The sequence below is a fragment of the Dermacentor albipictus genome, chromosome 8, assembly GCF_038994185.2.
Source record: "Dermacentor albipictus isolate Rhodes 1998 colony chromosome 8, USDA_Dalb.pri_finalv2, whole genome shotgun sequence".
In the NCBI taxonomy this organism is placed as follows: domain Eukaryota; kingdom Metazoa; phylum Arthropoda; class Arachnida; order Ixodida; family Ixodidae; genus Dermacentor; species Dermacentor albipictus.
Window position 1 is genome coordinate 71856205 of NC_091828.1, and position 125156 is coordinate 71981360.

General features: G+C 46.4%; 1 protein-coding gene across 4 annotated transcripts; it reads right to left on the minus strand.

Moving 5' to 3' along the window:
- Positions 1-18794: 18794 nt before the first annotated feature.
- Eip63F-1 (Ecdysone-induced protein 63F 1) lies at positions 18795-106849 on the minus strand. Of its 4 annotated transcripts, none has more exons than XM_065455865.1 (8): positions 106664-106849; positions 106324-106343; positions 77276-77384; positions 71937-71982; positions 25505-25648; positions 23492-23625; positions 19783-19894; positions 18795-18954 (listed from the first exon to the last, which is right to left on the minus strand). In XM_065455865.1, exons 3-8 carry the CDS (start codon positions 77360-77362, stop codon positions 18932-18934), a joined length of 546 nt encoding a protein of 181 aa, XP_065311937.1. In that variant the 5' UTR covers positions 77363-77384; positions 106324-106343; positions 106664-106849; the 3' UTR covers positions 18795-18931. The 4 variants fall into 4 exon arrangements, with proteins under 4 accessions (XP_065311937.1, XP_065311932.1, XP_065311917.1 ...); XM_065455860.1 differs by having other exon boundaries at positions 106652-106849; XM_065455845.1 differs by lacking the exons at positions 106324-106343; positions 106664-106849 and adding an exon at positions 95342-95424.
- Positions 106850-125156: the final 18307 nt, after the last annotated feature.

Here is a 125156-nt window from a genome sequence, read left to right on the forward strand (position 1 = left end):
TCTAGCATGTCAACGCCAAGACACCCGCTGTGGCTGCTCAGTGGCTATGGTGTTGGGTTGCTGAGCACGAGGTGGTGGGATCGAATCCCGGCCACAGCGGCCGCATTTCGATGAGGGCGAAATGCGAGAACACCCGTGTACTTAGATTAGGTGCACGTTAAAGAACCCCAGGTGGTCAAAAATTTCCGGAGTCGTCCACTACGGCGTGCCACATAATCAGAAAGTGGTTTTGGCACGTAAAACTCCACAATTTCTTTTTAATGCCAAGGCAGGTCAGAAGCTGGACACATGTTATTCAATATGAGCGGTGAATTTTGCTGATGCAAAATCGTAGCGTGTGGGACTGTAAACTATGTTCGTGGCTCGCTAGGCTCTGTGTTACGGCACAGCTGTTGGCAGGCGAAGCTTCAGCGTTGGTTGCCCGTAGCCTCAACTACACATTCATGATGTGCGATTATTTATTTATTTATTTTTTATTTCCACAAGCAAGGAGGTACATGGTTGTGGGGGAAAAAACAAGAGGAAGAAGCTGCAGAGAAAGAAGCTTGACTGGCCCCAGGTTTACAATGGCAGCAGCAGGACAGGTGGGAAACGTGTTTAAAGAAAAAAGAGAAAAGAGAAAAAAGAGCAAACATACCAAGGGAAAAATTCACAAAGTACAACCGTACACAGTCAAGATCGCCGAAACCCTTCACGTAGATTTTTTGCGGAACAAGTGAGCACTTCCATATTGCATCTGGTGAGATCATTGAGTAAACTGGGCAGTCAGTGGCATAACATTTGCTGGCCATAATTAGTACGAAGCCGAGGAACTCACCAAATCTCAGGAGCTCGAGTTGTGTAAGGGGTTTTCTCGTTTTGTGAGTTTAGCGAGAGCGCTGAGGGCGCCGATATTTTTCTCATGTCTTCTGTAGGTTGACGACAAGCGTAGATTTATTAGGGCAGGCAATTTAAGGGTTCTAAGCGCGCTGAAAAGAGGAACGGAATGAAAATCACGAGGCTTATTACAAATGACACGAAGAAAATTCTTCTGGATAACAAACAGCTTGTGAATATTTGTGGCTGAAGTTGTCCTCCGTACGAGGCAGCAGTAATTTAGGTGACTTTTGACGGTGACAGTACGTTGTGTCGCTATATTGATTCATGGTCATCGTAACGTGGGTTCTGCCGCACATTTTTTTCAAGAACTGCTTTCGCTTGAGGGCGCTTTGCCTTGTAGCTTTCTCTTCATTGCCACAAAAAGTTGTCCGCAAGTTGGTTCTGTGCCGCTATCGGCACCGCATGCGGAGCCCGCGTGCAGAGACGCGGAAAGGAACAAAAACGAAATGAACGCACCGCGTCAACGCTCCACTGAATAGACTCGATGGTGAAGCCAGAACAGCGTTCCACATTTCGCCACTAACAAGAATGTTGCGGGCAAGCACACTGTAATCACGCAGGTTGCAATGTGGGCTTGTTGGTATAATGCATCTTCAAGGGGAGTACGGTAGCGCGATTAGCGCTGTGTGTGTCCCTATGTGTCTTTTGTCCCGTCTTTTAATCGCGCTACCGTACTGCCCATGTAATCACGCTACCATTTCTGTTGGGCTGCTGTATGTGTTACTCGTGAGGTCAGAACGGACGGTGAACACTAAGCTATCGTTTAGGCGCTGACTAACGCCATTGGTTTACCAGCGGTCTCATGTCGTGCCCCATTGGTGGGGGGGGGGGGGTGACCTGCAACGCCAATGACGGCGCTCCCAATAACGCGAGCGTTGTGAGACGCCCGGTAGCTGCCAGGGTGCTGTTTCTTCTGCTCAGCAGAAGCAGTAGTAGCCTCGCGTGCTCCGTGGCGCCAGCACGTGGCAGCTGCGTATAGTGAGAACGCCACCCGGCAGGGGTGCAAGCACTAAGGTAAACCTGGCCGTCGCTGTCAGTGCCTTCCTGCTTTCGAGTTAAGCTGCCAACTTCTTATTTCTATATTTTAATTAACAGTGCAAATAGCTTTCCCGTGCTTTCTCTGGCTTCGCTGTCTATAATTGTCGTGTTGTTGAAACCAACGAAAGACTGAGCCCTCCAGTATCCTTATTTCTCGAGATCTGCGATTCGTTACATAAGCCAAAGGAAGCCCAGTGTGAGCGTTTTACCTCACCTAGCCACTATCGCGAATTTCTCGTAAGCTTTACGAATTTGGGCGCGTTTTACGATTTGAAAAATGTTGCATCAATATTCATAAAAATAAGTTCCGCTTGTGAAAGTTCGGAGGACATTGGAGTTGTTCCTGTGCATGGTGAAAAGAATGCAAAACGGGTACTTGCTTCGAGCAAGTTTATGCAGACAGATTCCTGAAGCAGTAGCGGAAAAGTCACTGTGATATAAAAGCCATGCGTTGCTTGTCGCTATTAGATGTGTCAAAATTGTTGTCGCCTGTGTGCTGCGTCGAAGCTTAAATCATCTTTAATAAGGTGCAGTATTACTTACTGTGCGAACGAATCAACAGGGACAAAGAATAAAGACATAACACTCGCCCAGCTGCAGGTTGCCGTACTTTAATAAAGTGTGCACGTATTCCTCCTGCAAGGTCGCGTAGTCGGAGCAAAAAGAAAACGCGTGCTTAGAAAACGAGATAAAGACACGAGATGTACGCCATAAAATGGGGTTGGCTCAGTGAAGAACGTTTCGAATATAAAAATTGAGCATTCGTTTCCCCTCATTTCATTAGTTGTATGATTTATTACATAAGCCAACGTATTACTTGAGCAAGTGTTTTACACTGGGCATTGCGTTAGTATAGCGCAAGTATAAATCATGCACCTACGCCATAACATGCAGAGGAGAGCATTATCCAAGTGGTTTAAGGCTTCACGCCAACCGCTTGGTAGTGGCAGGTCCGAACCCTGATGCGTGGTTTCGATCTGCCGCAGCCGGTGTTCGGCGACCGTCGAGGATATACGCGTGCCTCGACGCTCTTCTGGAAAACACAGGCACGAATCGAGGTCACGGGACCCGGCCAACTATCTCTGCTCATGGGGGAAAAACGGGCAAAGGGTTGTCGGGTATAGGGCGGCGCGGCCGCAGGCACACCTGGGTTGTAACTGTTCTCCCCATCGAAGGGCAGTTGTGATAGCTGTGATGTGTCGACGGCCTGCACCGATGGCATTTTGCGCTGGTATAAGTTTATCAGTTGTGCTCAAACACTTGCACCGATCATTGCCCGATTGGCTCTTGTTTGGGACTGTGAATGATGGCACCCGGCGGTGCGCTTAGGCGAAACGCTGGGATGTGGGAGGGCCTCGTAATGCGTCGCTGCTGAAGCCCGAAGCTCAAAAATGAATTGCATCTGACGTCAATCACGGAAGCTAGTTTTGCATGCCATGAGTTCTGTGGGCCGCGAGTTATCTCATCAAAAAGCCTGCGCAACGGAGGCGCCGTTTTATTTCATTTTATTCAGGCAACCACTACGTAGTTGCCGGCTGGTCACGAGTAGAGCTTATAGGTTGGAGAGCCACTACCGCCTAGTGCACTAGCACGACCAGTGCACTAGGCGGTAGTCGGCATGCATTGGAATTTACACGGCAGTGCTTCGTAGATAGGGAAATGCACCGAGTTGTTAGGCAGTGAAACACGCTGAATGCAGTCAACTGACAGTATAAAACCTTTCAACGGCACATTTTTGCATGAAGCGCCTCAAATGAATCAACAAATAATTTTTGCTATGCTTTTCTTGACTTCAATAACTGTTGACTTCACGTGGGCCTATCAAAAATCGCGCCCCTTGCTTTCCCTATTTTTCGCACTGAACGTTTATATTCTAAGTAGGAAGTATCATGCCTCCTCGCTTTCACTTTTCTTTAAATTGCATATGTGTTTTCCTCACATAAATAGACCGTTTTATCTGCGACGAGAAAGGTAGCGCTTTTTCCAGCGCGCCGCGCCGCTCTCTTCTTCGCACTGTCATGTGGGGATCGCAGTTTTTCCTAGCGGAAGCTTAGAACCGTAGTGCTGTCATTGCAAATTCATGCGATTCTAATCGCTGCGATGCCAAATTACTGAAGGTCAACGGGCGACCACGACTCCACATTCCGCCGCAAGAATAGGTTTCGGAAGGGAATGTGAATGAAGCGCCTCTTCAGCCACGGCGACTCCGTAGGCCCCACCGCTGCGGTTGCAGACATGCGTCCACTTTGAGTTGCCAGCACAAATAAGTCGTCGCTGTTTCGCCCGAAAGACGAAGCAGCGATTCCGACAGCAACTTAGTAGGCAGCTATACGAAGTATGGATAGTAGTTTTATCGGCCGCATAAACTTGGAAACATTCGCTTATTTACTGAATTAACAAGTATGGTGTCAGCACGCGCGAGCAACCATGAACACATCACACTCTATCAGCGCGGACATTCGCTGTCGAAGCGCTGGTGTGAGCAAACGCGGCAGCAGCAGCGAGCGAAGCGCCCTTCGTGTCGTCTGTCGCTTCAACGCAAGAGCGGCTAGAACACAACGCGCACGAAGCTATGAGTCGTATGTAGATCCCTTTGAAGATAAGCGCGCGCGACCGCGCGCGGCCGTGTAAAGTACTCTCCTGTTGGAAAAGTCGAAGCCCCCCCCCCCCCCCCCCTCCCTCCCGTGCTGCCTCCCCGCTTTACTTCACATCTGGCGCGCGAGATAGAGCCGCCATCGTCAGCTCCCCTTGCACGCTAAACACCTAAAGGCGCCCTGAACCACTTTTTATCGAAGTCGCGAACTGCACTTCACGTAGAAACAGATTATGTCTCAGATACTTTGAAAGAAAAAGTACCTCAATGCGTTTAGCAGAAGCTGAATTATGGATATCAAAGATAGTATTTGATCCACTTCGCGGTGCTCCTGGTCCTTCCTCGGTGCCTTGCACTGCGAAGGCTACGGAGCGGAGTGGTGCCCACAGAGCTCCGCCTACTGCGCGTCACCGTGGCGCGCATTTGAAATTTCATTTTGGCTGCTCACATAGACGCCATTACTTCCGACGTAAGCGCCTATGACGCGCAAAACTCGGAGCCTACCACTCAGTTTATGGTGTCTCATTCCTTTGAGGTGCTGCCGTGCACTAGATAGCTACGCGCGGCTATTCTCACACCGAATGACTTGAGCAGCACTAGCACATTTCCTATCGCACTTATCTCTACGACAGTCACACAATTTCCGAGGGTTGAGCAAGCTTCATTATCATGTTCGCTCGTGCCAGGATTTCATCAATGCGCACATCGGCTAAGCGATGGAAGGTGTCGCACTCTGGACTCGCGCTGAAAGGATTTCTAACCGAACGAGCTTTGACCACGCTGGCGACACACTTCGTGGGTGTGAAACTCGTGAAGCAGACAACCTGTACTTCAGATGTTGGCGTTCGGGCCTTGAGTCACGCCACCCTCGTGTAGATACTGATCAGAGCACGCTATTGTCCTCAGCCAACCGCAGGGAGCGAGCTCATCGCTGTGCAACGGACGTGCATAGTGGCTAACCCGTGCATGACTGGGATGGAGCACACCCTCACGCTCCTGTGCTCCAGTCTGGCCGCGCTAGGTGGCGCGGACCAGTTTTGTCTTGCACCAGCTTGACCGACGAGTAGTAGCCACTTCCAATGAATGAATGAATATAATTTATTGATAGGAAAGACAGAGAGGTCGACCTGAGCAAGTGCGCTCTGGTCTGCTACTCTGTACTAGGGAAGAGGGAAGGGGAGTGAAAGTACTGGGATGGATGATGATGATAAGAGAAGTGGTGAGTGCTTATGTACATGAGACAGTTGCCTCGCTAGAGCCGCTCGTCGAGCTTGGTGTCCTGCAGGAACTTCAACAATACTTTTGTTGCACGCATTAAACTCGCAGTGTCAGGCCATGGGCCAGGATAGCTTCCTCCGACAGTAAATGTCTACCAACGCTGGCTAGGAAACTGTGTAACGTCCTTCGCTCCAGCATATATGCTGGGCAGTCGCACAGTACGTGTTGCAGTGTTTCGGGCATCTGGCAGTGTACACAATCAGGGCTGTTCAATTGGCCGATGAGGTATGCGTAGCGACGGGTGAAAGCAACGCCGAGCCGAATCCTGTGTAGCAATGATGTTTTGCTCCGTGTAAGCTTCGGGGGCAAACAGAATTTACCCTCTGGGTCAATCATATGTAGACGTCTGTGAATGTTATCAGAGTGGGCTCTGTAAGCCTTTGTAAGGTCCTGCATGAGTGCCTTGATCATGGAGTTGGTGTCAGGTCGCGAGTAGGCAATCCGTACTTCATCAGAGGAAGAGGAGGCCGATCTTGCCTCGCTGTCAGCGAGTTCATTACCAAAAACACCACAATGGCTAGGCACCCATTGAAAGGTGATCACGTGGCCACATAACTCGGCACTGTGATAAAGTTCGACGATTTCCAGCACGAGCAGATAGTATGGTCCTTTGTTTAAAAAGTATTTTAGCGCCTGTAGCACTGATTTGGCATCGCACAATATTGTCCATTTATGGGGTGTCTGCGTTCTCATAAAACGGACAGCCTCCCGTATTCCCGCAAGTTCCGCAGCCGTAGATGTCGATTTGTGGTCTAATCAAAATCGTTGAGTAATTCCAAGTTGTGGGATGACAAATGCGGCCGTTGTGGCAGATGGCGTGACCGAACCATCGGTATATACTTGTACAGTCCCACTATATAAAGTAAATATATGGGACAGGGTGGGCTGCTTGAAGCCAATGGAGGAAACGTGAGATTTCTTCCTAATTCCGGGTATCTGATGCCTCACTAGTGGTCTTGGCAATGTCCATGGAGGTGTCGCGGGGATGTCGGTTGCCTGGAATCTTGCAGGTACAATGCTTGCGTGACATGCAATAGCTTTAGAAAAATCACAGTCAAGGTTGATGCTTGGAAGCGTTGACAGTGGATGGTGTGAGTGTCTGGTTAGCAGGCGAAGATAGGTTCGCACAGGTTCACAAGACCTGTATATGTCGATAGGACAAGCCCGTGCTTCCGCTATTGTGCCCTTAGTTGACGTGCAGCGTGGCAAGCCAAGACATATCCGTAGTGCTTGAGCCTGAAGGCTCTCCAGCGTGCGTATACAAGATGACCCCATGTTAGATAACACAGGCATGCTGTAGCGTATGTAGCCCACAAAAAGTGCCTGGTACACTTGGAGCAAACTTCGCTCAGAGGGGCCCCTTCTCAGTCCTGATATTACACGAAGAACGTGTATGAAGTTGGTCAGTTTAGCCCTAAGCGCAGTAATATGTTTGGTCCAAGAAAGACTGCGGTGTATTATCACGCCAAGAAATCTGTGGTGGGTGAGTAAAGGGAGCGCCGTTCCGTCGACAACGATTGGATAATTTGACATCGATTTGCACGTTAATGCCATGACTGCACACTTAGTTGCTGAGAGACAGGCCTCTACGGCGCAAGTACTTCGCCGTTATGGTAACCACTCGTTGAAGCCTTGCACGCACTTGTGGACGTGTGACCCCAGATGACCAAATACAGATATCATCCGCGTACGTACTGATACGCGCTGTTTCAGGTAGCTTGTCTGCAAGGCCCACCAGTATCATATTGAACAATACTGGGCTAAGGACACCACCATGCGGAACACCCCTGCGAACTTCATGTCTATCAGTCTCGCCATCCGAAGTGGACATGAAAATGGTGCGGCCACTGAGGTAACTCTGCAGCCATGCATACATCCGGCCACCAACACCAATATCCTCAAGCGCCTGAAGAATCGAATGGTGGAAGACGTTGTCGTAGGCACTTTTGATGTCCAGAAATAGTGCGCATACCAGACGACGGCGTCTCCTTTCCTGTTGAACAGAAGATACTAGGTCAATCACACCGTCAATGGATGATCGGCCTCTTCTGAATCCATTGATGAAATCAGGAAGTCCACCACTTTTCTCGAGTAGCCATTCCAGTCTGCTCAGTACCATCCGCTCCATCACTTTACCGACACAGCTTGCCAAGGCTATTGGCCGATAATGTGAGAGATCATGCGGGCATTTCCCAGATTTTAGCAAAGCCACAAGACGACTGCACTTCCAGTGATTAGGCACAGTTGCTGTGTCCCACGTAGCGTTGTAGAGCGCCAGGAGAATTTCTCAAGCTTCTACTCCAAGATGACAAATCGCGGAGTATATAATTCCGTCTGGTCCTGGACAAGTTGATCGGCGGGAAGAAGATATCGCAGCGTCGAGCTCGTGCATAGTAAAAGGCGCGTCCAGACGGTGATCACTAGATGACGGGAAAGTCAGTCGTGAATGGGTTGGTATATCGTTCGAGGAGCTCACGAGTAATTTGCAAAAGTCTTCGGCGACCTCAACTTCACGCCGGCCTTGCCGTATGGCCACAGCGCTGAATGGGTGAAGCTGTTGTGGAGGCGAGCGAAGGCTTCGTGAAATTTGCCAAATTCTAGAGAGAGGTTTTCTCGGATCCAGAGAGCCACAGAATGATCTCCATCGTTGTTTGTCAAGCTTGTCAAGGTGGCGCAGGACATGACGCTGAGCCCGGCGTGATGCAGTGACGTCTAATGGTGATTTGGTCCTTCTGTATTTCCGTTCTGCTCGACGCCGTATTGCGCGAAGTCGCTCGTACTGGTCATCAATAGATGATCTAGGTGATGGTGCACTGAGGTGTTTTGTTGTGTCACGTAAAGTTGCCGCGATGACATCTTCAATATTGGATGGTGCTTGGATGGCTTGACATGCGGTGGTCACAGATTCTCGAAATGTTGGCCAATCGATAGAACGCACAGTGTGCGGAGCTGGGGGATGTAACCATTTCAACTGAACATATGTTGGTAGATGGTCACTTCCGTGGGTGTCGAGATCAGTACACCATCGTGTAGCAGACAGCAGGCTTTTTGAAACGAACGCAATGTCAAGACAACTGCTGTAGTAAGAGCCTCGAAGGTATGTTGGCGAGCCATCATTGATCACCATCAAGCCTTGACTAAGCATGAAGTCAGCCAAGTCTCTACCGCTGGCGTTCGTCGAAGCAGAGCCCCACATGGGATGGTGGGCATTGAAGTCACCGATGACTATGTGGGGACCCGGACAAGCTTTCAGTATGGACAGCAAATATGAACAGTCTATGCTCGATGTTGGGGGTATATACCCGCCAATTACTGAGAGTGTGCACCGCTTGTACTTCAGCGTTATGCAAACGTACTCGTTGGAAGCGTGTGCAAGAATGTCTTTACGAACGCACGTTAAATTCCGACGAACAAAAATGAGCACTTTGCTTAAATTGTGATCATTCCTTGACCACAGTGGCACATATCCAGATACGCGTAGTAAAGACGTCATGTTTGGTTCACATATTACAGCCACGGGAAACTGGTATTTGAACATCCATTGCCGAAAGTCTGCGAGGCGGCCTCGTAGGCCTCTGGCATTCCACTGAATTATTGCAGATCTTCGTAATTGGTTTTCAAAAGAGAGCGCCATGATGCCTTATTGTAGAGCCGCGAGGAGCGGTTCCAAAGCATCTAGAACATGTAGCGCGGTCTTAGCAACCGGCGTCTGCAGTCCGCAGAGAAGTGAACGCATCGTAGTTATCAGGTGTTTCAGCATACTTCGTACATTTTCATTTTCTGTCTTATCATTCTCAACCACCTTTGCAGACACATCAGCCGACGCATTTAAGCCTGTTTGTTTGGGTGGGAGCGACGGCCAGTCAATGTCAGAGTGAGCGCGCGCTGGCAGGCGTACGTCTGGTTCTGGTCTGACCTTAGGTTTCTCATGCTTCGAGGTGAGTTGAACGTTCAAAAGTAATCGAAACTAGCGAGACCCGACGGCTAAGACACCCTGACAAGCTGTGTGGCCAAAGTTTTACTTCTGTGCGGCCAGACGCGGTCGAGCGTTTAGAGTACGATATTCGGCGATACTACGAAGTAGCACTTCCGTAAGTACCTGTTCCTATCGAAGTTCAAAACACGGGTTTTATCTTACTCCACGCAGTTGACTGAAATGCGTCAGTAAATATACGCAGCAACAGTAGAAAGAAGCGCACTGATCCAGCACCCTGCTTGATTAATGTCAACTGTGGGTCAATAGCAGCCGAGTTCGCGATTCTGCCATATAACGAAATATGGCAGCCCCTGAAAGAGTGAAGAAAAGGCTCCTGCTGAAGTGTTTGAGGGAAAGGGTATTTCGCGCTCTGCTTGCGAGCTCCACGTGTTGCAAACGACTGCAGAATTTGGCCGAGATGTTCATCGCAACATGTGTTACCCGCGGACTGCGTTTGTTTTGAACAAGCCCGAGGCGAGGTTCAGGGCCTCTTTGACAAGACACAGGCTGCACTACCAATCTCACTATTTAACCACATATTCTGCCAGTACAGAACTCTTTAAATATGAATTCTTTGCACGAACCGTGTTTTCACAGGTCCATTTGGCTGAACACATAAACTTCAGCTGAATGCATCCAAAGCAAAGTGAAAGATCTTCGTTCCTCTAAACAAACCAATGACCTTTGACACGGCCAGCTTCTTTCAAAGTATGCGGCTAGAGCAGACTAGGAAACAAAAATTCTTGGGAGTGTGGCTCGAAGAAAACCTGTCCTGGAATGCACACGTTAAGAACTTTAGTTCAGTAGGGCGATTGGATGCTTATACAAGTTCTGTTAATTATTACCGAATGCTTAAAGATCGGCTCTACTAAACGCTATTATATTCTAGGATATCTTGTTACACTTCAGTGTACGCCGGGAACAATAACAAGCGTAAAATTGTAAGATGTTTTCAGCTTTAAACCATAATGTTTTTCGGCTAAAACAATTTACTGGCCGACCTCGAAGTTTACCTATGAAACCTATATAAAAAGAATATGGAATTCTCAAAGCCCAGCAAATGTTTGTTTTTTGGCGGGCACAGAACATTTAAGGATAAATTGCCTATTATGCCTAACCGCGGCCAAAGCAGGCTGTATATTTTTACAGACAATTTAAAACGGGAAGGACGAGAACGCATTCGGGCAGGAAGCGTGTAGACTACCCAGTATATCCTCGCTTTGAAACAAATTTAACAAGCTCCTTTTTTTCAATAAAGAAGTGTCTAAAAGGGTGGTGAAATCTGTACTAACCGAAAATGATGTGCAATATACCTATAGTGATTATATTGCTTCGAGTGCTGAAGTTTTTTGCTGGGGTGTTTCAATTGGAGTGTGGCACCGTATTTGGCTTTGTTATGGTATTGTACAAATGTATGCAAAGTACTAACCTTGAAATAAGGGGTTTGATTTTGTTGTGGTTATCGCTATATTACGTTGTGTCGTTTTCAATGAGTTGACGATACTTCCATATATTTTTTTGTTCGTGTGTTCGTGAAACTGTTCCTATAGATTACGCTGTTGTGGCATATTTAGGTTTTCATTTTATGTTTATTCCTCTAGCCGGACGGCATGCGGAGTAAATGCTAATGTCAGGCTCAGAATCTCTAGCTTTTCCTATGCTTTTCCTGTAATCAGGCCTTGTCTGTAACAGAAAATAAAAATGAAACTATCGAGGACTGGAAGTTTTGGCGTGCGCAATTTGGCACGAATAACTTTATTCTTCATGTGGGTAAATGCTGTCGGATCATCGGTGCTTGGGTGTTGTAGTTTGAGTGTTATTTGATTTCTGCGCTGATTATGTATGTTTGATTGTTGTGTTGATTAGTACGCGCGTCTTAGTGTTCAGTTCAGTTACTAGAACACCGTGTATTACTTTATTTTTCATGTATGTCTGAACGGAGATTGTATCCATCCTGCTTGGACCTGTACATGATCGGCGATATCTAATAAATAAATAAATAAATAAATAAATAAATAAATAAATAAATAAATAAATAAATAAATAAATAAATAAATAAATAAATAAATAAATAAATAAATAAATAACGCAGCCAGACGCCGGCGCATCTGTACGTGTAGTTGAAATGGCTATATATATAATCTGATTCGTTTTGGAGGGGTGCTGTGCTGTGTATGAGCTGTTGGATAAGAGAGTGGCTTCAACGGTCAACAAAGATTGGGAAGGTTGAAAAAGAAGGCTTCGCACTAAAAAGATTGACGCTCTTGACTGCCTCCATGGTGCTAAATATTGTTGAGCAATGGGATATAAGAAGATTTCTGTGGACAATGCGAACCAAGAGAAGACCACGTTTTTCACTTCTGACAGTCCATCTCAGTTAACTAATGCCTTTAACGTATCAGAGACTGTTTCGAGGGTTGAGATTGTCAACCTGCCTTTGTTTATCCTAGAAGGCCGTCATTTTATTTCACCATGCACTAGAAACACACACCAAGCACCTATAGGCTATTCTCAACGTCTTCCATAAGGCTGAGTGAGCTTCAGCTGATGTCTTCGAAGTGTCACTTTGGGAGCCAACGACAAGTTTGAGTTACAGAAGCTTATTGACGCTTTTGGTGTGCAAATTGACTCCGAAAGAAATTCGTGCTGTCCCTTGTCCTGTATGCCGCCTTGATATATATGGGAAAATATTCTCGCTGGCTTCTTCACAAACAAAAAGATTGTTGAAGATTCAAATGACTAAAACATGAGGCAATATAAAAAAAACGGTCCGGCAACAAAACACATTTCGCAACCATGCTTATAATCAATATAAGGTTAATCAACACCAATGAAACAGAATGATCTCTAGTTAATCAAATTAAGCACGAGTCAATCAACCAAGTCAATGAATAATATAAATTAAAAAATGAAAGCAGACCACTGTGATCTTTTAAAATCCCATCTCCACTTTTAGTCAAGTTGTTCCCTTCGAGCGTGAGTACTAAGGATTTAAGTTGCTTGTGAATAAAACAAAAACTTACAAAGCTGTTCACTTAATACTGGTCTGTTAGAAGACTTGCCTGCATATAGTGCTTTAGAGCACGTTTTTAGAAGGTTTTCACAGGGATTGTTATTCAGCCACACACGCTTAACTTCACTAGCACAGTTGCAGTTGAATTCCTCTCATTTTTGTTAAACTTTATTATTTAGTTCTCTCCAGGACGAAGGGCTAAATTCCTTGCTTTTCATGAAACACCTTTATAACGCGCAGGAGTACTTGTATTCGTAAGTTATAGCACAGTCTGTAATTAACCCACAGACTTCGAACTTCGCCTACACGCTACCAATATTAGTTCCTTTATTTTACCTCAATTAAAGAATGTCCCTTGTTTGATTTACCATGGATGCCAGAGAAAGTTAATGAGGGCACCATACTCTATCGCATGAAAACAGAGAGAAAAGAAAAGCACCCGTGTTCAGTAATTGTTTGTAAATTAAACACAGCTAAGGTTTCGCCACATATTACATTTAACATACCTCCAATTTCCAGCTAATGTGACGTTCACACCGTGTACAGTTTTTTAGGACTATGGAAAACATTGAAGATAACGGTCACGTGGCACTGTAGAACGCTTAGATCATTTGCCAGTTTTGCCTAAATGCCGAAGCAATGACAGCGATAGAAAGCTTAGCGTTGAGCTTGAACTTCTCTGCCCGTGCTCTATGACGCAGGACGCACGGCGCAGGAACAGCGCCCTGGTAGCTACCAGGCATATTAAAGTGCTGTCGTAATGAGCAGCGCCGTCGTTTAACCTCGATGGCGTGCAAAATGAGACCGACGGCAAAGAGCAGGCTTTAGTGAAACACAAGATGACGTTAGCATGACCTGTACTGCTCAGATCAGAGCATACACCCGGCAGGGATGATAGTGTGCCTGTAGTGGGCGTCCCAAGAGTGCCCGCGAAGTGTTTCATATCTCGAATGATGCTCAGCAGCATTCAATTGGATATTGACCCCTCCCCCCCCCCCCAAAAAAAAAAGATATAAATCTGGCCCACTACCAAATTTCAAGTTGGCCCTCCCCCAAATTTATGTTGGGCCATCCACAACTTTCAAATTGGTCTGTCCCGAAATTTCAAGTTGGCCCATCCCAATTAGGGTGGCCCACGACTAACCTTCCCGTTGGCCGATCCCAGATTTAAGTAGGGCTACCCTCAAATTTCAGCTTGGCATGCTTCCAATTTAAGCTGGCCTTCCCCCTAATTTAAATTGGCCCACCTCCAAACTTTAAGACGGCCCAATCCTTAATTTAAGTTGGCCCACCCCATATTTCATGTTGACCCAATTGAAAATTTGAAGTTCGGTCATCCCCAAATTTAAATTGGCCCAACCTATAATTTCAAGTTGGCCAACATCCAAATTTCAGTTGACACACGTCCAAAGTTCAAGTTCACCCAACCCCAAATTTCAAGTTGAGCCAGCCCCAAATTTCAGTTGGCCTATCCCTACTATAAACTTTCCCACGTATTTTCGAAGGAGCTCTACGTATCTGTATGGGTATTCTGTTCTTATTTATTTCTTTAAATTGCTCCTTATCGCTTAGAAGCTACGATTGAGCTACGTTTACATTATCATAACGATTATTTGTCCTAACTTTGCAAATTACGCATTTTTCTTGCTGATACAAGGTATTACACTTTTCACATGGCAGGGCTAGGGAGCTCGCGAAAGAATGCTTACGCATTAATAAATATGATTTCCATACTGTGGCACACACACAGAACGGGGGAGAAGAGGCCAGTAAGTGTGTCTGCGTGTTGATTATGTTCATGACGGTTTCCATGCATGGGCAGGTACAGTCGTGAGCACGCTTAGCGTAAACACGGGAGCGCGTGCCCCACGGTGCTATCAGCGGCGCCTACCGATGTGAACGCGAAGTTCTGCACATGCGCAGCATTATTGCAGCATGGCTATTTTACCATCGCGCGCAGTGCATCATCGCAGCGCGCCGTCGTCGTCTGCTATATTTTGCCTCGGCTGCTATCGTCGGACGTACCGCGATCTGCCAGTTACGATCGATGAAACAAGAGATGGCTAGGTCTGTGCGGCAGTACCGGCCTTCGATTTACTTTTAGCTTAGACTTCGCGTGTCTTCAATACCAAATAAGCGCTCATTGAATTACGTTTTAAAACAATGTTACAACTTTACACCATCTCTAGCCTACTTCTGAAGCTACCACCGTTCTTTCTTTTTCATTTCGTCCTTATTTAAGAGCGTTCGCGTGGGTTCCAGCTTTCGCCCTGCTTTCCGCAACAATTACTAACAACAAAACGTGTAAATAGCTTAATAGAGTCAGGACTCTAGTCCTCCAAATTACGTATCGTGTTTTCTGATGTGACCGAAGTATTATGCAAGAGAAACTAACCTTTTCCATGTAACAATTATAAAACGCTTATTTGCTTCAAACGTGCACGAGGAGTTGCATGTCTCAACAACGCCTCAAGAACTCAATAAATAGCGAGTAAAGAAAGAGAAAACAGTGGCAGCACTTGAGTTTTCTAGCAAGTCACTTCGACATTCCCAGCAAGAATATCTGCCATTCGAGATGATAGTGAGACATACACTGCTGGCACCAGTGATTGGTCAGCGCGAAAGCACTGCCACTGCTGTCGAACTTCTTCCCATAAGACGTCTGCACTTGTGGCGTCAGTCGGTTTCTTCGCAATGGCAGCTTTCATACGGCCCCGTATTATCTATTACAATCAGGTCGGCGCCTTTCGGACACCACTCTAGCACGGGGATCTCCTTCTCTGAGAGCTATTGTTTCGCAATCCTGCCCGTGTGAACTGGTGCCTGGAACAGAAAATTCCGGTCAGGAAGCAAGTTTTCAATGTTGGTCAAGAACACATCGTCCAGACTACGACAATACTTCGCCGACCTCAAAGTGCCGTAAATACGTTGAAATGGGCCCAGGCCATGTCGGGATATGAAGCCCTATACATTCATGCTTGTTCTTCCACTGGACAACACACTTCGCACGTTTTCAGCATCGTATCTGTAACACAATGTCTTGCGAAAATTTACCTGGTAGATGAACAAACGTGCAAGTACATCAGCCTTACCGGGTGCCTGAGAGTCGTCATACACGCACCCTCTGGTCCTGTCGCGTGGAAAAGGTAGACTAATCAGAAATGATGACGCGACTCCAGTGCTCGCTTGTCCATGAAGCAAGCTGCAATGCATACGGCTGCCTTGCGTTCTTGTTCGCCGCTGTCAATAATGGTTTCCGTGCTGCCATGTAACTGCGAAACCCTGCATCTTTCAATCGATGGCGAACTGTAGAATCTGAAGCATCGAGGTCTAAGGCTTCACGAATTGCTCTAGCGGATAGGAAAGGATCGCGGACTACCGCTGCGATGATTAACGCATTTTCATCCTCCGTCGTATCCTCTTCATCTTCATCATCCGTCGTGTCGCGGATGCGTCCTTCATGCTTAAAAGTCTGAATTATTCTATTTACGGTCTTCGATGGCCTATTAACCGATGTTCCGATTTGACGTTGGGTGCACCCCTTATATGCAAGATGCACAGTTTCACGCCTCTGCTCCTCGGGAACCCTAGCCATGGCAGTATGCCGTCACCTGTGGAACGTTCAGAAACACAGTCTCCATTTATATATTTGCTCATAGCATGCTGGGTGGTGGCGTGGTCTTTATCATAAAACATGCGGCAGCCGGCGCGCAACATAGCAGACGACGAAAGCGCTTTCCGATGACGCGATGCGTGCGGTGGTAAAATATTCAAGCCGCAAACGCACTGCGCATGTGCAGAACTTCACGTTCACGTCGGCAGGCGTCGCTGATAGCACAGTGCGGCACGCGCTCCCGTGTTTACGCTAAGCGTGCTCACGACTGTACTCGCTGCGGGGTTTCGCCAGTAAGTGGGCGGTACATAATGTGCCACGCCAACTAGCTCTTTGAGGAGATCAACGCGTGCTGATGATAACTGTGATTTCCATAGTGTCATACCCACAACGGCGAGAGGCCAGGAAGCGTGTCGGCACGTTGATTGTGTTTATCACGATTTTCATGCAATGACACATTCGCACAGCAGAGGGTTGGCCATGAAGCGGGTGGTACATGCCATTGCGAACTAGCTCTTTCAGATGATCGGTGCTTGTTGATGGTGATTGTGATTGCCGTACTATGTATCATACACATACCCAGAACGGGGGAATGTCGAAGCAGTGGTCGGATCATTTAATATATATAAGAAATGAGAAAGCACAAGCTAATTTTTGTCACATTGCCTATAGCACGGTTTCGCACCGGCAACATATGCACGCCACCTTCCTTTACGCCAAAGGGTCGGGGATTAAATAGGATTATTCATGGCACTTCATTAATAGCATTTAGAAAGGTTCACTTCACTTAGGTTCCAACATGTACGTTGGGCATAATTCTTCAACGGTCTCGCATGTCACTGCTTTGCTTCCCGACGATGGCTGCCAAAATCCCGTGGGGCCAGAGAGAGAAGTGGTGCTTGAGGGAAAGGAGAAAAGGCTAGCGCTATTTTCTGCAACCGATGCGGGAGCATGGCTCAGCGCCAGCAGGGTGGAGGGGATGGGGTTAAAAGAGAGAGGGTAGGAGGGAGAAAGGTAGAGGGTCGTAGAGATGGAAGCGAAGTAGTGGCCGATCAGGAAGCCCGAGGTGGTGGGATGGCCGTTAGGCCATCCATCTTTGTAGAAATGTCCTATAGTCTCGCCGAGAGCCCCGACGAGTCGAGGTACTCGACGACGCTTAGGAAGGCTGGTAGCTGATTACGACAGGGGAAGAGGATATCTTCCTGTCGTGAACATGGGAGCCCCAGGCGGTGGAACTCTTGCAGAAGTCGACCGTGGTGCTGCAGGTGAGCAGGGCAGGCCAGCAGGAGGTGTTCCAGAGTATCTGGTTCACCACAGGAGGCACAGGCTGGCGAGGTGGCTTTCCCAAAGGCGGTGCCGGCGGGCTGCCGTCCAGTAGCAGCCAACTCGCAGTCGGAGCAGTAACGAGGCATCCCTTCGTAGGAGGCCGTGCTGTGGAAGAGGCCGTGGAGGCCGGCCCAGGGATACCCGTTTGTCTGGGTGGCAGGCGATGATGTGCCGGCGCAGCCTGTGCCTCGAGAAGTCTGCGGCCGTTACAGCAGGGCTGAGGGGGACGCTTGAGTGATGGGCACTTTTTGCCAGAGTGTCCGCCTCTTCATTGCCCGGGATCCCTACGTGTGCCGGTAGCCAATGCAGAGATACTGAGCATCCTGAAGGGCCGTCAGTCTTGAGGAGAGTAGCGCTAACCCAAGGCTGGCCCTGTCAGGGTTCTGCAGGCAGAACATCGCCGCCTTGGAGTCGCAGAAGATGGCTGCCGGGGTCGCTGGTAGCTCCTCTGCAAGTAGGTCCACAGCAAGGTGGAGTCCTGCTAACTCTGCTGCGGTAGAACTTGCGTGCCCCGGGAGACAGCACAGCTTGCTCTTTAGTAGGGCCGGTGCAACGCAGGCTGCTGTGTATGAGCCAGTCTCCGGTATCATGGATTCATCGACGAAGATGTGAAGGTAGTCCCCAAGTCTTTCTTGAAGGAGAGAGGCTGCCGTCTGCTGTAGGGCACATGTTGGGGAACGGTTCTTCGATGCAAAACTGTTTCTTAGCCGAGCTTTGAAGGAAAATAAAGGAACACGGGAACTTGTAGACGCCAACGATTTCTGACATACTTACATGTAGTAATAAAACCCAAGGATGTCAAAATCAATTTACATCCCACCACATACGGCGTGTCTTACAGCCGGTGCGTTGCTTCAGGACGTCAAGTCCCCAGAATAAATGTACGAGTTTCTAAGGAAAAGGAAGACAACGAACACGTCGTGTTCTCCTGTCGGACTTGTGGAGCAATATTTATTTGCATCCGGGGTACTGGTGTTTACGCAACACACTCCTTGAGCAGATAACACTTTCTATGTACATGTGTCATGGACGGAGCGAACAGCCGCCTGAGCCGCCGAACGGCAGACAAGGCGTTTGAATGCCTCGCCGAGGGCCGCTGCAGTCGGGTCCGTGCCGATTGCGGGCGATGAGTATATCTCGATGATTGAACGCATCTTTGAATAAGTTAAGGCTTTCATGGCAGGCGTCGGGTAGGGACGGCAACGCGTGACACCGCTATAGCAGGATGGTGACGAACTCTGCAAAGAGCGTAAATAGAAGGCATAAAACATATTTAGCCCCTGGCGATATGCTTACACTCAAATAAAAGGTTACACCCTTTGGAGTGCCCCTTCTGCCACACAACGATAATCGTCATCTGCCTTGATACGTTTCCTTTCTTGAAAACGCCGCGCCCGCTACTTTCCTGTCGGGAATGCTATCATGCTTATAACGCGCGTTCCGTTCGTTACTAGAAAATACCGGGCTCGCAGCGTTAAAGAAAGGAAACGCATCAAAGCAGATGACGATTATTGTTGTGGCAGAAGGGGAACTCCAAAGGGTGTAAACTTTTCTTAGAGTGTAGAGACACTGTTTGGTTTAGGTCAGAGCAGTTGAACTCTGAACCAATAAATTTACATATTAGCTTGCATGACTCTAGAAACGATTGTTCTGCATTATCCAGAGGAGTTTATTTAAGCAACTTTCCGTGATGTAGGCAAGGTAAGGCATTCTATAGGCCACAGTGTTCTCAACAGAAGGTAAAGAACCCCGCGCGGTCAAACCTAGGTCGGATACCCCACACCTATCTGTCCTCCATAAAACGTGTGTTCCTCTAGGACAGTAGTTCCCTTAACACTTTTTCTATATTACTTCATTCTGTTAAGAGAGACGACTACTTGGAAAGAACCCGAAAGAACCTGAAGCTCGGTCCTACATCTTAATGTCTACGCAATTAGGTTGTTCGTTTATTCCGAAAGCTTGGTACACTTTAACAACACTGCACGTTTATATACTTTTTGCCGCTTTTGACGCTGCTACAGTTCTTATGGAACACTTGCCCGTGTATCTGATTTCTTGTTACCTACCTTCATAGTTTATCCTCCCGTCGTTGTCGATGTCCGTGGCTCGAATCATGCTGTCCAGCTGCGCCTCGGACATGGGTTCTCCGATCATTTCCATGGCTAGCTTGAGTTCGTCCTGCGCAATGCATTACGATGGAGCGGGCAATGAATGGTGCGAGTCCTGTGCATTCTATTTCCAACAAGCCTTGGTAACGCGTATAAATTACGGTCATGTCATGTTATACATCGTCCGACAAAGTATTGAGCAAAAAAAGAAAAATCTGCCTCCATTCCACCCTGTGAAAATGCATGTAGAGCGAAGCTGTTGCCGACGTTAGACAAGCGCAACCTACGTTAAAGTACCACAACCCCAAATGACATTAGACGACGTCACACAAGCGACGTACGCACTTATGCGCGCTTATGTGCGGAAGTAGAGCATGCATTCTCACTCTTTTGGGCTCTCGGCCTAGCGCAAGTACCTTATTGGACCTTATTGGGCTAAGGGATGTTAGTAAGTCAAGTGACTTAGAGAAATGCGTAAAGTATGACTTAAAAACACCCTGCAGACATGATAACATCGGACTGTAATTCGAATTTACGAGAAAACATAGGGCTGTTATGCAGAAAATGAAACACAAATCCCTTTTCCAGCTGCCGCTGGAGGTCTGTCTGAGTCACTGCGGCCGCTAGGTTGCGGTACTGTTTTTTTGAGTGAGCAGAGACCGAAAAAATTCAGCGACTATCATGACACTCCCTAACGCGAAAATTGAGCTCAGCTTATACATGTCTTCGTTTCGCGATATATTCAGGCAAAGAATTTGAGAGTGACATGTAGCACAGTCCGCGATCGTCGAAAATTTCATCTGCGGATCAAGCGCGTCGGCTCTAATACATGACTTGTCGAAAGTTCTAGTGTAATCGCTGGTGCCACGTGGCTTCCAGAAAGTACTAAACAATTAGCACCGCACATACAATCAGCTTACGAAACAATCGCAAACCATGACGATCGAAACAAGTGCGAACGAGGCGAAACCAAGCTAACCATACAAGGGTGAGCGAGTGTTGACGTGGGCAGACGACAGTAGAAGCGAGCGGTCCGGATGATACCATATACGAGGTCGCAACGAGCGGTCGCGCAGGTCAGCATCACACCAGTTTCCTGCGCGCACGTCACTGAAGGGGTCGCTCTCATTGGTCGCGGCTTGCGTCTTTATATTCCGCTCCACGTTCGCTCTTCTGCTCACTTGCTCGGTTACGCCGCCGATGCCGCCGACGCTCGCCGCAAGGAACGGGCGCCTGAGAGCGCCGCTCTAAAATCCCGGCCATATAGAGGCTAACAGCTTTGCTGTGAAATCTCGACTAACTAAAGGCTAAGAGATTCTCTGTAATATATTTTGTAATAATAATATATTTTCATCAAAAAACGTACCGTAAGTGGATGAATAGGTTGTATGTTGGCATAACACTTGCGCTATGTCAGGCGGGACATGTTATACTGAACCATGTTGCACCACACTTACAGAAGACCAGGGTTTTTTCTGCTCTCGCATTCGAATCTGCACATGTGCGCTTATTTAACGATATTCGTTGTTTCCATGAGCAAAACGTTGGCGCATCACATGCCAGACTTGGCCAGAGGTGGTCTAAAATTGAAGTGTACTTTTTTACCTTGCAGCTAAAATGGTGTCTGAGACAAAGTGAACACGTCGCAGGGAAACTTAAAAAACCACGTCGCCTAACAGTTATACCTCAGAAAATACCCAGTTATACGCGGGAACCACTAAAATGCAACTTCTGCTTAACGGTATGCATCATCATTCATGAAATGTGAGCCAGAGACACACATCGAATGCATCTCTTCGTTTCAAAGCTGAACATTCGGCAGTTATCTTCCTGGCTGGGCACAGCTGAATTAAAGAGCAAATTAGGAGCAACCACAACAAAATCAATTTCGATTGGAGTTTTCCTTGCTCTTTCCCCTTTTTTGTGTCACACATGATAGGACGAAAACCAAAAGAGATTGCCACTTGTAGCTTTCACCTAACAGCCAGTTTGTAAAATAAACGCATTGTAACGATACCGGTGCTTCGGCTTTTGATCACGTTCGGAGGTGAGCTGGCGGCAGAAGTACCTTCGGCAAAAAGTAAGCAACATTTGGGCGAATATCTTGAAGAGATTGTGCTGCCTATGAAGGCTGCGCAGTTTGTTATCTCAGCGCTGAAATCTTGAGCTTGGTTCCAACTGTATACACAGTTGCTTAGTGTTGTTTTCTTCTTCGCTCTTACCTGATATCACAGCGCTTATCTGTACCGGCACTTAGAGCCAGAGTGGCCCATATGCTCTACAGTGGCGTTTCTTTCATGAAGTTAACACTCAAGGGAACAAAAAGTACGTGCGCTAACAAGCATTACAGTATCTTTAAGGAAGGATGAACCGTTTCTTTGAGCATAATGTAGTACATTTGTTGGGCAGACTGGTTGTTTATAAACCTAATATTTTGATGGGGGAGACCTTATGTTATGATTATGTATTGTTCGGGATAAGTGGTCAGTTACTACAGAAAATTGATTTGTTTCTTGCGTTACTTTCTTTACTTTGAGAATGTAGAAAACGAGTATGTCAGTATACGTAAGGAGAACAGTGTGATGCCGGATGGGCGCAGCCATGAGCAGTGAAGAGTTGGAAAAGTCAGAGACATCAAAATAATAGCAATTTATTGTGTATAATTATGTAATGTGTCTGTTGAAATGAACTATATGGGTGTACCCTCTTAAGCAAAATCACACCCTTTGGGTCGTATCTTGCCACACTACAATAATCGTCATCCGTCTTTTCCGCATTTCCTTTCTTTAACGCTGCAAGCCCGGTACTTCCAAGTCACGAATGGCATGTGCGTTATCAGCACGACAGAGCATTCTCGACAGGAAAGTATCGAGCGCGGCGTTTTCAAGGTAGTGAACGCAAGCAGGACCGATAGCGATTATTGTTGTGTGGCAAACATACACCCAAAAGGGTGTACATTTGTTTAAGAGTGTAGGTTAAGAAATATGCCAGGCTTTAGTCATTGCTGATCAAGCTCCTTACATAAAATAGTTCAAGTATTCATGGTGCTTTTCTGTATTACAAGGTGTATTCCGTAGGCATACTAACGGCCCAAAATAGAAGGATCGACAAATATTTCATTGTGGAATGATGCGTTTGTTGGAACGCCAAGGGAATGTGTCTATACTGTATTCATCACTGCTTATGAGCTGTTAATATGGATCCGTACTATGTTACCAACATACCTGACTACTAACACGTTGTTGAGTCACACATTGAAGAACTGACGCCCAGGGATTTCAGGTCATTTAATTTATTCATGCAAAAGTGAATAGCGTTAGTAATGTCCGAATGGCTCTCCTTAAACCCCTATTTTGTTTATGTCCAAACTAACGTCCGGAAACATAAATCTTTAGTTTGTATTTTCATCTTACGCTAAATCGCTGAATATTTAGACGAGAAGAACAAAAGGAAACAAAAGTATTGAAGAAAAAATGAAGCAAAAGCAGCGTAACTGTGACTGGTTAGGGTTGAAACAGTTGTTCGACAACACTTCTCGTTAACAACCACACTGAGAATTTTGTTTGTTGAATACTTGTTGCCTTAGTGCTTATAAACGGGTGGGGAATACGTTGTCCGCTCGCAGCCTTGAAAACGGCACGTGAAAGGAGAGGCGAACGAAAGATACCTTTGTGATGTAACCGTTGGCGTCCTTGTCGAACACCCTGAACGCGGCCAGCAGGTCTTCCATGACGTCATCCTTGATGCTCGTCTGCCCGGCCATCCAGGCTAGGAACTCATCTTCGCTGATAAGCCCGTCGTCTGTAATAAAGGAGGTGGTGTTACAGCTTTGGCGCCGTTTGCTAAACCACGTTGGATGTTGATAATAGCGTGCGCTGGCAGCATATCACCTGATTAGAACGCTGTAATTACTCTTTCTTCACAAAATATAGCTGTTTCATGTAGCCTCAACCCCACTTCGCTGCTACGTCGTAGGTGATAATAGCCCTGATAGATGACTCTTTCTACAGTACTGCTTTAATATTTGCAGCAGTAACATTGCTCTATGAGTTGAGTCTGAGAGATCCTTTGATTTCCAAGTAAACAGCGACTTGTGATAAATACCTTATGAGCAGTATTTTTTGCGCATTTTTTGTTCCTTTATGCTCCCTTGACCTGATCATGCTTGTTTTTCTGATGTTCGTATAAAGCCATAACCTTACTTATTATTTTTTTCTATTTTCGCCATGACCCACGGACCTGCTTGGTTATTGGTTTGTTATTTTTTGACACTGTTTTGGGTGTTAGTTATTATATTTATTGAAACTCTGCGCTCGCTGATTTCTTATGTAGAAGGATGTGTAGCGCAGATACGGAAATGTCGTTTGTGAGATAAAAATACAAGGCGCTCAGCGTCTAACAAAGACAGCGTACGCAACATATAGAGGACGATTATACATTGGGTATGAGTCCCATAGGGTGCAAAGATGCTAAGGGTCAATTACACGTCTTGAGATACATCGTAGTTCTGTACTCAATTAGATTATAAGTGAAACAAGTGGCTTGTATGAGAGTGACGCAATATAATAACCGTTGAACGAACGTCAAAATTATGGGACAGTAGACGGATTCGTCTAAACTTCTTTCAGGCTTCATACTGCCCAGCTCCTCGACGCCGAGTTGGCTTCATTGCGCTTTGATTCCTAAAGTGTCCTAGCTTCCAGTCACTATAATTGCACTCTTCTCCAAACATGAGAAATATAGACGATTGTGTAGAGCATACAAATAAAAATGGTTTACCATTATGAGTGATCCCTTTTCGAGTGTCATATAGAATATGTGGCACACGTACTCTAAATTGTAGTGATTGTTTGATTTACCGCAATTTGCGTGATGGGAAAGTAAAACATCTCACTTTTTCAAAGAAGTTGTTCCGGGGCAATTATGTAACACGGCTTCAAAGAGCAATGAAAGGTTGACGTTGACAGAGTGGGTGAGGCGCATTTATTTATTTATTTATTTATTTATTTATTTATTTATTTATTTCTTTATTTATTTATTCAAAATGCCTTACAGGCATAAACAATGGGCTTGTAATGTATTTTGAAACACTTCTGTGGTGTTCCTTCGAAATGTGCTAACAAGCCTATTTTTATATTTGTTGATAGACTGGTGGGGGTAAGAAAAACATAACAGTTTAACGGTGGGTTTTTAAAGAGCTTTTATTATAATGACCAACTCTCCTTGGCACTACGTTAATTTAGCAGCGTCAGTAGCACTGTGCCACACATGCTCCTTTTGTATTATGCGAAAGTGTAAGACATGACGCCTATATTCATGAAGACAGCTCTCAGATTAAAAAGACTATTTTGCTATTTTTTGAACTGTAGAACTTCATGTGTTGTTTAGAAAGCGAGAAAATGGTATGGTTTAATGCTGTTGATCAACCAACTTATTGATCCATCATGAAAATGAGGAGTAAGCACGCTGGTCAACTAAGGAATATAACGTAACTGTATATTTCTACGATGACACGAAAAGATAATGGGTTGGCACGAACACACGGAGCACGGTGGCTATTATAAGGGAAGCGATCTTCACAAAAATCATACTTCGCGCCATTGCTCACAATATTTTTAAGTAGCGGTACTTTTAGTATGGTTGGGCTGGCAAGTGGAGGATGTTTTAGCGGGGCACTCACCCCTGCCCGATGCCTGTACGACGAGCTTCTGTATCATGGAGTCGTTGAGCAGGATGCCCAGGTTGTCCAACATGTGCTTGATTTCGGCGGCATTCACACGGCCGTCCTGGTTCTTGTCCAGCAACAGGAAGGCCGCCTTCAGCTCTGCGTGTCGTGAGAGAGAACGTGCCTTTTTTGTTTCCAAATTGAAGTCGGAACCGTCTCCGCTAAATTTTACTTAGCGAAGAATCTGTGTTGGCCTTGAGAGTGCAAAAACGTTACCATCAAATTGGCAGCAAGAAAACTAACGACCACTCTATTTGCAGTTGCGCGCCTTTATTAGCTCTTATTTCCATGTCTTTCGGCGAACAGAGTTTTTGATGATCACAGAAGAGGCGTACCAAAGTTTCCCTTGCGAATATCACGAGCAAAAAAGGGGCAGAGGGCCTAATGAAGGTGTGGTATCACGGATGTGACGTCATTTGTCGCGTATCCGGGTACCTTCTTTTCTTGTTGGAGGAGACTAGAGAAAGTGCTAGATTCGTTTCCGTTTACCCTTAGTGCGTAACTTATGCTTTTTATTAAGAATCAGGCGACTAGTAAGGTATAGGGGCTGCCGAAATGTCTAACATAGTGCCACTGACAGACGGGGCTGCAATTTCAGTATAACGTCAACAGCCATGTATCATTTTTATGTGTTTTTAGAGGCTTAAAAATCTCTGCTGATAAGACTGACACATTAGCAATGCCACAATGCTTATGGAACGATATGGGTGAATTTCTTTATTCTTCTATTTCGAACTCGGAAAACCGCGCACGCACAAACACAGGCACTCAAGTGCTCCCACTTGATTTCTCTCTAATCCACGCGCGAAAGCACGCAAGGAAACATGCAAACACACGCACATACGCTACAGATATTATAACGGACGCATACTATGCACTTCATCATGAGTGCGTGCAAATTTGGTCGCTCACTTTTTTTCAAATCATTATATCTGAAGCGAGTTCCAGACGAGAACACTACAATGTGTAATGCCCACACGTGAGCAATTTACGAGACGTAAGAAACTGCAGTCTCATTCTAAATGCCCCTGTTCCTCAAACGTATGCATTGTTTAATGTATCAAGCAAGAAATATTAGTTCTTGATTCAAGCGCGAACATATTGCATATTTCGGCAGTTTTCTAGAAGCTAACATATTATATCAATGCGCGTGTGCACGCACGCACGCACGCACGCACGCACGCACGCACACACGCACACACGCACACACACACATATATACACGCACACACAAACACACGCACGCACGCACACATACACACACACACACACACACACACGCACAAAAGAAGTATAGGAACCTAAGGCGCTCATGTCATATTTCTTCTGTATCATTTTTTCCTTACAGTGTCACTGTACCTCTCACCTTGTGGACTTTGTTTCCAGTGAATAAAAGGCTCTGTATCGTGTTAGCAGCGAAGCAAGGAAGAGCTGACACTGTGTTGTGTCGCTGAGACAGCCTTTGTCGGGCGGCATCCTTTGAACATGAAAAGCGCGTACGGTGGCAATTGATATGCTGTAGGCTGCCGACAAGGAACGACCGGAGGACTGCAGTGTGGCGTTTTGTGACAGGCTAGCGCCCTTTTCTGAAAGTCAGACGCGCCTTTTTATGTTTCAAGGGCTTGATGCCGCATCCCGATGAACATATCCGCGTTAAAGGCAACCTGCAACTAATGGCCTCAGACTTTTGACCGAGCCCTCTCACACCTCCCAGAGAAGATCAGTGGTACCTTTCCAAATTAAAGCCGTTATATCTTTGAGGATGCGTTCGATAATTCGCGTGTAACTTCAGAATAAAATTGAGAATGTGATGGACAATTGGACATGGACATGATGGACATGGAGTGCCGAAAATTGGGAGGACAAACTAAAGCTCAATTTGTAAAACAGTTCATCGGAAGGGCAACCGAGGCACACAGGAGAATTTCAAGATCAGAGGAATCTCAAGGACGATAATTATTATTGAGCTTCGCAGCAACGTTGAACTGTGCGCTTCAGTGTGTGACCAAGAACATAACATGAAGCTTGGAAAGGCAGAACCTTGATTGGTCTGGAGCGAGAGCAATGCGTCTGGGCCGTCATGGAATGTAAACTACTCCCTATTTCTTTGCATTGAAGATCTGAATCGACCCTACGAACACCCGGATTCTTTTTCGTGTAGCCCGGTAAGCTTAAGGGGCTAAAATAACAATAATAAAAAAGAATCGGCAAACAAGCAAAAAGAAAACATTGGCATTGGTTTGGCCAATGTAAAAACCCACACTCGAGGACGCCATATTTGTGTAGTTAATCTATATTTGCAATTACGTTTTGCCGCAATACACGCAAAAAAGTTGTGCGTTTATGTTCTTGAGGCATAGAGCGTGCTTTCTTTAGTGTAAACCATAAAAGAGGTACCTCATATATTTAGAGCAGGTGAAAGGGCATTCTCCTGTCATGGAAAAATGATGTGCAAATACCACGAGACAACAAGTTTCTGAGTAGGGCCACTGCTACCACGGTGGCCGCGAAACTGTGACGATGCATTTGCAAACATCTGGGAGTAAAGAAAGAGAGAATTGGAGGGGGGGGGGCGAACGCTCGAATCGATTTGCCTACATGCAACCTCGTAGAAACGATTGTTCTTTTCTTGTTCTCTCCCTTTTTTTAATTCGGTGAACCTGCCGCAAAGCATAAGTGTAAAAAAATTAGCAATAGGCGTCAAATAAATGAATGCACTCCTATATTTGCTGCCGATACTGCAGAAGTGAATTAGCACACCTGTCCATCATTCAACGGGTAGAGTCATCTGGAACATTCGGCTTTAGTTTGGCCTCCCTAAGCATCTTGGGCCGAATGTCCATAGCACCATGATACCGCCAAAAAATATGACGACTGGCCGCAGTTGGCACAGCTACTGGGCACTCAGGATACTTTGTATCTGATTGTGGCTTAGAGAAACGGCTTCTTCTGCAATAGCGCAAAAGAATGCGCTTCTCACAAGCTACGCGTTCAGGCATTGTGGTTCATCCTTCACGTTATTTCCTCTATGGATCTTTGCTCACGTTATCTCCTGAATGATTTCCGTAGATTCGTAGTGCACATTTGAAACAGACTCAGGTGCCTCGTAATTTCGATGACTTCTTTGCATTTCATTTATTTTTCAGAGAAGCCCATTGTTCTCTTGGCAGCGTGACAATGACCATGAAGTCATCCGGGCTTCACAATAGCTAGGGCAAATGCTGCGATTACAAGTTGCACTGGCTATAAATTTACGCGCTCTAATGGCTTGCTGTCGTTGGACAGTATCGGCCATTGTGACTCAGATAACAGGCGTTCATTTCAGATGTGAAAGCAGTGCGCAGTGGGCTCCGGCATAATAGAAAGGCGGTCGAATTTGCTCGCCGAATGCAACGCTCGACAGAAGGTTGTGTTTTCTTGTGTCCCCTCGGATATTTTTAACAGATCATCGATGCGTTTGTCGAGAGCTGGAAATTTGCAAGCCGTGATTGCATAGGACACGGCATTCTTCGGCACTGACGCATCGCCGACAGCAGCACACTCAAAGAAAAACAGACGAAAATGTATGAAAGAGCGGGATCAGGGGGTAAATAGGAATATTCAAATGTACTATGGCTGACGATTGCTTGAATGATCGATTGAAACCATTCTTTATTCGACATAAAAATTTTACGAGTCGAATCGGAGGGCAGCCTAGCTGGTTCGGCCCTCCTCTGGTGTCCTCCGCTACCTCGGTCCGACCGACAAGCTACTGCAGTCGGTCAGGGTCCTCGCTGCGAAGGATAGCCTCCGATTGCACGAAAGGGTGTTGGCGATGGGGTTTATACCACGCGGTTGAACTGGGAAGCCGATATTTTGTGTCATTGGCCCGCGAGAGAGAGAGAGACAAAGAGGAGGAAAGACAGGGAGGTTAGCCAGTGTAAGTACCGGCTGGCTACCCTGTGCTGGGGAAAAGGGTAAAGGGAATAAAAGGAGAAAGAAGAAGAAGAGGAGAAAAATAATTAAGGAAATTCACGCAGTACCGCGATACTACGCGATACAACACTCAAAGGCGATCGCACAATTCGCATGTCCTTAAAAACTTCAGCAAAGCCCTTAAGGCCTTGAGTGCCGAAGCCCGCGAGCTCACCGCAGTGAGGGCAGTGAGGGCAGTGAGGTGTGATTTTGTGAGAGATGAGAATCTAGCCTGCTAAGGTCCGGGTGTGGTGGAGGGGAAAATCCTTTGAACTGTCTGTAGTGCCTATATTATTTCCCACTGCGTTGTGGGTTCGTGTCTGTTACCTGGGTGTGTGTGTCGGGGAAAGCTGGGTGTGGAAGGATCGCGAGCGAGCTTGTTGGCAGTTTTGTTTCCTCGCGATGTCCACGTGGCTGGGGAACCAGGTCACCGAGTACCAATAATTACAATGCTTGATAGATACGATGGCTTCTATCTGTGCTTTATACAGTACATAGCGTCCACTTTCACAAGACAAAAATAACAAACCACCAGAGCCCGCATGCATGGCGAATACCGGCCAACTCTCCCGAATTCTTCGTACTGCTCACAAATTTCACCTCATTCTTCAATTTTACGAACCTTGCGTCAAATTTTACGCAAATTCTTGTTCCCGATAGAGACTCGCTCATCGGACTCCGAAGATATTCTTGTAAATCTGATGGGGAAAGGCCACCAGAGGGACACTTGCTTCGAGCATGTTTATTCAGAAAGGTTTCTACAGCAGGTGAAATCGGCAACAGCAAAGTCACTGAAACGGACGTGTAGCTCCTGATCTTCATAGCCTGTAGCTACTTGTATGCTGTGTCAAAGTAATCGTTCGTTAATAAAGTTCTCACGCATCCCGCAAAATGTGTGTGCTCGCATCAAGTAAAAAAAATCGGTAATATGCCTTTCCCCGTCAGGCCTGCAATATCTGTGCGAATTTTAATGTTCACAGGTGGCCATGTAGGCAATGACTCTCCGTAATATGTGCGTCCAAAGGCAGGCGCCACAGAAGTTCTCAAAAAGGAACTTCTTGTAATTCAACCTGCATGAACTGTATGATTCCACAAACTATTTCGCCTTGAAATGGACTTATATGCAAGTTGAAATAAGATGAATAATGCCCTTGCAGAAAGCCACTTTGCTGATAATTTTCATCCCTATATTGAGAAGGGGAACCAGACACTCAACTTTTGGGTATAGCCAGCGACTTTATATGGCTTTATGCGGTTGGCGTTTCCAATAGATCGTCTTGCAGCGCATATTCCTTGTGGAAACCATTTTCATATAAGCTGAACTGATGAGATACCTGCTCTATTAGCAAAAGCTGCATTGCGTAAGGCGCACGATAAGCTATCACGCCTACCTTCTTTCGTTGACCCATTCGTTTATAGATATATATACGCACGACCGCTGACTATCACCTGCCCCGGCCAATAGGTGCAGAAAGGGCTGTGAGGAATACGTAGAAGTAATTGTACTGAAAGTGAAATAGACCAAATGAAATTTTGGGGAACGGGAGTCGGCGTACTCCCGGATGACCACGAAAGGGCAAAACATGCGGAGTGGTGGCACAGCAACCGATCCCTAAACGAGATTTATCGTTCACGTAGCCCATGGACGGGTTAAGGAAGTGCACGCCTGTAGGCAAGCCTTTTAGAACCCCTTGTTCACGTGCACATGTCTACCCCCCGCCGAGCAGCGCGGCCACAGGGGCGTAGCTCAGCAAGCCCCTGAGCAGCGGGTGCTGATTGGCTGTCGCCTCGCAGCGCTGCCGAAACGGCTGATAGCGTCGCTCGCGTGTGCTATTCTTCCTCGTTGTGTACCATTCCGCCCTCGGTCGGTTGCCGATAATTATGACAAAGCGCGGGTCACACCTCTCCACGCATTGCCCGGCCGCTATTGTTTCGGGCGTTGGCAACACGGCGCTGTCAGGCCGGAGACGAGATAACCTGCGTGGCTCCGCGATAAAAGTACGTTGTGTGCTAATCGGTCCGACCCGGTTGTAACCGCATCTGAGAAATGACTCAGCGGCTGCGCCCGATAAGGGCTCCGTGATAGAAGCGCGTTCCAGCGCGATTTCTCCTTAGGAGCTGAGGAAGAAATGTTGGCTCGAAATTGAAATCTCCCATTGTGCGCTTTGAAGTGGCAGCGAATTCGTTTATTGGTTGGTGTAAGGACGCCTGTCAGTCGTGATAGAACGGTAATGAGACAATCGCGGTATCGATGATCGGTCATGAGCAGCACATCAGCATGATTTGAAACGCGAACACAAAAGAACGATGTTCAGAACTTATCATGGAAGTGCGCCGGGTAATCACTCTGTGACCGGTTTAAAAGGATTGAATAGTGGCAGCTGTAGTTAAAGCCTGAATAAGATCGCTGTTGCAAATACAAGCGGTTCTGTAAGCAGAAGCATTGGAATCGTTTCCGACTTGTTCGCGTTTGAATGTATGCTGAGTCGGCAATGTTTTGATAAAGATCCTGATTCATATGTCGTCGCACGCATTGCAAGCAGTTTAATCGCATGTGAAATGAGCGCGTAGTGCATACACTTTAAACCGATATTACTTTGACTTATTGATGTAGGGTTACATTGCAAAGATGCACTACCTCAGCTTTTCAGAGGCTCTGCGATGAAGTGCCTTGGAATCGTTCAGATGCCCTGGTGTTCATTAACGCACGCCCAAGTCTAGTCGCACGACCCTTTTTTGAATTGAGCTGTCATCGGCGCTGGGCCAGTGCAGGCACAAACAAAAGCTACGAGCATGCGCACGTGAGTAAAGTCGTGGCAGCTGGTGCACAGTTATTGGACAGCGCATTTTTTTTCATTGTTTCACTTTCCTATCGCAATAGCATTCACTATTTACTAGTTAAATCGGTTCTGTCTTCACAACGCAGAGAAAGTATTCGGCAAGTGCGTCATACAAAGTATAGCGTCAAAACAGCCGTGTTTCTCAAAGCGTTGACAAAACCCGTCTGCTATCGGTGGTACATTCAGCGTGCAATGAGGTCAATGGAAATATGGAGCCAACTTGAGTAATTCAAGAAACAAGTTATGGCTGAATGGCTGACATGTTCTTTTGCTGTGCGCGGAGTCAGAAGTATGTATTTTTTAAATGCGGCTGAACCGATATAAAGCGGCTCATTATAGCTAGCGGAATCGCATCGTACTCATTATAGGTTTGTAGCAAGTTATGAAGATAATGTGTACGTATTCTAGTGTGGCAGTGCAAAGTAATATTGACATATATCTTCTGTGAATGCTTGTGCGCGCGGCCTGTCAAATTACTCCTCATGTAGACTGCTATATATATTTGTGTGCAGGAGTTTCGGGAGTTTCTCCGAAATGCTGGCTTTGGAATTGTTTTCCATGTTTTAGTAGTAGTATTGGTTTCTAAACTGCTTCTTGAAACAATTGACTCAAAATTTTCTCGTTGTCAGCCGAAATATACTTATGGTATCGGAACATAATCAGACATGCGAACAAAATGTGCTGGGGCTCGTACATTCTTACTTCCGTCAAGGACTTCTCTCTACGTCAGAGGCTCCACTGCGAATAGATATAATTTATTTATTACTTCACAAAGAAACTCCTATCCCAAGTTAGCTGCAGGTGTCGCAATTAAAAATAAAGAAGTTCCTTTTTTGAAGAATAAAAGCCAAGCTGCCATATATATTTTCGCGTGCGTCGTGTAGCGCAATCGGCCCTTAGTACTTGCTGAAAATTTGTATCAAGGACAAATGCTACTGCACGGACGGCATTTAGCTGCCACCGTTGTCACCCTTTTCAGTGGGATTCCTTCGTGATTCGTGACACTCCGATGAGCGTATTTCGAAACAATTCCTTTCATTTTGCATTCTTCTATAGTCTTCCTTCGTTGGTTTGCAAAAAAGCATCACTCCTGTTATGACTTATATCGGCAACTCGGCGAGACATTTGAGAAGTGAATAAAATCTAAAAAAAAGCGTATTTCAAAATATGGGCTAGGAACTCATAGGGAAAAGACCAATCTGCTCTGAAGTTTATACCTACGGAACGCAAACGGCGCTATAATAAAGACTCGCTGCCCGACCTCCTCTCAACAGATGTGGTTAATTACTCGTTGGATTGCACGCTTTTGGGCACATATGCCTTGAGTCGCCATTAACTTGCGAAATACTCAGATGGGTCTGCCTATCTCACATGCTACAAGGCTGTCGTTTGCAAAAGCTAATATAAGTGCAGGGGCTGGGAGGTGCTTTGCCCCTGAAGCCTCGCGATCACTAACCTTCTGGCAAAGCAACCAGTGCTCATGGATTCACCTTATCGGGCTCGTTATAATGAACCACGGCGCCTAAGACTATATACACTCTTTTCGAATCTGTCAGGTAACTAAGCTGTCATGCCAGATATTTTCTCTAGCGGGCTTGAGAGCCCAAACTCTGGTTGCTCTGTTATCTATCTCTAAAACAAGGGTCTACTCGACCTCCCATGCCGTGTGCCAGGTGCCTATCAGTTTGTGCAAGCAAAATGTGACAATGCACAATGAGTGCTGCTAGAGTGTTGCGCACGACACGCATCCAGTGCTGTGCACGGGCGAATCAGCCGGCAGGACCGAGGGGCTCGCGGCTGCCGTGCCCGTTACTAGACACGGCCGTCCTTGTAAAGTGATAAAAGATAAGCGAGCACAATAAAGTTGCTCAACGGATAAAAGCGAAATAGCGTGGGCGTGGCAGCAGACCTTCGAGTCATAGAAGACACGTACGCACGCGTGCTCTTGAGGTATAGTAATCGCTATTGTTGACTTCGGAGCCTGAGGACGTGCATCGAGTAAGTCAATAAACATTGAGCTCGTGTGCTACGAGTGCAAGACGTTGAGACGCAGGCATAATAAGGACAAAAGAGGCGAAGAAAAGCGCAGGATCTTGACATCGGTTGTTCCTCTGTGTTCTGTCCGCTTCATAATTCGCACTATAACAGTATAGCATCAAGCAGCGTAGGTTGTAAAGATTGTTCAAGTTCTTAATGCTCATACTGATTTTGTCGAGTATGCTAACAAGATAATCGTACTTTTTACGAAACGAACTAAAAGCAAATCATGCCATATTTTAAAGTGGGCCGAGAACACTGACATTGACTGCCACCTTCAGGTTACATTACAGGTCGGTGGGGCTGGGCAAGTATTACTTGGGCTTTCAGGTAAAGCCTCGCAATACGTGAGAAGTGCGCACAAAATAAGACATGGGCGGGGACAAAGGACGAACAGCATGAGCGTCTCGTGTGTTCGTCCTATTCTACGTCCTTGTCGTTCCTCGTGAGCATTTCAGTAGCCCACGCCCATGTTTTACCCCTCCCAGCCTTCATATATACTGAACGCCATTTAGATCCCACACATTCGCCACGGAAAGCTGTGTTGAAATGCGCACCTACTACAAAACGCCTGCCTAGTGAAATTGTAGAGCTCACTCTTCCCTAAAAATAAACACTGCTGGCGGGAACTAATCAGGAACGTCTTAGTATACGACATGAAAACGCAGCGCAGAGGTTGGTCAAGAAGCTATATCTTAGGAGACGTAGTAATGTACACGATACATTGTGTCAGTGGACCTCCAAGTCGGGGAGTTCTTTCTGGCGCTGCATACTATATGAACGAACTTATGCCAGCTGCTACGAAAACATTCGCACAGTATTATTCATTGACGAATGCAACTCCAAAGTTTCAGGCAATTATGCTACTTTGTGATCCTTTGCCTGGAAAGAAACGTAATCGACTTGACGGGACGTCATTGCGGGATGCGGTATTAGAATACTAGCATGTTCTCTTAAAAGTTTTGAGTTTGCAATCAAACTTTAGTGTTGGTCGCGCGCAGGCCTACAGAGACGGTCGAGCCAGAAAAGCAGTACGGGTATCGTGTCACCAGGACTTCCGCGGCACAGTGTCAACATGCTGAGCGTGCAGAGCTAATTGTTGTCCTCGCTGATTAGTGCAGCTAACGAGCTACTAACAAGCAGCCGGGAAGCAGCGAAAGCGTTGCTCCTCAAACACTAGAGACAAACTTGTCAACCGACCTTTCCTCTCGCTGTTGACAGCATCGTAATCTGGCGCCAGGAGACACGTCGTCGAAGTCATGTCGACCGCAGATGTCTGGTCTCCTTCCTAGTTTGGTGCCGTGGTGGGTTACTACTGGATCGTTCGGGCGCTGCTAGCTAAACTGCTTTGGGGGGGGGGGGCGAGGTACAGGTTTAAGATTCGGGGGTGGTTGCGCGTCGTAGGCTTTGTTAGTATGCCATGGCTTCTTCGTTACTGTCCTTCCGTGGGGCAGGAGGAGGTCGGCGTCTAGAGGACCGTAAGGGGCTGCTGACTTCTCCAGCAAGTCCGGCTTAGGAGACGGTGGAAGCGCTGGGGGCGCTCGGGGCGTCGCGAAGCGTCGCGACTCGCGGCACGTTGGCTGCGATCAGCTCTCGCTCCCGGTAGACAACTGAGTTTGCTCGGCCCCGTGCGGCGGATTATCACCGCTCGGCGAACCCGAGATAACAACGCGCATAGCTGTGTGGCGGCCATGTCTTCAATTGGCGCTGTCCCACTCTCCTGGTCATCCCTCATCCTCCCCTTTTTTTGGCCTTTGTTGCGGTTGATTCAGATACTGCGCAGCACGCTGCCGGGCTAGAAACGAACGAACCGAGGTCTGTTTGCTCGCTGGTTAACTTGCCTTGCGTTCGATAGTCCATTGTTCGAGCTCTGGACTGTTCTCTCGCTTGGCATGCAATGAGCTCACGCTGTTTCGATACCATCGCTCATAACGGAAGGGGTGTATTATTTCTAGAACGGCGGAAAAGTTACGAGAAGTGAACCAGGTGGCTTGATGATCTTGGATTCGCCTTATACGAATTTGACAAACAGGTAAAACGCACATTTTACAAAGACACTTGCACATGTTCAAAAAATCGCTTGCCAATTTCAGCTAACATTTATCGCAAACCAGTTTTGCGGAATTCAGCAAGGCGTGGGAAGGATCATGAAAGGAAAAACTGCCGTCTACCGATATGTAGCACGAACCTACAGCGAAAAGCCGCCTGGGTTTTCAGAAACAAAGCTTCGCAGTTGAGGAAAAATTCGCCCTCGCCTTTAAAGGCGAAGTTTTCTTTCTGCGAAACCCGTCTGGTCTCCGTTGTAGCTTCGTGATACATGTGTGGATGTCAATTTTTCCTTCAGGCTATCATCTATGTTATAGGAGAACGTGACGGCGACCAATGAGCCATGCCATCGTCCCCATATTTATTTCAGGAGAAGGGTGAAGGTGGCGAGCGGAGTGGTGGCCGCCTTCTAGAAAACGCCGCCTTCTAGAACGACAGTGCGTGTGACGAGCTTGTCTTGTTTTGTCTCCCAAACACTGACGAAGTTTTTGTGCTCGGTTGCTGGTTTTCTGATCGCGCTGCAGGTTTTCTCCATTTATATGCTTTTCGTGCATCATTAACAGGCAACGACGTTTGTGCTGAGCCCCGAAGACTCCTACTGTACTGGGAGACGCTCCCCGCGGAGCTTGTTATGGAAGATATGGTCTTCAACTAGTCTGGCGGTCAGCATAGAACGCCCGCGGCTCGGAAGCGCCTCATTTTGGCAGTAGGATCCGACGCTGCTGATTCTGAGCTTTTTGACTCAAGATCGGAAGATTCGGATCCTTTCATGCCTGTGAAACACCACCGTCCAAGACGGACGTGTCCGGCATCGTTCTCAAGTGAAGCGACTATCACATACATCAGCATCAAGACTACGACAGTACCTTTCATGCCCGTCGACCCGATGGTGAGCTTCAGTGCTATCTCCCGACAGAAACTTAATGATTTCTTCCTCAAACTTGCCCTTGGACTAATCCAAGAGGTTCGCGTGAACCCCTGAAAAAATGTCATTGCTGTTGACACAACTGATGACAAGATGGTGCATACTCTACTTGGGTTGTCTGAAATCTGTGGGGTCCACCCGCGGCCCTGCATACTACAGGGTGCAAATATAGCAGCTGGTGTCGTATCTGATGTCGACTTGGATATCAAAGACGACGTTTTTGAGAGCATGATCGTATGCACGCCACTATGCGAAACAATTAGCGTTCGAAGGCTGGGCTCGTCAAAGTGTATGAAGATACGTTTTGCCTCTGGAAAGCTGCTTAGTCATATAAAGGCTGGACTTGTGCACTATCTCGTTCGATCTTTTGTACCACGGCCTTTGCAATGTCATAAGTGTTTTAAGATTTGTCATGTTCAGGGCCTATGCACCAGAGATCTGGTCTGTGCCAAATGTGGTGGAAATAACCATGTAGATTCCTGTGAAAGTCAGACATATCGGTGCCCTAACTATAATGGTGAACATTTGGCAACGAATAAAAGATGTCTCTCATTGAAGAATGAACTAAAGGCATTAAAAGAGAAAGCCCAAAAGAAGACAGCTGGAGATGAAAGCTTGTGTCGCCGTTGTGCTGCCAGCGACTGGGAAAGCGGCGCGTTCAAAAAATCACAAAAACACAACGCATCGGAAAGCAGGGAGGCGAACCTTCTGCCTCTCAGACTCATCGTGGCCAGCGCTGCCATCGAAATCATCGGAACAAGTCTCTACAAAGACTTCGACCACAGCGGAAAGCTCTGCAAACACACCGCCTCCAATCACACCGCCTGCTCCTGTTCATGATCACCTGGCCCCTTTAGTCACCCGATCTCCGAACCCGTCTTACTAATCTGTCTGGCGTTAATAGAGGCCCATCTACTATTACTGCGGCTTTCTAGGACATATCTCCCGGTTTTGCTGACGCCGCCAGCAATACGAACGTCGTTGTTACGCTGACATTGCACGCGATGAGCCACCTCCTCGCGTCTACCGCACTTATGACAATAATCCTCCCGCACGCCGATCTCCAATACCGCCCACAACCCACGTGCATCGAAACGCCGCTCCCCATCGCCGCTCCGACGTTCTGTTTTACCACATCGGCCTGTCTCCCAACTCCATGTCCAGCGACAGGAAAACTAACCAGTGCACTGTTTGGAGGGAAAACTGCATCGCCGCGTCTCAGCCATAAACCGGGCTCAGCCAACGACGATGCGCAACTTGTCAATATTTTGAAGGTGCTTGTCAACGTCATCAGATCTCTACTCGCCGGTCGTCAGACAGCAGCAGCGTCAGCAGCAGATCAACTTTTGGAGGCCCTCGTTCTAGTCCTCGACGGCCTTCCCTAGACGTTTTACCGGAAACAATTTCAACAGTTGTCAGCAGCCTCGCCCCTTTGTGCTGCAATGGAATGTCAGGTCGATGCGACCGCCGCATGCTGATCTAGTCCTTCGACTCATCGCTACGAAGACTCCACCAGCCGTTACAGCGCTTCAGAAAACTAACGCAAGAAAAGACGAATATCGGTTGCCAGGCTTCGTGGGTGTCCACAGTAACACCCGATGCGCGGAACCAGCTTGTGGCTCTTTCCAGTGTGTGGACGTGGTGCATGCGCGCACTGCTTCAAAAGCATCAGTGTACGTGCGTGCTGACTAAGATTTCGCGGTTCTTGACACAGACGGCATCTGTGACGATGAGTTTGAGTGTGCAGCTGTTACTGTGAGCCTCAGATGTGTGCCTACGACGGTGGCTAGCATATACAACATGCTTACACGTTCTTCAGATACCTCACTAGTTGAGTGCATAGTGTCTCGGTGTGGTGCATCGTTTGTGTTATCATAGTCAGCCTAGTTACGCCCACTGCAGGGTAAAGGCCTCTCCCATACTTCTGCAACTACCCCGGTCATGTACTAATTGTGGCCATGTTGTCCCTGCAAACGTCTTAATGTCATCCGCCCACCTAACTTTCTGCCAACCCCTGCTACGCTTCCCTTCCCTTGGAATCCAGTCCGTAACCCTTAATGACCATCGGTTGTCTTCCCTCCTCATTACATGTCCGGCCCATGCCCATTTCTTTTTCTTGATTTCAACAAAGATGTCATTTACCCGCGTTTGTTGCCTCACCCAATCTGCTCTTTTCTTATCCCTTAACGTTACACCGATCATTCTTCTTTCCATAGCTCGTTGCGTCGTCCTGAATTTCAGCAATACCCTTTTCGTAAGCCTCCAGGTTTCTGCCCCATATGTGAGTACTGGTAACACACAGCTGTTGTACACTTTCCTTTTGAGGGATAGTGGCAACCTGCTGTTCATGATTTGAGAATGCCTGCCAAACGCACCCCAGCCCATTCTTATTCTTCTGGTTATTTCAGTCTCATGATCCGGATCCGTAGTCACTACCTGCCTTAAGTAGATGTATTCCCTTACCACTTCCAGTGCCTCGCTACCTATCGTAAACTGCTGTTCTCTTCCGAGACTGTTAAACATTACTTTAGTTTTCTGCAGATTAATTTTCAGACCCACCCTTCTGCTTTGTCTCTCCAGGTCAGTGAGCATGCATTGCAATTGGTCTTCTGAGTTACTAAGCAAGGCAATATCATCAGCGAATCGCAAGTTGCTAAGGTATTCTCCATCAACTTTTATCCCCCATTCTTCCCACTCCAGGTCTCTGAATACCTCCTGTAAACATGCTGTGAATAGCATTGGAGAGATCATATCTCCCTGTCTGACGCTTTTCTTTATTGGGATTTTGTTGCTTTCTTTGTGGAGGACTACGGTGGCTGTGGAGCCGCTGTAGATATCTTCCAGTATTTTTACATATGGCTCATCTACACCCTGATTCCGTAATGCCTCCATGACTGCTGAGGTTTCGACTGAATCAAACACTTTCTCGTAATCAATGAAAGATATATATAAGGGTTGGTTATATTCTGCACATTTCTCTATCACTTGATTGATAGTGTGAATATAGTCTATTGTTGAGTAGCCTTTACGGAATCCTGCCTGGTCCTTTGATTGACAGAAGTCTAAGGTGTTCCTGATTCTATCTGCGATTACCTTAGTAAATACTTTGTCGGCAACGGACAGTAAGCTGATTGGTCTATAATTTTTCAAGTCTTTGGCGTCCCCTTTCTTATGGATTAGGATTATGTTAGCGTTCTTCCAAGATTCCGGTACGCTCGAGGTTATGAGGCATTGCGTATACAGGGTGGCCAGTTTCTCTAGAACAATCTGACCACCATCCTTCAACAAATGTGCTGTTACCTGATCCTCCCCAGCTGCCTTCCCCCTTTGCATAGCTCCTAAGGCTTGCTTTACTTCTTCTGGCGTTACCTGCGGGATTTCGAATTCCTCTAGGCTATTCTCTCTTCCACGATCGTCGTGGGTGCCACTGGTACTATATAAATCTCTGTAGAACTCCTCAGCCACTTGAACTATCTCATCCATATTAGTAACGATATTGCCGGCTTTGTCTCTCAGCGCACACATATGATTCTTGCCTATTCCTAGTTCCTGCTTCACTGTTTTTAGGCTTCCTCCGTTCCTGAGAGCCTGTTAAATTCTATCCATATTATAGTTCCTGATGTCCGCTGTCTTACGCTTGTTGATTAACTTAGAAAGTTCTGCCGGTTCTATTCTAGCTGTAGGGTTAGAGGCTTTTATACATTGGCGTTTCTTGATCAGATCTTTCGTCTCCTGCGATAGCTTACTGGTTTCCTGTCTAACGGCGTTACCACCGACTTCTATTGCGCACTCCTTAATGATGCCCATGATATTGTCGTTCATTGCTTCAACACTAAGGTCCTCTTCCTGAGTTAAAGCCGAATACCTGTTCTGTAGCTTGATCCGGAATTCCTCTAGTTTCCCTCTTACCGCTAACTCATTGATTGGCTTCTTGTGTACCAGTTTCTTCCGTTCCCTCCTCAAGTCTAGGCTAATTCGAGTTCTTGCCATCCTATGGTCACTGCAGCGTACCTTGCCGAGCACGTCTACATCATGTATGATGCCAGGGTTCACGCAGAGTATGAAGTCGATTTCATTTCTAGTCTCACCATTCGGGCTCCTCCACGTCCACTTTCGACTAACCCGCTTGCGGAAAGAGGTATTCATTAGCCGCATATTATTCTGTTCTGCAAGCTCTACTAATAACTATCCTCTGCTATTCCTAGAGCCTATGCCATAATCCCCCACTGACTTGTCTCCAGCCTGCTTCTTGCCTGCACTGGCATTGAAGTCGCCCATCAGTATAGTGTATTTTGTTTTGACTTTACCCATCGCTGATTCCACGTCTTCGTAAAAGCTTTCGACTTCCTGGTCATCATGACTGCATGTAGGGGCATAGACTTGTACCACCTTCAATTTGTACCTCCTATTAAGTTTCACAACAAGACCTGCCACCCTCTCGTTAATGCTATAGAATTCCTGTATGTTGCCAGCTATTTCCTTATTAATCAGGAATCCGACTCCGAGTTCTCGTTTCTCCACTAAGCCCCGGTAGCACAGTACGTGCCCGCTTTTTAGCACTGTATATGCTTCTGTTGTCCTCCTAACCTCACTGAGCCCTATTATATCCCATTTACTACCCTCTAATTTCTCCAATAACACTGCTAGACTCGCCTCACTAGATAACGTTCTAACGTTAAACGTTGCCAGGTTCAGATTCCAATGGCGGCCTGTCCGGAGATTTTAATGCCCACCATCCACGATGGTGTAGCCGTCCCCGAGGCAATCATGGGGCAGAGATTAACGAGATCGTTATCAAAAACGACCTCCAAATGCTGAATAACAGTTCACCTACATTTATAGGTAGAGTAAACGAGCATTCCACTATAGACATTGCGATATCAACGAGAGATGTGTGCTTAGCCTGGTCATGTGAACCTGACCCGTGGGGCTCGAATCACCTACCAATTTGGTTGACACCAACACGTACTGCGGGCCGACAGGCTGTCGTGTATAAAGTGACAAAGTGGGACAAGTTCCATCAGCTGATCTCAGAGGCACCGCCTCAAGACAGCCTGTTCAAACTGGTGAGTGAGTGTTTACGAGAAGCTACGGTAACACGACGACGGAGTATCGGCAAACCAAACCCCGATCTAAAGCTTTTGCGGCTCCGCGCATGTCGACAGCGCGCTTATAGGCGGGCACAGCGCTCTAAACGACGCACCGACTGGACTATGTATAATCGCATTGATGCAGCCATACAGCGGCATACAAAACAGCTTCGTCGCAAAAGCTGGGAAGCATTATGTAGTTCGTTGCATACTGGAAATGGTTTTGGAAGTGTATGGCGCATACTTAAGGCTCTACGCACTCCTAAGAGAGAGAGAGAAAACAAGGGTAGGAAAGGCAGGGAGGTCAACCAGAACAGCATCCGGTTTGCTACCCTACACTGGGGGTGGAGGAAAGAGGAATAGAAAGAGGTAGAAAGGGAGAGAGTAAGCACTGAGTACGCACTCCTAAAATCTGCAAGAATCCTACGGCTTCATCGACTGGCCATTCATCAAAAGTTATAGCGGAAGCATTTGGAGCCATTTTCGTCTCTTCTGCATCTGGTGACGTCACAAATGGTAACCTTCCTTCTTTGACAAGTCATAGTACCATAACCGCTTTCTACGGTCCAGCCTGCCAGATGGACGAGGCAGATTTCACTCTTGAGGAACTGCGACACGCGCTGAGCCTCTCCAAACGCCGCACTGCTCCAGATGGTGTGACGTATCAAACATTGCGGAACGTTGATAAGAGTTTTCATGACCGTATGTTGGACGAGCATAATGAAGTATGGAGAACCAGTGTAATCCCTGATGAATTGAAATCGCCAATGTTGATACCAATTTTAAAGCCCGGGCGCCCTCCAAGACACCTCAAGTCCTACCGGCCAATATCCCTAACTTCAAATGTCATCAAGTTAATGGAGCGAATGGTCTGTTAGATGTCAGTCTAGAGAAGCAGAATTTTTTCCCTGATGTCATGAGTGGCTTTCGTCGCCGCTGTTCAGCTCTGGACAGCATATCAGATATTGTCTCAGCGCTCGAATTTGCTAAAGGAAACTAACACTCCGCCTACGTGCTCTTCCTAGACATACAGCAAGGTTTCGATTAAGTTTCGCATAAGTCTATTATTTTCGCTCTTGCAACCACGGGAATTTCGGATCGTCTGCTCCGCTTTGTGCCTAGTTTTCTATCGGAGCGCCGGATGAAAGTGCGTGTCGGAGGAGTAACTAGTGAATACCGAAATGTGAAGTGTGGTGTCCCACAGGCCAGCGTTTTATCGCCGCCTTTGTTTAACACCGTCCTCGCGGCGCTCTCAAGTCGTTTGCCTCGGGACAGTGACTTCCCTGTGAGCATATCTGTCTACGCCGATGACATTGCTCTGTTGATAAGCGGCCCTCCTTCGCACCTTGGTCCGCGGCTTCGCGCAAGCTTGCAAAGAGCTCTAAACGCTACTTCGGAGTGCTTGGGTGAAGTTGGCCGGCTCATATCACCTGCTATGTCGGCTGCAATAGCATATCACCCTAAACAACGCGCTCGTCGAACAATGAGCCGACTGTACTTTGACGAAACGCCTATATACTGGGCGCTTCAACACCGTTATTTGGGGTTGATTATGGACGATCGCATCTCTTGGCGCCCTGCCGTTAAATTTGTACGACGCAAATCGCACTCCCTCCTTGAGTATGTGGCCGCCTTGACTACTAGAGGTGCTGGATGGGACCAAACAACGGCTCTCCAGGCGTACCAGTCATCTGTACTCTCAGGCATGATGTATGCGTTACCAGTCCTGAACATGCCACCCCGTTTGATGGCCCAATCGGAACAAGATCATCACAAATGTTGCCCTTCGACTAAGGCTTGAATTACCTCATGAGGCGCAATCTGTCGCATTACTCACTGAAGCGCATCAGTTACCCCTGAGGCTGCAAGCAGATTAGACAGCTCTGTATCACATTGTGCGTCTGCACCGCGCATCGAATGGTCAATCGCTCCTTGATCGTCTCATTCACCACCCGTTATCTCGCATGGGAAAAATGGTGGCATTATTTATGACTATCACTGACATTTCTTAACATGCTGCCTTAGTGACGCCTCCGCTTGTAAAATATATCACGAGACACGTATTCCCCATTTACCTCACAATCCCTGACACACACAAAAAATCTTATATGCCTCTTGCGGCAATATTGCAATTGGCTCAGTCTCACATGTTCGAAAAGTTTCCAGATTACCTTCAAGTATTCACAGATGCATCTGTACACAGCGACGGTCAAGGCACCTCTGCAGCTTTTTTCTGCCCTTCGACTTAAGTACGGCGTATCTTTCAAATACCTCACCCAACTTCGTCAACAACTGCGGAGCTAGCAGCGATTAATGTTGCACTGAAATACGTGCAAGAGTAGTTAATTACATCGAAGATTGCCATCTTTACGGACTCCTGCAGTGCCCTTAACAGATTACAACGCAGTGAGATTGATTGACCAGTTGTGCGCAGCATTACTGACTGTGCAAGCAAAATTTCATCACATGGAGTATCTCTCGTTGCTCAATGGATACCTTCACACTTAGGAATCGCCGGAAAGGAAGAGGCTTCAACTTGCGCTCATAACAACGGTGACTACCGGGAAATTTTGTGCAAGCTTAATGGCACTCGTCTGCTGATTCGTCGCCACCTACTCTGGATGCTGCAAGCAGCATCCAGAGCAGCGCGTCTTCAATGGGACGTTCGGCCCCGCGTTCGCGGTCGAGGCGTGCCTCGTCGCGCCAGAGCGCAACTACTCAAGCTGAGGTTTGGCTGTGTGAACGTGCACGAACGTTTGTACAGACAAGGACGTGTGGCCAGTCCATCGTGTACGTCTTGTGGCTGCTGCGAGACACTTCAGCACCTTATAATATGAGTGTCCCGCTTTCAGTGCGCAGCGCTGTCACTAGTGAGGGATTATCATCTCCTTGGCCTGTGGTGTACGAACTCGACGAATGTTTGTACCCCAGTGGTTGTGCGTTTAAAAGTGATCAGGCTCATCGCGCTGTACTTACTTTTCTAGAGTTAACTAAATTTGCAGCGTCAAAACTATTCTATTCAACATTCTGTAGTAGCGTGACCTTCAGTGTCTGGCCCTACTGTATGTGATCTGTACTGTGTGTTCTACTTCATTATTTCGATTTGCCTTAGCACACTAGACGTATATCACTTGCTCTGGCCGTGTGGCCGGACCCACGCAAACAAGAATCAAGACTCCGCCAGGCTACGAGAAGCATTACTCAGCACGGCCCTGGCGGCGCAGCTCTGGGCCGTTCAGCGAGCCCACGATGCGGCCAGGGAGTTAAAACTCCCGGTCCCAACGTGGGAGTAGCCCGCTCTATGGAGCCTTGTGCCCCCGTAGCTCGCAGGACCTTTCAGTAAAGTTATTTCATGCATCCATCCATCTTCCTTTCCTCTTTCCTGCCCTCCTTCCTATCTTCCACTTCTGTGCTGCTGTCACCTCCCTTCTGAAGAGTAGGCAGGCGTTGTGTCCGTTCCGGTGGTAGTTGCCACTCTGCTGCTCGCTTTCACTTTCCTGTTAATTGTATATATGTGTTCAAAACAAATAATAAATAAACACTGGTGCATACCCACCATGGGGGGATCGGCCAAGGAGTAGGCGACTTCCCGTATGTTTAGAAATAAAGCAAAACTAGATTTGAAGAGTAGAGCGTGGGACTAAAAAATGTAATTTAGAATTTTAATGAAGATATTGTTGCAAATTTTTGATAAAATAAGTTAACATAAAGAAATTAAATAATAGAATCAATTGAGGATTTTAGAAATTCAGCGAAGTACTCTTTTTGTCTCTCTAATAAAATTGCAAACTGCGAGAGAAGCATTCCTGTGACTGGATCCCAGTGAAGTCGCCCCAAAAGAAAAAATGGCTGAAGAATGGTTGGTTTAGCGACAGGACAAGTTTGCTAAATGACTTTTCTAAGAGTCTTTGTCTAGAAAATCGGCGGCACGAGAGAAAGTAATGATCGATAGATTCAGGTGCATTGCAAAAATAACATGGAGGATACACAGCGAGATCCGACCTGTGTAAGTAAAAATTTAGAGGTGGTATCAGACATCTCAATTTTGTGAACTTCCGATTACCTTGAGGGACACGCGACTATTATTGCACGGGAAGCCAAGATTTCGGAATTCAGAAGACGGTGTTAGCATGGATATTGAAAATTTTGTGATATAGAGAAATTTCTGTACCTAGCCGCAGTGTCATAAGCTGATGTCGGCAAAACACATATGATAAGGTCATTGAGGGATGCTCGTGCAAGTCCATCAGCCATTTTGTTCAGGTGCAACCCACTATGTCCCGCTACATAAAGCAAACATACTTTCCGCAAATACGGAAGTACTTGGACCTCGAGCACCCACCGCCCAGCTTTATTTTCTTCCCAGCGTCGACCAAAGTGCCCCGCGTTGCGGCGTCGGAATTAACTAATCAACTTCTTCAATGTTATAATTACACGAAGAGTGTCAAAGAGAAAATTGTAGAGCAACACGAAAAAATCCTGGTACAGTTTCCTGTTGCTGAAGATGTGCTGAAGATGTGTTGCTGTTTCTGAAGATGTTGCTGAAGATGTGTGAAACAACACATACGAACAAAGGGCTACGGGGATTCGGCCGGTCATTCGGGACGAGCAGTAGAAGAAGCGTGCCACTTCCGATGCGAGCAGTAGAAAACGAATTTTCTGTCACTGAGCAACACAATTTCTTTGCGGCAAACGGTTTATTGCAAGTCATCTTGCGTTACAGTGTGCCCACGATTAAAAGACATTTAAGACTAACAACAGTATAGGCGCAGGGAAACGTGGCTTACCGTTTCATCATTCAAATTTCTTTGCTCGGAGTCGACAGATTCGTCCTTAAATGTTTCGCATATTTACGTACAATCGAAATCAGCTTTGCGGCTATGTAGACTATTCGCAGTCACGGAGTATGGAAGTTTACTGACACCCATAACACTACATACTATTCCGAACGGAAACTAGACAGACGAGTGACATTAGGTGCAGTCTTGCTTTATTGATCAGTGGATAGACTACCAGCCTCTTTACAGTAGGGTGCACCTTACTGTAAAGAGGCTGGTAGTCTATCCACTAATCAATAAAGCAAGACTGCACCTAATGTCACTCGTCTGTCTAGTTTCCGTGCGGAACAGTATGTAGTGCTTTGGGTGTCAGCAAACTTGCGCACACCCTACTGTAAAGAGGCTGGTAGTCTATTCTAGTCTAAAAATTCGCGAAATATAAAAGGGGACTTTTGTCGTCCATGGACGACAAATGTCCCCTTTTATCTTTCGCGAATTTTTCTCCACCCTGCGGATTTCAGCAGAACAGTGTCGGCATATTCAGGGCAAACCGGCGCTTCTCGTTGTGGATTAGTCCTGTCTCGCTCTGGCGATCTGCTAGCCCTTGGGGATGTTACTACCCGCCGTGGTTGCTTAGTGGCTATGGTGTTGGGCTGCTGAGCACGAGGTCGCGGGATCGAATCCCGGCCACGGCGGCCGCATTTCGATGGAGGCGAAATGCGAAAACACCCGTGTGCTTAGATTTAGGTGCACGTTAAAGAACCCCAGGTGGTCGAAATTTCCGGAGTCCTCCACTACGGCGTGCCTCATAATCAGAAAGTGGTTTTGGCACGTAAAACCCCATAATTTAATTTTTTTTTTTGGGGGGGGGGATGTTACTTCAAATATTTGTCCGATTCTCCCGTACGGGAGAATTTTCGATCTTCTCAGCTAGGGATGGTCGATTAATTTTTTTCCATTCCATTGGTGATTAATAAAGAATTTAAGCATTTAGTCGATTTATTGCTTTCGATGTCGGGTTTTTCATCGATTAATTGATTAATCGAATTTATTTCCGGGCACTTTTGGAAAGGTTGAAACACAGCTATCTACTTGTGTAGGACTATATTTTATTTCTTGGAAGGTGGAACGAAGGTTAAAACACGAGTGTATTGTAAAGGATAATATTTAACTTGTTAAAGACTAAATGCTGTTGGCACTAGAGGCCTTTGAATAGGTAAACAATATATAGTATAATGTGGCACGTAGTACAGATTTAAATAATATACATGGCGCTAGTGAATCCCTGCACAGGACAGGTAATCAATAAATAAAGAAATGACAAAAGTGAAAGGTGAAGTCCAACTTAAATATGTAATAAATTGCTGTACATGCACGGGAAATGAAAATAAGATTCCTGATATGAGATTTTAAAGCACCTGTTCTTTTCTACAGAGCGAAGAAATCGCAATTGGCTGGGATGTTTGGGTGGAACCTACACCTTCTTTGAATGGCCACACAACCAGCATACGAGAATCGGCGCTCGGACGCTGTAGATTTGCTGGAATCGAGACGAACTCCGTCGTTATATCAAATACGTGCTCCGGAACCGCACGCATGTTGTGCCACGACTTTAGTGGACTGGGAGTGGCACGACGATCAACGACTGGGTTGCTATAGTAAACCTTGGATTGCGCGGGCATTTCAAGCCTCCGGCTTCGAGTGGCGTAGTGGAAATGTGGGAAAAGATAAGGGAAGGCGCTCGGTTCGGCATCGCTCGGGACTCGGAAAAGCGACTGACGGTCGCTTTGCCAAATCCGTGCAGTCACTGCTTGTGCGCCGCCATTCCAGTACGATTTCAATATTTTATCCTGTCGAACTCTCAAAAACGACGTGGGCTACGTCTCGGGTTGATGGCAGTTACACCCGCCCTAGTTTTTCAGGTGTGGCTATATCCAGACTTGGCAAACACGTCTGGGCACACGCACAATGTCTCCGTCTGCCACACGACGCGCACACGAAACAGCACATCGGTGTTGGCGACCTGCCCACGGGCCGAATTGGTGCCAAAGACAATCGCTACAAGACGGTGACGGAAACATTCCACTCACTCCGAGACTCCCAGAATGGAAGGAGTAATGCACTGTTGGTACATTCGGTTGGTCGCTTTGGAGCACTCCAGATTGCTCTGGCGGCGCGCGTTGCATTCGGCTGATTGAGAATCGTGCGCTCGGAACGCATTCGGCTGGTTCCTTCAGAGAGCCGCGACCAGAACCTTCGAAGACGCTCTCACTTTAATGATAGGTGCGCGACCTTGATCTGTCGGAGTTACAGTCACGTGACTGCTGCAACTTCTGTTTGCGCGGCATCTGCAGTGGCGGGTGCCCACTGTTGGTCCATCGCGTTTGCTTGCAAGGAAAAAAAAAACACACGAAGAAGAAGCACTGATGCGTATCTGCTTCTGCCCACTGATTGCTCTAGCGAGTGAATGTACGTTCGACTTCGGTATGCTTTTTCTTGCTTCGATCTAGATCGGGCTCAGCATAGGTAGGTTTTGAGTCGGAGTGCGCTTTTGGAAGTAGCCGAATGCGCATACCTTAAAAGGATGCGCTGACTGCGGTGGATAGGTTAAATTCAGAAAAGCTTCGATATTTCGTGCCTTCTTGTTCCATACCATTACTCATTGTAAAAAAAAAAATAATTCTCGGTGATGTATGCCAATCTTGATTAATCAAAGACGACAAAGCTGTATACGAGCGCATTCTCACACGCTTCTGAAGTACCAAGCTGTAACCTGCGCGCGAATTCGGCGTCTGTGCGAGCTCGGCGTGAAGAGGATGACGACGCCGGCAATGCGTGCGAGATTTCCGCGTCAGCAGAAAAGATAAACAGAGGTCCAATCAGACGCGACCACACTGACGTGGCGAGAAACATTAGACACATCGTTGGCTGGAAACTGTGGAAGACGGCTTGGGGTGCGAAGGTGCGCGCTCGTATGGTCAGAGGGACCCTAGCGTGCAAGATGATCACCCATCCGCGTAGAATTATGATGACACGGCGTCTCTCGACGACGAGGTATCTCGACGGCAGCTGGAGTGGAAGGCATCTGAGGTGCGGAGGTGCGGGCTAGAAGGGCGCGTCGAGACAGACCCCGTCCGCAAGGCCTTCACTCGTCCTCCTCAGGACTCCCGCGATGGCCTAGCGACCCCAAACATCAATCACTGTTGATGGCAGCAATGGTCAGGTAGTTCCTGAGCATCTTCGGCTTCTGGGTGAAATGACGCAGCAGCTTTAGTTCTACTAGTCCGTCGACCAAGCCACTGAGTCGTTCGGTTTCGGACCTCACAGAGGACTGCCTTCCTCAACTAGGGTTCGGTGACTCTTGCAACTTTTTTTTGTGTGTGAATAAAGTTGCCGGGGCAGTTAATCTTGAAGAACTGGATTGTATTGCGTGACTGGTAATCATTGTAACGCACCGTGCTATCTGTATCCGGTTTTGGGTTTTTACACATTTTAAGGTAAGTTTCCCGTGAGTGCATATGGTCGTTTTCTCGTTGTCAATATAATGTTTCCCTTTGATTATACTTTCGGCTTTTTTACACTTTGGGACCAAGGCAACACTTAGGTTATGAAAGTCACTCCCAAAGCTTACCACATCACAAATGAGGTCAACGTCTCTTTGTTGGCGCTTCTAGAGGTGACTGAGCACCGGCGCTCCGGTAATACGGCCGCTTTGGGACTTCCATGCAGGGAGCTTTTCTAGACAACGCCCTCAGCTTTGACCGCCACAGCTGTACAAACTTCCTACTGGCCTCCCATGAGGAGGTGGTACAATGCGACGTGAGAAAAAAGAAATAAGGGACTACCTGCTAAAAAAAAAAAGAACGACGCTTTTATAAGTTGTCATTTCTGATGAGCTATACGCAAGGTAATTTTTATGTAACTTACTGGTACGTCTCAAAGCAATTCCGGGGCTTCGACACACGTTGCGCCGTGTTCGGCCGTGAAGCCCAAGCTCCTCAAATCGCTACAATCTGACCATCACGAAAAAACCACTAACTGACGCAAGCTGCCAACATTGATGACTAGCGTGGGGAAAGTGTTGCATAATATGCGGGGTCGATTGCGCCACATCAGGATCTCAGTCCAGCAAGTTGTGCCACATCATGAGGCGAGTAGTGGGAATACTTCGATCCGTCTGATTTGCCTGGACAGAGTAATCGGATTTTATCATCTATAGACGTCGAAAAAACAAAGGCTTAAAGAGGAGGCCTTGAGTGGCGTGTGCAGAGTGTTCTCATACATGAGGTGTGATCAAACATGTAAAGTGCTCCGACACGGACTGTGGTCCTCTATCCATGGCGCCAGTAGTCAGTTGTGAAAATGTAAAATAAACCAGTACGTTTCATTCAATCTCGCGCTTGCATCTCCTCACCGCGAAGCAACTCTCGGCGATAGAGACGTACTACGGCCCGGGTCCGTTTAGGGCGACACCTCGGTATAGCGCAGGCCAGCTACCACGTTCTAGGCACTCCCGCGGCGTACGGAAGCGACTCTCTGTGTGACGCCCCGGCCCGAACCTGGAACCCCAGGCCGGGATTCCAACCTTAGCTTGCACTATTTATATCGACCACGCCGTCGCCCCCGCAGGCCCTCGCCACCACACAACACCGTGACGGAATTCACGTTAATGGCTTCGCTGTAAAAACTTTGCACGCCCCTGTAGCTCGTCGCCTCGTAGCGTTGAAGAAATGTAAAGAACGCAAGATAGATGATGATTAATGTTTGGCGCAGATTAATATTTTGGGCTACGTAGTTTACTTAGCCGACTTTTCATGACCCGAAATAGGTGGTTTAGTGAGCGTCGGCGTTTGCTTGTTCGTGAAGCATGTCCCAATTTTCAGGCATAATACTTTGAATACACGCAAGAAACTCGTACACAAGTAAGGGAATGAAACACAGCGCAGCATCGCCGTTTACTTTTTGTTTACAATGTTGTGTTTATGCGCCCCGAGCAACGCGAATGGAGATATCAAGTGTACGCTACTCTGCCGTATATAGGGATGAGCATCAATTAAGATATCAATCCAAATAATCGGAAGGTTCTATTGAATTATTTAGTCAAATAAACGAATTTGTGCATTACTTGCGTCAGGCAATAAATAAAAGTTAATATATTGTTCATAAATTTTGAAGCAAGCGCAAACCGTGCTGTTCCAGTAGTATAGGCGGATTTTTCTAACATCACGTCGAAGACACCCCGCTTGAGTGGACGCCCACCAAACGTGTCAAGCCCACAGAAGCGTAAGCGTAAGTCCACCTGGGGTGAGGGTATTCAGTTGTGAACTTTCCCGGCCGGTTTGAAGTACGGTGCACGTAGACTTCTTTCATTTCGGTTTCTGTCGCACATAGACGGCAGGAGACACCTAAGGGCTCATTCCCAACGGAAACTGGGAGAAGTCGCGTGACCCAAATTGGCCGTAAAGCAACCGCTTGCAAGTGGTCGCTTTGGCCAAGAAGCGACTGTTTTAAGTGAGTCCGTTCGCTGCTCGGTTTTTGTGTCACGTCACAAAGCTTCTAAATTAATCAGCGGAGCCCATGGAACGCGTCTCTTTACTTTGGCGCTTATATTACGTGGTGGTGTGGCGACGGCCAAGTCGAGCTAGCAGGCGTGAACGTCGGCCACCGTCGATTAGCTCCTTGCTCGCGGTCGGTCACGTGAGCTCTGTCCATCGGCGGTGTGAATGCGCCCTTAGTCGTGAGGCTGTCGCTTGGTCTGCGATTCTCTTCATCGCTGTCAATCAAGCGAAGTGCGGCTATCGGAGCCGACGCCTGCTTGGTTTTGACTCGCGTGTCCTGCACTTCACCTTAACCGCCGGATCGAAAAAAGAAAAAAAACCTTACAAGATGTCGAATACGATTGCTGTAAGATTAACCGAGGCTTGAAGCGTTTAGCGAAACGCACGCTTCAAGTTAAACGCAGTGCAAATACGCACATGACACCTGCACGTTTTATTTTACCACGTTCTTCTCCCGTCGCATCGCTTTGGCTTCACACGGGGGTGCGCAGGCAACGGTTCCTGCTGTGTAGCACGTTTTGCGGCATCGCAAATACGTGCCTGCTCCTGCAGGACGACAAGACGCGGATGCCCCTGCCATGCCACGCGTGGGATCCACGCGACCGGGATCTACTGAACTGGCGAGAAACCGGCCGAGGATACGCACCAAGCACGGAGACGAAGCAAAAGGAAGCGTCTCTTTAGTAAAGGAACTACGCGCATCAAATGGCGCACTTTCTTGCAGTGAGGATACATACGTACCGCTTGTTGTTTCAATGCGTGATTTTGTAGAGGACAAAGCCTGTCGTCGGCACATCCTTGACGGTAGTTTAGATGGCTATATAAGCCGATTCCTTATGTATATATGTTGTTCTGTTGTTACATATAGGTTGCTGTGGAGAGAATGGCTGCTATCCTGTCACGCTGTGACCAAAGTCAGAAGCATTCGCAAAGAAAGCATCACTTTAAATGATCAGTTAGTGTATTGATTGATTTCTTACTCGATCACTCGCTCAGACCATAGTCAGCGATCGCGTAGATGGCTAACTCATACTTGATTGCTCCAGATTCGCACGCCTCGCAGCTACGTTCCGCAAATAAAGACAGTCGCAGTCGCCTCAACTGCGGCCCTCAGAGTTTACTGCGCAGCCTCCGTTAAGTCAAGTGAATTCTCCTCCAGATTTTGGTGCTTGATAAGCATGTATTGACGAGTTCATGCTCAACACAGAAACAGCCAACAACTCGTATTTCTACAAAAGTATTGGAATTCACGATAAGACAGATGACAAAGCCTCAGCAGCAATCGGCTATCTCTTTGTTTTCACGATTCGAGGTAAAACAAGCACGCCAAACACTTGCGAACTCTGCGAACCTCAGCAACCAGTTGGAGCTGAGAAAATGATAACGCTACCCGCGTAGCAACTAAACGATGCCGCGAGCCGCACAATGCTCTTCGAGTCGCGTTTGTGGGCTGCAGCCATGAGATAACGAACGCGCTTGCATATTGCGCCACTGCGTCCAGTGTGCGCGGGTTATCGGCTCGTTTGCGCGTACTTAACGAAACGCTCGCCGAACAGGCGCGAGAAATTTCCAGACAAAAGCGATTGTTCCAGGAGCTCTAACGTGACCGGGGAGCAGCACGATGTCCTCGCCGATGGCGTGGGTTAGGTTTGTGCGACTGCAGTGTACGTTAGTGTCCCTCTCCTCCTCTGCGCCCTCCTCGCCTTTCGTAAGCCATGTGACCAGAAAAAAAAACTGCAGCGGAAGGCAATGCTATTTCGCTTTGACACTAAACGAAAGTTACCCCCTTTAAGCGAAGAGAGCGTTTGGTTGGGCTGTTGAAACAACATTGCGGGTTTCGGCCCCTGATTTCGCCGGCGGTTACGTTAATTTGACGTCAAAAGATTGGAAAAAAAAGTCAGAATAGAATGCTCTCACGTTATAGAACGCCTGATGTGTGCGCCCTACTTGGTGCCATTAGCGGACAATGCAAGGGATTTAGGAGGACTCGCGAATACATGTGGCAATGAAGCGACTTGGGGAATCCGAGATTCGTGATGTTCACTGAAGAGACGAGTAATGATGTCGCATCAATTCAACATAAGGTCATATCCATTGCCCAGCAATATTAATACCTCGGTGTATGCATAAACGAAGGAAATACTTATTCAAGTGCCCGCGAAGGTAAGCCGAAACTGAAGGGGCAGCGGAATGCAGCGATAATGAAACCCGGAACCTGTGTCTGCGATAGACATGAGGCTGTGCGAGGAACTCGGAAAGGAGTAATGCAGGAAGCGCTGGCATTCGGAAGCGCCGTTGTATGTTTAAAATCAAACATTTCGGTGGTGGGAGAAGTTTAACCAGAGGTCGGTTCCGACCAAGGTTAAACCAGATTTGCGGCAGCGCAGAGTGACGCGAGTTGAGCTTCTTGTGGAGTCGCAGAAGGACACAGCACAATTAGTTTCTACAGAAAGGTTCAGCAACACGGATAAAAAGAACTGGCTGGCAGGAGCGCACGAATATGTGTACCCGAAGAGCGTGGACACGGAATGGAGGGAGAGGTTAAGAAAGCTTGTGACGAAGTTCAGGTTAATGAAAGGTGCCCTTGGATAACCTGAAATCATTAAAACGAAAATGAGAGGAACAGAGACGGTAAACTGAACTGAAAAAGAAAGAAACGAAAGAAAATCTAACTCAAGGAAAATTGAGTAATCCCGCTGGAAAGAAGTTAGCAAAAGAAATCCACATGACCCATCAAAGGTAGGAGCTGACTGTCAGAGGTCAAAAACGTAGCGTAGCAAAGAGAGAGAAAGCAAGGACAGGAAAGGCAGGGAGGTCAACCGGAATGGCACCCGGTTTGCTACCCTACACTGTGGGTAGGGGAACGGGGAAATATTGCCAACAGAATGAGGCATGTGGCTGCTGCAGCAGAAGTCGCGAGACGACTTAGCCCATTTTAATGGATGCCAGGATATTTCACGTTGCAATGAATGTAGGCAGCGGCCTCCTTTGAGAAGTGTTTGGGTTAAAAGCGGAGCGAAGCATTAACTCATCAGCGGTAGAGATAAGTGAGAAACGTTTAGAGCATTAGCGGAAAATGCTATATGTGGATGCCACGCGGTGTGGCAATGAGCAAAAGCGAGGTTTTCAGTGGTGTTAGCGAAGAACTCTGACCTTCTTTTTTTTGGCATATTTTGCAACTGGGAGCAGCACTTGCACGACAGACGTTCAGTAACATTGAAAACAGCCAAAAAATAAGACTGATACATTTGGTGAATATTGTTGATAGCACCTTTATCAAGCATATTTGACTAGTTCCATGATACGTCCCTGCTATTATTCAAGCTACTTCGGGCCAGATAGCCAGCAGTGGACAAAGCTTTTGTTCGGACACGCAGCACAGGGCCTTTGTAATGTGAAGTCCGAATAAACCAAACAACGGCTGTTTATTATCGGGGGCATCCTTCAACCTATGTCAATGATATTGTTATATTTCTGACTGTCTTTGTTGTCGCGTTCACGTAGGTATGTACAAAGAATACAGTACGAAAAAATAAACCTAAAATTGTATGCTGCGGATACACCACCCTTTTCAGCGCAGCAAATTCAGTTTGTGTGTCCCGCCAACATGCTGTGACGTGAAGTCGAAGCACGAACCAAAATATCGCAATGGTGGGACTCAAATTCAAAACGTTCATTTTTCTCGGTGGTAACGCGAATTACTTCGATTAAAATTTTCGTGGCGAAAGTTATTATGCTTCTCAAGTATACCTGATTTTTTTTGTGTATTTTTGCAGGGACAACCTTAGTGTGTTATCAATTTCTAAACATAAGCACAAATACCGTTTTTGCTACAGTGGGGCTTTTATTATATTATAGTCTGTGCGCAGCACATCGGGGAAAATAAATTTTTGAGGGATAGTACGTTTTTGGGAAAGTTTTATAAAAATATTTCCAGGTGTCCTTCCGTGACCGTGTTTTGTGAAAAATTTCCGCATAACGCTATTATTTGCGCATTTTCACCTCGGTGTTAAGGATTAAAGAACATAAAAGAATTTTGTGAAGCTGCTTTAGGATTAAATCACAATGTTCGGACAATGCAAAATCCCAAGATTGAAATGTTGCGCGAAATGGGCAATTTTTGGCAAATTTTTGTTTCCCACCTTGTTTTCCACCGTTTCGAGAAGTTTAATTGGTCTTCACGGATGCAAAGATATTTTTATGCTCAGAACATTTTGGGAAACGCAGCAGTAACGTGAAGAATGGCGATGGAAGTCCTTTGCCGGGACATTGCAACAAGTGTCCATGCAATCCCGTATTTGAAAAGACAAAATTCATGAATAAAGGGAAAATCGGACGTCCACCCGTTCGTAGCAATTGCTACAAAGGAAACCCATACGGGTTCCTCGAAAGAAAAGCCTCATAGCTGAAGAAAAATTCGTCCTGGTCCGGGGCATTTTCCCTTTATTCATTACTTCTCTCCACCTTGCGGGTTTCCGCAGAACTACTACGCCAGACAAAATTCATAGCGAAAGAAAAAAAATTCGCAGTTCCGCCGAAAGGCGAAGCAGTGATTGCGATAGCAAATTAGTGGATAGCTGTACAAAGTAAGGATAGTAGAAAGCGTTCTCTTTGTGTGTCTGCTTCTTTCTACGTCCTTGTTCAGTCGCGCTTGCTCATTTTATCATGGATTCAAACCAACTAGCCCGTCAAAATGTTTGAACTAAATTAACCAGCACGGTGTCACGCGCACACAGGTAAACATGAACACACATCGGTCGATGACAGCGGGAACTGTCTGTGAAAACGCTGGAGTTAGGAATCTCGGCAGCAGCCGCGAGCGAATTGACCTCCGTGCATATGTCGCTTCAATGCGTACTAAACGTCCAAAGCACAGCGTATCTGAGGCTAACAGCACTACGCGCACTATGCAAACATCGCAGATCGCTTTGAAGATGAGGCCCGCGCGGGCGCGCATTTTAGCCACGTCGCAGACCGCTTTCATCATCATCATCATCATCATCATCATCATCATCATCATCATCATCATCATCATCATCATCATCATCATCATCATCATCATCATCATCATCATCATCATCATCATCATCATCATCATCATCATCATCATCAGCCTGGTAACGCCCACTGCAGGGCAAAGGCCTCTCCCAAATTTCTCCAACAACCCCGGTCATGTACTAATTGTGGCCATGCCGTCCCTGCAAATTTCTTTATCTCATCCCCCCACCTAACTTTCTGCCGTCCCCTGCTACGCTTCCGTTCCCTTGGAATCCAGTCCGTAACCCTTAATGACCATCGGTTATCTTCCCTCCTCATTACATGTCCTGCCCATGCCCATTTCTTTTTCTTGATTTCAACTAAGATGTCATTAACTCGCGTTTGTTCCCTCGCCCAATCTGCTCTTTTCTTATCCCTTAACGTTACACCGATCATTCTTCTTTCCATAGCTCGTTGCGTCGTCCTCAATTTGAGTAGAACCCTTTTCGTAAGCCTCCAGGTTTCTGCCCCGTAGGTGAGTATTGGTAAGACACAGCTATTATACACTTTTCTTTTGAGGCATAATGGCAACTTGCTGTTCATGATCTGAGAATGCCTGCCAAGCGCACCCCAGCCCATTCTTATTCTTCTGATTATTTCTGTCTCATGATCCGGATCCGCAGTCACTACCTGCCCTAAGTAGATGTATTCCCTTACGACTTCCAGTGCCTCGCTGCCTATTGTAAACTGCTGTTCTCTTCCGAGACTGTTTGTTAAACATTACTTTAGTTTTCTGCAGATTAATTTTTAGACCCACTCTTCTGCTTTGTCTCTCCAGGTCAGTGAGCATGCATTGCAGTTGGTCCCCTGAGTTACTAAGCAAGGCAATATCATCAGCGAATCGCAAGTTACTAAGGTATTCTCCATTAACTTTTATCCCCATTTCTTCCCAATCCAGGTCTCTGAATACCTCCTGTAAACACGCTGTGAATAGCATTGGACAGATCGTATCTCCCTGCCTGACGCCTTTCTTTATTGGGATTTTGTTGCTTTCTTTATGGAGGACTACAGTGGCTGTGGAGCCGCTATAGATATTTTTCAGTATTTTTACATATGGCTTGTCTACACCCTGATTCCGTAATGCCTCCATGACTGCTGAGGTTTCGACAGAATCAAATGCTTTCTCGTAATCAATGAAAGCTATATATAAGGGTTGGTTGTATTCCGCACATTTCTCTATCACCTGATTGATAGTGTGAATATGATCTATTGTTGAGTAGCCTTTACGGAATCCTGCCTGGTCCTTTGCTTGACAGAAGTCTAAGGTGTTCCTGATTCTATTTGCGATTACCTTAGTAAATAGTTTGTAGGCAACGGACAGTAAGCTGATCGGTCTATAATTTTTCAAGTCTTTGGCGTCCCCTTTCTTATGGATTAGGATTATGTTAGCGTTTTTCCAAGATTCCGGTACGCTCGACGTTATGAGGCATTGCGTATACAGGGTGGCCAGTTTCTCTAGAACAATCTGCCCACCAACCTTCAGTAAATCTGCTGTTACCTGATCCTCCCCAGCTGCCTTCCCCCTTTGCATATCTCCCAAGGCTTTCTTTACTTCTTCCGGCATTACCTGTGGGATTTCGAATTCTTCTAGACTATTTTCTCTTTCATTATTGTCGTGGGTGGCACTGGTGCTGTATCAATCTCTATAGAACTCCTCAGCCACTTGTAATATCTCATCCATGTTAGTAATGATATTGCCGGCTTTGTCTCTTAACGCATACATCTGATTCATGCCAATTCCTAGTTTCTTCTTCACTGTTTTTAGGCTTCCTCCGTTCCTGAGAGCATGTTCAATTCTATCCATATTATACTTTCACATTTAAATAAATTATTGGGTTTTACGTGCCAAAACCACTTTCTGATTATGAGGCACGCCGTAGTTGAGGACAGTGGAAATTTTGGCCACGTGGGGTTCTTTAACATGCTCCTAAATCTAAGTACCCGGGTTTTTTTGCATTTTGCCACCATCGAAATGCGGCCGCCGTGGCCGGGATTCGATCCCGCGATCTCGTGCTCAGCAGCCCAACACCCTAGCCACTGAGCAACCACGGCGGGTACCGCTTTCAAGACACACGAGCGCCGGCAACGTTTTCCTACGGCGTCCACCAAAGGCGTCTACTAATGCGTCCGTGATTCGCGTGGTCAACGCCGTAGTAGACGGCGCGGTTGTCTCCACTCTGTATGGAGCGGCGGGCGAGGAGGACATCGAGGCACCGTAGCAGCCGCCGGGGAAGAACGCCCATCCTCCCTCGCATCACCCCCTGCCTCGCGCGCCACATGAGAGGGCACGCATTCGGGCCGCGTTCCTCGCTCACGCACGCGAGATTGAACCGCGTTCGCCCGCTCGCGGTCACAAACTTTCACTCATACGGAACCTCACGGCGATGGCAACGGCAGAAATGCGCCTGGAGTGTCCATACAATTGCTATCGTAAGAGAGAAAGAGAAATAACAGAAGCACATTAAATTCAAAAGCAAGGGGATAAATGTGCAGGTGCTCCCCTTTCTTACATTCTCGGAAAAAGAAATAGCTATTTTGTGCATGAAAAGTTATGATGTCGCTGATTTTGCTGATTTATATTTCACTGGTGTTCGCATGCCTATGCTGGAAAACGTATAAAATGGCTGGAGAACTTCAAATAAGACTTCCAGGTGGCAATCAGTGCTTTTCTGTGATATTTGTTTAATCGTGTCCTTGTTTTACTTGTGCTGTTTAACCTCAGTTCTTATTGTGAACCAACTAGCCACCACCAAGACCTTACTAATGATATCCATACTATGGTGCATACCAACACTGGAACATCCGGCAAGAAGCATGTCCGCTGGTTGATGATGGGGATTTTCATACTCTGACATGTACCCACGATCAAGGATCTGACAAATCGGGCCGCTAGCTTACATATTCTGCCTTACGCCAACTCGATTTTTGAGATGATCGACGCGTGCCGACGACGATTTCCATACAATTGCGCACGCCCAAAACGGTGGAGTTGACCAAGAAGCGTGTGGTACAATGGTACATGCCCACGACGGGGGATTGGCCAAGAAACGGGTGTACCACATATGGTGCCAACGCCACCTAGCCCTTCGAAATGGCTGTCCCGTGCTGATGGTGATTGTGATTTGCCTGCTATGGCATGTTCGCACAGCAAGGGAGCGGCTAAGAAGCGACAGGTATATTTCAAATAGATAAGAAGCGATGAAAAGAAATCGGAAAGAAGAGCCTATACAAGAGCTGTCACATTGCTTAGCACGCGTACGCCAGAACGCACGCGCGCTTCAGTTTCCTTTACTACAGAGGCGTAGAAATGATCATGGGTAAATTTATAGTATTTCATTGATCGCTTCGCGAAAGTTTCGTCTCACATACATTCCAACATGTGCGCTGGATCTGCATAACTTTTTTTTGTGCGGTTGCGTTGAAGATAATTGACGTGATGATTCCAGCCCGTTGCGAAATTCGTTGCTCTGCGAATAAGAACGCCGATTATCTTGCGCTTTGTATATGCAGGTGCGGTGTGTCACAGCTGGTGAGCGCGACCGAGGTCTTGCACTACGCGGCGCCTAATGGACACCGTCAATACAGTCATGCACGCGCTAAAGCTTTGAGCACACTCAAGACGGTGCTGTTGGATAGCGTGCCGTTGTTAGAGAGCTACATTTTGCGAGTTTGCTATGCTAAAGCGGCATGGAGCCAAATGAAACGCCAGTGCGATTTCCGATATTGATGGGGGGTCGCTACTCGTATTTGTACATGCAATATGACGTCTATGTGTGTTGTGTGTGTACTATTCAATTTTTTTTTCGTTAGACCCGTACAAATGTCGCTCGCGATGACCGCGAAGCCAGAACAAACCTGCGAGAAGCGACGTACCTGGCGAGTTTCCGCACACTTCGTGATTGTTGACGAGCGGCAACGAGCATTTCTTTCGTCGGCCGCGACGAGCGACCGTATGTGAACGAGCTCGCTTAATTCGTCACCGCATATCGCGCGACGAGTCGCGCGATATAGTTTCCCGATGTGAACGCGCCTTAATAGTTGAAGTCCGCCGGTTCGAGGGCAAACGTGACTGCTACCGCCCAACACCAACCACAAGAATGGGCGAGAGAGCCAACGAAAGCTATTGGCTTTTAAAAATTAAGGGATTTATGCGCAAAGTTAGCGGAGTGCAATGTGAATAAAAACCTTCAAGACTTAACAACTTCCGCAAGTTGCTCAGAGACTGCAGTATACGCACAAAGGCGTCCTGCTTCTTATATTTCGTCCTTCCCAGGCTGGCAGAACGATAAGAAGTGATGAGAGTAGTGGACAGTAATGGGCACAGACAGGCGTATCGTTTACTGTGTGGAGATGCTTTTAGTCATTGTGCGTACGTAGCACGTGTGCTGTGTCCTGCACCTATAACTTTTCTTGAAGATTTGTAAGGGCTTTCTGGTATATGTCATCGTTCTCAAGGCGAAAAATTTGCGTCCTTTCATTTCTTGTATTCCAGGGTCTCAAGGCACGCACACACACAACGTGTCACAAGTGAGTCAAGTCACTCCGGTCGTTAGCATTCGAAAGCGTGTAAACGCTCGGGACGCTTAGTAACGCCGACTTCTTTCTTGCGGCGCGTGGTTCAGCGTGGGAGCAGTTTCTGCGTGTTCCAGGTTGTCGGACGAAGAAAGGGTCTCCGCGTCGTCGCCGCCGTCGTCGTCGATCGAGACAACGGACGTTACTTTCTCTCCTACGACGATTCTCGGCATCTCGAGCAGCTCACCGCGGTCGCCGAGGACGTCCGTGTCGTTCAGGCTGCCGTTGTAGCTGCCCGCGGGCGACTGACCGCTGACGACGGTGAGCTGGGCGTCGCTGCCGTCGTGTTCGGCAAAGATGACCGCCCCGAGGATGGTCAGGATGGAGGCCACCGCCACGAGAATGCCCGCGCCGTAGACGAGGTTGGCGCGTCGTTCGTGGCTCAGCTCGGATTGCTGCCGCATTCGGGCGTCCCCGACGGCCAGCGCCTTGGTGAACTGGACCGGGTCGACGGGGGCGGCGGGGTCCTTGACCGGAGACATGGGACTCTGCCGAGGACCCGCCATGATGGGCGAGAGGACGGCGGGAACGCCGCCGCCGCCGCGAGCTGCGGCGGCAACGGCGGCCGACGCAGGATGCAACTCGGGTCGGTGGTCCACGTCCCGCAATGCGTCCAGGTTCGTCGTGGTCCAGTCGTACGTCGGCGGTGGACGCTGCTGCGCGGGCGTCGACCGAACTGCCGGCGACGGTTTGACCGACGCTGGCGGGGCCGGCGGAACCGTGGGTTTGCCGGTGGAAGCCATTCCTTTGCCTGAAAGGTTCAGGTGTTACCGGGTGTTTGCACTTGTAAAGCGCTTGGTGAGCAAATAGCGGTGGCTTGGCAAGGTCAGCTGGATGCGGACGGAACCTGGATCGGCGGTGGATGTTCTTCTTCTTCGTCTTCCGCAGTCACTGACGGCCTCACGCGAACGAGGCCGTGGCTTTGTCGCGGCGAGCGTAGTCGTTAATATATGGCTAATTATGGTAAACAAATGCATTTGCAGTGAAAAAAAAGGTATAGCAAGTAAAACGGCCTCATATGAATGCGTGCACTGATGCACATTCTAGAGTCTTATTAAGTGCCACTTAACTCGAACGCAGGAAGGAAGACGCTTTTACTCCAGGTGAGAAAATAAATGTGAATGCCATAGTCAAATACCCAGAATTGAAACTACCCAGCCATATATGGGTAACAATTCATGAAGAAAATGGAAATAACAAGGCAGAAAAGACGGTGTAAAAATGAAATATTATTCTCGGGTTTTACGTCCCGCGAAACAACAATCTGTTTATTGCATTGCATTGCAGGGGACTGTTCATTGATTGTGAGCAACTGGGCCTCTTGAACGCAAACCTACACCTATGTACATACACGAGCTTATTCCACGCCCATCGGAATGCGGTCGCCGCGGCGAGAATCGAACCCGTGACCATGAGCTGAGCAGCGCAGCATCACAGCCGCTGAGCTACAGTGGCCAGTGAGGTGCAAAAACGGCAAGCACAGCTAGATCATGGGAATCGGAGAGCTTGCAGGGCCTGGGGGTACCATGCTTAGTATTTTTCACGGGTAGCGTTAAAACCAGCCTGCGACGACACGTTTCCGGTTCGGTCTACACGGCGCTTTTGGCTCATACATATACTGCTTATACGGCGCTTGCAGTAGGTGAAGGGGTGGCCAAGGAGGGTGTCCTTCGTCACCCCGATGGCGCTATCGCTCGTGTGCGGGATGCTGACATCGTGCACCCATGGCTGGACCTCGTGCAAGGCCCGAATGAAGGCTCCCCAACCAGCCATTCCAAAATGCGCGTTAAGAATATCATCTATGACGTCAAGAGAAATGTGCCACACCATTGGCTTAATGAACTCCTCCTCCGCCAAAATCTGCTCTTGAGAAATCTCTGAGGACACGAAGAGCATAATGCGTTTTCACCTTTCTTTCTTTTTCATAAACGGTGTCCACGTCAAACATTCGTTCTGACAACATTTTGTGCTACGTTGAGGTCGCGCTTACACCACCTTCTTTTACTCTTCTTCATGAATAAATATAAGAATGAACATATGAGCTGTTTGTACGCTAAGGTCGAACGTGCAGCTTGCCGTGCAGAATTACGGTATACGTGATCCTAACGTCAACCTAGTCAATAGATATGTATTCAAGGCATTGTGCTACAGGAGCTCAAAAAAGCGGGCTTGGCGTCTTCAGAATGATTCTATTTTGTTTATGCGACTTACGTAGAAATGTCTGCTGACTATTATGCAGGTGTCGATAACGTAGCGTACACCACGTAAATCTACATAACCTACGCAGTTTTGCTAGGTGTAAATAAATAGATGACGACAATAAGCTTAGCACCTAAATTATCTGCATCGATTGCCTTGTGTTTATGCTAATGACTTTTTTCTTTGTTATTTTCCAATGGAAAATTGCAGTTGACGGTGAACTACACAGAGATCATCATCCGTATGGATTCGAGCAAAAGTTAACTCCAGTAGACTTTATGAAGTGGTGGAATTGCATTACACGAGCGATTATTTCATAGCCGAATCTATGATATACACCAAGATGCGTGTACGCAGGGTTGTTACAATGCGGGGGGGGGGGACAAAAAAAAAACAATTTGTGTTTGCGGGAACACTGTTTGTATACAGCAGATTTGGTGCCAACTTGTTCGGTGTATAGTTGCACAGAGAATCCAGGTATGCACGTGATCGGTAACCCCATCCCAGAAGAATCGAAATAAACAAATAAATATGGCTGCGCAATTTGTTGAGCCAGTCTGAGTAAGCCTCTAGAATTTAATGCCTAGGTATCGGGCAGGTATTTCAGCACAAGGAACCTCACTGCCGCCTTGTATGATCGTCTTTTTTTAATCATTGCACACATTCCGCGTAATTATATGTCCTTGGAATTTATCGTCATCACTTGTATTTGATAGAACGGCCAATAAAAGCAATGAAGGACGCGGGCAGCTTAAAAATAGACGACTTTATTTGTAGTCGCACAATCGTGACATAGTCCATGCAATCTCTCAGCTAACTCTAAAAGCCCGTGTCAAGACCGTCGATGCATCATGAGGCTCTGAACAATGAAATATTTATTTATTTGTTGAAATATTTATTTACGAACGTGTGAACCGTAGCTCCCCAGCCTATCAGTATATACCGTAGCGACCACAAGGCCGTTTTCACAACTACTACGACCAAAATATATTAACCCAGCGATCAAACAATAAATGAGTTCGTACCTTTGTTGACATTTCTGTCTCACCTCTATACCTCTATGTCGTGTGCTATACAATTTCGTTGGTCATCCACCTTTACAGAATGGAATGTCTCATGATATATATATATATATATATATATATATATATATATATATATATATATATATATATATATATATATATATTGTTACGTCCAAGCGCGTCAAAGGGACGCGGGGATCAAGAAGAGAGAAGAAGAGAAGAACGAAGACTGTGCAGCGGCCATTCCTGTTGTTCTGTTCGTAGCCTGCCGTTCCTGCTCTCGCACGCCTAAATAAACCCCTTTTCCCCGTGCTTGTAACAATATATATATATATATATATATATATATATATATATATATATATATATATATATATAGTCATGTGTGCGTCAGCTGGAGAATCTGGATGATTACAGCTACTGGCTAAGCACACGCATTTCCTGATAGAACGAAATTCTCATAGGTCTAGGCAGGCAACTCCTCCTTTGAACGGCGTGCCACTCAGTTTCGGTTATTCTCGCGACAAATTGAACAATGTATTGAGAAGCGTGTTTTGGTTGTCGTCACCTACTAGGAACTCTCGCCTATGCGTCGTACATCGTCGCTGTCACGAGTCTCGCGCTCAGTTTAGCAACGTCTCCTGCGCGCCGTCGCCGCGGGCGACGATGGCGGTGCCGTTACGAAATCTTCGCGCTTTCCCTCGTGCCTTCTCCTTGCCCCACGAGCAAGTTAAGTTATTAAGTTAAGAAATTGTTATGACAAATACCGTGACCCGAAAACAGCTTAGAGCATATTTTTGTAAAGAAATTTTTGAAATGTGATCTTTGTAATTATTGTAAATGTAACCCATTGTATTTGTAACAATACGTTGTATTGTATTTGTATATTGTATTTGTATTTGTACTGCTGCCATGTGAGGGCCTTCAGGCACATTCAAGCTGTATGTCGCAGCTTTTCGCCTGGAGGACCCCCAACAAGTTTGTTGGAAATAAAACATTTGATTGATTGATTGAAGTTAAGTTATGGGGTTTAACGTGCCAAAACCACTTTCTGATTATGAGGCACGCCGTAGTGGAGGAATCCGGAAATTTCGACCACCTGGGGTTCCTTAACGTGCACCTAATTCTAAGCACCACGGGTGTTTTCGCATTTCGCCCCCATCGAAACGCGGCCGCCGTGGCCGGCATTCGATCCCGCGACCTCGTGGTCAGCAGCCCAACACCATAGCCACTGAGCAACCACGGCGGGTGCCCCAAGAGCAGCAGAGAAGGCAGGATGCACGTGAGCTAACGTCGTATAGGGCCTGCGACGTACGTTCCCCGATCGCCAGGCTTCGATGCAAACTCAGCCACGAGTTCGTGAGCCGAAGGGTTCAAACAACTACGCGCGTGCCTAGCACTTTCCGTTATCTCGAAATATCGCGGACGGTGTTTTGTGTATCGGTGTCGCTCGGGCAGATCGAGGACTCCTTCGGGAGTGGCCGCGAAGGTGCGGTTCCGTGCAGGGGGTGTGATAAGCGCTGGCGAAAGCGAGATCAAACTGGATCTCGTGGACTTAAAGCTCGATGGAGCAGCGAGATTCGATAGCAATTCCACGGCGTTAACTTCTTGTTTACAATCCGAATCAAACGCCTTAAGGCAAGGGCGCAGTTGGTGACTAATATGCACGTCGTTTCGGCTCAATTTGATAATGCGGCTTTACATTTCCTAAGTTACAGCTGAGCTGTACGAGACACCGTAATGGCCGGCTTCAGATTAAAGTTTAGCATGTGATGTAGTCCATCACTGGACTACCACAAAAGCCACTGCCGCTGGCGCAGAAATCCAAGCTGCGACATCACCCTCTTGTGCTTGTGTCACACTGACGTAAATGTTGCTTTTTTTTGTACATGGGGACTGGTTTCATCAACTCTCCGACTCGGTTTGAAGTGATGCCGGAGGCCACTCATGATTGTAGCCGCAGGAATTTCGGCTGCTCCCAGACAAATCGAAAAGACAAGGGACCACAGTCCTATCCAACCCAGCTCGCGCTTCAGGCTCGATAGTAATAGCACCTCCGATTGTGTTAGGTTGGAGCGCGGGGTTGAAAAATCAAACAGGCGGCTGTCTTTTGAGCGCCGAAGTTTGAGTAGCCATGTACAGAGCGTGCTGCCGGAGCCCTCTAGAGGGCTCGAAAGCCAGCAGTGTATCATGCATTAGTAGAAAGTTTCCGCACATTTCGCTGATCACCGATAACGTAGTTCGAATCCATGCCCCAGGTTAAATGTTCTCCCAGGCAACCTTTCCTTATATAAATGACGCTGTTGCTATTTTTTTACATGTACCTGGAATCTTTGCTCTAAATTCTCATTTCTCTGTCGTAGTTGATATTTTGATATAACTTGATATAACGAAGTTTTCCGGTATGCAAAAAAAAAAACTTTTTGCTTTAGTATTAATGGATCCTGATATTCCTTTTACATGATCTGACCCGTGCAGTTTCATTTTCTGCTACGCGTTTTTTTTTTTTTTCGCTCTGCATGCTGCTAGCTTAAATTGCTTTGTATAGAGGGCAATATGGGCCGCCGTCAAGCTGTTGTTAGGGGAAGCTCGGACCCCCAGCCTTCTGCATCTTTGTTGATGCAGAGAAAATGCCGTTTTACTCTTTATTACGCCCCATTTCTATACGTCTACTGCCTTCTGACTATGAGTCCAACTTCGTTTTCCCAACTTGCTTATAAACAGCCTCGCTATGATGACGACCGCTACGTTCGCATCATTATAAAAAGCCTGTCTACCTTTAACCCATAACTGTTATTCTTTCTTGCGCTGATCCTTTCTTTCTATCTCCCTCTTCTACTCTGTTTCTCTTTTTATCCCTCTTAACCCTTCCTCCTGCGCAGGGTAGCCAACTGGAACTACCTCTGGTTAACCTCCCTGCCTTTCTCTGCATTATTTTCTCTCTCTCTCTCTCTCTTGCGCTGACAGGGACAATTGCGGAACGCTCTAAAACCATCAGTCAAATATGCCCTTGTTGTAGGCTCTGCACATTGCCAGAGACCAGCGTGTTAGCGTCTTACAAAAAAAAAAAATATCTCGCCAAACGCCGAGTAGCTATCCTTGTCACCGCCGCCGCCGCAACTACAAAGGACGTCCCCACCTCCTCACTTCTCCTTCTGCAACCCTATCGCTCCCGCGGCGCTTCCTTATCCGGGCGAGCTGGCGACGTAACAGAAACAAACTAATGAGCTGGCCGCACGTGAAAACGCTAAGCAGGATGCATAAAAAAATGACGCAAGAAAGGGAGGAACGGGTTGGGTGGGGGGTGCGGTTTCAGGCACGCGTTCCCGCGCGGTGTGTATACACGGGGCGCGCGGGGTCGCGGCACGCGAGGGAAAGCAGGCTGGCGTGTCAAGATCGCTGCTCCGATATTTCCGGTATACAAGCCGCGAGCGTCGCCAGCGCGGCGCGGCGCAAGGAAAAAACACAGGCCGCACGTTGCGGCAAGCACCCCTTCTCTCCCCACGCCGCTTTTCCTTCTCTCCGCGCTGTCGCTCAACGGCGGCCCGATTTAGAGCGGCTGGCATGAGACCAGCCCTGTTGCCAAATACAGCTGATCGTCGCCACCGCGAAGGCGCCAGCCAAAGAGCGCCGTAGTATGCGTGTTCCCTCGTCAGCTGCAGGGCTCTTGTAACGCAAGCTTGGCAGCGGTACTCCACTTACCACTGTGCGATTAAACTGCGGTTGTTTGACGGCCTGAAAACAGCACCGCGTTTTACGAGAGACCCCGCCGTAGAGGGTTACGCAATTATTTTGACCACCCGGGGTTACCTAACGCGTACCAAAAACAGGTTGCACGTGCGTTCGTGGCCCCCGTCGGCATGCGGCTGCTGCGGCCAGGGAATCGAGCCCGTGACCTCCTACCGAGCAGCGTGACACCGTTGTCGCTGAATCACCGCGAGGCCGTATACTACTGTACCATTATCGGAAGGAGCGTGCAGTCCTTTCTATTACCAGAAGTAATATTATTTTGCGGTATCACGGAAAGCCCACATCGGCCTGGCTGAAGCGTCCAGTTCCCTTGAACGAGTCGCAGTTTCGCCCTAAAGCCTAAAAATCGGTTGCGATAGCAAATTCGTGGACAGCTGTACGAAGCAATGATAGTAGTTCTATCGGCATCAGTGGTAATTGGTGGTAATCAGTGGTAATAATTATCCTACTAAATTTGATAAGGTATGCATTGTTAAACGCGCGGCGCATTATTCAACGATTGAAAAGTAACGAGTGCCTATTGAGGGCAAGTTGAATGTTTTTGACCAACACAACATTTGGGCAGTGGTCGCGAACGTAGGACGACAATGTGCCAACACATTCGACAGCACAGTCTGGGTCCATGACGTAAATGTCTATATAGTGGTTTGGTTGGAAGTAGTAATACTTGTGGTTGTTACTGTCACATTTGTAAAGCCACTCGAGTCAATTAGATTATTAAGACCGAGCGATGCGGAATTGTCTTCACGCACATATTAATTAATATATCCTCCCAAGACCACAATACAGCCGTTAATAAAACAAAATTCTAGAAAATTGTTTACGCAAAAAAAAGGGTCACTAGGGAGTTTTAGAATAGGGGCCCCAAACGTTTTGGGGCCCCAAAGAAATAGCGTCGAAGCCACTGCGCATGCGCAAGACGCAAACTGCGTTTGGGTTTTGCGTTGGGAACGCTATTTCACCGATTTAGCGGGAGCCCAAATAGCGGCCCCAAAAGTTTTGCGTCGGCAAACATGGCGGCACCCATCGAAGCGACGGCTCTAACCTAGCACAAAACTGGGTTCGATTCGTGGTAACGCGTGAAGTTCGCAAGCTAGGAGAAGTGACTGCGGTTATCGCTTTCTGTCAACTAGCGTGTGTTATGAAGATTGACTCATTAGACGCCGCTGATTTTGAATTCGATTGTGGATTTTATGGCTCGTAGGCCTAACATGGCTAAGCTTGGCTGGTGAAGGCTAGTAAAGTTGGTTTGCTCAAAACTAAGGGCAACTAACTGTTTGCTGCTTACAGAATAACCTCTAAATTGTAAGTAAACGCGAATACACGCAAGTCAAAATTATTATTCCTCTCATAAAATGGTATATTTTATTTAATTATTTCTAATAGCTTTTCTTTGACGCCGTAGTGGCGCTGTCAGCGCAAGACGCTATCCGCAAACGTAAAACCCTATTCTAAAACTCTTCACTCCTATGTGTCCCAATGCTGACACCCGCAAAACTCTTTGGGGCCCCAAACTATTGGGGCCCCTATTCTAAAACTCCCTACTGTTTCCACCCAGGGGCCCCCAAATAAACGATAAAATATGATTTTGTGATAACTTCATAGCGATTTGTTATAACTGAAAATTCATTAACAAGCTCGTATGCACGTGTAGAAAGATTGAACATATTTTGCCAGTCTGCCCCCTCTGGTTCCCCTGTTAAAATCATATTTTTGTTGTGGTTGTCATTATGTTTCATCATATGTAAAACAATCAAAATGTACGGAAAGGACACGTGTGAGCTCATCTAATTGATCGTGTTTATGCCTCGTGGAGGGAAAATGTAAGTGCGAGGTTGAGAACAAGTCTTTCTTTTTCATGCAGGTTGCCGCTTCAGAGGAGTATATGTAGAAACCTAGCACTGCACTGAATAATCGTGGAGTCTCTTTTGATCTCAGTAATATAACCATTCTGTGAAACTTTGAAAACACGGCATGAGAACGGCAAAAAGCCCGAAATATACGAAGCTTACATGTTATACAACAAAGACAAGCCTATTATGCGTGTACGTACCCTAAATTATTCTTTTTTGATAAAGAGGTCTACCGTTTGTATGTATATTCGCGTGCGCGGCTGTATTAGTTTCACCTAATAAGTAATCACATCTAACCACGCTGTCAATGTTTTACTTCCCCTTGTGATGCCCCCTTTCCAGCATGTATTTATATTTCTCGCTAATGAATGTTTGACGATTGACGATTAGCGATTGACTAGTAGTTACTAACAAATAATGTTGCTATCAGGTCAGCGCTTTGTCATTTTTCTGCTTTTTTTTTGTCCCGTGATATTGCGCTGTTTCAGGTCTGACCAATTTTGGGGTCACCTTCGCATTGCGTTCACAACTTGGGCTTCGCGTTAGTGATGTGAGGCTGTCGTCACTGGACGAATAATCTTTAACGTATCGTATTAATTAAGCTGCGAAGGACAACATCCGTATGAAATTTCTATCTTTGATTTAAATAATTGCGTGCAAAACTTGCTATGCTTGAAAATAAAGCCTGATGTTCATCTGACTCGTGCAGTAAAGCCAACTTACCTTTAAGCTGGGTATCCGATAAGGCAGCTACGTTGCGGTCTCTACTCTGAAAACGAAAAGAAATGTACAGTGAAGAGCAATTATTAAATTAAGAAGTGGGCACAAAGCTTCTGAAAAGAATAAGCTTTACTATTTCGTCACCGAAAATACGCAAATCACGAGATCAGTAGACTTAATACCTTGAGCCAATTGTGGAGGACTTCGAGAGACTTCGTTTTTTTTTTTTCATTTCGCGATAACGATTGGACTGGCTAGTAGATGTTTTAGACGCTTATTAGTATATGGTTTCGAATAACCTGGTTGTTCCGTGCCAGTATTTCAGTTTTTTTCTAAGTAATTAGGATTAAGTAATTAGGCTGCCAATATACGCATTGCCCTTTACGGAATACAGGAACGATGGAGACGCACACTCCAGCAGCACGACTAGGAGCAACATCTTGTGGTGGTTTATTCCATTGCAAAGCGTGCGAGACATTTCTGTACTTCGTGCAGTTGTCATCATAAGATAAGAAAAGATGCACTATACAGAGGTGATTATGCGGCTGCAGACACCGTTAGGACAGCTGTTAGCTTGCACATAACCTTTTACGCGCCAAGAAAATTTACACCTTTAAGTGTACTAAGGTTGCAAAATGATTTACAACTCACACTCTTAGAAGGAGTTAACGGTGTAAGTTATGAACAGTAAACACCCTTAAGGGCGTAAATCCTTTCACAGTACAGAATCCCTCAGTTTTCGAAGTCTGTTCTTATTATCAACCAGTTTGTTACGATTCGCTAGCTGCTAACTTTCGGCACTAGCATGCGAACCACATTCGCTCCCAAGTATGCCAAAGTTTTCATGGGACAGCTTGAAGCAGACCTGATAAAATCCTACCCTTTAAAATCACACATCTGTCTGCGTTACATTGACGACATACTTATAATATGGGAACACGGTACAAGCGCGTTAACCGACCTAATTAGCTATTTCAACTCCTTTCACCCGAGCATTGAGTTTACTGCTCACAAAATTAAAAACACCGCAAATAGTTATACACGCGAGGTGAAAAGTACCTTTACTTGTACTATTTCGAGTGTGGTTTATACGCTTGAATGTTCCAATGTGTCAGTGAAACGGGACAATGAATGAACGTCAGGTTAAACGGACATCGCCCGGACACAGCTAAAAAGCTTTTCAAAGCCGCCGCCCAGCATTTCAACCAACCCGGTCATAACTTTGATGAACCTAAGCTATACACTTTACAGTCAAATTTCCGTTCTGAACTAGAAAGAAAGTACAAAAAATTATACCTCATCCATAAGTTCAAGACATTGCAACCAATAGGCATAAACGTTTCAAAGGGAGCTTTAGAATCCATTCGCCGTGGTAAATTTCAAGCTGTAGACAACAGTAATTGGTTATTTTTATTTCGTTGCTTAGTGTTTTTCGTTCTTCCCTCTCCTTCATTTTATTTATATATTTATTCCATTTTGGTAATTTTTTTCATGAACACTATTTTCTGCGGCTCACTTATTGTCACTTTCAGGGAGACGGTAGACCACGGACCTCCAGCGAAGCAGGTAATAACGGGGTGCCATGCGCACCGCCGTTGACACGTCGACTGACACACGGCCGTGTCACCGGCCGTGCCCATAGCACCCATTTATTTTCAGTTCTGCACCCTCGCCGCTAACGCGCCTTCGCTCGTTGCCTCACCCCACTCGCCTTACCCTCTCTCCCCTTTAGAAGAACCGTACCTATATATATTGTGCCGTGGAAATCATATGTTTCCTTGAAAAAGACAAGACCACTCGTCGAAACGTTGGCTCCTGCTTTTTTGGTTGTTCTGGTTTTGCTCGTCGTCTTGCATTTCCACCTCCCGCTTTCCCCGTGTTTTACCTTGCACACGCGCTGTGGTATAAACATCACCACACATTTAGGTATATCAGAATAAGCGTTGATATCCTGTATTTATTGCTACTGCTACGCTTGCGAATGTCCCACAATCGAACTGATTTAGTGAAAAAAGAAAAAAAGAAAGACTTCCTGCAGCAAGATACGCCGACGCCGTTTAATACCCGAGTGAGACGGAGCACGTGCTAAGCGACACCGACAGAACAAGGGCCGAATACACAAAGGTTTTCGTTCGTAAGCCCTCTTTGCCATTGGCTGGCTGGCTTCGCTAATAATATGTTCAGCATCAGGATTGGTTGGAATTTCGTTTCCGGGATCACTATAGCTCAAGAACGTTTTATTAATACGGTTCCATGAAAAGAGCTTGGTGTAGCAACATCAATGGTGAGCGACACCGAGTCGGCGCATGTGGCAGCGATTGCGCTCGCCACAACAGCCTGTCAGGTACAAATGACAATTTTTACATACTCACAAGCAGCATGCAGAAATTTTCAGAAAGGACGTATCTCCACAGTGGCACTCGATATACTACCCAAACTACATAAACCCACCAGACATTCATATTGCGTGCACGCCTGGACACATTTCCCTAGCGGGGAACATGCTGCAGCCGGAGGTCGTACCTACCGGGCTTGCCCGAGAGGCGATCGTACTTCTATGCCTATCCCAAAACGATACAAAGATATTCTAGAACATTACGGGTTAGACAGATGGAAATAGCCACCAGCTTATTCCACGCTCAGTAGGGAGGAAGCCGGGCAGCTGCCAAGACTCCAAACAAACTCCTTCACACACGCCACATTACTGCAGAAGATGCATACTACACTATCTGAATACAACTGCCAGTTCTGCGGAACATCCAATGCGTTCTGTCATAATATTTGAGTGCAACGGCGTCACGGATGTGTCAGCAAATCGAGCGCCATATGAACAGCGGTGGGTGGGCCAGCTGATCAACGACAGGTGGACCGAGCAAGGCGCACAGCTGAGGGCCATGGTATTCTGGACCAATGAAAGCCACTCACCTGAGTGCGACATTTGCAAGATCGCCGGCTCTATTTAAATAGAGTATACTTCATCATCATCACCATGCATTTTGTGTGCCCAGTTTGAAGTCTGCGCACCTCGGCTAAATTATTCACAGCGTATGGCCTCCGTAAGTGTAGACTACCGTCGCTTCATCATCGTGCGAGGTGTACGCGGGGCGTACAGGCAATTTCGGCCACATTTTTTTCTAGCTGTTGAATAATAAATCGGACTCTATAAAGTATCTTTTGCAGCAACTTTCTCAACTTCGAAGTTAACTTCGAAGCAAGCACGCCAGCGTTCTTGCTGAGCTGCTGTGTGCGTGCACTGGTGTGGGTTTAAAGGACAGCACATTCCAGACTGACGTTATCTGTGTGTAACAGGGTGCCGATGGTCTCACTTCGCGCATTATTGAAGTGCTACGACAGCATTGTGGGACGCCTGGTAGCTGCCAGGGCGCTGTTCCTTCTGCACGGAAGGAGTTGCATTGCTCGCTGCGTCGCGCCGCCAACATATCGCACAACGTCCGAGGAGTTGAAGTGCAGCGCTAATCCTGTCGCACTGGCGCACATTTGCCCCGGCCGTTTCATTAGGCGATCTAGCCCCAGCAAAGTGCATGTTTTTCGTATTTTTTCCGCTCAGAGCGATGTGGTGCTGTGAGCATGTATCATATAGAGCATATGTAATGTCCCGTGATGTAGGTTGGGCTGTTGGGTTGATGTTGGGTTGAGGTTGATGTTGGGTTGTTGGGTTGATGTAGGTTGGGTTGGGCTGTTGGGCTTATCCTCGCAAGCGAGAGCTTGCGAGGATAAGCCCAACAGTATCTTGATGCGGCGGTGTCTTCGCGAGCTCGCAAGTGAGGAAGGCGGGGAGATGCGCGCGCGCTAGGAGGGGGCGGGGAAAGTGGCAAATTTACTGAGCATTTCTTCTATTTCAGCTGCTGCAGCTGTGCGCAACATCATGCGTCCTGTCTTGGAGGCAGTCTGCGCTGCTTTCTAAGTCTAGCCGGTCGGATGCAGCTGATGGCGTCGTGTGCGCTGCGGTCTCGCGCGCCTTGCTCGCGTTGGAGCAAAGCGGCAGCACAAAGCGGAATTCGCTCACCGCTGCTGCCGCTCTTCCTCACGCCAGCGTTCTGACAGCGAGTGTTCGCGGTCATCCAGTGAGATGCGTTCGTGGTTGCTTGTGCGCGCGTGACAACGTGCTTGTTAATTTAGGTCGTAAGCAAACGTCTACAGCAGTCTATGCAGATGATAAAACGACTAATCTTACTTGGTATAGCAGTACAATATTTTTCTATCGCAATCAGTGCTTCGCCTGTCGGGCGAAACTGTCACTTCCTTTTCACTTTTCAATGAAACGTAAGAGCCAATTTCCTCTATGCTTCTTCCGGCTCCATGGTCTGCTTTTTTGCTAGAGCAGAAATTCGGGCTCTCGGTTATTCATAATGATCTATTAAAAGTGCGGCAAAAACTGGCCTCTTAAGTCTGCAAAGCCGGTTTTACATGTCACAGTGTATGAAAGCAGTTGGAAACCAGTGGAAGCCCGCGCTGTGTATGTTTCTTCTATGTTCGCGCCTCTTCTCACGCACGGTTTTTGGATGTTGTGTTCTATTTATATGGCTGTAAGGAACAATAAATTGAATCCCTGGTTTCCCCTTGCTCTGCTGCCTCATTACATAGTGAAGCCGCAAATCTTGGGCATACTTGATGCGGTGAAGCAACATGCAAGGTTTTTGTGCGGCTGTTACTAGAACATCACAGGTGTGTTAATTTTTTTGTGAAAGGCGCGAATTTTGAAGAATTGGAAACAACGTTTGGCTAAAGCGCGTCGCAAATGGGAGACTATGGTGAAACTAACCCTGTATAAACCAGCCGTCGCTATAAATAAAAGCTTGCGTTAGATGATGTGGGCCGGACGAATAAAAGTGGCAAGTATTCAACTGCTAATATGTCGGTGGTATGGTCTGGGCTGCAAAGTTGAGCTTCACATCGAGGATCATTAAAACGTATTGAGATCGAATCCCGGCCACGGTGACCGCACTTCGATGGAGGTGGAATGCGAAAACACACGTGCATTTAGATTTTGGTCCACGTTAGGGAAACCTCGGTGGTTCAAATTTCCAGAGTCCCCATTACGGCGTGCTTCACAATCAGAAAGTGGTTTTGGCACATAAAAACCCACAATTTCATTTTTAAAACTTATTGGCGAATAACGGCAGAGACACGTACCGTGAGCGGGACACTGGAAAATTTTGCTGGTGTCTATTGCAAACGCCAGTTGTCAGGCTGCTGACAGGTGAAAAAGGGAGAACCATGATGCTTAAAGGCTTCTCCGTACTTGACATATTTAAAAGGTCCATTTAGATACGTTCACTTTAAGAGTTCATTTCAAATTATTGCAGTAAATATACACTCACCGAGGCTTTCACCTTGGATGGCGAAGTAGGTCTTGGCATTGCCGACCGGCTGGTTGTGGCGGCCTTCCGGGGCGGAGGAAGTGGCATTGTGATCCTCCCCCGGCCAGCACTTTTGGTTCGCGCATATCCGAGCGATGGCCAGGCCCGAAGCGAAGAGGGGCCATTGAAGAGTGCATGTCAAAAGATAGAAAAAGGCAGAGAAAAATACGCATAAAATCGTAACTACATACTTTTTGTACGCTTCATTGATTTATGTATTAGAAGTGTTGCAAAGAAGTTTGCTGCCAGCACCTACGAACAGGAACTTGCGGATTAAACATGGCGATATTCATTGAAACGAATCCTTGCAGCAACAAAATAGTTGGATACCACCGTTATTTGTATCTAGACACGACGCTATCGAGGAGACACTACACTTTCCCAAAAGCCTCAGCAGTAGTCGAACGAGGCATGTCCCAGGCCGGTGCTAACATTTTGACGCAGGGTCTTGACCTCGTGAAGGCAACAACCGCTACAACTTGGCAGCGTTTTTATTGCTCACGATCGTTTGCCACCAAATGGTCAGGAAAATTAGGCGCGTCCGGTTTCTCAACCCCCGCCGTCCTTGAGAAAGAGTGAGCTGTACAAAAGCTCCTAGCAAAAGCAGGTTATGCTCTGACGAAAACAGTTTGCCGAAACACTCGCTTTCGCCTGACACATGCCCTGTTTCAACTGTTGATGACTTGAAGCCTCCATATTCTTGCGGACTCGTGTCCACTTTTGCTTTACGCAATGCTTGTGATAGGGCACAAACTTTGGCAGCATCATCAAGAACAGCGATGGATGCTCAGTAATCGAACTGTGACTTGCAGTCACTCTCTAACAAGTACAAGAGAGGCATACGTATCCGCATATTCTACAGGGAAACAGCGCGAAAAGACAAATGACAAGAAAGGGTACCTGTTTAAAGAGGAAAAGAACCACGACTTCAGACGGTACGTGACGAAGGAGTGCTCGTCCTGTCCACTCCTTCTTCACGTCCCGTCTGAAGTCGCAGTCCTTGTCCTCTTTAAGGATGTCGGACCAACTGGCCCAAAGTTCCCCCCTCTTGAAGGAAGGGGACACACACCAGCACTAGTGTGTGTTCCCCTTTTTGTCCCTCGTATTTTCGCGCTGTTCCTTGGTAGAGTATGTATGTACTTACTAGCACGAGGCGTTGCGGTATGCGCATATGTTTGCGATACCAAGCAAAGAGAAAAGTCAATGTCAGAACCCTCATCATTATTGTCGAACGCACAAAATAAGCATTTAATGAGGCAAGTTGCTTTTTCATATCTGAGTAAATTGTGCTACGCGGGCGACTGGTAAACCCAACGGCAAAGAGATGAGACTAATCCACGCCAGGAGGTGGCTTGCGCACTTCATCTCGCTCTTTGTCGCGTGACCATTTCGTCGTCTTTACCAATAACATGTGTAACAGTTACAGGGTATAAAAAGAAACGTTACGTTTGTTGTATCACAGAGGGAAGAAAAATCTGGCAGTGGGCAGAAACAAAGGTAGTCAATGATATTAGAATCTGTCAGGTTAATCACGAGCACTATCACGTAAACTCATTCCAATGTGTTTCTTCCATTTGTGTCGTTAGCTTTTAACGATTGGCAACCCGCCGTGGTTGCTCAGTGGCTATGGTGTTGGGCTGCTGAGCACGAGGTCGCGGGATCAAATCCCGGCCACGGCGGCCGCATTTCGATGGGGGCGAAATGCGAAAAACATCCGTGTGCTTAGATTTAGGTGCACGTTAAAGAACCCCAGGTGGTCAAAAGTTCCGGAGTCCTCCACTACGGCGTGCCTCATAATCAGAAAGTGGTTTTGGCACGTAAAACCCTAAATAATATTATTATTATTTAACGATTGGCAAAGAAAGCCTTCTTGGGCACGCGCACTACCACTGTTCGTCACACCACTTCATGAAAAGCGCGCACACTCCCCATTCCTACTTATATGTACACACTGATTATGCATGGTGAGGCCGAAAAAAATTATTTCCATATTTGAGAGCTTTTACTGATTACCTCTCCGCTATTGGCTAAGGTTTTTTTTTAGAGGATACACCTGCTTTATCTGTCTGACACGTGACGTGAGAAAACCGCGAAATCTCGTGACGTCAACTTGACGTGTGCGCAATGCAGTGCATTAATATGTCTCACAAAACTGTTTTTTTCTGTTATAGACGTAGACTGCCACATTCGAAAAGGAATACTAAATCGATGACTGCCCATTTTGACATGAATCTGAAGAAGGGAGTACGAGAGGGTTGACAGAAAAAACCTTACGTGTGCTACTATTTTTTAAATTCCTTTTTATATTCAAGATATTATGTTTCGTGCAGTTGTGCTGCTTTAGTTGACCGAACATGCTTGACGGGAAGTGCGCAATGAGATAATACGCGGCCTGTTGACAATGTGTACAATGTGGGCCAGGATATAATGAAAAAGGCAAGCAAAGTTGACCCATTAAATAATTCACAAGCAGCCCCGTTAGCCTAGTTCGTGCAAATTGTTCTGAGTCACACGGAAAAGTTGTCACTGCAAGGGCAAAAAACAACAACATGGGTATGCGGATATTCAGAATTTCGAATAACAATCGAATAGCCCCTTGCTAGCCGTTTCATATGCTATTCGAGAATTATCAATTCGAAGTTGCCGAACATTCGTGAAGGGAAGCGCATTAGAGGATGGCAGAAAACTAGGTGGTGCGACGACATTAGGAAATTTGCGAGTGCAAGTTGAAATCGGTTGGCGCAGGACAGGGGTAATTGGAGATCGCAGGGAGAGGCATTCGTCCTGCAGTGAACATGGAATGGTTTCACATTGTTAGCGCTAAATGCCACATTTTCACAAATTGAGACGCTGTTCATATTTTCAACTTTAGTGCTGTTTTATTTTGCGCATGCTTCGCGGCTTGTAATCAATGTGTTGTTCGTCATGTATGTAACCACTCCTGCTTAAGGCCTCTAATCAGAGGCTAGCAGTACTGTTGAAATAAATAAATAAATAAATAAATAAATAAATAAATAAATAAATAAATAATATAGGCTGAAGAAGATGATGATTATGATGATGAACATTCATTCTATTTAAAGACATAAAGGACAGGTAAACTCATTGGATTCTCGAGAGAAACAGAACGATGTACGCGAGGTCTTTTCTGAAGAATTCTCCGGCACGATAGCTCGGGACCGAACGCATGGGGTTGCTAATTTTTGCGCAATAATTTGAAGCACTTGGGGAGAATGGCTTGCTCTTAGGTGGCCTATATACGAAGTTGTTTTCATTTATTATTTGGCCCGTCTAACCTTTTCTTGAATCTCTTTAGAACAGTGTGCAAGACTGTAGTATCACACTTCTCTCCTTCAGCGAATGCTACTCACACCTGCTAACTTGTCGTTCCCTTGCTTTATTAGTGTCGTTACCATGGTGCTTGATGCAATTGAAAGCAGTTTATCATATCAGTTTTGAATGGTATTACATGTTTGTGTCTGTAATCAATATTTTTACTGAATGCAGCCTACGCAAATTTCACATTTGATGTTCATTAAGGACTGAAAACATATTATACACGCTATTTGACGGTCATATCTTGCGAATATTTGTAATTAGTTGGATGCGTACATTTTACTATTCAAACACTGGTACTACGAAAGCGTCATTAGGCGTGTTACAGGGCCTGTACATATCTATCGTTCACAATAAGCCCGGCATTTGAAACTTTTTTACGTATGCTAACGCATCCGACGAAATTTCTCGGAATACACGATGTCTCAATTGTATCTGGTTCTGATCAATTTAATCACTGACAATGGAGAGTGACCTGCTTTAGCTAACCGCATTTACATAAGCAGAAAGTTTTGCTAAGGCCCCAATTAAAAAAAAAAGATTCTCATGGGAACCTTGTGCTTCGTGCTTACTTCGTGACGGAAAATAAGTGTCCAAAATTACAGAACGCATTTGTTTGCCCTTGTCGATGATGAATGGTTTGTACCAGCCCCGATGAAAAGCGATGACATGCCAGTCTTCATTGACATTTGCTTAACTTACAGCTGAAAGACGCACAGATACATGACTTTGGCAACGTTAGCAAAACACCATCACGCGGAGTCGTTACGTACATTGTGGTTGTCTGATTTATGAGAGCAACATTCATTATAGACCCTTGCGTCTGTTGACGCGAGTCAGGTACTGAAAAAAAATTCGCCCTGACTGTACTCGGCACCCTCATTCAAACTGCCACTCATGGGTCACTGTATATGTTAGAATGCTGCAAGGGCTAACCACGAAGCCGCAGGGGCGTACATGTTGTGAGTTGCGAGGTGAAGTCTAAGACAAATGTCAGTAGCTTTTCAGGGAGAGTGCCGAGATGCTGAATTCGCGCTGGTGACGAAAAGTCTGACGTGCAAGAAGCACTGCCAATATTGCCGGCACTTCGATAGCGCATATTCGCCCTGTGGGAGACCACCACGGCAGCGGAAGCTTGTTTAGATTAGAAGCGACAACGAAGGCTTTGCTATCACGAAGTGGAGGAACAAAGTTTCCAAACCCGGCAGTCACGGTTATCAGGCTTTGTCACGAGGAAGAGAGAGTCTGCACTGATTTCTTCGTGCGAAATGCGTGCTGGCCTCCTGTGAAGTTGTAAAACCCTGCATAAGGCTTTGTACTCAATCTTTGTGATGGAAAACAAACGCACGTAGTAGTAGCGGTGTAGCCAAAGCAGGTTAATTACGCTACATGTGGGTCTCTTATATATTTTTTTTCATTTCGAGTCTTCGACAAGCTCGTGGGGCCTTCAGGCCATTATTCATATAACTGTGAGCTTCTCCAAAATTTTATATATTTTTAAAGATGATATTGATCCATTCGTACAAGATCATTGATATTTAATTGCGATAGCTAAAGAAAACATCATCAATCACTAATGTTCTTTGAAAATATCGCATTCCACAGTGTAAAATATAATTATTGCTTTAAAGATGAACCGAAGCGTAATAACTACTATGCACGCACTTTTTCTTTTACGATTTCAACCACACTGCACTCTAGTCACGTCTACTCTGTTTAGGTTAGGTTCTGCTTTCTTTAGCGAATAACAAGAACGTGTTACGTCTGTACTTGTATAACGGCGTAAAGCATCCACCGCATTCACGTCTCGCATAACGATACGTTGTTAAGAGTTGAAACACAAAAGGAAGACGTGAACGAGAACGACAGACACGAAAAGCGCCGTTCTGGTCGTCCCTGCAATGTTTTCGAGCTTCAATTCCAGTGAATATGAAATATCAACTGGCTCAATCTCAAACTGCTTATTTTATTATTACTCGGCGGTAAACCCATTTTGCAGCATGAACACAGGTGTATATGCCGCTGCATTCGCCTTAAGTAGCTAAATCCAACCCGTGCCTTCAAAACGAATTAAGAAAAGATGTGTGCTGCGGAGAGAGCCATATTGAGGAACCCGCTGAAAGCTGAAATATTGCAACGAATTGCGAAGTGGAACTTCTTCTGCCATTCATGGAGGAAGAAGACTTGTATGCTGCATACCGGACTTGCACTATCGAAGAAAAATTGATTTCATTACCGCAGGAAATGTAATTGTGCATTTTCAGTGCTGGCACGTGACGAAACAGAGAAAAGAAACGTAGATGTGTGAGTACGAAAAGCGGTACTAAAATATAAAACACACGGTTATTTTGTTTGTACACTGAAATATTTTTACGAAATTGCATCAGAATGAAAAACTCCCATTTTGTTTTTAAGGGCGCGAATGTTTCGAAAAAAGAATAGGAATCATCTCAAGATGATCATGAGTGTCATAATCTGAATGTCTTCATACTTTACCGAAGCACCACGTTTTGATTTTTTGCTTTACGTTTCTTACCGAAGTTCTTTTCTACGTTTCGTGCCACAATTCTGACGTCTTTCATAAGACTTTATTAATTGTTAAACAGCCGGCCCTTTCCCTGTCCAAACTTTCAATCTTTCCGCGTTATTAAAGGAAATTCTAGAGTCTATATAATATATCTTCTTGGAAGCCTTTAGTACGCATCAGGTTATAAGAGATGACGCAGCACCAGAGGGAGCGTTTCAAAATACGCCCGCACAATGTCTGCAGCGTGATTATAGCATCACTGGCTCTGCGCCGAGCGCCCTGCGCGGAGGAACCTTCGTATTTGATTTCTTCATGTTCTCTCTCCTTCCTCGTTGCTATGTTTATTATGCCATCACACCTCGCCAGGGCACCGGATGACGAGTCACGGTGAATGCACATCTTTGCACGTGCCCCGACCCCCACGAAACATGATTGAAGTGTAAAGGACCAGCAGGTGACTATGTGGACCAGGAATGCCATCTGGCTTGGGGCCCGAAGTGGGACAATGACATGCAGGGAATCAGCGACGGGTAACAGCTACTCGCTTTCTGTTGTTCGACCTACAGAGCATGAACAATATGTGAAACGTTTAACCAAATACTTCTTTGCTTATAACATGAACACAGGCTGAGGCGACCCAGTTCATGCATAATTTCACTTGGATAGCTAAATACCGTGATCGTTCAAATATTTATTCCACACATGAGTAAAGTTGTGAACCCGGGTGGACGTGGACGATAATACAGCGGATGTGCTGAGAAAGCTTGCTTCGAGACAACGCTTGTCGAGAGAGCTTGCCAGGATAGGTTACGTCGAGAATTTTCTTTTTTCACACACACACACACGCACACGCACACACACACGCACACACACACGCACACACACGCACGCACACACACGCACACACACACGCGCACACACACGCACACACACACACATGCACACACACGCACACACACGCGCGCACGCGCACGCACACACACGCACACACACGCACACACACGCGCACGCACATGCACACGCACACGCACGCACGCACTTCGAAAGCGTAATGCCTCGCGCCACCATGCTTGTTTTATTCCTTCCTACTGTTTGTCCGCTGCTCCTATAGTTCGTCGGTAGTGTTGAGAAACCATGAAACGCTATAAGTGTTTCATTAGTAAAATTTAGTGGGGCCTGCTGGACTGCAGGGCAGTGCTTCATTGCCTTCAGTCGCAAAGGTCAGAATGTTGCCTACTCGAAGCGTGTTTCGACGGAAGACAGAGAACCGGCGGCAACGAGGCGCAGGGCCCCAGTGAACCGTGTGGCCTGTCCTCGTCCCTGCCTTGCTCGCTGGCACGGCTCATAGCGCTCATCAGTCTCTGACATAAGATCGGCTGGAGCGGAGCCACGAGACAACGCTTGGGTTGCCCACAATTAGAATGCCGGCTTGGGGACATGCGCCGCGCACCAGGGTACCCAGCTAACATTACGCGTGCATGCCGCCAAGCACGCAGACAGACTTGGGTCAATTCCTGCGTTTGTTCTGTTTTGAGTAATGTCAACTTGATACAAGACATCTTATTCAGGGATATTCGTTTAGCTGCCCGCATGTGCAAAATAGTTTAAGATGACACTAAAATTTAAGCACCTTTCCACGACATGTGTAAATCAATGTAATTCGAAGTATTGCCTAATGACGACACGGTGCGTAATTCTTGTTTCATTGCCGATACCCGCTGACGTTGAATTTCACGTCTTTGTCCCAACTGGGGCTCGCGCTGTTGCGACGTTTGTTGACGTCGGACATCGAAGCGTCGTCGTTTTGTGTGGATGTTGTACGGCTGCAACTTGCAGTCCAGTACAGACATGGCAGCGAGACGCGCCGCTCTGCCGGAACTTCGTCGCAAACGTAGGTCATGTTTTGACAGCGGACCTAGTAAGGGGGTACTACCTCACCGGTTTTCATGTGGCGGTGAAAACGGTCGGTGGAGACCGCCGCCGAAGGCCATCGCTCAAATCTGGCCTGCGATCACATGGTCGGATTTAACGCGAAAGAATAGCTAAGGTGGTCTGTGCAGTCAGTCAGTCAGTCAGTCAGTCAGTCAGTCAGTCAGTCAGTCAGTCAGTCAGTCAGTCAGTCAGTCAGTCAGTCAGTCAGTCAGTCAGTCGGTCAGTCGGTCAGTCGGTCAGTCGGTCGGTCAGTCGGTCAGTCGGTCAGTCGGTCGGTCAGTCGGTCGGTCGGTCAGTCGGTCGGTCGGTCGGTCGGTCGGTCGGTCGGTCGGTCGGTCGGTCGGTCGGTCGGTCGGTCGGTCGGTCGGTCGGTCGGTCGGTCGGTCAAAGAGCTTTATTGAGGTCCTGAGGGGGTTCAAGCCGTTGGAGACCGCACGCGGGGAGCTCCTTGGGCCGAAACCGTAGGCAACGCCCAAGTCGGGACGGGAACGGGGTGACGCTCTGCCAGTTCTTTGGCCCTCTGAATGGCCTTGAGTTGGAGTTTGAGGTCCGGGCTTTTGAGGGCTTCAGTTAATTTTTTTTTTTACTTTGGAAGCACGGTCGTCAGTTAATATATAATCTACCTTACGTACGCCTTGCGCGAATGCAGAACAAATTCTTTGCACGGTTCACTTTAAGCAGTGAGTCGTAAGTTTTGTGAGGACAGTTTTCCGCAAGGTACGAGTTTGCACCGCTGTGGAGGTTAAAGCTGATCACGTGGTCACTGTGAAATGTAGCAGCCAGCAACGTGGACGTTGGAACGCACAGTCAGGCGCTGGCATCGGGAGGGCCGGCGCAGAAAGTAGGAACACGCGTCGCTTATAACTCGGACTACACAAGCACTTCGCTCGGATATAGTAAAGCATTTGAAAGTGTTCCGGTATAGCGAAGGATTGGCGCCGGATATAGTACAACGTTTCGAAAGTCTTGGGTATACCTCGGGCAGTGGCAAAACAGGTCGCCGGTACTTCCGAAAGGCGTGAGAACGCGTTTACAATACTTTACTGACTTTAATCTATGAATCTCTGGCTCAGTCTACGTGTTATTCTTGGCGCAAAGTATGGAGCACGAAGCGAGGGGAACAGGAAGAAAGGAAAGACACAGAGAAGCACCATTGTCTGTTTCCTTTTTTCCTGTTCCCTTGCTTTGCGCTGCGTCCTTTGCGCCAAAAACAATATGCATTGTAAGCCTAAACATCAACTGGCCTAAGAATAACTTATCTTGGAATGAGTTGCTTACATCGGCATGCCTCTGCGAGTCTTGGTTTTCGTGTATAGCAGAGTTACACAAGAGACACTTGAACGAAGGGTTGTATGAGCATGCTGTTGTTTTCACTTGCAGTACCTGCACTTCTACAGTGTGAACACTGGGGACTCACGCTGAGCCATTGAGTGATGTTATGCTGCTGTAAATGAAATGTATACAATTTGTTAAATGAAGCCGTAACTAGCCGCGGTGGCAATTTGTGTATTTTTAATTGCTTGGTGGAAATAATAGAATATGGTTGAATGCAATGAAAAACGAACCCCAGCCACCGCACGACCCAAGCGAAGCAACATGGTAGCAGCGTTAGAAAGCTCCGACTTAAAACTAGAGGGGAGTGAATATCACCATGATCGAATACAAGTAGTAAGTATAGAATATTGAATACAACATCGAATAGTCAAACGCAGACGCACATATTTACAGCAGGGATGCATATTACGCTATAACTAGGTGCCGCACCTGTACTGACACTATAGTGCAACAAAGGCAACTTACAATGAGGGTCAATTAGGATGAGTTTTAAACACGAGACCACTCATTGTTAGCGCAAGCAACACGAATAGCCTCTGAACATCTTAAAGCCTGATTGCACACAAGCTTTCAAAGGATGAATGGCTGCTGTGTGCCTAGCTTTCCAAAATGGTTAAGTGAATCCCTGCCGAATACAATATAAAAAATTGTGGAAAAATGAAACAAAAAGCTACTGAAGGACTTGCGTCTCGCAGATACATCTAAAAGAGCCTGTTACAAGGAAAATATCACTGATTGTAGCATAAAACATGAAATAGCTACGTGACTTGACTACCAAAAACAGTAAGTATCAGACAACAAGCAAACATAACAGGTCATCATGTAGGCTTCCGCCCCAATATTAAATACAAAGTGCACATGATGCTTTTTGTTTATTCACTGCTTCGAAAACGTTTGTTGTTGTTTCACATCTGATAATTAGCACTACTATTTAGTTTAGGTGATGGAGAAGTGTAACCAGACTTTACCAGTCGGTTGTCGCAATATATTTTGTCAATTTCAAATATTCGAATAGGGAATAGGGAATAGTCCATTTTCGAGCACAAATAGTTAATGTATACATTGGATTCGTGTTCGAAACTTCAAATATTCAACCAGCCCTACTTAAAACCTACAATAAATTAGTTGAGCCTAATGTATGGATTATTAGTGATTGGCCAAAGGAAGCCTAAGATGAAGGCAACCTTTGAACAAGTAAAGATTTCTGTGTCAGGGTAATGTTGTGATCGGACGCTCACCTCGCGACAACCCCCGGCACGGCTAGTGCGAATATGGGGAAAGCGCCAACGACGTCGTCAAAATGATTCCGAAAACGGATGATTTATGGCGAACGGGGCAGTACCTCGGTCAGGAGAGGTTTGGGCAATTAGCAAGTATACGGTCCTTTACCTGACACAAATTACCGCACAAATTGGCACGTACACACCGGATAGGAGGTCAGTGCAATAAGACGTTCCATCACCCGTCAGCCGCCCGAATTGGCATGCCCACGCCGGGTACGGAGTCTGTGTACTCCTCCCCTTGTTGGTGCCCAGTGATGTGTGTGCGCTTCCGACAAAGGTCCCTTTGGAAGGAAACGGCAGCAGACCTCCGGATTGGTGGGACCTGATGTCATCGGTCTCGTGGTGCCGGATAGGGGGAAGTGACTGAACAATGGCCACGCAAGACATAAAAAGAGCCAAGGACGGCGGGAGTGATGGGCTCCTACAACTTCATCATGAACTTCTTTTGTATTACTTTGATTTTTTGTAAATATGTAAATATAAACGTGTTTGTAAAAAGTCCTGAATGTCGGGCCCCGCCTCACGTTTCCTTACTCCTCCACGAGCAAAGTGAACTCCACATCTTAGGACCCCCTCTCACAACAGCAACAACTGCTTTCCTTGGCAACGTTTACTTATAGCTTACTTTCTTCCGGGAGATGACGAGAATAAGCGGGTGCGAAAAAGTGACAGCTGAGTTAAGTAGTGCAAATGATCGAAAAGAAGCATCCCTTGAAATCGCCGTGGATCATAGGCAAGGAGCACCAACTTGTCTATCTCGCAGTGCATATGGCGTGGCCAACTAGTGTTTCAACACCACCTACGTCTTCCTCCTCGAAGCTTGAACCGGCGGTACGCCGGCTGAACTGTTTTAACTAGCGAGTGGGTACTTCTCTCTATATTACTACATGCTCGTCATTAACGGAAAATGGGGTGCGTGTAGTTAATTTTTGTATGCAAGGATAACCTAAAAAACCGGTACAATATCTGACACGTTTATTACGTGTTGTGAATGCGGTGGGCTTAGTTTTCCTAAGTGAGAGGTGGAACGAATTCAAACAGAGCGCTCTTTCAAGGCTTAATCTTCTTCCGCGGTAAAAAGTTCCGCGGTTTCTTCCGCGGTAAAAAAGTTTAATTTAATTATTTCTCATATCTCTAGCCAATTGAGCTATAAGAAGCCCGACTTATTTTGGTTCAAATCAGACCGCAGCGCATTTGGCTACCACGTTTCACTCGGTAGGGGTCACATCCATCCCATCAATTAGTGTTTAACGGGACACTAAAGGCAAATACTAAGTAAAGCTAAAGTGATCGGTTAGTGCTCCAGAAACTCTAAGGTGTCGATATCATCGGGAATAGAGCCTTAATAACCGAGAAATCGAGGTAAATGCAGGACATGGTTAGAGACTTTCCCGGCACATTCAAGCACTAGCCCGATGATGAAAGCACTCCTCAGTTAAGTTATGTCACTAGTACTTAACTTTCATTGCAAAATACATTCTCGTATTGCATTATAAGATTAAATAGAATGCTACTTGTCCAGTTCCATGTCATGCTTAGAAAAAAGAGATTGAAATTACTGTTGACAACGACGCGGGCGGTGAAAAGGTTTCGTTTTCACTCGATTCTGTTCCATCTACGCTTTCACGTTTCAGTAAGTTCCTGATCGCGTAGTGCTGCGCTGGTATTACTGGCTCGCGAAACTCGCACAAACTGCAAGTAACAGAGAATTCAACTTCCATGTGATGTCACGGGATGCCCGAGCGGTCTACGTCACTTGACCAAGCTCGGTGCCGCCGTCTGTCGGGCGCCGTTTTACTCACCGACGGCAGTAAAGGGCGGTGATGGCGTATGAAACATCACCGCTCTCCCCGTTTGGGTGGCGGAAGATTTGAATTTCTAAAAATGTACTCTGACCCTTCAGATACAATTTTCTCGTAAACCAAGTCTTTCTTTGGCAAGAAACAATCGTTGCGAGTTTTCTGGAAAGGTATTTAAACAGTCCACATGGACTTAGTATTTGCCTTTAGTGTTCGTTTAACATACTTCATTTGCAGTGGTGCAAAGATTGTGTTCTGACTTTTGTTTTGACTTGACGACAAAGAAAAATGAGCATGCTGGCTACTACGCTGCCTTCTTTTTTTCTTGTATGTGTGGAATTGTGAATGCACAACGTCTCCTACGAGGTGCGATTCCCGCACTCGCAATGCCGTGTGATCTGACACTGCTGCTGGTACTGAAAGCTTGCGCATCTTGTGCTTGTAAGGACGATGGAATAAAGGGGATAGCAGCATCTTAAAATATTACATAAAGCAAGAGTCAGCTATAGCGGCAGTATGAATTGCAGAAAACATGCTCTAACACACGCGGTGTAAAATGCGCAGAAACACATAAAGAGATATGACCTGATGAGCACGAGTAGCATCGATTAGAACTTTTCAGGTTTTGCGTATTTCCCGCAGAGCGGAGACCGGAGTCATTGTGTTACCGAGGTCAAACGGCATTCCACAGAGCCAACGTGGACACTGATATGCTGAAAGTTTCGGCATTCGTACCAGAAGGTGCGTTTTTCAGTGACGGCAAATTGGTAGTCTTCAGCGCGGGAGCGAGACGGCGAAGAGTTTTTCAGAATTTCACGTAGAGACGCCAGGAGCTGCGGCGGTATTATGTAAGTGCTCATCTTGTGGACATGTCCATTTAGTCTGCTGCGGAAGTGCTGATTGGCTGAGGGCACTTGTCTCCTTCTCGCGTGTACCCCAGCCCAGCCAGAAGATCAGCAGCAGACAAAAATGGACATGTCCACTAGGTGGACACTTACAGAGTACCCCCGCTGGTGTGGCTGTGCATTCCGGCAAGCTTCGGCCATTGACCTCTCCCCGGTCGTCAGCGAAACACTGGGTCTGGTATGCCTGCTTCCTCATTTCGAGGCTTAGTTTGGGGGCGGTGTGTGTGTTTAGTCACGTTTCTCCTCATCAGAGTAGGTACGCTGCACCGATATGAACAACCGGACTGGTTGATTGGTACATTACCCCTTTCCCTAGCGAGTGACCTAGGGAAGACGGAGTGGTTTTCGGAGACATCCGCAGCGTGTGGAGGGTGCTCTTAGAACGATGTAGTCTGCTCTGACGTGGTCACGGTTGATAATGGTTCGACGCGAGTGAATAACGCGCTAAAGAGCGACAACGGCTTTTAATGATCTCAGCGCCATCAGCTTACCTGGCGCCGCCACCTTCAGTAGTTTGCGTGCCTCATCAATTCACCCTGCGCCGCCGTCCACAGCAGTGCGACACGCCGCAGCGCCATAGTTTACACAGGTCGGATACAGTTGTATAACGTTGATAATGACAACAGCCTTCGTGAAGGTTAAGAAGTGGCACAGTGCTTACTTACACATGCTTTAAAACTACCCGAGTAAGGTCTGCGTGAATTTCTTTTTCTTATTCGTATACCGGTACCGGTAGATACCATCGCGGGTACTACGTGTGCGAAAGCGATGGCATAAACAGGCAGGGGTGTATAATATTTGTTACAATTCGTTCCGTCAAGCAAGGAATAGACAGTTTTGGAATAGCGTTTGTTAGTGTGCGTACGTTAAACGCAAGCACCTTTGTGGACCGTTATATGGTGCGCATCCCTTCAATCCTTTTAGCTTAACGTAGAGGACTGCAAACATAAGGAAGACGTTAAAAGACAGGGTGCTGTCTGGTGGTTTGTGCCAAACGCATCCGAGCCAAGACAATCCACTAGCTACCATCATGTTTTCGCTATGCGGATGCGTCTCGTTAGGCCTACGGCGGCCGGAATTGCCCAACGATCTCATAAACAGGACGCGCTAGGCGCTGATTACTAATGTTTCAGGTGAGTTTAGAGAATGCGAAAGCTCATTTCAGTATTTACTGGTGATCAACGAGATTGAGAGAGTAGCCATCACCACAGTCCATGCCTAAGCGGTGGCCATGAGTGCCGCCATGTTCGATAACGCTATTTATTAGAATGCGTGAACATTATGAACGTTAATCTCACCAAATAACGTACGTTATCACAGCGCACGTAAGCCACGGAAACCCAATAACTTTCATAGCATGCGCAGTGAGGACAAGGTTATTTCTTTACGTACGTAATGCGTTTACGTATGCTTGCAAACAATACTGTAAGATTATCGGATGTACAACCTGAGGTCCTACAATACAGCGTCTTCTGTGCACCAGCCTGGGCGATGGGAACATAAACACACCTGGGCATATTTCACCACTTCACGTTCAAATTCTAACTCAATGGTTAATCAGTTAATCTGAGTAACGCTCCTTTGAAAACGTGTTTTAACTGAGGACGTGTGTAACTTGAAGTTTCGTTATCAACGATGGCGAAAAAAAATCTCGTGAAGTGGTCATCTAATTGATATTACAATACAACGCAGCCAGAATCTCGACGCGTTGGTTGCTTGCGGGAAATTCTTGAGGATGTTGTATTCCGCTCCTGAGGCACGTGCACGTGGCCTAATGGCTAGAGCGTCGGGCTGCCGTGCTAGAGGTCCTCAGTTCGAATCCCGCCGTGGGAAATTTCAATTATGTTAATTTAATAAGCACGTACATTTAGATCCACATATCCGAAACCTCACGGCGACCAGGGATCCCAGGGGCCTATACCTAGTAGCACATCTCGGTCCACATATCTTATGCTGCACTGCCTTCGGGATCGGCGCACGAAAGAGTCTAGAAGCGTTTACATACCCAATACGGAAAAGCGGCGATAACTCGCTGAGGTAGACTTTGTCTTTAAGGAAAGAAACGGAGCGACGAATCATTCGTGTCGTTGACGTGACGCGACGTAGGGCGACAGCTGCAGCTCGGTCTCCTTGTTCGACGTGTTATGAGCGCATTAGGCTGATTGTCCGTATCGGCATGTGCGTTGTGACAAGCGCGGCACTAAAGAGCACGGTGAGAAGCGAGGGCGACGTGTATTGCCTAACGCTTTGGCGTATGCTACGGCTTGCAATTTCTGCAATACTCAACATATACATAGACTACAGTAAAACAATGTTTCAAGCAATTTATTAGCGGTTGGGGAAAAAGTGCTACAGTACATTTCCTAAATGTTCAGTGCACCGCGTACTCCGGGCAGAGTTAGAGATCAGCGAGAAATGAACACGGATTATTGGCGGTGTGTGAATGACCTTGTGCAGGGGATGAGATCACACACAATTAGAGAAGAAAGTTGGAATAGGTGCAGAGTATTTCAGACTTGAATTATGGTTAACCAGTGCTAAAAGGGTAATACGGATATCTAGAAACTGCAAGCAACTATGTACCGACATCTTATCTCAGTGCGTTAGCTTCAGCAAAAGTCTACTCTCATGGACTTACTGCTGCCGAGGGAAAAAAGAAACATCTTCTCAACTCTAATTCGCCTCATTCCCAGATATATTGAAAAGGGGATTAGCTCTCAACTGCTTTCGAACCACCGTACAAGATGAAGCCGCATCGGTCACAATCACCCAACATTCTCTTACGCGCTCCTGTGGTGCGTTCTTGAATAAATAGCCACCGTCAGTAATGAGGTTATGAGGTGAAGAGCGCTAATATAATTAAAATCACCTAAATGCAAGAAGAACGGTGAAACAAAATTTACCAAGCAACTAGCAGTTACTATGCAACCCCGTCCCCCCTTACTATTTATGCTCATGAAGAATATGCCCAACATGATCTTAGAGTAACTGCACAATAGAAGCTGAACTTGAAACTTGGAGACAGTACAGAAACGCAGGTATAAAAGGATAGGTCTAACTTGACTGCTGCCGCGCTAAACCAGCAAGTGGAATGGGAGCTCCACAAAGAAGTGAGGTAACAACAAGAGGTCCGAAAGATAGCCTATTCTTCTTTTGAAAGGGCCTGTATGAGCCTGAAAACGTCGTTTTTTTTTATTTACTTTTTTCGCGAGTGCTTAGTTTAGCAGGTATTTCAAGAAAATCTACCAGCCCTAAAGGAAAAAAAAAGAATGGTCGTCTTCAATGAAGTATTTTTCACTGAAAGCAGCTTTGCAACCAAAGCCTTGCCCATATTTCAACACGCTAACGAACTTTTCTATTCGGCAACTCTTGGTTTGCTAAGCCGGACTTTGGTGTTGGAAGTTACTGAATAACACACTAATTGAAAGAAAAGATATATATGTGCATGCTGAATAGTGTCTTTAACCCGAGGAATACTTTCTAGCTTTTGATGTCCATTTCAGTGTAACCCCAGATACTTTCCTGCGTGCTTTCCTTGACTTTATTACCGCCTGGTCTTTATTGGTGGTGTCTAAGACAAAAAAAAAAATACGAGCACCTTGATTTCGCTTGTGCCCGTTTAGTGCGCAGTGAGGCTCTTGACTTTGGCAGCGGTGTAGCTTTCAGGTCGCACAGCGTGGCTTAATGGACAGTTTCCCTGCTTCCTAAATTCACGTACTGAGTGACGCCTGCGGTTGAAAGAACGTCGTGCATCCACCGTCCTGGCTCTTAGCGGCGCTAGTTAACACTCCCAATAGGAGATATTCAAGACACAGAAATACAGAAGCAAGCTAGATGAGACAGTTCATGTTGCCGTAGCTAGATTGGTAAGGAATCGCATGTGTATTATGGGAAGTCTGAAATCGTGATCCCACCAGCGCCAAGTGGCTTTCTTTAATTGCGATTAAGCTTCCTAGCATATTTTTACCACTTCAGCGTGCTGCTGCTATCTGACATACCGGGTGTTTCTGGGAAAATGTTCAGTAATTTTTGCATTTTGAAACTCATCAGTGGCAGATAGCACAATTATAATCCTTCAGTTGTGCTGCCCAAGCCGGCGGAAATTAATTGGACGGGAAATTGAAATGCATATTCGACTAATTAACACAAATTCTCTAATTACGTTTCTGACTAATTACAGTACAGCACTCATTAGAATTTACAGGTTGTAGCCCGGCAGTTCGGAAGGTAGATTCAATTGTCACGAATTTTGAGGATGACCCCAGTTTCGAGATATTCATTGCCGAAATTTGCGAAGAAATGCATTGCGATCCAATTACTTTTGCGCTTGAATGCACGAAACGGCATTTTTTTTAATGTAAGTGGAACGGCAGTGCATGCTTACATCAAGTCTGATGGGGCAAATCTAAAAAATTATGTCATCCACAGATTTATTTTCAACTAGCTATGCCTTGGGGTCTCACGATCTGCAATTTGTAAATTGCCATATGTGACGCATGGTAATTAGTTTTAAACTCCATTACTCAATTCTTGTTAGCGCACTATTTATTGCAATTTCTCCTGGAAGTAATATCCGCGTGTTCGCGTAGACCTACTCAAGCAGTATAATTACGCGATCTGCCGCAGGCGATTTTTAAGAATTACGTAATATCTTCGTAAAAACAACTTTTAAGCACTTAGGGCCAGACAATGAAATCTTCCTTACCTCAGTAAGGAAGCCTTCATTGCAGTGAGGCTACCTTATGTCACTCTGAAAGGTTCCTTACTGAGGCGCCCTCGGTGAAGGCTTGCTTGGTGCTTCCTTGGTACTTCCTCAGCATAAGAAGCCAAACAATGAAATCTTCCTTACCTCACTAAGGAAACCTTCATTGGGGTGAGGCTACCTTATGTCACTCTGAAAGCTTCCTTACTGAGGGGTCCTCGGTGAAGGCTTCCTTGGTGCTTCCTCAGCATAAGGTAGCTCCAAAGCTACCTTCATGCGTCCTTACGCCGCTCCTGGCCCTGAACGAGCGCTTCACCTCACTGCTTAACCACGTGGCATTCGCTTGTGCATGCGCACTGAAGCCCACCTGCGGAGAAGCGCGAGCACGGTACGTCTTGCCAGGCATGTTCGTTTCAGTCACGCGTGCGGCATGCAAGCATTGCTAGGCGTTGCTAGGCGTTGCAAGACGCCGGCGTGCCAGCGTTGCTGGAGCACATCAAGTTTTGCACTGTAATGCGCAACTTTTTTTTAACTTTAGTAAACGAAACTAGAAGAAAGCGTCCACGCTTCTCTATGTTAGCTATTCAATTTAAAGATTGTGTGACGATACAACATTTTTAATAGAATAATGGTGTTCGCGGAAAGATTTGAAGAGATAATCTCGAACCCAGGCACGCGGCAACCGCTCCTTAGGTGAGGACGGGTGAAGGGAGCTTTCAGAGTACGCTTGCTTCCTCCATCGGTCCTTCGCTGTAAGGAGGCCTCACGTAAGGTTAGGAAGCGCTCGTAGGAAAGGAACTAGGGGTCTGCGAATATTCGGAATTTCGAATACGAATCGAATATTTTCCATATTCGAAGCGTATTCGATTCGAGAAATGCATGTTCGGAAATTCACGAATATCCGAGGACGGCCGAATAACGGTGGAAACCGCGAATATTCGGATAGACTGCGAATAATTGAGCAATTAACCAATTGTATGCTTGCTCCGCATTCTCCTAAGAACATGTTTATTAACTGAGAACTTCGCATGATCCGCTCATTATCTGTATGCTCTGTTTCAGTCTATCTGCTTCAGGCATTTGAGACATGATCAGTTTCGGTTACTTTTTCACCAAGCTTTATAATTCCAATTATTTTGGAATGCCCCATTGCCTTGAAGGTTGCAAAGGCAACTCAGGGTTTGCTAACATTGATTCAAAATGTATCAAGGCTCTTTGTGCGGAGGGGAAATTTGATGAAGTGGCCAGCGTAGGCATGTTTCTTGATCCGCGCTTTATGGCCACAGTTCATCAGGCATCTGGTCAGATGATCTGGCTGAAAAACCTTGTGACAAGGGAGCTCCAGGAAGCCGTCGTGGAACACCGTGGGGACACCGCCGTGCCAGCGTCGACTTCGTGTCCACTGGTGGCATCGAGTGTATGGAATGCTTTTGACGATCTAGTGATGAACAAAGAGAAGACACATTTGGCATCTGCCCCTGAGAGGGAAGTTACAGACTACGCGCAAAAGCCTCTTCTGGAAAGGGGCATGAATCTTTGTGAGTGGTGGCAGTCCATTGGCCGCTTCAGGTACCCGCTTTTAAGTGCACTCGCCCGGAAGTACTTGGCGATCCCTCCCACTTCAGTTCCTAGTGAAAGAGTCTTTTCTACCTGTAGAAATGTGACAGTGCATAGAGAGCGTTTACTTTCTGGCCATATTGAGCAGTTAATTTTCCTTCATGACAATCTGTAACAAGCGTTTTACCTGACTGAGGGCATTACCTGAGTCCATTATCTATAATTGAGTACCTGTTTAATTTGAAGCAACCTTGTAAAATGCAATGTTATTTTTAAAAGGGTAATAAAGCTATTGTTACCTCTCTTGCAATTTTTTAATACTACACATGTATTCGATATTCGATTCGATATTCGAAGAGAGTTCTTCGCCTTATTCGTATTCGATTCGTAATCGAAAATTTCAATATTCGCACACCCCTGAAAGGAACGTTTTATTGTTTGGGCCAAGCTACCTTCATGCGTCCTTACGCCGCTCCTGGCCCTGAACGAGCGCTTCGCCTCACTGCTTAACCACGTGACGTTTGCTTGCGCGTGCGTGCTGTCGCCCACCTTCGGAGAAGCGCGAGCACGGTACGTTTTGCCAGGCACGTTCGTTTCATTCACGTGTGCGGCATGGAAGCGTTGCTAGGCGTTGCTAGGCGTTGCACGACGCCGGCGTGCCAGCGTTGCTGGAGCACATCGAGTTTCGCTCTGTAATGCACTGCTTCTTTAGATTTAGTAAACAAAACTAAAAAATAGCGTCCACGCTTCTCTATATTAGCTCATCAGCTTAGAGATTGTGCGACGATACAACCTTTTTTATTGAATAGTGGTGTTCTGGTGTTCGCCTAAAGCTTTTAAGAGATAATCTCGAACCCAGGCATGGCGGCAACCGCTCCTTACGTGAGGACGGGTGAAGGGAGCTTTCAGAGTATGCTTGCTTCCTCCATCGGTCCTTCGCTGTAAGGAGGCCTCACGTAAGGTTAGGAAGCGCTCGAAGGAAAGGAACGTTTCATTGTTTGGGCCTTAAAGCGCTGTTCGTGCTCGCGATGGAAGACAAGAAAACTTACGTGTCCGACTGATAAAAGGGATAATACGCGCTCTTCTAAATGACAATGAAGATTAAAGTATCACGCCCGATAAAGTTGCGTGTACAACCATGCCGTAGTTTCGTCGAAGTCGTACCCTATTTGAAGAGTGCCAGTGGTACAAATGTTGCTGCAGTACCGATGCCGCGTTTAGTGAAGCTTTCATGGCGACATCCGAAGATGACTGGTTTGAAGAACGGAACCCTCGTATAAGCAGCTGGTAACGAACTCGAAACTATGGAAATCTGGGAATGATTACTACAGATTGTAGGTAATGTCCTCTTGAGCAATGTGGTATATCGCTGCGCTGCTTGAAAGCTGACACATTAACATCGACAGTCATCAAGAGATAGGCTTTGCCACAATTTTAAATACTTAAATTTATTTGGGAGCTAAAGCGATTTGCTTGTGACTGCCTTAACATCTTCGTGGGCCTATCACCAAGGCAGTACAGTTTCTATCCGTGGAGGCACCTTGCAATGTGCAGATGATACTATATGAGCAGCGAACATGCCAATGTAGCTTTGATGTAGCCTATGTTGTCATGAGGGGCAAAGGTACTTAGGAACTTAGGTGTTGCACTATTTGAATTGTAGGGTTTTAAGTGCCAAAACCACTTTCTAATTATTAGGCACGCTGTAGTGGAGGACTCCGGAAATTTCGACCACCAGGGGTTCTTTAACGTGCACTTATATTGAAGTACGCGGGTGTTTTCGCATTTCGCCTCCATCGAAATGCGGCCGCCGTGGCCGGGATTCGATCCCGTGACCTCGTGCTCGGCAGCCCACCACCATAGCCACTGAGAAACCACGGCGGGTAGGTGTTGCACTATGCAGGAACAAAAACGACCTTTTCTCGCGTCTCATTTGCGCCTATTTCGAACGAAGTTAGGTTATTGTGATGTGGTGTTTAGCCTCTGTAACCTGATAACTAGGAGCGACGTAATAAGTTAAACTTTGGGTTGGGAAAGTTTAATACTTCGGTGTTTTTGGGACAGGTAACTATTATTGTCTTAAAAGAAAAACAGTCGAAGGCCGTAATCACCTTGCCTGCTGCAATTGAACTGACATGACGTTGCAATAAAATACTTTTTCACTGTTTCATTTCCTATGGTCAACATCTAGAATTCCGTGCTCGAAAACGGGAGCGGTGAATTCCCTGGCACTCGTTCACTTTTTCGATTAGTATTAAAGCAGCGCGACAACAAAAAGAGAAAGAAAAACTGCTGCTTTCAGGAAGGAACATCATGTTTTTTGTCGGTTGCGGAAGTAGAAAGGACAAAACTGAGAGAGAAGATAGTGGCACAGCGCAAACGCGCAGGACATCGCAGACAAAGTCCGACAACTACAGAGGGCAGTCCAGTCTCGTGGCCGAAAAGAATTTCCGCAACAGCTTTTGTGGGTCCCGTATCGACCTGACGCCGGCCCTTTCGAGAGCGAGACGTCAAGAAATCCGGGAGACCCGCGAAACAAAACCCGGAGGCTTTGACACTGACTGCGACCAAAACAGAGTCAAGGCCGGCACCGGAACCGAAGGCTAGGGCGTTGGGCCTTCGATCTGCTACACCGCCCACGCTTTCCCTACGGCAGTGTAGAGGGCAAGGAGGAGAGGAAGTAGGGGTAGGCCCTGTCCCTGCACTGTCCGTCATGGGCTGCCGTTCGACTGCTTTTCGTTGCCGCACGTTGAGAAAAGACGAGCGTGAACTGAATTGCCGATCGGTGCGGTTCTAGCCAGTGTATCTATGTACGTATTCCGGCGACGTGGCGAGCATTAGCGAGCATTTCCAAGTCCATGTATATGCGTGTGCTGGTGAAAAAAAATGCGGTGGCGGTGGGGACCCCGTAGAGCCCCGAAGCAGCGTTGTAGTTTGGCGAGACACTCTTTACGCGCGGTTATTTAGGTATAGGTGCTAGGACACATTGTTACAACGTAATTGACTGGTACGAGAACATTGTAGAACACGCGTCCTTTGTTTCACTTTATGTTCTCGTCAGTGCTTGTAGGCCCTTGTGGAGTATGTTCAGCGTTCAGATCGAATATCCTTACACTGCGGTAGCCAGAAAAAGCGAAGGTGTTCTTCGAAGAAATTCTCGAAGAGTGATAGCGCATGCTCCTACAAAGTATAGTCACAAGTATAGCGGTGACTAGAAATGGTCTTTGCGACAGTTATGGTTCCTTTTGTTCGAATGACTATTGGTAGTAGGCGTGAAAATGTCTTTTTTGTCGTTTGTATTGCCGGACAAGATCAGCACCTTTGAAGATTTTCCTTTTTTCTCTTTGTATAGGTTTCTAAAAATTATGCATTGTGTAGTGCTTCAAAGCATTCCCAAAATATTATTTGGCGAGAACAGATTTTCCTAGGTACTATTAGTTACAGCATTCACACCTCTCGTTACGAGTACCTTTTCAAGTTTTTTCAACAAGCGTTGGATTTGCGTTGAGGGACACACAGTCTCAGTTACTTCAATGGCTTAACTGGTTTAGCGCTGAAACGACGAAACAGCGACAACAAATGAAGACAAACTTACGTTACAAAGCTCTTTTCTGTCATTTCTTTTGTGTGAGTGTTTCGTCGTTAATGTCAAATAACATGAGCCTCCTCATGTACCAAAAGGACCAAACCAAGATATTCGCACATCGGTGACATCGCCCAAAGGTTTGGGTTGTTCGTGAACTACAGTCGAGTTCTAAGACTGCTTAATTCTTATTTCATAAATTTTTTTCCTCGTTGGAAAACGTGAAAGCAAAGCAGAACACATGTGAAAGTACTGAAACGCGCTGTGTAATTTAGGCCACTCTTAGTGTCATGGCAGCAATATCTTTTTTTAATGCTGTCAAAAGCTCCTTTCTTCGGATGCCAACTAGTTTGCACTTAGCTTGTAAGCGAAGTTACAGCGTTATAAAATAACCTGACTAGTGCTTTTAGGCCATTTTAATATCATTATTGTTCATGTTTTTAGACATCAAAATTTCTCATATAGACATCTAAAAAGCCACAAACTTGCCTCGTGAAGGTGTGTGTGCCCCGTAGTACAAAGGTTATCATTGTCATAAACACTGCGAAAGGTCCACGTGTATCGTTTGACTCTTCTTTTATTTCAGAAATGTAATGGCCGGCCTGCTCGTTGAGAAAAAACAGTTATTTCAATGTCCTCGCTTTCCATGTGTACCTCATATCTTTGTAGCGTAGCTCATACATAGGTACGCACGTTCGTACACACTTGAAACTTGAGGGCATTGTTTTCTTTCAAGTATCTTTCTGGCGCTGCTTTTTGTTTGTTTATTACTAATTCAACGTGCACTTTTAAGAAGCCGTGATGAATATGGGCGTTCCCTATTCATTCAATGTTTCAATTTATTATTCACACTTTTTTTCTATACCAAATTTCATCAGAATCACCTTGCTTAGTAGCTCGGTTGTTTTGTGTTGGGTGCATTTATACGGAGTTATTATAAATGTAGAGATAAAAAAAACCTCGAAATGTACATATTTGAGGGTGGTCACTCATTTTGGAACCACTATAAAGACTGTTTCGTCAGCAGAAGGAAATGTTGCATTACGAGTGCCAGAAAAAAACGCACGCCAACTCCCGAGAAGCGCTTAGCCAGACTGCCTGCGTCAGCTTTGAACGTTAATGAACTCCTAAGGATTACAGTGAAGTTATATAATGAAACCTTCTCGCGGTGCTACTGGAGAAATCGGAGGGACCACCGACGATTGTGCTTGTCGCTATCGTTGTGCTCCGAATGTTTGTTTTTCTGGAGTCCAAGTTCGCCCGATAAACTGATTGGTTACTCACAGCTGTGATTCTGGCTCGTTCCTCACCGTCTCTACAGCGTGAGAGCATTACAAGAGCTTCACAGAAGTTCGTAATAAATTGTCGGTTTTGTAAGCGCCAGAAACGAGATCTGATTGAGGCTCGCCGTACCGATGAACTACAGATTTCTTTTACTACTTGGCGTTGTGTAATGTACAGCTAAATCTAAATAGAGGATCGTTTTTGCCTTTCGTCACCGTCAGAATATGGCCACTATAGCCAGGATCGAACTTGCGACGTCAGGCTCAGCACCTCAACGCCATAGAGAGTGGGGAACCGTGGTGGACCGTATGTTCAAAAACTTCGTAACTATAATGCACATATCGTGCGTCGTTGATAACAACACCGCAATTTCAATAGCGCTTAGGCCGCCGACTGCTGAGCACGTCGAGAGCATGTCGAGAAACGCATCTCCATAATCGAAGTAGTGGCTTGCTTTTCAAACATGGTATTGCTCTCTGCAATAAACGCTTTTGCGTACGTTTGGAGAACTTTCACACTGCGTCTGATAAATCAAGATCTCTTGCTCAGATGCATTTAAATTTATGACAGCTCTAGGAAACCGCAGGCATGGGATGAACCTTATCTCGAGAGAAAGCTTGGGACCTCGGAAACGAATCGGAAATCAATGGTTTGCCAGGTAAGGAAAGTGCTACATGGTTGCGATTAAGTTGTCTTTTCACGGCATCTGCAGCGATACCCCCCCCCCCCCCCCCCTTAAAAAGGTCCCCTCACCCCCTATTTCTCATTTTTGGTGGCACCTGCTCAAAAGACACCAGTGCGTAATAAATAAAATTTCTACAACAAGAAAACAAACATCGTTTTTTTTTGTTCTCGTTGGCTTCCCGGCGGTAGCCCCTTGCCAAGAATTGGGAGAGCGAATGCTTAATTTGTGTTCCTACATAAGATTCAACAACGAACATGCTTTATGTAAAGCTACATCATCTAGATGATCACGAAAATAATGGAGACATCAGCAGGCATTCACCGTGTCTCTTACTGTGTTGCAAAAAAGAAAGAAAAGAGGCTGCAAATGTTCCACGTTCATGTATCATAGCTGTGGTCGCAAACACTCAAACGTATTCACGGTGTCTGCCTTAACGGCGTCGTCCGGCTAATGACGCCGAAGATAGGTGGCAGCAACCCGGGGGTCATCAAACACACGCGTCCCACTGCTCACCTACGGCCCACCATACCGTCGCGTTTATGTTCACCTGCTGCTCTCGTGCGTGGTAGCGTTAATAAACGCGTACGAGTCTCTATATATAATGTGGGTGCAAGATATATGCAGGGGTATACGTCCCGAGCTCGGCGCCGCGCGTATTTTCAGAGCGACCCCGTGGGGAGGAGCGAAGCCAAAAAACGTTTCGAAACGGAGACGCCCCGCACTCGTAGTTGCACCAACGCGCTTGTTTACCCCGGGACAGGGATCGACGCACGCCGGTCTGCCGTTCGTCTTTTCGCCTGCGCAGAAGGCAGTACGACGAGGAAAGGATCGTCTGCTATTGTGCAGACGAAACTAGTGGCAGCCGCAAGCGGGGACCTTGTGAGAGAACGAGCGCTTTGAGAACGTCTCCAAGGCAGCTGCCCTTGTCTGAGACCTAAACTATACCACATTGTGAGACGTTTTCGGTTGGTCTTTAGCCTGAAAATGGCGCTTCGACATTGGAAAGTGCTTTAGTCTGTCATATCCATGGCTACAAAAATGCGCCTGGTGTGATTTTTTCGAACCACTTTTGCATGTGAAAAAAAAATCTCAATATTCATGTTGCAGCGAAACGTGCTAAAGGTTTTAGTAAAATCATGTTATCGCTGCATGCCAAGACACCATACCACATCAATGTTCACATCCCCATCATCATCATCATCGTTAACTTCTATTTCTGGCAATGCCAAGTACATTTGTACAAAAAACAACAATAAAATGTTACTGAAGAAAGAAGTTGCATAACAATTAAACAAATAGTAATTGATTTTCTTAACAAAGAATGCGTGCACGTTTACTACAGCTTGTACGGGGTGATAATTTTTAAGTTTACCGGAATGATTAGCAATCGCCTGTAGCAGATAGCATATTTCTTGTCCTTGACTGGATTATTCGAAGAAGTGCAATTACTAGCACGAGAAATGGAAACCGATGTTTAACTAATTACTGAAATTTCACTAATAAAGGATCGTCTGCTATTGTGCAGACGAAACTTGTGGCAGCCTCAAGGGGGGCTTTGTGAGCGAACGAGCGCTTTGAGAACGTCTCCCAGGCAGCGGCACTTGTCTGAGATCGAAACTATACCGCATCGTGAGACGTTTTCAATTGGTCTGCAGATGGCACTTTGACAATGGAAAGTGCTTTTGTCGGTCATATCCGTGGCTGCGAAAATGTGCCTGGTGTGATTTTCACAAACCACTTTTGCATGCGAAAGAAATATCAATACTCATGTTTGAACGAAACATGCTAAAGACTTCAGTAAAATCATGCTATCGCTGCATGCCAAGCTTGCCGGCTAGAATTCGGCAGTTGCAATATTTGCCGCAAAGTAATTAAGAAGTCAATTAATAAGCGCTTATTCAGTTCAATTCGTGCTTTGATTTCTCATCGAAGTAATGTCCGCCTTCCTCAATAATCCAGCTCAAGAGTTCTAACTACGTTGTCTGCAGCAGGAGATATTTAAATATTCCAATAAATCTTAAAAAATCACCCCGGATAAAACTCGCCACAAAGGGCTTTGCATGATGTTTCCCTCGTTCGAATGAACAGTTTGAGGCATCAACCTGAGCAAAACAAATGTGATACACAGGGATTTGTGGGGCTAAGAAAAAAAAAGACAGTGCCGCGTTTCTTTTTTTACATTTAAGAACAAAATAGAATGCTTGGCAGAAAATGAAACACTGCCCACGTGGAAAACAAGGCGGTTGGATGCCTGCGGCCTTTTGCAGAGTGCGGTGAAGACAGCGATGTCCAAGTGTTAACACGGATGATGCGTAAACCATTGGCGGATTCGAAGTTTCCCAGCGACTGAAGCCCAAACAATGAGAAGCACGGCGAGCAGTCGAGCGCAGCAGCGGTTCCCGCTTAACGATGGATCCCGCTTAACGAGGGATCCCGCTTAACGAGGCATCCCGCTGGGAGAGCTGTCATCTCGCGAGAGCGCCTTCATGAATCTGTGTGCCTGTGTAGTGCTGAGTGGGTCTGCCCGGTTTGCTGAAGCAGACCATTCCGACCCATGGGCTGGCACCCATTTCGCAGCTCAAGTACGCGAGAAACGCTATAGATGCCTTCTTCAGACGATCGGTTAACCGATTTGAACGAAATTTGTTGCGCTTAAGAGACAGAGGGTCCTTCTACCGAGTGTAAGAAGCAGAATTTTGGAATTGTGAACTGAGCTTCGGCAAACCGTGTAAAAAGATGTTAAAGGTTGTAAAAAAAAATTTGCGCATAGTGCTTGCATATTGGCAACTCTGCACCAGAGACAAATATTGCAGCAGCGTAAACTGAATCTCTCAGAGCACATTAGGCTCACAAATTGGATGGATAGTTTTATACCTTAGAGCAAATTGGTAGGAAGTTCACGAAGGTTCTTTCAAAACTAATATTCAGAAACTACGAGCAATGTACAATTTATCAATATTTTTCACTTTACGTCCCTTAACGAGTGTAGTTTGCAGGTTTTTAAGATCGTTTATATTGATGAGTTACACAGTTCTGTACTAAACGCTCCAACTTGTTATATTCACAACGTTCCATATTTTGGGCAAAGATAAAAACAAGTCTGTGGTTTTACGTGCCAGAACCCCGATATGATTATGAGCCACGTCGTAGTGGTGGACTTGGGATTAATTTTGACCACCTAGGCTGCTTTAACATGCACCAAATGCATGGTACACGAGCTTTCTTGCATTACTACCCATTGAAATGCTGTCGGTGGGGCCGGCAAATCCCCGCTAAAAATCCATACAGAAAAAAATCTGCCCTCTACAGATGGCAGATTCTAACTCGTTCTCTTGAAAGCAAAAATTGCCACCAGTTTTAGTGGATTGATTTACGAGTACAACCATACTTTTTACCGTGTAATTATATAGCAGTTCAGCAGTTAAAGTTAGTACAAAGGCCAAAATATTGCAAAGGTCTTCATGTGTATTTGCAGTTATTTGAAAGGCCTTCATGTGTACGCGTGCAAGCAAATGTTTCAAGTTTTTTTAAAATAAAGTTTTAAGGAAAATAATGCAACAAACACTTGAGATATACTTCCGCCCTTGTAACTAAAGAATACAGAAAGAACACCCTGGCGCCATGTTGCCTTGCGAACTTTTGTTACATGTTGGTGCAGTATCATGGAATCTGCGTGAGTAAGAAATTTCGGCATTCAAATTCCACGGCGAATGAATAATGTTTGTCGCTGTGGAGCTCGTTTTCGCCAACATTGTCGCATAAGTACTTATTTCCTTTTTGTTAATGGGATCGACCAGTTTAACATGGAAACCATTGTCGATAGCTCCGTGCATACCGCACTCAGTGCGGTTCTTGACAGATGCGTTTCTATTTTCTTTCTGATGAGCTTGGCAATAATTCCCATTAGGCTACAGGAATGATCTTAATAAGCGCAGAACCAAAAAATAAAGAAACAGACCAAGGCATTACTAAGTTTATGGACCAAATTAAAGAAAAAATAATTGTGATACTATCAGCAAAGACACGTATGACACACAGTCCAAGACAACAATGATATGACGAAAGTAAAGGGAATACTCACCCGTCCTCTTTTTTCTCAATCTTGATTGATGGGGCAAAACCACAGGTAGGATTAGAAACGCCACTCGCGCACAGGCCACCAAAAACACACTAAATTTACCGACACCGACAGGAGCACTTCATACTGGGACCGAGCTGGGACGTACAAGGGACGACGTGACACGGGCAGAAATCAAAAAATAAACGGCCCCACGACGAACAGGCAAGGTTGGGCGTGCTTGGCGACGGCTAACCTGGGTACTAGGGTGTTTTCAGTGCAGGGCAGAGAAAAAGAAACTACTACGAAGGGGTGGTTGGTTGGTTGGTTGGCGGGTTCAAAACAGAAGCACCTTGGTGCAGACCGTGAAGCAGCAGACGACTCTCCGCAGCAGACGGCCCACGGCGGCGGAGCAGACGAAGAAGCAGACACACACGCTGAAGCAGACGACCGCCACCGAACAGGCGATCACCGCGAAGGGAGGCGGAGCCGACGTGTCGTCTGCAATGATTGCTGTGCCTTGGCGGCGGTTTACAGCGCCCCGTTTTTTGTGTTTCTAAAATTTCGCGCGGGTGAAGCCGATCGCGCACACACGCAAAAAGCGAACGGAAGAGCCGGGGCTGCTAATACCGCGCACCACGCATCGCGGGGTTTCGCTCGGCTGGTGCGGGTGTGGCGGTTTCGGTTTGGCCGGAGAGGAACCCTGGGTCGACCGACTGGGCGCTGCGTGCGGCGTCCAAAAGTAGCAGACGACGTGCTGGCGGAGTTGTGAGGGGAGGGGAGATCAACGATGGGTGAAAGAGCGTCGAGGAGGAAAGGGCTTGGCCTGGAATACACACACCCACAGATTGTTGGGGAGAAACGGCCGGGCCCCCGATCCCCGTTGGTAGCTGGAAACACCAGCGTGAGGACTGTAGCGAGGGAACGGGAACAACAGCTAGACAACAGAAAGCAACCGAAAATAAAACGTGTACCGCGGGACCATTCTGCTAGCGGCTCTCTATTTTTACGCCGGCGGTGGCCCCCTTCTCCGAGCACTTCACTGTTTTCATTTTTTCATTGTTTAGAAAACACGGCTCCTCGAGTGGCTAAGGATTGGCAGCAGCTTAGTCTGTCAACTCTCTCACTCGCCATCTAAAACCTTTTCTTAGTTTAGAGAACAAACGGAGGCAATGCAAAAAGATTCACAAGGGCATTGTGCTATTCACTTCTATCTCTCTCTTTCTTGGCTCTCTCTATCTCTTGAAGAGAATATGCAACGTATCCATCATCGGGAACGGAGAAGTGAGCGTATCCTAAGCGCGCTTAAAAATAATCTCTCGGTCACCTCTGCTTGTCGGCTGTTCTCCGCGCAGTAGAGCATCGTTTGTTCTACTGGGACGCTGACAAATTGCTACATCACTCCGTATGGCATAAAAAACAAACTCCAAAAGGATTTATTTTAAGTCGAGAATATTATTTCTGATATCAAAATGGAAAGCTGAAAAAGAATCGCGTGCTGTAACGTAGAAAAAGCCAGATAATGTTGCCAATCCGCGTACGCTGTCTTACTGCATTAGTGTCTTACTGCCACCAAGCTGCTAGTGGTGGCAGTAAGACATCAGTTCTGCGGAAACACACAAAGCGCAGGAAAGTTCATGAAACGGAAAAACTGTCATCCATCTGACTGCAGCACGATACCACAAGTGAGACCATAAGGTTCTTTCAGAAAAAATGCTTCGGAGTTGACGAAAATGTTTTTCCGGACGCGGAACAAATTTTTCTTCACCTGCGATGCTTTCTCTTTGAGAAACCCGCATGGGTCTCGTTTGTAGCCTCGTGCCACATTCAGGTGGGTGACAACTTTTCTCTTTGATGCTACTAAGCTCAAATTGCATAAGTGCCCCCGCGTTCCTGCATGCATAATTGGCATTGTGGGGCAGTGAAGGCACTGGGTAGAACATGCCTAGCCCACTAGCAGCCAAAAGATCATTTTGATCATTTTTTGACCTACCGAACCTGAGAAATCTGGTGCTACCTGGCTGACAAAGGAAACTTCCCAAATACAAAACAAGACATTAGCGAGGAATAGAAATGTTCATTCTTTTTTTTCAGAAACAGCCATGCAAAACAGATACTTTAATTTCTTTTCCAGGTGGCTGATAAAAACGCAGAAACTCTGGTGTGATTCTCAGTCATAACTCGCTCTGAAAAGGAGTAGCGTGTTAAAAGTTGACCAGGAGACTTGAATTCGAGCACAAGCAGTGTAGAAATACCAAGTATGCAGAGCGTTGATCTCAGGGCCGAAACAATGCATATGAATGCGTAACAGCGTTTAAAAAGTACCGTGGATCTGTGTAGCATTGCAGAAATACAGCTGAAGCGAAATTGTTTTTCAATATTGGTCCTAATAATTACCTTGAAGGCCTCTATTAAACCAAAGTTTAAGCACTTTTTGCATACAACCCAGAACATAGCCCGCAATTCCTGTATATTTTGTACTTGCTGTATGATACCATTGTCCGTGGACATCAAGATAACTTGCATATAACGCTTGTATGAAACTTTTGGGCGAGATAAAAAAATATCATAGCAAGGGCTGTAATTATGCCACTCGTGAACAGTTTCTATTTCTAGTGCGCATTGATCATAACGTGTCCTCATGTTCGCCAAACACGCAGTCAGTATCATACTGACTTGTCCCAGGAGAGTGGGCTAACTTTATACACGTTTCGTAACACACGCCTAGGATGCATTGGAGCGCTTGAAAAAATAATTCACTCGAAATATGTATAAGTATACCAGAAGCTTTAAACTTTTGCAGCACGTGACCCATAACATGGCTCCTACTCCATGAGGGTTAGCACTTGCGGCCATATTTGTTTGTTCAAGGCAACTGGGAAGCATTGCATAAACGGCTGTGTAACGCTTTCGAACTCTTGAATAAGTAATTTGGTGCAAAGTGTGTAATTATTTTAGACAATTTAAAGCTCGTACGCCTGGTACTCAAATTTCGTTGGTGCATTACCCATTAGCTGCTCCCTAGGTTTAACAAATTTTGAGAGCTAAGTGGCCCGTTCACTTCACCGACAAATCGGGGAACGCGCCAAGTGCTTTATGTAACGCATCCATAAAAATAGGAAGAAATTTATTATTTAATAGTTTCCTGGCAAAGTTCATAATTAACCGATAATATTCAAGCATTGGCTGCGCACTATCCCTAATATTATTCATTTCTACCGAATGGGATCTCGCCACCACATGCAGTTCGGCCTGAACACTGCGAATTTCTTGTATCACGGGCCAGGGACACTTTTGTAGCACTTCTATAAGTAGTATTTTTCCAAACCCGTAATTAAGTTACACATTTAAGAACTCTGCCTCTACATTATCTACGAAATTCTCCACATTTATACCAAACATAAACTCAGTGGCACATTAAGCTTTTTTTTTATTTCAATGAGCAAATGTTTTACATAGCTCGTAAAACACGCTAAAAATAAATTATAGGTTTTTACGTGCCAAAAACACGATCTGTTTATGAGGCACGCCGTTGTGGGGGAACTACGAAAATTTGGACCACCGGGGAATTTTTAAAGTGCACCTAAATCTAAGTACACGGGTGCTGTCGCATTTCTCCCCCATCGAAATGCGAGTGGCATGGCCGGGTTCCGATCCTGCGACCTCGTGCTTAGCAGCCTAACGTCATAGCCACTAAGGAACCACGGCGGGTGTGAAACACGCTTCACACTTTGGAACGTTTGTATCACGGTTATTCTACGCCAAGTCTCCTAGACACGTCGTTCCTTCATCTGAGATTTCAGAGAAAAAAATTAAGGCTGCGCTACTTTGCTCAGGGTCAGTACCCATGGTGTTCTTGCTGAAAAACAAGATTCCTTTCACATGATGTGTTTTCAAAGTTTATTCTTTTACGCAGAACATGCATGCGCAGAAAAGGGTATATAAAAATTATTTTAATGTTAACGTTTCACAACTACGCTTGCAAAATTAGCCTTCAATATGCAAAGATACTTATCAGCAACTTCGTCAGGACAAGCCTTCAGGACACTGTAATTCTGAAAAAAAGACCTTTTATATTGACCATATTTTGCTTGAACAACTACAATTTACTTGCTTATTGTAAATATTTCACTGGTTTGCCGCGGAGCTGTACGATAGAGTCAATTTATTTATGCTAAAATAATACCAAGAACGTGAAAAAGTTCGTACTGGTTCACTGTCGTCCGAAATTTCAGCAATGGGGTATTTCTCGTAAATATGCGACACAGAACTTCATATAAACCTGTTTAGTGGCATTCAATTTACTCAATTATATCATTTTATTTTTGTTTCAGGTGAAATAATAATCTTCAAATTTGACCCCTATGTCAAGCTTGGCATAGTTTTTTACTGCCACTTCCCCGCAAAGCAGCGTGGTCGCTGTCACTTCAGACAATGGGCACGTGCACTTTTCTAGTGTAACGCCACTTTCTTCAGCACGTGAGCGCTCGACTGTGTAGCCCAATTTTGTGAACTATTACTAAATTTGTCTTTTTGCTTTCACGGGGGAGCACTCTCAGAGTTTACTTCTCTCATTTCATCCGGTTTTTCACCGCAGGGGCGTCTGCGTCAGCAGGCGTTTGTTCTATTGCGACACCATGTGCCCGAGCACACGAGGGTTGGAACCTCCCGCTTCTAACCGTGCGTGGCTTAGCCGCGTCCGGGGAATAGGGGATCCAGGGGGTTGAGCCAATACCGGGTGTTTGGACCTTTACGGACCCTCGGTGGTGGCATCACACCTGTTTGGCCTCCGCTTCACGTAGACGGCACCCCCGGACTGACCCACCCGGGGGAAATCGGTAGTTGCCTCTTCCTGCCCCCCACTCCAATCTTCGTCTTTCTCTCACTTTGAATCTTTCCTGTATTCTACTCGCTTCATTTTACTTCTCATTTTCCAGGCAGTAAGGGTCAACCGTGTGTATCTAACCGGACTTGGGTACGCATATTAGGTTATAGCGGCGTTGTGTAGCTGGCGTCTACAGGTATGTTCGTAACCTCGTAGCGTCCCATTGTTGGGCTCGATGGTGGGTGGCTGCCATCGCCGCTGAATATTCTAAGAACGTCATGGCAAATGCACCCCCCTCCCTTCAAAATCGTCCTTACAAAAGAGGGCGCACCGAAGCAATTTTCGATTTCACCTTAAGAAGCAACGTAGAAACATTCCCACGCTACCATGTGATGCACAGTGAAGGATCCATACCATTGAGAAGACTATCTTCATTCTTTGCAGGACGATTTGGATCGTATTACAAGGTGGTGCCAGAAGTGGCAAATGACGTTGAACCCAACAAAGTGTGTGCACATGCGTGTTTCCTAAAAAAAGAAACAAATTGAAACATATTACAGCCTGAATATGTATGTGATTGCTACTGAACCGACATGCAAATATCTTTGTGTTGTTTTATCGCATGATTGCTCATGGAATGCTAATATTGATTATGTTGTTGGTAAAGCAGCAAGGGCTCTTAAATTTATCCACCGGAACCTAAGATGGGCACCCCAGAATTTAAAGAACACAGCCTACCTCACCTGTATTAGGCCGATTTTAGAGTACGCATGCCCTGTATGGGACCCGATGCAGGCCAGGTCTATAGATAAACTTGAAAAAATTCAGAATAGAGCTGCGCGGTTTGTTTTAGGGCGGTACAAGCGGACAGATAGCTGTACCGTTATGAAAACGGAATTGGGTTGGGAATCACTTTCTTTACGCAGAAAAAAAAACTGCGGTTGAAATTTTTCTTTTGTATTTTTCATGGTAACACGGGAATTGCTTATAATAACTACTTTATCAACCCAATTACATATCCAGTAGAAATGATCACCCCCACAAAGCGAAAGAGTACCGTGCAAGGACAACTATGTTTTACAATTCCGTCTTTGTGATGACCATCAGAGATTGGAACCGGCTGCAAGAGACGCAAGTGTGCTGTATAGATGAAGAAGTGTTCTATTTAAGTCTGTAACCCCCCTGCTGTAACGCCTTTCTGGCAAAGCGGGGCACTCATTGAATAAAGAATAATGTGGTGAAATACCTCGTAGAAAAAATTGGAAAGCAGTACAATGCTTCAAAGATGTCAATTGGGGACCACCTTCTCGAACTCAAAACCAAAGACCAAGTTGAAAAGCTCGCTGATCTCACCATTGTCGGTGGCATCAAAGTCACAATCTCAGCACACCGTTCTCTAAACAAAAGCAGCGGCGCGCACACTCTCAGCACACCATTCTCTAAACAAAAGCAGTGGCGTGATCAGAAGATTTCTTGAACCTGAGCGATGAAAAACTGCTGAAAGGTTTTCAAGAATAAGATGTAATCGTGGTTCAAAGAATAACTCTCCGAGGAAATGACGAACAAATCCCAACCAAACGTGTTATACTTACCTTTGGTACCGGTATTTTACCTAGTACACTTGATCCAGGGTATGTGCAGATCAAAGTGAGACCATATATCCCAAACCCGAGGTGGTGTTTCAACTGTCAGAGGTTCAGATATGCATCGTAATCATGCAGAGGTAAATCGACATGTGCAAAGTGTAGTGCCAATGATCATCTGTTGGACAACTGCAATGCTCCTCCATACTGTACAAACTGCAAAGGAGATCATCCAGCGTATTTGCGATATTTCCTTGCTGGAAGAAAGAAAAAGAGATAATTGCACTTACGGTGAAAGAGAAGATCTCCTTTTATGAAGCAAGAAGGAAGATATTCCTATTACCTCAAACCTACGCCAGTGCGGTGCGGCAGGGGGCAGCGCCGCAGTGGTCTCAGGGGTCTACAAGGACCACAGTCAGAGGCCCAGTTGTAGCTCCATCCGCCCCCTTGGTGGCAGCAGCTGCTCCATCATCATGAAAGACGGGCCTGCAGACCCCGGCTTCAGAGCGCCCTAGTCTAAACCAAGCTCCAATGCCTGAGACGCGCGCCTCAGCGTCTGGTTCTTGACCATCCAGTGCCTCGGAGAAGGCTATGGAGGTCCCCGCAAAAATTCCGGCGTCATCGACGCCAAAAGATCAGCGCTCTTTGGAGCGCACTAAGAAAGATAAGCCCTTAGTAACTGAGCAAAGAAAGGGACCGGTAACCTGAATGGTTACCGTTCTTCCAATAGTACGATACTTTTAACACATGTCACCTACAACTGTTGAGTACATACACATAAACTAACATTCTCAATTCCGGCACCATGGCTTTTGTCATACACTGGAATTGCAGAGGACTGATTCACAAGTTATTTGACATTAAGGACACAGTAAATAAGTTTTCGCCAGTCGCAATTTGCCTACAGGAAACAAACTTAGGCCCTAAACACAACCAATTTTTTAAACGCTTCACCATTGCCCGAAGGGACTGCGAATGTTTCAGCCGCTTGTCAGGAGGAGTCGCTATAGTCGTGCAGGGCGGCACTCCTTCACGAAATGTCCAATTGAATACATCTTTCGAGACCCTAGCCGTTGCTATTCTGTCCCACAAAACCATCACCATTCGTTCACTGTATATTCCATCCCAAACCCATTTTACTACTAAACACTTGGAAAATTTAACAGATCAGTTACCGGAGCCTTTTCTTTTAGTAGGAGATTTTAATGCTCATTGTACTCTTTGGGGCAGTGTCACAACTGACCGAAGAGGGCAACTCGTTGAAGATTTCATTCTGTCAAATGACATCTGTTTTTTAGACTCAGGTGCACCGACCTACTTTTCATCGACTTTAAGCAATTTTAGTTGTTTAGATTTAGCTTTTTCTCACCATCTCTTTTTAGTGATCTTAAATGGGAAGCTCTCGACACATCATATGATAGCGATCACTTACCCGCAGTCATCAAACTCCTATCATTACCACAGACCTTAGTAACGGGGCCACGCCGGTGGAAATTACAGCTATCTGACTGGCCGGTTTTTATGAGAAATGCGAAACTGGAAGTTGTCTTTTCGCCAGAACTAAGTGTTGGTGAACTTAAGAAATAATCGCTGAGGTTATAATTTCAGCGGCAGAAAAGGCAATACCCAAGTCATCCGGTATTGTGCAAAAGAAACTAAATCCCTGGCGAACAAACGAGTGTACTGAAGCGAAACAAAAGCAAAACAAGCCCTGGGGAGTTCTACGGAGGTACTCCACGTATAGCAACATTTTAAATTTCAAACAGAATAAAGCCAAAGCACGATTTATTCGTAGAAAGGCAGAAAAGCCGTCATGGCAAAAATACATATCTTCAATCACTAGTACAGTCACATCAACACGAATATGGGACCAGGTGACGAAACTTAAAGGAGAGCCCTCATCATACGCAATGCCACTACTTACATGTCGAGGCACCCAAACTGCGCTACAAGACCAGGCCAACTTATAAGGCGAACACTTTTAAAGCGTCTCTAGCTCAGCGAACTACTCACATACATTCTTCGAGTATAAAGAGTTTGCGGAGAAACAGAGACTGCGCACTGGTGGGGCTTCAAATGAACTTTATAATAACCACCTCCCAATTCAGGAATTGAACAGGGTTCTTTCTGCCGGTAAGAAAACGGCAACAGGTCTTGACCGTGTCCACTACACAATGCTGGTACACCTATCTCAAGCATCGGTAGAGACACCGCTTAACTTTTTTAGAGAGATATGGGAGTCTGGGGTAATGCCTACAAATGAGAAAAACGCAATAGTAGTGCCTTTTCTAAAATCTTGTAAACCCGCAACATCCCCTAGCAGCTATAGACCCATTGCACTAGCAAGTTGTCAAGCCAAATCCTATAAGAGCATTATAAACATAACTCACATTCATCTTTGAAACAAGAAACTTAACAGAGAAGCTGCAGTGCGGATACAAAAAGAGCTGCTCCACCAGTGACCATCTCGTGCGACTAGAACATGAAATACGTGACGCGTCTCTACACAAACAACACTGTCTCGCGGTTTCCTTTGATTTAGAAAAGGCGCATACCACGTGGCGATATGGAATTAGGAGAGACCAGGCTGGCCTGGGAATCCGCGGCAGAATGCTAAATATTTTATGTCATTTCTTGTCAAATAGAACATTTCAAGTACGTCTCGGCACAATACTTTCACGCACATTTACAGAAGAAAATGGCGTTCCACAAGGTTGTTTTTTGAGCACGACACTCTCTATAGTCAAAATGAACTCTCTTAACAAGTTAATGCCATCATCTGTTATGCACTCAATATATCCTGACTATTTGCAAGTGGCTTGCCGCGCCTCAAACTTACCCACCTGCGAAAGAAAACTTCAAATAACGATAAATAATCTTACACCATGGGCTGACAAAAATAGTTTCCGGTTTTCAACACACATAACAGTTACAATTCTCTTTCCTTAGAGGCGAGGGTTACGCTGCAGTCTAGTTCTCACATTGGATGGTACAACGTTGCCGGTCAAAGAAGACTACACATTTTTAGGCGTAACTTTTGACACAAAACTGAACTTCCTGGCCCATATTAACACAACTAAAATTAAAGCAAATAAAGCACTAAATATCCTCAAGGTTTTATCGCACAAGCACTGGGTATCTGAACGAACATGTCTATTACGTATATACCGGTCCATTGTACGTAGCATCCTCGACAACGGTAGTGAAGTTTATGGCACAGCTAGGCAGTACTACATTAAGCAACTTGATCCAGTTCATAATCTTGGCCTACCACTGGCGAGTGGCGCCTAGTGAACATCACCGGTCCAAAGTCTATATGTTGACTGCACTAAGCCTTCCTTACAGCACCGCAGAGGACTACTTACACTTTGCTATGTACTAAGAATTCGGTTATCACCACACCATATATGCTACAACAATGTAACACAGTGCAAACAACGGGTACACTACACAAATAAACCGAACATGATTCGGCCACTTATCTTACCACACGAAGAATACTGTCAGACTTATGACGTTCCTCATAAAGTCCTACAGGTTGCTAAAAGGACATCAAGATTGCCCCCGTGGAGCAATTTTACACAGCTATGTGACTTGATACTGACGCACCTAAAGAAAGAAGACATTCCACAAGAACACATGATACAAGAGTTCCGAGCTATTCAAGAAAAATATCAAAACTACACGGAATATTACACAGTTGGCTATAAAACACAAGAATGCGTAGGTGTCGGGATCATAGCGAAACATTGGGGAAATAGCATTCGGATAAATAGTTTTTCTTCAGTCTTTGCCGCCGAAGTTTATGCAATATGGGTGGCAGTCAAAAAAGTTACTACCGACAAGCAGAAGAATGCGATTATTTATACCGATTCATTAAGTTGAGAGCTCTAAACTAAAACTCTGTGTCTGAACCCCTGCTTTGCGATATATTAAACATGGTATTTAATATGAAATACGGAAGAACCATAAAATTCTGCTGGGTCACAAGCCATGTTGGGATACCACGGAATGAAGCAGCAGATAGAAGCCCATCCATGGCAGCGCACAAAAGCACAAATTACATAACGCTTCCATACAAATACAGTATCCGAGAGATCCGTAAGGTTCCAGCATCAAAATGCCAACAAGAATGGAATTCGGGCATAAATAACAGATTACGTATAACGAAACCCCTGCTTGGCGAGTGGAAACCATGCAAAGAACAGTTCTATGAGGTGATGTTATGTCGACTTCGAATTGGACACACGCACCTAACACAATTTTCTATTACGGAAAGAAAATCCACCAACTTGCAAGAAACGCCATGAATCGCTTACAGTAAACCACATGACTATGTCATGCCCACATACTGAAACACAGAGGCGGGAACATCTCAACACTTTCTATAACTTGCATGCATCTTTACACTCTGCCTTAACATTGGGCGAAGAGCCGCTAGTGCCTTACACTAACTGGTTCGAGTTTTTAGATGAGACTGGGTATTTACATCGACTTTAAGGTAACGCACCTGTTGCTGTCATAACATTGAATCTTTTACTGCCCTGTGACTGGCGCAGCATGGCCTTACTCGCTTTTGCGCCATTAATCTGGAATTAACTAACCCATCCGGTTTTTCCGCACGTTTCCCTTAACAGTGCTGCTTCGGAAACTTGAAACTTCGGAAACCTGGGCACGTGCGTCCGAGCACACTATTGCGCGAAAGAAGATTCATTTTGAATAGAGCAGTAGAAATCGAAACCGGCTACTTCTGCATGCCGCCAATCGAAAGTTGCTTAGAAGTCGCGCTATTGAGAATGCGAGTGCCTGTTGTGGTAATAATCCGCATCGAAGTAATGCAAAGGAACAATAAATCTATGTTGTATCAACGACGAACGGTCTTCTTTTGCTCTTGCGCTACGCCTGAGGCGGTGTGTCTAGGAATGCTAGTAGCTTCGCTGTAAAATAAAGATTTGGCAGTGATTTGGTAGTTTTTGAAATCTGAAGCGTTTTGTTTGCAGCCGATAAAAATTAAACCAATAGCAACTTTCACACGCGATAAAATCTATCGTGCGTTTGTTGATATGCACTACAACTTCTCCATTGATGATTTGGCGCTGACGTTCAAAGCAATATTTTAAATGTTTACGCATAAACTACTGTAAATAATTATTTAAGCTCACACTCAAGAAATGCTCCGACTTACTCAAGACAACAGTGAACAATACCAAGCTGACTGTATTCTCGCAACGCACACATGGATAAATTAAGGCTTAGCACGAGTTAGCTTAAACACCATGCTTATACTGCTGTTAGTCGCCAGAACCTAAAAACTTAAATATTCTGGAGAAATTTCCGAAGCCGGAAAGTGCCGTGGTGTTTTGAAGGAGGTGCGTTTGCTTACTTTGTTAAACTGTCCATGAATTAGCAACTTCAACCCCATGTTCAAGCATTTAGGCAGTCGGAACTTTCGATGTCTTTTACAGAACTTCGGTGGCTAAGAGTGCAGTCAGTCTTTACGTTGTTGGTAACCATCGCACTTCCCTAAGCTGTAAAATAAAATTATTCCACGCATCTGACAGGCTCACCGTCCTGCAAGAAAATCTTGATGCGAAATCGTCAAATGGCCCATTGAGTGAGCAAGTTGGAGTCTGTCATATGCAAGAGTGAAACGGCCCCTGATTTCCCATTGGCTGCGATGCCACGTCATGAGAGCTCCTCGACGGAGAAGAGCAGGCGAGAGGGAATACCGCGCTGGGTGTTGCGTGAGAGGAGAGGGCGACGCCACGACGCCACGTCACCTTCGCTGTCCGCGCAAGCTCTTCGCAACTCATCGGTATTGCTTAGGTGTCCTCGGATTTCGATCTGCTTCACGTCATTGATTCTCTGTATAAGGATTCTTGATCATTTTGACTGTAACCAAGGGCCCGCGTTGTGATTATGATGCAAGTGTAACACTAATTAAACTCTCGGCCTCTCGCCGCAACGATTACATACTCGCGGCGACATTGCTTTGTCATAATTGCATGAACATGTTCATAATAGAATCATGACTTTTTCTTCCTAATTTTCCTCGTCACGGGTTACGAAGGTTGCACAATAACTGCGGAGTCTTCGCGCATCGATGTCAGGCCACCAGTATTTAGTTCCTCCGCTAGTCTCGGAGTCATTCGCTTTTGTAACGACTTCTTTTGACATCATAACCTTCGACTATGACAACACAGTATTGCTACATCTATTTCTAACAGGCGTGCTCCTCTGCATTGACACACAAGTTTGTACTTGCTTGCTGCTGCCACTCTTTCGATCCTTGCAGCTGATTGGCGCTGTGTTCTCGGTTTAGCCGCACCAAACCTTGCATGACCCGGATTTTTTCAGCAGGATGTTCCAAAAGCTCTAATCAAATTCTTGCACGAGAGTGGTAGAGAGCCGTTGCTGGTCAAGGTCGCTCACCACAATCATCACCTTTAGCTTCAACACGTCTCGCCCTTTTTATTCCCGTCTCCCTTCGCCAATGTCGATTAGCAGGTTTTGATTTACTCCGACATGTCAGCTCCTTTTTCCTTCATAATTAATATATCTATCTTACGTGATCATGAGGCTAATGTTTTTTCTCGTCATTAGCTATTAGCTGTTTTCTGGAAACAACGAGTGATACGCTGTTCGTACTGAATATTCGACTGAGCAATCAGGGATACCAGAAGCCAAAATTCAAGGATGGTAAAACAAATCTTATTCATACACATACACTGGAAAGTAGTGAACTTCCCTTCTTCTTAGCTGAAATTTCTTGCAGCTAAGCAGCTACTGAGTTGGTACTGCGACTCGGGGTCGAGGACGAGAGACGGACTCTGGGAGCAGACGACAAGGAGGCGAACATTTTTACACAATATGCACTGATATGGCAGGTAATGGCATACAAGTAGCGGCAAGAACGCACCAGACCGATGGGGCGGCTCGTGGTGACTCCTAACAATGGGAACCCCTTTGGTAATGCATCGTCGGCAGGAACGAGGTGGGATGGATGCTGTCGTAACCCATGCCGCATTCCTTTTTTATCGCGGCAGAATCCTGGTTTGGCGCGCCGCATGATTCCTCGTTTCGACCCACTGGAAGGGGTCGGCAACGTCGTGGAACTTTGGAGGTTCCTACACACAGTTGAGCGGGTCGGCTTGACATGACCATGTCAAGGTTCTCAGTAGATGTTTCAAGCTCAGCACAAGGACAGCAATTTGATAGGCACGCAGTGTGGTACCACACTTGGACACACGCTTCAAGCTGTTTAGGTGGATTTTTGACCTTGGCTTTCCCGTTGATGTGCTGGCATGCTTCCGCTAAGGATACTCATCGTGCTAAAGCCAAGTGGTTGAAGCTTACTTTCCGCCAGGCAATTCTTGAGGCACACAATCGAAATGGAGCCATAATGGCTGCGGTATGCACCCACTAACACAACAATAGTGGTACGGATTAGTCTGGCTAGTGACCTGGCTTCGTCTAGCTCCATCATGACAATAGGAACCTAAACAAACCTGTCACTAGCATCTAATGAGATACCCCACTGAATCGCTTAGTGAGACACTGAAAAAAACATATCCAGGATCGTTTTCTTATTGTATCCATGGCATAGCTCCGATGCGTCCTCTGTTAATTTGACTGTTCAAAAGTCACTTCAACCCCTGTCTTTAAGGAATTCAAGGAGCACATTTATTTTCAAGACGCTTTTAGGAGACCTTGGATCTTGGGGTCTAAATTCACGGATTTCACAGGATTTATAATAGGCGTAGGAACCCTGGTGTTAGTCGCAAACACGCTGTCAAAATAGCGGACATTTACGTAAATAACATCACCGCGAGCATCAGCTAATTACACATATTCGGTCTTTGAAAAACATTTGGAGGACGCTTAACCTTCGCTTTTAAGAGTGCAACGCGATAGTGTTATCGGGCCCCGCTGACGCCGACACCGACACCGGATATTCGACACACCGGACCAGATAGAAAACAATGGTGAGCCAATACCGTTGGAAGTGAAGAGCAGAGCGATGGCCTATATCCTCGTTAGGCAGAGCTCACAAGGAGTGACTCATCAATGGCTCATACCCCAGGAAGCAAGGAAAATGTGGTTTTTGTTTGAGTTTCCTCGAGACAAAATTGTTGTATAGTATGTTGAAATTGGAAGCCGACACTACCATGTCTGTAGGTTGCGTTCGGGTCGGACTTTACGAATCTTTTGACGCATTTTACTTTGAAAAATTCAATTCGTTGAGTAACGCCTCCGCGCCACGCGGAGGGCCTGCGTGGTTGTGGTTCGGGATGATATTTAACAAACGGAGAAGGCCGCAGACGACGGACGCCTAAGCGGGATTTTCGGCGACACGGGCCCACAACACTAACGTGTTAAAAATAATCACCACAGATATAACGCGAGGTGATGCCGCAAGGAAATAGAAAACGACACATAAGGGTAGATGCCCAGAGGGCTTTATTCATCGTTGCTGTGACCTGCTGTCGCAAAAACAAATCACCGGCGACACGATACTCGCTAACGCGAAATTTGAGCGCATCTCTATACGTGTTTTGATTTCGCGGTATATTGGCTGGCGCGGACGATCTCCTTCGTGCGGCAGCTTGCAGATGGAGCGAAGTGTGGCGTGACTGCCTCGCTAATCGGGAGATCATGAGAGGCAGCGCGTGGGCGACGCGCGGGCGTGATTCACAGCATGCAACCGCCGCAGACAGACCTCCGCTCATGCAGCGCTTTGTTTCCATACATGGTATCGGTGGACACTGTCGCCGCATGCCTTATCAATGGTGTCACCGGCGAACAGACGACGCGCGCTACTCTTGCGCTATCTCGTAGAGATATTGTCACCACAGAACACGTCTTGCGCGGCACAACGCTTTTCTTCTGACCCCTTTCACCATAGCCTCCTCCTCCACTTTCCTCCTCTAGCTATCTTCGGTATCGCCGTCTTTGGTCCCCCGCTGCGACTTCTCGTTCACTCTTTCTGTCTTCGCTGGGCTCGGTTAAACTGCGGGACTCCGATGTTCCCCGCAGGAGCGGGCGCCTAAGGGTTGCGCTCTAATAAAGTGAAATCACGAGTGTTGACGTCTTTTCTAGTGTTATCCACCCAGTGACATCCACCCAGGTTAATAGACCTACAACGCTTCAGAAATGCCCACGACGGAATCGAATCCGGCGAAACCTTTCATGGACTGCGCGGTGAAGCACAACTTGCTGATTTGAAGACCACTTACTTGACGCGGCTGCCGAACAGCGCCGACCGTCTTTCTCAAGGCAGCGATTAATGTCACTCAGCCACCGGAATGGTGCGGTAGCACGCGAGTTATGAATCTTTAACCATTCGGATTCCCTTCACCTTCCCAACACTGTGCCATGCCTATTTACGGCGTTTACTCCAGGCAGGAAACACAAACTCCTTAAATAATCATTGCCTTAAGAGCAAGCTTTGATCGAAAGGTCCCAGGTATACGGGGACATCGAGCAGGGTATTTTTGGCAACTAAAGAAGGCATATTTTCTGGCAGATGAAAGAAGATAAAGTTTAGTAACTGCGGAAGTAGATTTTTTAAACTGTCAAATTTGCACGTACTGGAATATCATGTTTAAAATTCTAAGTCGACGAAACAAAATATCACAATTATTTACATTGCTCCTATTATTACATTTAAACTGAAAAGAAGAAAGATGTAATATGCACTACTGTCATATATATAGCCAATATTGAAGGACTCTGGTAGAACGTTTGCGGAACCTCCGTAATGCTTCCAACGACTCTTGGATTGTATGTTATCTTTGTCCGGTCAAAGTCCTCTGACGGATGGAGCTTCCAGAACTGCGATATATGTTATTATTGCGATAGCAAATATATGAACACTCCAGGTGCATTTCAGCCATCGCCATCGGCATTGCCTGAAGTTCCGTACAAAGTCCAATAGCGATAAAATCGTCGTCGCGCGCCGTATGCTGTACGCGTGATTCAAAGCTTGCGAGGGTGAGCCGGCGAACGCGGTTCAATCTCGCGTGCGCAAGAGAAGAACGTGGGCCGGAAGCATGGCCACTCTTGTCGGGCACGAGGCAGCGGAGGTCAGGCGAGGGAGGAGGGGCGTTCTACTCCGGAGGCTGCTAGGTCAACACCAAAATTTTTCTAGAGGTTGTTGGCCAGGTAACCTCGATGTCCTCCTAGCTCACCGCTCCGTACAGGGTGAAGACAACCGCTGCGTCTATTACGGCGTTGGGCACGCGATTGCCGGACGTCGTAGTAGACGCCGTAGGGGCGCGTTGCCGGTGCTCGTGTGTCTAGAAAGCGATCTGCGACCAGTGGCGTAGCAACAGTGGGGCCGGGGGGCCGTGGGCCCCGGGTGCACGGGGCCAGCAGGGGGGGGGGGGGGGTGTCATATACGTCTGAAGACACCCGAAAATTGTCGACATCCCCGCCTTCCTCGACTACACCCAAAGGGCGAGGGGGAGGGGGAGGTGACAGGAGAGCTAAGGGCCCCGGGTGCCAGACGACCTAGCACGCCACTGTCTGCGACGTGGCCAAAGTGTGCGTCCGCGCGCGCCTCATCTTCAAAGCGATCTGCGATGTTTGCAGAGCGCGTGTAGTGCCTGTAGCTTCGCATGCGCTGTGCTTTCGACATTTCGTTCGCGTGGAAGCGAGAGATGTATGAAGGTCAATTCAATTGCTTCTGCCGCGATTCCTCACTCCAGCATTTCGACAGTGAGTTTCCGCACTCATCGAGCGAGATGTGTTCATGGACTCTATAACGTAAAGCTATTCCAAACTTTTCTATTCTAATTCTGCAATGAGCCCTCCGCGATTGGTCAAAAAACTTGTTTGAATCACCCCCACTTCGCCTGCCTGTCACGCGACGTCACGAAAACCATGATGGCTCTCCATCTGATACGATGCGTCTGCAACGATTATGCATCATTGGACCAAACATAAAAAATAGTTGTTTCGGATTGGACGCATTTTCGCCATTAGCCCTAGGCTATCGGTAAAAAGTTTTTGGGCTGCACCCACTTCCCCTGCCTGTCACGCGACGTCACAACACCACGATAACTCACTGCGTCAAAATGACGTGTACGCATGAAAGTGCATTAATATGCCGAACGAAACTGAATTTTTTTCTGAGGAGCCACAGGCTGCCCCATTCCGAAAGGAATAAAAATTGGCTGCCGCTGACCGCTCAGGCACTGTGTACTCGCACATGTCGGAAAGCTTCAGTTCATTTGCGTACAATAAATCTTGTTGCGCGGTCGCGTAACGTTTCCGAGCGCTTTCGGCACGGTTACGACCTCGCTCTGCCAATTCTTCTTTGCTGAGGTTCAGTTTTAGAGGCATTCTTAACCTTCCGTTGCATGCCACCGCGATTTTCGACCAGCCACCTCAAGCTCAGTAAGGGAAAGCGGACCAATCGCAGACGCCGGCACCATCATCTTCATTCGACTATCTATGTACAGTGTACTGGCTCGTCCCTATCGAATCCCTCTCCCCTTGAGCGGGCTCCTCGCCTGTTGTCAACCAATTCCACAAGACAAGCCGCTCACTGTAGGCAATGTCACTCGTTTTTAGGGTAAACAAAAGTCATCATCATCATCATCAGCCTGGTTCAGCCCACTGCACAGCAAAGGTCTCTCCCATACTTCTCCAACTACCCCGGTCACGTACAAATTGTGGACATATCGTCCGTGCAAACTTAATCTCATCCGCCCACCTAACTTTCTGCCACCCCTGCTACGCTTCCCTTCCCTTGTAATCCAGTCCGTAACCCTTAATGACCATCGGTTATCTTCCCTCCTCATTACACGTCCTGCCCATGCCCATCTCCTTTTCTTGATTTCAGCTAAGGTGTGCTTAGCTCGCGTTTGTTCCCTCACCCAATCTGCTCTTTTCTTATCCCTTAACGTTACACCCATCATTCTTTGCAAACAAAAGTGACCGCCTATAAACGAGGAGAACGTTTGGTTGGTCTGTTGAGACAACCCTGCGAGTCACCGCCCGATGCTTGCATCGGCGGTTACGCAAATTTAACGTCAGGAGATTGGAATAAAAAACATCGGAATAGTTTTACGTTATAGGGCCCATGTTTACCTGTGCATGCGTGACACCATGCTTGTTAATTGATTTAAAACACGTTGGCGTGCTAGTTGGTTTGAATCCATGATACAATGTGTAAGCGCGACTGAACAAGGACGTAGAAAGAAGCAGGCACACAAAAAAAGCGCTGTCTCTGTGTGTCTGTTTATTCCCTACGTCCTCATTCAGTCTCGCTTACACGCTTTATCATTGTTAATTTAGTTAATAAGCGAATGTTTTTAAGTTTATGCGGCCGCTAAAACTACTATTTTTACTTCGCCCAGCTGTTCACTAATTTGCTGTCGCAATTGATGCTTCGCCTTTCGGGCGAAACTGCGACTTTTTTATTACAGGGTTAAAGGTTTGTA

Coding starts and splice junctions, on each gene's coding strand:
- Eip63F-1 (XM_065455845.1), bottom strand. CDS start 95,409: ATGAAGGTAGCTTTGGAGCTACCTTATGCTGAGGAAGCACCAAGGAAG. Junction 71,983..77,275: donor CATCCAAGGTGAAAGCCTCG/GTGAGTGTATAT, acceptor TTTCGTTTTCAG/AGTAGAGACCGCAACGTAGC. Junction 19,895..23,491: donor CCAACGGTTACATCACAAAG/GTATCTTTCGTT, acceptor TGCATTGCGCAG/GACGAACTCAAGCTAGCCAT.